The 121896-nt window shown below is 35.3% G+C and overlaps 3 protein-coding genes and 1 long non-coding RNA gene across 8 annotated transcripts; 3 read left to right on the top strand and 1 right to left on the bottom strand.

The window, feature by feature from the left end:
• Positions 1-595: 595 nt before the first annotated feature.
• LOC123558723 (uncharacterized) lies at positions 596-4457 on the top strand. Its single transcript, XM_045350602.2, has 4 exons — positions 596-728; positions 2191-2211; positions 3725-3979; positions 4348-4457. Exons 1-4 carry the CDS (start codon positions 680-682, stop codon positions 4353-4355), a joined length of 333 nt encoding a protein of 110 aa, XP_045206537.2. The 5' UTR covers positions 596-679; the 3' UTR covers positions 4356-4457.
• A 3196-nt stretch (positions 4458-7653) lies between these two features.
• LOC123556235 (exocyst complex component 1-like) lies at positions 7654-61701 on the bottom strand. Of its 5 annotated transcripts, none has more exons than XM_053542492.1 (26): positions 61593-61701; positions 54875-55020; positions 48345-48481; positions 47249-47344; positions 46354-46417; positions 45525-45721; positions 43584-43709; positions 43060-43161; positions 42238-42480; positions 41583-41732; positions 40997-41099; positions 39801-39952; positions 37483-37590; positions 34989-35056; positions 33460-33486; positions 30139-30198; positions 26590-26613; positions 24314-24394; positions 20912-21038; positions 19352-19435; positions 18016-18169; positions 17550-17570; positions 17077-17201; positions 13112-13234; positions 10275-10346; positions 7654-9083 (listed from the first exon to the last, which is right to left on the bottom strand). In XM_053542492.1, the coding sequence occupies exons 2-26, from the start codon at positions 55005-55007 to the stop codon at positions 8931-8933; spliced, it is 2730 nt and encodes a 909-aa protein (XP_053398467.1). In that variant the 5' UTR covers positions 55008-55020; positions 61593-61701; the 3' UTR covers positions 7654-8930. The 5 variants fall into 5 exon arrangements, with proteins under 5 accessions (XP_053398467.1, XP_053398466.1, XP_053398468.1 ...); XM_053542491.1 differs by having other exon boundaries at positions 61605-61661; XM_053542493.1 differs by lacking the exon at positions 33460-33486 and having other exon boundaries at positions 61605-61661.
• A 9729-nt stretch (positions 61702-71430) lies between these two features.
• On the top strand, positions 71431-89529 carry LOC123556237 (uncharacterized). Its single transcript, XM_045346840.2, has 8 exons — positions 71431-71867; positions 76277-76356; positions 76969-77075; positions 78434-78509; positions 79003-79067; positions 80607-81266; positions 86756-86849; positions 87499-89529. Exons 1-8 carry the CDS (start codon positions 71575-71577, stop codon positions 87711-87713), a joined length of 1590 nt encoding a protein of 529 aa, XP_045202775.2. The 5' UTR covers positions 71431-71574; the 3' UTR covers positions 87714-89529.
• A 27945-nt stretch (positions 89530-117474) lies between these two features.
• Positions 117475-121444, top strand: LOC128557432 (uncharacterized). The gene is made up of 2 exons (XR_008371150.1): positions 117475-117577; positions 119235-121444. It is a non-coding gene; the product is annotated as an uncharacterized LOC128557432 (long non-coding RNA).
• The last annotated feature ends 452 nt before the right edge of the window (positions 121445-121896 follow it).

Raw genomic sequence — 121896 nt, 5'->3', positions numbered from 1 at the left:
ATCCTAATGTAATGATTTGATGCGCTAACAGTCTACGTCCTCGCGCACAACAAACTTAGTTGTCATTGATCAAGTAATGCATGGCTATAATTTAGTAGTATCTGACCTAAATCTCGAGAGTGTGACTGCGCATAATGAGCAGGTCGCAATGGGGTTTGTTCTCACATATTAAAAGTAACGACGTATGTTAACCTTTACGACAAATAAGATGTTTGACATGTTCCAACAACGCCACATTTCCATCCTCGGGTTTAGAAATATGTAAACCGCGGAGCGCGTTCAGCCAGAGTCGCTTCAATAAGAAAAGAATAATTTTAACGTGAGAGGTTATTTCTAAGGTCACGGAGTTTGACTGGCCAGCTTGTAATGACAACAGTTTTCGAGTTGTTCAGTCAAGTGTTACTTACCAATTCTAAGTGTTCCTTCTCAAGAGAATGAACAATAATAAAAGAAAACCAAGATGAATCGAACACACACGCACACGCACTCACAGACACACACACACACGCGCGCCTTTAATTGCACTGAGGCCTCGAAACAATGTCTTTTCTATATACTTATTTTGAAATCACAGCATAATTAGGAAGGATATATACGGTAATTTCACGATGCAGTTATAAACAAAATTGATGATGTTTGAAAGAAGTAGGATTTCGAACCGTGTGTCGTTTAAAACAAAATGTGGATTAAATACAAGCTTACGATATTCGTTTTAATTATATTGGCAGGTAAGATAATTCTTTAATAATTTGTACATTTCTAAATGAAAAAAAAAACAATGTTTTTTTAACTATTAACTTAAAAGCATCCACATACTCTCAACTGTTTAATGTACGTTGAGCGTTGGGGGTGATGAAAGTTGAGAAGCTGATGTTCTCAGTCAATTATCCACTAAGTTGCGCTTTACTGATTGCTACATATCATTAATGACCAACATGCTGCTGAGAGCGACGTTAAACTAAACAAGAGGGCCATGATGTCCCTATATCGCTCAGCTGTTAAATTTAGCCTTGGAATCATCAAGGTAAACGTTCTGACCAAGTTTCATTAAGATAGGGCCATAAATGTGGCCTCTACAGTGTTAACAAGCTTTTCCTTCGATTTGAGTGGTGACCTAGTTTTGACCCCACATGACCCAGTTTCGAACTTGGCCTAGGAATCATCAAGATAAACATTCTTACCAAGTTTCATGAAGATAATGTCATAAATGTGGCCTCTAGAGTGTTAACATAATTTGAGCGGGTGACCTAGTTTTTGACCGCACAAGACCAGTTTCGAACTCGGCCTAGGAATCATCAATATAAACATTCTGCAAAGATTCCTGAAGATAGGGTCATAAATGTAGCCTCAAGAGTGTTGACAAGCTTTCGACCTTGGAATGCAAATCCTAAAGACAAACATTCTGACCAAGTTTCATGAAGATAGGTTCATAAACGTGGCTTCTAGGATGTTAACAAGCTTTTCCTTTGATTGGACCTGGTGACCTAGTTTTTGACCGCACATGATCCAGTTTCGAAACTGGCCTAGAGATTATCAAGATAAACATTATGTGCAAGTTTGTTTCAAATCAAAGCATACATGAAACCTCTATACGGCTGAAAGGGCCGAAATAGAAAATTTTGCCCATTTCAGGTGCAATAACTCTAGAACCCATGACGGAATCTAGCCGGTTTTCGAAAGGAATCGAGCTCTTATTGTGACTTAAGTTGTGCGCAAATTTTGGCTCTTTCAGGGGTCAATCAGGGGCCGGAACTGCGGAAACTATGATTAGATCTGACGTATTCATCATAGATATGGATCCTTTATTAGGCCATAACTCTGGAACCGATGATGGGATCCGACCAGTTTTCGAAAGAAACCGGTATATTATGCCAATATAAGTTATGTGGAACATTGCAAAATGTGGTCTCTATCGTGTTCACAAGAAATTGTGGACGGACGACAGACGAAAGCACACCTTGTCGGTCACGGAAAAAGTAGTACATGTACTATGACGACGCAAGCGATACAATTAACATTCTATTACAGAAATAAGCAGTTTCCGTCCAAATTACTAAGCAAGTCTTATAATAAATGTGGCAGAAAAAGTGCACGATCAAATAAAATGTTACTCTTAACCGCGAACTACATGATTCTTTAACACACTGTACTTTTCTCGTATACCTTATTATATACTACCTTCTATTTCAGGTCAAGTTCAATACACTTTTGGTGAGTACAAAAACTATGTTTGTTCAAAGATTTATTTACAGTTGTTTAAATATGTTGCACCAGTTGTGGAGGTTTGACAGTAGAAGACTGTCTACATTGCTACAAAAATACATTGAATTTCTTTTACAGGAATTTTAGAACAATCCAAAATAAACTTTCATATTTTTTTTGCCAAAAGTAAAGATCCTTTGTTCGCCAAATAAAATAACTGAAACATTTATGCAGGCAATTATCACTTGAGGCAACTTCTTTATATTGTTATATTCGAAGCAATGGCAATAAAATAGATAAACCACCCAATTCATTAGCAATTTTGCACTTGAATTTTAGCAAAATTTAAAATTCAGAAAGCAATAAATGTTTAATGGAATACACAAATCAAACCCTGTTCAGTATTCATACCATCAGTTATATATAAAGCAAGGGCGGATACAGGATTTGGTGTGTGGGGGAGTTGAAAATAATGGATCTATTTGGTGCATTCTAGGCGTTCTGAGGTACTTTATTTGGTGACAATATCAATGGGCATTAACATAGAAATGGTAAAGAGCGTTATAAGAGTTCTTGCAAACTTTGTTGGATTTTCATTGTGCGAGCGGCAAAAAATGCATATTTTATATTTTTTACCTAGAACAAAAGACAAATTACCTACGCGGGCGTAGCGAGCGAAAAGAAAATGCATATTTTATATTTTTTACCCAGAACAAAAAATAAATTACTTATACGAGCGTAGCGAGCGAGAAAAATATGCATATTTTATAGTTTTTCGCTCAGAACAAGAGATAAATTACGTATGGGAACAAGAAAAAATGCACAGTTGCACCATTTTTTCACCCAGAACAAAAGGCAAATTACCTATGCTCCGGCGATATGTGTGTGTGTGTGTGGGGGGGGGGGGGGGGACCTGGCTCCGCCCTTGTAAAATTAAAATCATTCTATATACAGATACAAACATCCCGTACACAGTTAAATCCGCTTTAACTTACACAGTGATAAACTGCCATATTGCACAGGTCCCATATTTTTGATATCTTAGTATGGGAATGGATTGAAACTTAACTGCACTGCAGTGCACAGGTTTCATAACTCTACTTTGCATTTTTACAAAATTATTTGACTTAGCAGTTTTCTTAGGTTTTTGTATGTAAGCTGGTATCTCAGTACCCAATAATGGGAATTAATGCACACAATTGTCCGTTGTCGAGGTGATATGAATTGTACAAGTTCCATAACCTTTTTTTGTAATATTACAAAATTGTCTCCTTTTCGACTTTAATATTCACTCAATTGACAATGCTGTTGAATAGTCGAACGTTGCTGCCCTCCGACAGCTCTTGTACTTTTTGGTTATGTTTCGACGAATACTAGTATGTTAAATGGCCCAGTCTGATTTTTTTTTCGGTTCGGTTTCGGTTAAGGGGTATATATGAAATGTCGCTATAATTCAATATTGTTTGATGAACTACATTGTATGTTACTACTCATCAGTTACATGGACGTGTTTTGTTTGCAGGCTGTCTTGTCCCGTCGTACAACAGAAATAAGACTAAAGCCTACTGTTCCTACAAACAGAGATGTCCGCCAGACGCCACACATTGTCATCTAGGCACGTGCTGTCTGGGGTGTGGTCGTGGTACCTTCGAACCAAGAAGCTCGTGCAAAACAAAATCAGACTGTAAAAGCAGCGATCGGACAAAACGTTATGTATGTAAGAAACCTGGGTTCAATACAAAAAGAAACATTCCCGGTGTCTGTTGTGAGAGTAAAGGTAAGACCCCTGTAGCACCTTCTGTTTAACGTTACAATATATACAGTATTCCGTTTTTTCTTAATTAGACCAAGGTCAGGCACAATTCAACTTTGTCATTGGGCCAAGTTCAAGGCTGTACACCTCGCCCCACATTTATCATACTGACCTCCCATATCAATGTGGAAGGTCACTCATAAACCCAATAATTATTTAATGACGACCCTCTTTTAACTCAGAGACTCGTGTAACTTAACGCTTTTCAACTGTAAGAGAGGTGTATCAATTAAGCCATTTCCTGCCATGTTGGGGTTAAAGTAAAACGCATTAGTAGGCGGAACTGGTAAGCCATGAGCACCGCTAATAATACATCGTTTTATATATTCTAGGTTATTAGAAAATGGGAGATGGAGAGCTTCCAGAAACCAGGAGAACCTTCGAGACAGATTGAAATTTACATCTTCTGTGACGGGTTTACAATTAAACCTTTGATACTGTTTTTTCTTTTTATTTATTTATTTACTTTAATTTTATGTTGCTGTTTAAAAATTGAACTAAAGATGTTTTTCATAATAATAATATTACGTGAGCGTTAAAAAGTTAAAAACAATGTTTTGTACCTAATAGACTATAAGTTGCGTTATCGTGTTCCAACAAGGAGTATCTCGCTTGTATTTGGTCCTAACTTAAAAAAAAGTCACAATAAAAGCACCATACACATTATTTTTTTACAGAAACAATATTATTGTAAGATGATATTGAAAACAGAGTTTAAAAGTAAAGTAAAAGATCCCGTATTATAACTGATAATTTAAAACGACACTCCATTCATGAACCCTACCACTCTATCCTCATGTTTCAATATGGCCACTGAGTTACCGGGCTCGGTCAAATGACATTGAAACCGTTAGCAGCGAATACATAATTTATGTAAAGAAATGATAAGTTATTTTTGATGAGGAGTTCCCCACCACATAGCCACACTTGAAAATTGCAAGTATACACTAGCCGCCAACTTCATCTCCAATGCCGAATGTTTGAGCAGCGATAGTTTGACCTCCACTTGTAAAATCTCGACACAATCCTAAATGGAACGTGATCTCTAAAGCACACCATGTTTCCTAAAATGTAATATAGAAAGACAGAAAAGGATTGTGTCTGTACTAAGTACAAGTCAGAAACCAGTACATATACTGGCTGGCAGCCTTCATTGTGAACTTTGTGTTCTTTGTCGGCCAATGTTCATGCGTAGGCATATATTTTGAATATGGTCTGCCAGACCAGCGTAATTTCGTGCACCATACCCGATCAAGCTTACTGTAACACAATTGGCTTCTCTTCTCCCATACCCTCGTGGCTGTGGATTCCATCAGGAATGAGGTATCGAGAGTGATTATTATAAGTTGTAGAATTTGTTTCACAATTAAGTTAAACTAACAAAATTCGTCGTTATGTTGGTTCCATTTAAGATTTATCATTCAATCTCGAATATGGACTTTTCCGGGGAAACAATTTGCCAAAAAAAAAAAAAAAAATGAAAAAAGAAACAACATCAACAAAGCACTGCAGAACTAGTCTTTAAAACCCATGCCGTATATCGTAAACCTGGATAAGATAGATTCTGTTCCGACTAATAAACCGGAAAACCTCAGCACTTAACTAAGTCAACCCTGAAAACGTGAATGTACGCTCGTATGTAATCTTTACTTTCCATAAAAATCTTCAAATCTCTGATAGTAACCTTTAACTGTCAGTGGAGCTAAATAAGGAATTTTAACACCTGACCGTTCCCATCAATTTTGAAATCTCAAGATTTAACGAACTATCGTTATCTGCGTTAAGTTCAACTTAGCATACATCTGAAACTGACAGAAAGTACATTTTGCGCCGCATGTGAGAACTGTATGCAGGGCGATAGATTCTGACGAGGATCACATATTTGAGAAGCTAAATTCGTTCCTTCAGCTTTTAAAAGTCGAAAATTTCAGTCGGGTGAGGTCAGCTTCTGTCTAAAAAGAAAATACTCTTGTGAGACATCAGCACTACGTTGTATTACCAACAATTGTTATCTCCCATAAAAACATGTACTGTTTGACCATCAAAAGAGTACTTTGTCTTGATGAAACATACATCCTAAGTTTCATAAATATGCATCAAAGGTTTTAGTGGGCATGATATTAATACAAAATCCAAGGCTCAATTGGCTGACCTTCAGTTGTGTCATTAGTTAAGGAGGCTGAAGCAACCATCAAGTATAAGATCAGAGAGCAGTTTTTTTTTTAAAATCTTTTGAACTTTTTCTTTTCTTCACATTTCACACACTAACATGGCTTTACCTTAACCAACAGCCTTTTGGAATTATTTTCCATCTTAACATGTCCGCATACACCCAATGTCTAAAACTTGAAAGAAACGTCGATATTTAACTAGGCCTGTAGCCAATTTCTGTAGAGGCCCTAAGACAAATTTCAATTACACTTACTCGGTATATTTTATTCGGATGCTTCATATATTGGTAATATGATACTTGATATGCAAGGTTGTCAACTGCATGGTCATTTCTCAGAAAATATAGGACAACATGATCATAAATTTGCTATTTTTTCCAGAGCCAATATAAGATAGCTGCATCATTAATACATTGTGTGTACACTGCAAATTTCAAAAAAATTCTAAATTGTCTGTATGAATTTTGATTGTAAGTCAGCAAGTACAACTGGGGAAGAAGGCATTAAGTTCCACTGATGCTTTGAGTAACATTCTGTCTTTGCAAAAATTAAAATAAAATATCTTTTCAGAATAAAAGTACATTACGTATGCTTTAGGGACACCTCACAAACATTTAAATGATACAAACTGATATATACCTTGACCAGGTCATTTCATCCAGAGTTTAGATATTATGACGACATACAATTATGTTATTTAAGTTACCTTGCTATACTATACTAATTCCTATTATATCAATATATATATATATATAGAAATCAACTATACCTGTACTAAACTGAATGGCCAGCTCACACTATACATTTTTGTTCTAGATATTTATATAATACTAAACCTTGTAGCAGGCATAGAACTTTGCTATAAAATCTACATAAACTGTGTATTATTTTCACCGGCGGACAATATATAATGCACATGAACATTACTAATTTAAAGTATTTAAAGAAAGTCTTTAGAAATATAAGTATCCAGAATCAAGGCTGGCAATCTTGTATTAACATCATTCTATAAAAGTTCAGTAAACAAAATTAATTCAGTTATGTCGGATTCCAGTCACCCAGGTATACCGATTTGTAAAATGGATACAATTATTCTTAGTCTGTTGTAAGTAGACTTTTCCATACCTTGTATTTAGAACCACTCAAAACAATGTCAAAGACGATGACAAAAGTTATCATTTAGCTATGACCTATTGTGTAGGAAAATATATAACATGTAAAACAGTTAAAGATCAAGTAAAATAAAAATAAAATACGAATTTCATAAAATTATAAATACTGGAGAGCGGCCATATTATGTAAATTTTGATTTTTGTAATTTTTCCAAATTTGACCATCTTGTTTCTCGAATACCATAATATCTTCTTTTCAAAATTATTTTCACACCAAATGAATCAGGTAGATCTACGTGTAATAGAATGACGAACTGAAAACTTTGGACCTTACCTTTAATCAACAAAACAAAGACAAATTTGGATGATTTTATTTATTCATATTAAATACAAATATTGCACATTAATAAGATTTTTATCCAGATAAATATATCATAATAGTTATCACTGGAAACAATGGTTTCACAAGACTCACATATCTATAAATATCTTAAAACAAGTTGTTGTCATAATATTATGTATTAGAAAGATCCTGTTCTTGCATCTTTAAATATTCAAGAAATTTAATATTAAAGAGAACATTAATAATACATCATAGCAGAGATAGTGTCAGTAACTGAAAGAAGCTACAAGAAATCATGTAACAACACTGTACATAAAAAGCTCGCTAAAGGTAGTACAGAATGCTCTAAACAGATAAACAAAACTGATCTACAGAATAATTTTGGTTACTAAAGGGAATACACTGTCTTAACTCTCATCAAATTTAGAACAAGACTTACGGTTTCAGGTGCCCTGTGTAACCAAGTCTTGCTGGGAATGTCACAGAATTTTATTTTATGCTTTTAAATGTGCAATGACATGCGGTTATAAATCAGGGCCCATGCTGCCATTCGCCACTTGATTAATGTATACAAAACAGGTTCTAAAACTGAAACAAATTGTTTATTCCCACCCCCTCCCCACCTAACTTGGTTCTCTCTGACAGGGACTAGTAAAACTTGAAGGTAAGAGAGGTACCCCTTGCTATATGCCTTGTTAAGTACTGCATACCAAAGTCATGTATACATGTACAACTAAAACAGTAGAAATGTATACTACTGGGAAACAACCATCCTAAATGACACTATCTCTGATTCTGCATGGTGATATAGAAGCTAAAAACTAAGGAAGGCTTTATTTCAGTATGAATCTGATTGGTACACTTCAAACCAATCTAAATGTTTGAAATGAATGACAGTGTTTGAGGCATCCTAAGGGGAAATTATTTAAAGTAGTCCCAACCGGAGTACAGTGAAAAACATATTTTATATTTTTCACAATGAAATTATCAAATATATATTTCACTTATATCTCAGTAATTCATTCAAAAGCATAAAATAAAAAAAGTATTAACTTTACAAAATCTATCTTTTTTCTTGAATCCAGTAAAACTCAAATTCTGCAACCTAATTTCTCAGTCAAACTCTACAAGTCTCTCAGATGAACATGCATGCCTCTTGGAATGTGGGCACAAAATGCAATGTACATCCGCTGTGAAATACTCTTTATCAACTAACACTGGGGGAATATTTGCCCCAGACATGACACATCATTTCAGTTTCACAGATGAAAACCTGTCTAGAGTCACATCTAGTGTGACTGTGCAATGTTAGAGAAGTACTGTAACACATCATCTATGCTGAACTCCAGGGTGATATTTGAGTCGGGGTAACATTTATTGATCAGTTCCACATAAGTGTTGTACTGCTTGATAAACTCATTCTGCATAGCCACCCACACAACCTGAAAACAAAAATCATGTCTTTTATTAAAGTAATGGTTACTTCTTCATTTTATTAACTGCTTGTTAAAAGTTATTTTTTACCACAAATAAGCTGACAAAAACATCTGACGCAGTTTTTCAAGAGTAAAGCAAAGACATATGAAAATATCCTAATTATCTTTAATGTGAAAAAAAAATTATGGTTCCATCCCACTGTGTTACTGCAAGGGAAGTAAACTACTATCTCTGCTTGTAAGCTAAGACAAGAGTTGTCATTCTTTTTAAACACAGTTATAAAATATATAACAACAAATCTCCAGTTATCAATAGAAACAAATTTTAAAAATTTTACATTTGTAAAATCGTTTTTGGTTATTTGAAGGACTTAAAAATCAAGTTTAGACTTTATTTAACGTATCTTTTAGGTTCTATCTCTATAACGTGTTTTTTTGTTTTTTTTGGCTCGGCTGATTTGAAAAATTTGGACCTTCAGCAAGTTTTCATAATGGCAGCTGAAAATCACAATTTAGAAAACATTTTTGTGAATACATGAAGTTCTACAATATAGTTCTATCAGCTGTAAATTTAGATATTGTCTATGTTATGTACACTTTGACTTCCTGTATATAACAGATAAATAACAACCATAATGTGATCAGCCAAGGTGCTACAGACAGTTAACAAGCTTGAACTGTAGAGGGACAACCTAGGTACCTATTGTGGTATTATTCTCTGCACTGGCAGTATTCTAGGCAGAACCACATCCAACAAATGAGCTTGTTACAAGACAGAATTTATACCTCAATATGAAGAGTAAATTGCTCAAATCTGTCATCTAAATCATTGGCATTAACCACTCGGTGAAGAAGGTCTATATAATATAATTTGTTTATCAGCTGGACAAGTATATATTATATGATTTAACAGTTAACATGTGGGCCAGTGAGGAACATTGAGATGTGAAACTGCCACGTGGCATTCTGTTTATTAATACTCGGCGTAAGTTTTATCACAATAATAAAATGAGCGTGTTAGAATGAAAATATACGTGACTTTGTTGTTTATTGCCTAACTATAAACTGTTCACAATTCAGATGCCTAGATATTTAGGCTCTCTGGATAACAAACTTCCCGATTCAATTCCTGTTCATCTGAACCATGGTAAATCAGTCAATAAACAATGCCAAGGTCAGATTATTGAATATACAAACCTGATAAAGGTTTTCGTCCTCACTTAAATGTTTTTCCACCTTCTTGTATAAATGATCCAGTGATTTTTTTACCTATAAATGATAAATAACAGCAGTAAAAGCAATAATACTGTAACAAGCTACATCAATGACGAGTCATTACATTAATAAGGGCATTAATGTTTTATGTCAATCTTAAGAAGAGAAACAAGAGGACCATGATGGTCCTGAATTGCTCACCTCTTCCCATATGACCCAGTTTTGAGTATGATGTCGTTTTTTCTATTATTTGACATAGTGACCTAGTTTTTGAGCTCATGTGACCCAGTTTTAAACTTGATCTAGATATTATCAAGATAAAAATTCTGACCAATTTTCATGAAGATCCATTGAAAAATATGGTCTCTAGAGAGGTCACAAGGTTTGTCTATTATTTGACCTATTGACCTATTTTTCGAAGGTATGTGACCCTGTTTTGAACTTTACCTAGATATCATCAAGGTGAACATTCTCACTAATTTTCATGAAGACCTCATGAAAATATGGCCTCTAGAGAGGTCACAAGGTTTTTCTACTTTTATACCTACTGGCCTAGTTTTTAACCGCACGTGACCCAGTTTCGAAACTGAACTAGATATCATAAAGGTGAAAATTCAGATCAATTTTCATGAAGATCCGTTTAAAAATATGGCCTCTAGAGAGGTCAAAAGATTTTAATAATTTTAGACCTACTGACCTAGTTTTTGACCGCAGTTGACCCAGTTTCAAATCTGACCTAGATATCATCAAGACGAACATTCAGACCAACTTTCATACAGATCCCATGAAAAGTATGGACTCTAGAGAGGTCACAAGTTTTTTTTTATTATTTGACCTACTGACCTAGTTTTTAAGGCACGTGACCCAGTTTCAAACTTGACCTAGATATCATCAAGGTGAACATTCTCACCAATTTTTATGGAGATCCATTTACAAGTATGGCCTCTAGAGAGGTCACAAAGTTTTTCTATTTTTAGACCTACTGACCTAGTTTTTGACCACACATGACCCTGTTTAAAACTTGACCTAGATATCATCAAGACAAACATTCAGACCAATTTTCATATAGATCCCATGAAAAATATGGCCTTAAGAGAGGTCACAAGGTTTTTCTATTATTTGACCTACTGACCTAGTTTTTGATGGCACGTGACCCACTTTCAAACCTGACCTAGATATCATCAAGGTGAACATTCAGACCAACTTTCATACAGATCCCATGAAAAATATGGCCTCTAGAGAGGTCACAAAGTTTTTTCTATTATTTGACCTACTGACCTAGTTTTTGATGTCACATGACCCACTTTTGAAACTGACCTAGATATCATCAAGGTGAACATTCTGACCAATTTTCATGAAGATCTCATGAAATAAATGGCCTCTAGAGAGATCACAACGTTTTTCTATTTTTAGACCTACTGACCTAGTTTTTGAAGGCACGTGACCCACTTTCAAACCTGACCTAGATATCATCAAGGTGAACATTCTGACCAATTTTCATGAAGATCTCATGAAATATACGGCCTCTAGAGAGGTCACAAGGTTTTTCTATTTTTAGACCTACTGACCTAGTTTTTGAAGGCACGTGACCCAGTTTCGAACTTGATTTAGATATCATCAAGATGAACACTCAGACCAACTTTCATACAGATCCCATGAAAAATATGGCCTTTAGAGAGGTCACAAGGTTTTTTTATTATTTGACCTACTGACCTAGTTTTTGAAGGCACGTGACCCAGTTTCGAACTTGACCTAGATATCATCAAGGTAAACATTCTGACCAATTTTCATGAAGATATTGTGAAATATATGGCCTCTAGAGAGGTCACAAGGTTTTTCTATTTTTAGACCTACTGACCTAGTTTTTGAAGGCACGTGACCCAGTTTCGAACTTGACTTAGATATCTTCAAGGTGAACATTCTGACTAATTTTCATGAAGATCTTGTGAAATATATGGCCTCTAGAGAGGTCACAAGGTTTTTCTATTTTTAGACCTACTGACCTAGTTTTTGATGGCACATGACCCAGTTTCAAACTTGACCTAGATATCATCAAGATGAACATTCTGACCAACTTTCATAAAGATCCCATGAAAAATGTGACCTCTAGAGTGGTCACAAGCAAAAGTTTATGGACGCACAGACGGACGACGGACACCGCACGATCACAAAAGCTCACCTTGTCACTTTGTGACAGGTGAGCTAAAAATGTAAGGCATTAGGGCATATTACACCAAGGATAGAAAATGGAATTGTACTATAGAATGTTTGACTAACTACGCCAAGAAAACATAATTACAACTTTTATGGGAATTGTAGCTTGACTTTATAAAGTCAAGAGAATATAACCTCTTAACTGACTCAAGAAGCAAGATAAACACATTTTCAACAGGATTTTTTCTCTTTTTTTTTATCTGAAAGTGTCAATTTTTTTCAATATTACCAAGAATTTTATTCGAAAGACTTTTTGTCTAAAAACACCACTTTAAGCACAATATGTTGTTCTTTCAAAATTTCAATAAAATCAAACGATTACATCATATTAATTTACTCATTTTAAAAAATCATTTGATTTTTCTATGATATTCATCCATTTTCCAAATCAAATTCTACACCTCTGTACTCTCATAAATGGAATTCACATGTTTTCTTCTATGTGTATCTTGTGACTTCTAAAAATGAGGATAGGTAGTAAAATGATTAAAAGTACCTTTGTGAAATCTAATATGTTTATAATTTTGGTATTAACAAGACAAATATTAAGTCATTTTTAAATTATTGGCACAATAGCAAACAGTGGATCAACTGTAGAAATATACCTCCTTGCCGGTGTACTCTTTAATGACTTTTCTCAGTTCCTGTTTACTGAATGCCAGTTGAAAGCCAATTTCTTCAGCTTTAACTCCTTGATTCATCTTTGATTTTACTCCCTCAACAAATGTCTGAAACATACCAGTGTTATTTCATGATACAACAAGAGGACCATGATGGTCCTGAATCGCTCACCTGTTCCCACATGACCCAATTTTGAGTATGACGTTTTTTCTATTATTTGACAAAGTGACCTAGTTTTTGAGCTCATGTGACCCAGTTTTGAACTTGACCTAGATATCATCAAGATAAAAATTCTGACTAATTTTCATGAAGAGACATTGAAAAATATGGCCTCTAGAAAGGTCAAAAGATTTTTCAAATTTTAGACCTACTGACCTAGTTTTTGATCGCAGTTGACCCAGTTTCAAATTCAACCTAGATATCATCAAGATGAACATTCAGACCAACTTTCATACAGACCCCATGTAAAGTGTGGCCTCTAGAGAGTTCACAAGGTTTTTCTATTTTTAGACCTACTGACCTAGTTTTTGACTGCATGTGACCCAGTTTCGAACTTGAACTAGATATCATCAAGATAAACATTCAGACCAACTTTCCTACAGATCCCATAAAAAATATGACCTCTAGAGAGGTCACAAGGTTTTTTCATTATTTGACCTACTGACCTACTTTTTGATGACACGTGACCCACTTTCGAACTTGACCTAGATATCATCAAGGTGAACATTCTGACCAATTTTCATGAAGATTTTGTGAAAAATATGGCCTCTAGAGAGGTCACAAGGTTTTTCTATTTTCAGACCTACTGACCTAGTTTTTGACCGCACGTGACCCAGTTTCGAACTTGACCTAGATATCATCAAGGTGAACATTCTGACCAACTTTCATAAAGATCCCATGAAAAATGTGACCTCTAGAGTGGTCACAAGCAAAAGTTTATGCACGCACGGACGGACGCACAGACGGACGACGGACGCTGCGCGATCACAGAAGCTCACCTTGTCACTTTGTGACAGGTGAGCTAAAAATGTATCTATCCCTGACCCTTCCTTCAGAATTTCTTATGTTAATTGCAGTACAAAAAGATGACCTTTGTTTCAATCCAGAACTAAAATGTATAATTACATTGTAATGTTCACAGACACATCATTTCCATCTTATGCACTTAGTACATCTCTTGAATTCAAAACTGAAAGAAGAGCTGTTTATAGAACACATATGCTGCCCATGATGGCCTGTTACAGACAACTCTGTAATATAATATAATTTTGTATACTGTGACACTGACCTTCGTTCTAATGACCTTAAAAACAACTTGGACCATCAAAGGCCCAAGCGTTTTTCAGATACCGATGACCATCAAAGGCCCAAGCGTTTTTCAGATATTGATGAGAAACCACTTTCAGTCTCAAGGTCACTTATTGACCTACTGACACCACAACAATAGCAGTCATCTACAATAACAATTAATTATCCTATGACATTTGAAAACCATAAACCAAGCCTACTTTCATTTTGAGCAGAAACCTTTTTCATTGTCTAAGCACTGTGACCTTTACATTTGACCTACAGACACTCAAAATAATAGGCAAGTTTCCTATGAAGTTTTGTGGCCCTTAGCATTATTGAACTATTGACTGGAAACTGTTTAAGTCTCAAAGTCACTGTAACAATGACTTTTGACCTACAGACCATCAAAGCAACAGGGGTCACCTACTCACAACAAGCAATCATCCTATCCAGTTTGATGAGTGTATGCCAAAGCAGTCTTTATTGAGTGGAAACCATTTTTAGTGTCAATGTCAGTAAGACCTTGACATTTGATATACTGGTCCCTTATACAAGAGAGGTCATGTACTAACTACAGGCAATCATTCTATTAAGTTTGTAGGCATAAGCACTCTTTTGTTACTGATCAGAAACCAAATAGTCTACCAACCGATAGACCAACCAACTGAAAGGCGGACTGACAAACCAACAATGAGCGAATCATAACAAGAGCTGTCCATAAGACAGCGCGCTCGACTTTTCTCAGTGCTTGACTCTGAATTAGACCTTTGCCAGTAAAAAAAATTCCAAGTTAAAAAGGGACATAACTCTGTCAAAATTCAAATCAGAGTTATGGGAATTGTGTCTCCTGGTGTAGACTTTTATAGTAAATAACTAGTTTCAAGTCAAAACCTTTAAAAGTAACAGAGATATTTGATTTTATCAAAAATTTTAACAAAAAATTCTAAGTTAAAAATGGGCATAATTCTGTCATAATTCAAATTAGAGTGGGATTGTTTCTCCTGGTGTAGACTTTAATGGTAAATAACTATTTTAAGTTTCAAGTCAAAAGCTTTGATAGTAACAGAGATATTTGACTTTATCAAAAACTATAACCAAAAATTCTAAGTTAAAAAGGGACATAATTCTGTCAAAATTCAAACCAGAGTTATGGGAATTGTGTCTCCTGGTGTAGACTTTGATGGTAAATAGCTATTTTGAGTTCCAAGTCAAAAGCTGTAATAGTAACAGAAATATTTGACTTTATCATAAATTTTAACAAAAAAATTTAAGTTAAAAAGGGGCATAATTCTGTCAAAATTCAAATCAGAGTTATGGGGATTATTTCTCCTGCAGCCAATTGTATAAACAATGGTTAAAATATACCACAGTAAAACTATAACCGCGGTATATATCGTGGTTAGGTAACCACTGATTATTTTCTCTTGTATAAACCAGGTTAACCGCGCGGTAACCTAACCACGTAAAATATCAATTTAACCGCGGTAAATTTTCCAATAATGCACTGCGCGCATAACCGGCCTTCCATACAGTTCTCTGAACAAGGCACTTTTATGATGTCATCAGTATAATGATGTCATCAATACACGTGTGTACAGTACATATTGTGTTTTACCAATTTCAAGGTTATTAAACAGTGTAAACAACTGCATTAACTAGAGAGAATCTGTGCATTTAATTATAATTATGGATTTTAAAAGTTTCTTCGGAGTAATGTCTGTTTATAGTGACAGTAGGACTGTAATTTTAAGGAAATGCTTCTTGAAATGGCTACAAACGTGTTTTGCTGAATGTGGATTATCAAGTAAGATGTTTGCTTCTTTTTTCACATACTGAATCAATGTGTATTTAATGTACTGTAGAGCTAGTGTGCAATGGTCTTTGTGGTCGCAGTTCGCCTGGACATTGATACTTTGTTGATGTTTTCTACTAACAAATGCGGCCTCATTGCGGATAAACGGACGAAAATATTTTAAAATGGATCTCGTCAATACAGCCGAATAGTGAATTACAGACGGGAGCCCTATAACGGTATAAAATTCACTCATGATTCGTCGTCGAATAAAATTTGTTGCCGTAGTGTCAGAGCTTGGTTCCGTTGCGTCCGTCGTTCCAAAGTCAGTCCAACAAGTCTGTCTATGTTGTCAGCTGACACCTGAATACCTTTTGCATAATTTTTCATCCCCCAAGTCCGTCCGTCTAATTTTGTCTGTAAATACGTCGAATTGTACGGCGGCCATGTTTGAGTGGTTACTTTGTGGTTACCAAGCTCCCGTAGGTGGGTTAAAATTAACCGTGGTTATATTGGTTATATTGTGGTTACCACGACTGACGTTATTTATACAATCGCTTACCACGATGTTACCACGTTGGTTACTGGCATTTAGTGGTTACCGTGCGGTTAAAGTTTTTATACAATTGGCTGCTGGTGTAGACTTTGATGGTAAGTAAGTATAATAAGTTTTAAGTCAATAGCTTTGATAGTAACAGAGATATTTGACTTTTCAAAAACTTTAACCAACGGCGACGCCGATAACGGGGTGAGTGCAATAGCTCTACTTTTTCTTCGAAAAGTCAAGCTATTTATACTAAATCTTTAAACGGAGGCATAATTAATTATATTAAATCTTTAAACGGAGGCATAATTAACTTTTCTTACATGTAGTTTCTCCAAAGGTCGGCCCAGCCTATCTTTAGTGTAAGCATTTAGATTATCCTGGTACTGATGTTTTGCCTCCTTCCTGTCATTCTCTAAACATGGAATCTTCAGCTGTGACAGTATGGCTGAAATAGCACAGGTTTTCTATCCATGAAATATTCCAGTGTAAACAAAATTCCACTGTAAACAAAAATTCATCAACTGTTTACTTCAAATATATACATCATTAGCAGTAAGGCTTTTGAGCACCTTTCCATATAGTGTATGTAATGCCTTTATTTAGACTGTAAAAGAAAATATTTGCCTTGTTTGAGATCAAGTTTACAACTTCTTGCTACATGTATATCCTTTCAGCTTCACCTGATGGTAGGATGAGTGCTATATAACTATATTCTATCAATGCTAAATTTATCCACATTTAACTTGTCATGAGAAATTGACAAACTTATAAGAAAAAGAATACATATACTTACAAAACATATGATGGAAATTTTCTGTAAAGTACAAAACAAATCTAGTTAATAACAGATAAATGCTCATTTGCAAAGATACAATTGTCACAATCACTTTATCACTCAACAGCCAATATGAATACATTCATTCCTGGGGCCTCTGTGGCCGAGTGGTTAAGGTTGCTGACTTCAAATCACTTGCCCCTCATCGATGTGGGTTCGAGCCTCACTCGGGGCGTTGAATTCTTCATGTGAGGAAGCCATCCAGCTGGCTTACGGAAGGTCGGTCACCATATGACCTAAAACTGTGTCAGTACGACGTTAAACCCAACAAAATAAATAAATAAATAGGAAATCTATCATGTAAGGTACAGTAAGTATATGAATGCATTTCATTTTTTCTTAGAATTGCAGTCCTTGAAATTTATTGCGATAGGTTACTTGCAATTCTTTATTCTAGCAAGCCAATATGTGAAACAGTGCTCACCCATCATAATAACTTCTCTTGGAGTTTTTGGATGGTCCCCGGATATTCTACATATATTATCAAAGATTGCCTTTACAAGTCTTTGATAGGCTTTATCCAAGTCTGCATGTCTCTCTGACCCTCGGAATATACTCTCTGCTTGGTTGGCAAAGTCCTGGTTGTATAAAACAATTATATACACTAATCATTAATACTGTATACAATTTGATTTCCATAACACAGCATATCATTGATAGCATGACAAAATATCCTCAACAAGTGTCAATGTTTAACTAAAATTTTGTAAAAACAAGGCTTTTAACAGCAGAAAGAAAACTTAAAGTCTTGTTGCTTGAAATTATCCAATATTTCAAATGAGCCGCGCCATGGGAAAACCAACATAGTGGCTTTGCGACTAGCATGGATCCAGACCAGCCTGCGCATCCACGCAGTCTGGTCAGGATCCATGCTGTTCGCTTTCAAAGCCTATTGCAATTAGAGAAACTGTTAGCGAACAGCATGGATCCTGATCAGACTGCGCGGATGCGCAGGCTGGTCTTTGTTTGTAGTCATGTAACGGCGGGCAGTTAACCTAACCAGTGTTCCTGGATTCTGTACCAGTACAAACCTGTTCTCCGCAAGTAACTGCCAACTTCCCCACATGAATCAGAGGTGGAGGACTAATGATTTCAGACACAATGTCGTTTATCAAATAGTCACGGAGAACATACGCCCCGCCCGAGGATCGAACTCACGACCCTGCGATCCGTAGACCAACGCTCTTACCTACTGAGCTAAGCGGGCGGGCCGCAGGCTGGTCTGGATCCATGCTGGTCGCAAAGCCATTATGTTGGTTTTATCATGGCACGGCTCAAATAATGAAATCTCAATCAGACTTTCATAATTATGTACACTTACAGAAACATTTCAATTATCAGATTTGTTTGTTTTGGGTTTAATGCCGTTTTTCAACAGTATTTCAGTCATGTAACAGCGGGCAGTTAACCTAACCAGTGTTCCTGGATTCTGTACCAGTACAAACCTGTTCTCTGCAAGTAACTGCCAACTTCCCACATCAATCAGAGGTGGAGGACTAATGATTTCAGACACAAAGTCGTTTATAAAATAGTCATGGAGAACATATGCCCTGCCCGAGGATCGAACACACGAGCCTGCGATCCGTGGACCAATACTCTACCTACTGAGCTAAGCTGGCGGGCTATATAATAATTACTATGATATAATAATTACTAAAGAAGTAAAGAAAAAGTGCTACTGAAAACAAATGTAAATACAATCAACAGGGTAACACGGATTCAAATCAGTTTTTGTAACATATTCAGATGAGAAAATGCACCTCGAAGTTGTGAACAAAGCTAATGATTCCACATTTCGCTTTCTTGGACACTTTGTTTTCTTCTATAGCCTTTATCTGTAATTGCTGCAAAGGAAAACACAACAACTTTTCAGGTAAAACAATGTTTACAAGTGTTTTTTTTGGCTAAAAAGTGATTACATTACTTCAGATAAAATGTTAGAAAAAACTTCAGATTTAACACGATACTGTATGAATTAACTGGTATTTTACTAGCAGCTGTTGATACCAGGACTGGTGTATGCAGAAGACTGAACATTAATTTCTCAATTCAGGAAACATTTTTTTTTAAATTCATACAACCATATGTTGCAGCTCCATGTCACTGACAACTTTCCCACAAGTATTACATGGAGAAGACATTTTCAAACAGACCTTCATAAAAGTCATTTACCAGTGCCACACCAAAGAAGATGATTGATATGAGTCACTGTCTTTCATATTTCAGCAAAGCTATCATCCAATATAATTATTGTGCAGGATGTAATTGGCAATCTTTTCAAAAATAAATCGAGGATTCACTTGATTAAATATCTCAATTACCCTTGACCTTTTTAATATTTTCTAATTTACCGCCATGCTTTCAAAACTGGGAGTAATTACCCCCAGCATCAAACAAGAACTGTCACTATTACTGACAAATATCCCCAAGGATGCTACAGTTGTCTGCGCAAAATATGAGAGGATAGTTTGACTTAATTATTTTGTGAACTTGACCTTGACCTGAGAGACCCAGGTCACACCTTCTCAATATGGTTAACATTTGTGCCAAGTAACTTTAAAACCCCTTGATAAATGGCAAAGACCGGACAAGAAACAAACCATGTTAACCTTTGACTTCTAAGTGTGACCTTGACCTTGAAGCTAGAAGTCTGGATATTGCACATGACTGTCACCTCAATAAGGGAACATTTATGCCAGTAATTTTAAAATCCCTTCATGAATGGCAGTGAAATGGACTGGACAAGAAACAGACCATGTTAACCTTTAATCTCTAAGTGTGACATTGACCTTAGAGCTAGGGGGTCCAGATTTTGCACAAGACATGTCATCTCATTATGGGAAGCATTTAAGCCAAGTTATTTCAAAATCTCTTGATGAATGGCAGAGATATTAGCCAGACAGGAAACAGAGCCTGTTAACCTTTGTCTTCTAAGTGTGACCTTGACCTTAGAGCTAGGGGTCTGGGTCTTGCGCATGACACATTGTCTCATTATGGTAAACATTTAAGCCAAGTTATTTCAAAATCCCTTGATGAATAGCAGAGATATGAACTGGACAGGAAACAGACCCTGTTAACCTTTGACCTTTGTGACCTTGACCTTGGAGCTAGGGATCTGGATCTTGCGCGAGCCAATTCGTCCCATTATGGTGAACATTTAAGCCAAGTTTTTTCAAAATCCCTTTGTGGATGGCAGTGTTACAGCCCAGACAAGAATTTACACAGATGCACACACAGACAGTGCAATTTTGGGGGCATAAATTTTTTTCTAGAGCATTGCATAATGACAAAATACACCAGTATAACTGTAAAATACATACCACAAATTTATCAAAATTACGTTTAACTTTGACGAGAGAACTGGCAAATGTTACACTGAGAAAGGATCCAGCATCCTGCGTGTTTGTGACGTGCTCACTCATCCGCACTAACATGTACATAGAGTTACTGAAATTACATACACACAAAAATCAACAATATCACAATCATCATATTTGGATTATTATTGAACGAAAATATGATTTTGGTAAAATATACTATATACAAGAGGGCCAAGATGGCCCTAAGTCGCTCACCTGAGTAACATACAATAACAGTGTAAACATGTTTTATCTAGTGATTTCATGGAGACAAATATTCTGAAAAATTTTAATGAAGATTGGACCAATAAACGTGGCCTCTTGAGTGTAAACAAGCTTATTCTTTGACTTGACCTGGTGACCTAGTTTTTGACCCTACGTGACCCAGATAAAAATTCATCCCATGTAAACAAACATTCTGACCAAGTTTCATGCACATCAAATGAACAAGAGTGTTCACAAGCTTTTCCTTTGAATTGACCGGGTGACCTAGATTTTGACCCCATATGACCCAGTTTCAAACTTAGCCTTTGATTCAATCATCAAGATAAACATTCTGACCAAGTTTCATGAAGATTGGGTCATAAATGTGGCCTCATGAGTTTTAACAAGCTTTTCCTTTGATTTGACCGGGTGTCCTAGTTTTTGACCCCATATGACCCAGTTTCGAATCTGGCCTAGAAATCATCAAGATAAACATTCTGACAATATTTCATGAAGACAGGTTCATAATGTGGCCTCTAGGTTGTTAACAAGCTTTTCCTTTGATTTGACCTGATGACCTACCTTTTGACCAGACATGACCCAGTTTCGATCCAGGCCTAGAAATCATCAAGATAATCATTCTGTCAAGTTTGCATCAAATCAAAACATAAATGAAATCTCTATATGGCTGAAAGGTCCATACTAGAAAATTTTGCCCCTTTCAGGGCCAGTAACTCCAGAACCCACAATAGAATCTAGCCAGTTTTCGAAAGAAATTGAGATCTTGTGACTTAAGCTGTGTGTAAGTGTGGCTGAAATCAAATATAAAATGTCACTCCTATTGTGTTAACAAGGTAAAAATTAACAAATTTTGGCTCTTTCAGGGGTCAATCTGGGGCCGTAACTCCGGAACCTATGATTGGATCTGATAGATTCATCATGGAATCCTAGATTTATTGTTGTTGAAGATATTTTGCAAGTTGGTATCAAATCAAACCATAAATGAAGTCTCTATATGGCTGCAAAAGCCAAAATAGCAAATTTTGGCCCTTTAAGGGGTCATAACTCTGGAACCAATGATGGGATCTGGCCAGTTTTCGAAAGGAACTGAGATATTATGCCAATACAAGTTGTGTGCAAGTTTGATTAACGTTGACTGCAATATGTGGTCTCTATCGAGTTCACAAGCCCAAAATAGCAAATTTTTGCCCTTTAAGAGGCCATAACTCTGGAACCCATGATTGGATATGGCCAGTTTTCGAAAGGAACCGAGATATAAATTATGCCAATACAAGTTATCTGCAAGTCTGATTAAAGTTGATTGCAAAATGTGGTCTCTATCGTGTTCACAAGCCAAAAACAGCCAATTTTGGCCCTTTAAGTGGCCATAACTCTGGAAACCATGATGGGATCTCGCCAGTTTTCAAAAGAAACCGAGATATTATGCCAATACAAGTTGTGTGCAAGTTTGATTAAAACTGATTGCAAAATGTGGTCTCTATCGTGTTCACAAGAAATTGTGAAAGGACAACAGAAACAGACAAAATGTGATCACAAAAGCTCACCCTGTCACTATGCGACAGGTGAGTTAATAAAACTACTCTACTGCATTACTATATCTAAATTTTACACATGTTTGTATTTTTAGAATAAATTCTGTTGAAACTCAGTGTCTCAAACTGGTTTAACTCAAAATTCCAGCTACATTGTATCCCAAAGAAATTTCATGTCAAGCCAAAATTCATTATCTATAAATGTAATTTCATCCCATTTACATCCAATTAATCATATTGCAACTTGGGGTGTGCTGAAGTAGTTCTGAAGTCTCATTGGTCAAAGTCTTATATATTTACATCTTGAAGTGTCAAAGTAAAATATTACTGCCTACAGGCTTATTTATGCAATACTTATATATAAGTGCAAACTATGAAGAAACACTTTTCTGATTACTTATTTTTCTCAAAAATGTAAATAAAATGTATATGACATGTTAACATAGATAATATTATGAGGAAAAAGCAACAAATTCAGCAGAAAATACCTGCAATATGTAAGAGGCTGTTCAAAAATAACGTAAACTTTGTCAATAACTTTTGTATACCTTAATGAAGCAAAACAAGAGATACACCATCATGATTTGCAATCTTTCTACCGACCACTGAAAATTGGACGCGACTGTGATCATAAAATCAGGACTTACGCCTTGTCAAAAACAGTCACACTAACCTGGCACACGGTGATCATATTTCAACGACACTGTGACTTCAATGGGATGCTTTCACTAAGTTTGCATTAATTCATATTTTGTGTATTTCTTTTATCAATTTTGATACACAATACCTAGTCAGAAGTTGTTTGGTTCAAATACTGTGGTCTTTATCCAAGGCTTCATAGACTGACGTTAACAACGAATCACAGTTTTCTCTGTCAACCTTCTCTGTCTTTTAACAATTTTGGGCCATTTTGCAAGATTAAGACAAAAATGATTAAAGATTGTTATGGCTTCATCAGTTTATTAATTTCAGTGTTTGCCAAAATTTCTACATTACTAAGCAAATGTCCGATCATCTATGCGTACCAATTACGACTTTACATTATAAACAGAAATATTGACATAATTCAAATATTTACTTCTGCCTCCCACGTCCGAATTACTAGTATGAGTAGTAGTAGTAGTATGCCACACTTTATGTGTATGTCGCCTTGATGTGTTGCTGCCCTTTGGCACATCCTTAGGTAAGTAAGTAAGTAGACTATTAGTGCAAACATTAGCAGCTGAATTCAAATCATGCCAGATGAAAAACCAACTGCGCCAGTTATACGTAGCTACGGTAACTGAAACATTCTTAACGCTTTGGTTGTCAACAAAAATGTTAAAATGTATGACCTAATTACACAAAGATTGTGAATTACAATCATATATCTCACTTTGCACTATACACAAAAGGCGGCTTCTGACAGCGAAACTCTACATTACTTTTGAACAGCCTTCAAATTATCTTCAAGCTGAATTTTGCTTATCTCGAATGAAAGCCCTTGCACCCTTGGAATTTGAGATACCAAATTTCAACTGTATGTAAATTAACAGTAAAAAATAAAGTATCAACAGATATGTGAATATTTTTCCCAATTAAGTTAGTTTTAATGTATTTAACTTACAACCCATCCAACTTGTCAGCAAATACTATAAAGTTGCCTAGATCCTCTTCTAGACTGGGAAATAATGCCAGCATCATCGTCCTGTAAATGGAACACACTTATTACAATAACACAATCAATATGATCCTCTACAGTTATTTACGCCCCATCAGTAAATAAAGCCAGCATCCTTATTAGAATTTATTATGGATGCCAATAAGCTCTTAAATAGAGTTTTCTATGAATTTTTTTTAATAACATTTGCCAATCTAATAACCAGGTTTTTGAAAACTTGGTAAACAATGACTGTCTTTCAAAAATATATACCTCATACATAAATACACACCTCATACATAAATACATACCTCGTACATAAATACACACTTCGTACATCAATACACACCTCATACAACAAGAGGGCCATGATGGCCCTATATCGCTCACCTGTTATCATTGCACTTGAGACAAGAAGGTCCTAAAAAAAAATATCTAAATCCAAAGGACAGGAACAACAAAGGGAAGAAATTTAACCAAAAAGAAGAAAAAAATTCTTACAAGGTATAGATATGTCAAAAAAACACCTAAAAATTGGAGGTACCATCCATGTTGTACCACAGAAAAGTGGTCTCGGTTTTTCCCTATGGCCAATAATAAAGAAGTTACTAAAAATAAGCTTTTATAGTAAGGTAAAAGGGAAGTAATTAAAAAAAATAAATATTGTAAGTGAACATAAGAAGGATCTGCCAAATAAATATGTTGGCATAAATGAAATTTCAGATCAGTATCTTCATTAGTTACGGAGATATACCCATTTTAATTTGAAATAATGGGAGGTAATTTGACATAAAATCAGTCCATAGTTATCTACCCTGATCGTCTCAGTCCAACTAATAACAATAATGAAATTTCAAATAATTCCTGTAAGTACTTACTGATATAAATCCATTTTGATTATAATCATGGGAGGTAATCAGATCATAAAATAACTCTGGAACCTACAACTGGATCTGATTTGTCATGAAATCCAAGATTTATTGTTGTTGAAGATATTTTGGAAGTTTGTATCAAATAAAACCATAAATGAAGTCTCTATATGGCTGCAAAAGCCAAAAAAGCCGATTTTGGACCTTTAAGGGGCCACAACTCTTGAACCCAAGAAGGAATCTGGCCAGTTCAAGAAAGGAACCAAGATCTTGTGGTGATACAAGTTGTGTGCAAGTTTGGTTAAAATCAAATCATAAATGAAGCTGCTATTGTACAGACAAGGTCAAAATAGCTAATTTTGGCCCTTTCAGGGGCCATAACTCTGGGCCCCATTATGGGATCTGGCCGGTTCAACAAAGAAACCAAGATCTTATGGTGACACAAGTTTTGTGCAAGTTTGATTAAATTCAAATCATAAATGAAGCTGCTATTGTGCAGACAAGGTCAAAATAGCTAATTCTGGCCCTTTCAGGGGCCATAACTCTCAAAAAACCCATAATGGGATCTGGCTAGTTCAAGAAAGGAACCAAGATCTTATGGTGACACAAGTTTTGTGCAAGTTTGGTTAAAATCAAATCATGAATGAAGCTGCTATTGTGCAGACAAGGTCAAAATAGCTATTTTTGGCCCTTTAAGGGGCCATAACTCTGGAACCCATAATGGGATCTCGCCAGTTCAAGAAAGGAACCGAGATCTTATGGTGATACAAGTTGTGTGCAAGTTTGGTTCAAAATAAAATCAATAATGAAACCACTATCGTGCAGACAAGAAATTGTTGACGCACGCACAGACGGACGGACGGACGGACTGACGACGGACGAAGGATGATCACAAAAGCTCACCTTGTCACTATGTGACAGGTGAGCTAAAAATACATACCTCATACATAAATACACACCTCGTACATAAATACACACCTCATACAAAAATACATACCTCATACATAACTAATCACCTCATACATACCTCATACATAAATACATACCTCTTACATAAATACACACCTCGTACAAAAATACATACCTCATACATAAATACACACCTCATACATAAATACATACCTCATACATAAATACACACCTAATACAAAAATACATACCTCATACATAAATACACACCTCATACATAAATACATACCTCATACATAAATACACACCTCATACATATCTCATACATTATTACATACATAAATACATACCTCATACAAAAATACATACATGTATCTCATACATAAATACATACCTCATACAAAAATACATACCTCCTCATACAAACCTCATACAAAAATACATACCTCATACAAAAATACATACCTAAGTTCCTCATTGATCTGTCTCCTGTAACAAAACAAATATTCTATTATAATTATTTTATGCACAGATATAATCAAGGCTGACCCTAAAAAATATTAATAAAAGACTTAGGATGTTGTTAGGTATCTCTAAAATTCAGCAGCAAGCCACATACTGAGATCCCTTTGTTTCAGGTTTCAAGTTCATAAACTGGGCTATAAAAAGTACCATACAAACAAAATATACTCTGTCTATGGAAATACCAAATACATTGTCTTTAATTAAGAATTAAGTCACATTTTGTGAGTTTAGACAGGTATAGTAGACAGGTATAAGCCACTCTGGGACTTCTTGCAAATCCATGAATCCTGCAAGCAATTCTTGGATGGTTTGCTAGAAGTCTCAATGTGATTTATACCCATATAAATTTTACAGTAACTTGCTACAAAAATAACTGATTTGCTTTCCACCATGTGTATCAGAATATCAAAATAAATGACAGGAAATCAATCTTTTCAACATCGAAATAGAACAGCCGAAAAAGACTCGTCCACATTAAATAGTAATACGCCTCCCAATAAAAGTACAACTCCAGATTTTAATTGAAAATATACTTAAACCCACAAAAAATATATTGCTGTGTTGATTCAATTTTCATCTTTCTATCAGAAAAGTAAGTGTCAGCTACAATTTAATATTCTTTCTGGAACTTTGTTGTCCAATTGTTTTTTTTTCAAACAATGCCATTTTGTTCATTTTTTTGTGATTGTCAGATTGCATGTGCAATCTCACAGAAGGGGACAACCTCAATGTTGCTTATTTGAAAATAAATGCTTTTTCTTTCTATCTAAAACATATAATGAATGTAAATATTCTGGAATGATCAAGGACTCTAACCCTTACCCTGCTATATTTCTATAATGAACTTGTCCATCTTTCAATCTGGACAGTACTTTTAACTGTTAAAAGGGGTGCTTACCAAAAAGATACTAACTGAATGACGAACAGTGCAGAACAGGGTCAGACTGCATGGATGTGCTGGCTGATCATGATCTACACTGGTCGCAAAGGCAGAATCAATTGTGTCCAGCATGATATGGGCTAAACATGTGACCTCTAGTTAATAGCATCATTTTACAATACAAATGTAAATATATAGCTATAAGTGTGAAGTAACAACACTGAAGTGTTTACATGATTTTTACAGAAATAAGAAAAATGTTAAAATATGATCATTTCAATAAGAAGCATACCCCAACAACACACCTACTGGCATAAGGCTTTGCCTCATTGATTTTAGTTTCTAGGTAGTCCCTAAATAAAGATATTAAAGAAAGTATATAAATACAAATGTACTTACTATCTGTGTGGCATTTTCACTTTAGGTTTCGAACCTATGTTTTGTCTTAAATAATATTCTACAATGTATTTTAGACAAATTACAGAATATGTTGTGTGTACTATATTAAAATGATATTCTGAAAAAAAAATGTGAACAATTTTGTATCAAAATGCGAGCAACTCAAATCAAACAAGGAATCTGACAAACATATGATTACTTATAACTCTGTTTAAAACAACAAAAACAAAATATTATGTTGACTATTTCTTTTAAAAACATAAAAAGACAAAAAAGTATGAAATGTGAAAATGCAAAACAATTTGAGCTGTGCCATGAGAAAACCAAGGATCCATGCTGTTCAATAATGGTTTTGCTAATTACATTAGTCTTTGAAAGCGAACAGCATGGATCCTGACCAGACTGCACGGATGTGCAGGCTGGTCTGGATCCATGCTGGTCGCAAACCTACTGTATTGGTTTTCTCATGGCACAGCTCATTTTATGACCATCTAAAAGTCGCATTACCTAAAACAAAAATAAAAAATCTAAAAAAAAAATGCTTTTAAAATCAAGCAAAATAAAATCTAAACTTGAAATAATTTCATCACTACAGTATACTAAACAATTTTAGCCACAGCAATCACTGAAGGTAAGTAAAACTCAGAAGGTAAAATTTTGTGATTATGGCCTTTGAACTCTTAAGTGTAATCTTGACCATAGACCAATTGCATGTGCTGTGCAAATCATCCTTGTGAGGTAAATAACTGATGTTAGGTTTATGAAAACCCTTCTTGCAGTGTAGAAGGTAAGGAGGGGTACAAAAAATAAAGCTATATGACCTTTGAGCTGAAAGTGTAACCTTGACATTGGACCATAGTGAGTCATGCCTGTATATATCTCGTTGTAAGAAGATGGTGAACATTTAGGTATCAAATTATGGTTTCCAAATATACTTCAGGAAAGGAATCATGGGCAGAACGGCTAGCCAACCAGAGAACGTTCTTTGACCTCCAAATGTGATCTTGACCTTTGATCTAATGACCTAAAATGGTAAAGGTTTCTCATCTAACAAAGGTTGGTAATAAAAGTCCCTCCTGGAAAGGATTGAATAACTTTTCCAGTCTAGCCAACTTCAGATGTCATTTTGTCTTCCTTAGCATCCAATCTAGGTTGAAAAGTTACTAAACTGGAGAATGGAAACAGAACACTAGTTGACTATCAGCCCTATTAGGGAATGAAACCCAGAACACTAGACAGGGTGCCAGCAGTACCCAGAAAACTAGACAGGGTATCAGCTGTAACTGGGTAATGGAACCCAGAACACTAATCACAGTATCAGCCGTAACAGGGGAATGGAACTCAAACACTAGTCAGGGTATCTTGACCTTATGACCTGAGTCCTGCACAAATTTTATCAAATTATTATGATGAAAATTTATGTAATTATTTGAAAAACTATTCCAACTGTTTGGATATATGCATCAGATTCTGTAAAGTATTCAAGATAGACCTACAAACACCCATGACTCCAATATAGCCCCCAACTTCTCTGTATCAAGGGGCATAACTAGCTTAGGTTTCACACAACATTACACAAAAAACAGGTATCAGCTACATGTACAAAAAGCCAAGAAGAAAGGTCAATCAGGACTTTGCTGTGTGAGAAAGCTGGAAAATTCTGTTAAATCTATAGTCTTAAAATGGAAAAAACAAGGAAGTGTATGATAAAGGAAAATCTAGAATACAATAAAGTGCTTTCTAAACGTTTAAAAATATCATAATCTAAGTAAGATAGTCGAGAAACAATATTTAACTTCAAACTGCGCGTTGAAGGCACTTATTGTCACTTTCAGTATAATGTTCAATGTTCTATGTGACAGCAGTCTATTCACACCATTAAACTTAATATTGTTTCATCAATTTTAATGCAGCATAATCTTACATGTATCAAGCCTCTCTCATATTCTGAAAATGTCTTTAAGTTCTCTACTACTAAGGTAAATCATAACTATTAAATGTGTCCAGCATAACCTGTAACCTTCCAAGAAAATAATACGATCCTGTACAGGTAAGTTTCTGATTAAAAATATTCTTTTAGCCTACATCATATTTTAGCCTGAAACAGAATGTATGTCTGCCTATGTCATACATGCAAGGTATAAAGCAAGGGGTCACTGTGTCACATCTACAACAGTTTAGCGTGCAGCTGCAAGGTCACACAGACTTACAGTTGTGATGTAGGTATCCTCGAGGTCAAACCCTCACCCAAGTTTTCCACAATATACTCCCTACAGAACGCATAGTGGAAAAATGTATGTAACATATGAATTTGCAACAGCAGACAGAAGATAAAATCAAAATTTATGTGTTAGATTACAATACTTTATACTTATACAGCATGAAATGAAGAAATCAGAATCTATAAAGAACAGATGTCAGTTCAAGTAAAATACTGCATAATACACACCCCACCCACCACACCACACAGCATCATTTCAAACGACTTAAAGCCAAAACATTTGCTACTGTTCTTTTTGTCTGCCAGATCTTTAATCATTCAAGGCACAGAAAATCAACTTTGATCAAAACAGCAGACATAATGTAACATAAAATGGTGTATTAAATTTATTTTTATGTAACAGTGCAGCCACTCTACAGCTAACACCAGTGGGAAACAGGGAAGTGTATCTGTTGTAGGGAGGTTATTACTCTGGACAGGTTCATTTAGAATCCAGTAAGTATCTTATTCAACAGAAAAGAAAATAGCTGACTTTATAGGGAAGTTTTCACTCCCCAGCAGTGGTGTTAACAGTGGGCACATTGTGTATGAAGTTTTCACTTCCCAGCAGTGGTGTTAACAGTGGGCACATTGTGTATTTACTTAATTTTGAAAAATCAAATACTCAGTTACTAATTTTAATTTTTGCCAACTAGATCCAGGGAAATACCTTGCCCTACAACTTAAAGTCATTAACATAAATCTACTTTAAAGGGTATTCGCTAAAGAAATAATTCGGCATTGTGTTGATAATGTCATAAACACTTAAATCCCAGCTCCATGGCTAACCAATTTTAACATTTTGTTTGAATTTGAAAAATGGCTTTCATATAAAATCAATTTCTTGATATACATTGCATATATCAAAAGCAATACATCTAATTCTCTATTTTAAAAGTTCCCATAACTGAAAAACATGTGAGCAAACATTACTGAATGAACATCGACTGTAGTTGTGGTGGGTACACACACTTTTTTTTCAGTAGAAGTACACAGTAAGTACAGGTTAAAACTAGATATGCATGTAGTACAGGCAGAAGCCATTATTTGCTTATAAAAGCTGCAAAAACTGTGATCAGATGTAAAGTAAGGCAAAGAAAAATGAGTAAAAGAGACAAGGTATTCCCTGCAAAACCAGGTTTTTCAAGTACTTTCTATTTAACACTGATCTTCACCTAACAATAACTTTAACCCAAGTGGCTGCAAAAACAATCTCCCAACCTTTCTGTTGTAGTAAGTTACTTACATGCAAAGTCCCATCACAATATCTTAGTTCAGATTAGAGATACTGAGCAAAATTCCTTTCTCTGTTTTTAGGAAGAGTCACATCCCAAATACAATCAAAAGCCAGATCTTCATATAAGCTTTCTTTATATCCCAGTCACACATATGGCGCGGATAGCTACGTCTAGCCACGGATAGAAACGTAGTAATCTGAATCGATCCGTACCTGAGCTGTACCTTAAAGTAGAAATCCGTATCAATCCATACTGCTCAGATACGGATCGATACAGATTACTACGTTTCTATCCGTGGCTAAACGTACCTGTCAGCGCCTTATGTGTGGCTGGGGTATTACACCAAGTTTGGTGACAGTATGTCAATCATAACTTTATTTATAAACCAGAAAGCACCTTTCTGGTGATCCTTGGAAAAAAAATACATATATATCTGCAGCGACTTTGACTTTGATCCTGACCTACAGCATCTAAATGGCTCTTTTTGCTATTTCAAAAGAAAAAGTTAAAGCCTGGCCGGGATCAGAACCCACCTAGAATGGGATTAGAACCACCCCTCATTCATGGCTTCCAGAATGTTGACATTTAAACAGGTACAATAGACTAACACCTCAGACCACTGCGCCATGGTGGAATTTTCAAATAGGTTATCCTGACCTTGAATTTGACCTAACTCCATACGCATTCCGAACCTTGGTTTTTCTATAACCTACCCCTCATGCAATCCCAACTTTATATAATTTCAATACATTTATAACCCAAACACTTAAGTTAATGAGCAGAAATGAAAAACTTGACACCACCATCAAGCCTAACAACATTGCCAATCTTATAAGCAGATTTTCAACTTTGAAAAACCTGGTTAAAAATGTATCTTACAACATTTCATCTTCAGTAGTATACCATAATCAAAAACAACACCAAAGTTACAAATCTATTTATATACAAATGTACATATATACACCTTATCAAAAAATTCTTTTATATAGGAATGTTTTGGAGTTTGTAGTTATGCTACAAGCCTTGAAATGCTAACACTTGTTTAGAACTACAACAAATGCATGAAACTTCATTTTTTTACGATTTTCAATGATATATTTCTAATACTTGACTGCTTTCAAGAATATATTGTTTAATTAGATTTATTAAAATACTAACAAAAGCCATATAAAGACAGTGTGATGAACTATTTGAAAGTATGTTCACATCCCACTACATAGTACTAGCTTACATACAAACACTTTATAAAAATGTTTAGCAAAAATGTACATGGTCAAACCCTTGCTGTGAAAACAGGAAAACATTTAACAAAATTGACACTGTTTTTGTAAGGCTATGGAAAAGACTTGTGCGGAGGCTGAAATCATTTAGTCTAGCGTGTCTGAGAAAAAACTTAATCACATGACTTTCATAAAAAATTGTTAAACTGTGGCATATTTTAGTTCAAATTTAAGTCAGAGTTATGGAACATTCCCTTTAAGGTTGCTTCAAAGAGCCGGGGTGTTCTGTGGAGTTTGAAAGCATTCAGTCCAACAGTTGCTGACAAAGCCACTAAAATTAAAACACAGATGCTAGTGCCAATGTAAGGGTGACAACTCTATCTCTACAATAGTCAAAGCAAGGGTGACAACCCTAGCTCTACAACAGTCAAGCTAAATATCAGGTTTCACACCAGATTCCTGAAGTAGCAGCATATACTGTTAAAGCACTTAGCAATTTTTTTTTTCAAACAAAAAGTAGAACAGCAGAAATGCCAAAGAGCTCAAGCTAAGAGTGATCTGCCTTTTACTTGTAAAGTACCAGAGGAAAGAGTGATCTGCCCTTTACTTGTAAAGTACCAGAGGAAAGAGTGATCTGCCCTTTACTTGTAAAGTACCAGAGGAAAGAGTGATCTGCTCTTTACTTGTAAAGTACCAGAGGAAAGAGTGATTAGCCCTTTACTTGTAAAGTACTAGAGTTTTTGTGTTTAGACTGACACTCTTCAAACATGATCTAAATACAGAACAACAGCATTACAGAACTTTGTGCTATACCTGGGATAGGAATCATCATCTACCAATCTGAAATTTGGTTGTCATAGAAACATGGTATTTAAAAGATGAAACTGTTTCATAATTATATCAGGTAACTTATGAGGATACCGCTTATCATTTGGCATTGATATTCTGCACATATGAATATCATCAACAGGAACAATATATTCCGTGGTAATGTATTCTATACTTTGTACAACAAATACATAACAAACATTAAAAAAAATACAAGAGCTGTTGGAGGACAGCAACGCTCGACTATTCAACAGCCTTGTCAATTGAATGAAAACAACAGTGAAAGAAGGGTATTAATTTTGTAAGAATGCAAAACAGGGTTATAGAACCTGCACAGTGCTTATCAGCTCTTGACAGTGGACAAGTGTGTGAAGTTTCAATCCATTCCAGTTAGTGGGTACTGAGATACCAGCTTACATTTAAGAATTTAACCAAAAACAGCTAAGTTGAAAATGGGGCATAAATTTTGTAAAATGCAAAGTAGAGTTATTAAACCTTTGCACTGCATGTCATATCATGACAGTAAACAAGTGTGTGAAGTTTCAATCCTTTCCAATTAGTGGATACTGAGATACCAGCTTACATACAAAAACTTAACCAAAAACTACTAAGTCGAAAAAGGGGCATAATTTTGGAAAAAAGCAAAGTAGAGTTATGGGACCTGCTTAGTGCATGTCAGATCATGACTGTGAACAAGTGTGTGAAGTTTCAATCCATTCCCATTAGTGAGCACTGAGATACCAGCTTACTACAAAAACTTAACCAAAAATTTCTAAGTCGAAAAAGGGGCATAATTTTGTGAAAAAGCAAAATAGAGTTATGGAACCTGTGCAATGTAAGTCAGTTTATCACAGTGAATAAGTGTGTGAAGTTTCAATCCATTTTCACTAGTGGTTACTGAGATACCAGCTTACATACAAAAACTTAACCAAAAATTTCTAAGTCGAAAAAGGGGCATAATTTTGTAAAAAAGCAAAACAAATTCTGGAACCTGTGCAATGTAAGTCAGTTTATCACAGTGAATAAGTGTGTGAAGTTTCAATCCATTCCCACTAGTGGTTACTGAGAAACCAGCTTACATACAAAAACTTAACCAAATCAGGACGCGGATGCCGACGCACGGGTGAGTCCAATAGCTCTACTATTCTATGAATAGCTGAGCTGATGAAATGATTTGGTCCTTACAATCATATAAACAAATATAACTTTCTACATTTCCATCAGGCCGAAAAGTAAGCAACGTGACTTTGTAAACTGCAAATATACCATTTATTTATTAACTTCTGAAAAATAAAGAGTTACCTCATATCTTAATTGCCAATTAACATTACCGAAGTAATACTGTCATAAAAAATAACAAAACGCATTTTTAAAATGTTTACAGAATTTTGAGCATCAGAAACCAGATTATTCACATTTTTTCATTTTCTGCTTTTGGACAGTCTATCTTAGAAGACAATAATAATTGATGCATTTTGTATTAGATAGATCAATTGAATACTACATGTACATACTGTATTGTAATTTTTGGTTTCTGCTTCATCCAGATATCCCCAGTATCCTCAGCTTCATCCGCCTCTTCCTGTAACAATGAGATATATTGCATAAGTTTATAATTACTTATACAGTTGAAACTCAGGATCTCAAACTTGTTTTTCTTGAAATTCCTGCTATCTAGAAGAAAATACAAGTCCCATCAAACAATATTCAGCAAAAACACATGCATCAATTAAGATGAATTTCTTTGATTTTAAAGTAAAACACTCAGTCCCTCAGAATTTTTTTTTTTTTTTTTTGGTTTAACGCCATTTTTCAACAGTATTTCAGTTATGTAATGGCAGGCAATTAACCTAACCTGTGTTCCAGGATTCTGTACCAGTACAAACCTGTTCTTCGTATGTAACTGTCAACTTCCATTTATGAACAAGAGCCATGTTAGACATGGCTAATCCCCCCACCGTGCATATTATAACTGAAGGCTAAAGTTCCTGGCAAGTTAGTGTTTGAAAGTATTAATTTTGGGGAAAGCTTTGAAGAATCGTTTAGTTGTGGTCCGCATCAGGGGTTTTAAAGATGTGGAAGAAAGTTTAAGTCAGTGGTGAGGTGGTTTACTGCTAAATTTTATTAATTTTCATGGACAGTACAGCTATGATGTTTTTCTATATGGCTACTGTAAAAAGAAGGAATGGAAAGCTAACAGGGAACAAGAGTGCCAGAATGTCACAATATACGCCCGTCACAGCAAATTTCTTTACTCTAGAAGCTGTATTTGCAAATGGAATTTTAATTTTGTGGTTGTTTAGTAATCATTGTAAGTCTTTTGTTTTTCTAAGTCCACAAAAAAACTCCTTACCAGGTAGAGATACCTTAAAATACACCTAAAATTGGAAAGTAACATCTATGTTGTACCACAGAAAAGTGGTCTTGTTTTTTCCCTACGGTCAATTATAAAAATGTTACAATATAAGTTATTTATAGTAACAACTAAGGGAAGTTAATCTCAAAAAAAAAAAAAAAAAAAAAAAAAAAAAAAAAAAAAAAAAAATTGTAAGTCCATACAAAAATCTTTACCAGGTAGAGATTGGTCAAAATACACCTCAAAATTGGATGTAGAATGCATGTTGTACTACAGAAATGTGGTCTCGATTTTTCCCTAGTAATGAAAAAGTTACAATAAAAGCTATTTAAAGTAACAAGAAAGGGAAGTAATTCTAAAGAAGGGAACTGCGCATGACACTTCGTCCCATGATGGTGTATAATTGTGCCAAGTTACATCAAAATCCATCCATGCATGAAGAAGAAATGCTTCGGACAAAGTCATTCTTGTATCTGACCTTTGGCCTCTAAGTGTGACCTTGACCTTAGACCTAGGGATCTGGATCTTGGGCATGACACTCTGTCTCGTGGTGGTGAACATTTGTGCCAAGTTATATAAAAATCCCTCTATGCATGAAGAAGAAATGCTCCGGACGAGGTTTTCATTCTTGTATCCTTTGACCTCTGTGACCTTGACCTTTGACCTCTGTGACCTTGACCTTAGACCTAGGGACTGGTTCTTGCGCATGACATTCCACCTCGTGGTGGTGAACATTTGTGCCAAGATATATCAAAATCCCTCCATGCATGAAGAAGATAATTATGCTCCGGACAAAATTTTTAAGAAAATATGCTAAAGGGGAATAGCTCAAAAAATAGGCAAGGTAGAGTTCTTGTTCTTGCACATTGCACTTGCTCCCAATGTGTTCTATCAGTGAATGAAGTTTGAAGAAAATCCCTCCAGTACTTCTGGAGTTATGCTCCGGACAAAATTTTTTAAGAAAATAAGATAAAGGGGAATAACTCAAAAAATAGGCAAGGTAGAGTTATTGTTCTTGCACACTGCACTTCCTCCCAATGTGTTCTATCAGTGTATGAAGTTTGAAGAAAATCCCTCCAGTACTTTTGGAGTTATGCTCTGGACAAAGATCGTTGTGGACACACGGACGCACGCACGGATGGAGAGCATTTCTAATATCCCTTTCGCCTTTGGCGGGGGGATAAATCAGAGGTGGAGGATGAATGATTTCAAACAAAGTATCTTTTATCAAAACGTCACTGAGAACAAAAGCCTTGCTCAGGGCTCAAACTCATGACCCTGGGATCTGTAGATCTGCGCTCTCCCTATTTAAGTGGGCAGGAGGTAAGTGGGCAGGAGCTAAGTGGGCAGGCTTCCCTTGAAATTAGAAAGAATGAGTTTGTATTTGTTTCAGAGACTGAAGAGGAAATCTCACATCCCATATTTACCATGCTTTATAACATAATTTCAATCACTAGTCCTTGGTATGGGATAATGTTAGGAGTGATGAATAATGCATTCACTAGGATCCAAACTCTAGGCCTCCAAGCAATACTTATTTTAACCCATTGAAGTGTTGTTAGTTATGCAGGATCCCTGATGCACCCTCACCACACATAAATAGACATGATCTGTACATCCGACAATAGGTGGAAGAATTATGTATGGTATACCTGTGTAGACATGATCTGTACATCCGACAGTAGGTGGAAGAATTTACAGCAGAAATCTTGCTCAGCCAAACATACTGGTTCAAACTCGCTGAGTACCTTGTCAAACACCTAAAATCACAATTTTTACACAATGTTAATGACAATGCAGTAATTCAACAGCTTTTCAATTTATTAACTGGTTATACAATTAACACATAAAAACACTCAAATCAGGGTCCAAAATGCAAACTATAACATAAATTTTCCACTAAGACAGACTTTGCTGACACAGCAGGCTTATCATGATTGCATTACTTCCCATAATTCCATGTAAATCATTATAATCAGTGGCTAAATATTTCATAATATTAAATTATGTGTCATTTCCCTGATAAACCTTTTTAAAACAAGAAGGCCCTGACTTGCTCACCTGACCTAAGTCTTACCCAAGATAACCTAGTATCCTGGTTTGACTAGTTTTCCATACGCTAAGAGTTCGAGTCATTTTTTTGCAATGAGAAACTAGCGTAAGACAGAATCAAGTACATTACCTTTTAATAAGACTATTATCACATAAGCAGTGCTGCAAAAACAAAAATTTAAACAACCAGTTCTATTACAATAAACAGTTTTATAACACCTGTCAAATTAGGTCGCCATTTGCAATGTTGACATGTTTTCGATACCTTCACTTCCTCCACCATACATAATTTAGCAAAGATTTCATAGAGATAAACATTTTGACCATGTTTTATGTAAATCAGGTAGACCATTAACCAAGTTTTTCAATGATTGACCTAGTTTTTACCTCAGGTACTCCAATTTTGAACTTGACATAGATTTCATAGAGACAACTTTCCAACAAAGATTTATGATGATCAAGCTGAACAAGAGCTCCGCCAAGCGGGGCAATATATGCCCAAAGGGTTATATCAGAGAAGGATGGGAGCAAGATTTAAAGAACTTAACTGTTGAAGCCCAAAGGACAGGAAGAACAGAGGGAAGAAATTCAAAAAAAAATATTCTGTGGACAGAAATTTTTAAGTCCACTAAAAAATCCTTACCAGGTAAAGATATGTCAAAATACACCTAAAAATTGGAGGTACCATCCATGTTGTACCACAAAAAAGTGATCTCGGTTTTTCCCTATGACCGATAATAAAAAAAGTTACAAAATAAGCTATTTATAGTAACATAAAAGGGAAGTAACTCAAATAAAAAATTTATTAAGGTGAACAAAAAAGGAATCTGCCAATAAAAACAAGAGCACTGCAATACAGTGCAATATACACACGAAAAAAAGTCATATGACCTTTGACCCCTAAGTTTGACCTTGACCTTGAAGCGAGCCATTCTAACATGCACTCTGCAGGTCATCTCAATGTGGTGAACATTTGTGCCAAGTTTCTTTAAAATCCTTCAAGCGGTTCAAGAGTTACAGAGCGGACACGAAACAAAGTCCTATGACCTCTGACCCCTAAGTGTTACCTTGACCTTGAAGCAAGCCATCCGAAACATGCGCTCTGCCTCAATAATGTGAACATTTAAGCCAAGTGTCTTCGAAATCCTTCAAGGGTTCAAGAGTTATAGAGCGGACACAAAACTGCTAATGGACGGACACCAGTGTCATAACATAATACATCCCTTTGGCATATAAAAAGTGTTAACAAAGTTTTTCTAAGATCTGACCAGATTCAGATTCTTCTTAAAACTGGCTAAATATTCAAAAGTGTATCATTCCACCATCTCAGACCTACAGCACTAAAACTTGTCTTTAAAAGACTTTCATTTATTGAAAAATAAAACCAAAAAAAAAAACCCATATCACCCCTCTGAGGTGTCCGAAGGCCTCAAACCTGGTCTACCTGGACAATATTGAGACAAAAGCTCATTCAAATAGACTGGTGCATTTTCAACAGAGCAAATGTACATGAAAAGAGCAATTTAAGGTAACCAACGCAGGTGGCAATGGGTTTGATTAGATCTGTCAAATTTCCTGTGGTTTAAAACAAGTTTTGCACACAGATTTTGAATATACTGCATTTTGCTTATATCACTCTGTTACACCATACAAAAAGAAAATCTAAGATAAAAAGGAGCATAGTTCTGGAAATACTGCAGGTAGAGTTACACAGCTTGTCACACTAATGAACACAGTCACTATGACCTGGTACAGCAACTTTCAACTGAATATCTTCAGTAACAAAGAAAATATTGAACTTCATAAAGTTTTTTAACCAAAGCAGGCACCAACACCATTTTGACTGCGACAGTCCTCCTTATTCTTAAATAGTTAAGCTAAAAATGAGATACCTTGCAACCTAATTTTTTCAATTTACCTGATCAAACAAGTGTCTCATAGCAAGGTCCGAGTCCGAGCCCTGTACGATAGAGACTGAGTCCACACTGTGTATAGATCCTGCCCGCTTCTTGCTGTCAAGTGGTGCTCCTAAACTTGCTGATGATCCTGATAGTTTGGCCCCACTTACATCTAGAAACAAGAATGATATCAGTATTGTATGACTCATTTGAAAATGCCCATACTGGGCCCATATCTAAAGGAAAAATAATGGGACACTAATGTCCCAAAAATATGTGCACGTCCACTTCATGTAGATGACTTATAATTAGTTTCATTTCGGTTTGATGGAAACTGAGTACAAAATATTCTGATGTAGTAATATTTCGAAGTAAAAAAAGAACACCATACCTCCAAACAAGGGACTCGTGATGGCTTTAGATCACTCACCTGAGTTATGCTGCTTGTTTGAATGGTTTGGTAGTAGGTTATGCAAGGAAATTATTTTGAAACAGTGCCAGTGTTTAATACTGGCAGCTAATGTGTGTGTGGAGGGTGGTATAGGGGGTAAGACATTTGGGGAATGACACTGCTTACATAATAGGGAAAAGTGACCACACTCCCTGCCGGCCACATTTTTTTTTTAAATGAATAATTTGTACAATCTTTGTAAAAGGTCATCAAAGAAACATCCGAGTAAAATCATTTCAAAGTTGGGCCTGCAGCCTGGCAGCCATGTTTTTTGACAAATTAAAATAATCAGAATAATCCTGGTTGAAGACCACTTACGTGAAATTATTCAAAATCAGGCCAGCAGTTTCATACAAGCAGATTTTTAAAGTTTCCACAATATACATATAATGAAAAGTGACCATGCCCCCATACGGGCCATGCTTTTTTGAAGAATCAAAATTATTTGAACAATTTTGCTAGAGGGTCACACAAAGACTTTTTGTGTGAAATCATTTCAAAATGAGAGTAACGGTTTAGGAGGAGATGCTGTTTGAAGATATCACGGACAGACAGACAGATGCATGTGCCATTACACATTTTTCCAAAATAGGCATGTAAAAACTGTGCATCCTTTAATACTATAAACAGCTATTATATGAAAAAATTAACCTTCTAAGAACCAGCTTTGTGAATAGAACAAAGCCAAAAGAAGATGAATGAAGGAAAAGTCTAAAAGGTTCCAGGTCACAGTCTGGTGTAAGAGGGACAATAGCAGTTCCTTACTGAGTTTAGCTTTATCTCCTTTCCCCATCATTGTTTGTCTGGCACAGTCCAGGAAGTCTTGTATCTCCTTGCTGTACAGCTTCGACAGATTTGTGGCATACACCTGTAAACATCATACAACCCATGCTTAAACAATCAACGTCTCAGGCAAACTATTACAGGTAACCCCAAAAAATATGCTGCTATTTTTAGTGAAGAGACCTGAAGGATTCCAAATTGATAGGCTTTTTTAAAATTCAAATATTACATGATATAGATACATCACATGACATAACTACAACAAGATTTTAATCTGTAGTTTTTGTTTTTAAATGTATTAACTAAACTCCTTTATTTGAAATGATGAAAAGTATCATATGTTACATAACTGTTCAATAAAACAAATTATAATTGTGATCAACTTTCAAGGCGATAATTGGTAGGTATAATAATTGACAAAATTTTACAGCTGGCCACACAGCATATCTACAAATATACTCAAATAAGTACAGGTTAAGAAGATACGGAATAGTGATGATGGACATGTGGGACTCCAATATAGCACCCATATACCTTGTATCTGGGGGTATTAAAACTGTTTTGTTACCTTGGCAAGTTCTTTGAAGCTGCGTGGATCAGCTTGTTTGAGCCAGGCCATGAGCTCTGTGTATGGGGTAAGATCTCTGTGACTAGAATGGTGTTGTGGCAACTTCAGCTCAGACGCATGTCTGCTTAATGTTTCTCCTAATTCATTTCCCTGGAAAATAAATCACTCTTTAATTTACACTCTTAAATTAACTGTTTTGAATATTGCAGCTTTCAGGTTATCAAACTAAGTTTGGAACCAGTTTCAAAATTCAGCCTTGCAACTAGTTAATATAAAGTTTGAGCTCAAAGTTCTGCCTTGCCATCGATCAATATAAAGTCTGAGCTCAGAATACAGCGCTGTCATAGGTCAATATAAAGTTGTTGTATAACCTAAATTTATACAAGAAGTAATTATCTTTTAAAAATATTTCTGCTACATTTCGAAAAATATTTGGTTTTCTTAAATAATATCAAGATGCAATACAGCCTATGTCCCTCTGACAAATTGCAAGTCACCTTCAGGAATATCACTGCCAGCTGAACACTGCATTTCTACATATACAGTACTACTGCCTTCAATTAAACTGAACAAACAATTCTGATGTATAATTACTAGAAACAGCAGAAAGCTTTGACATCTTATCCTTTAGTAGAAAATACAGTTATAACTCTACCTGGTGAATAAATAAATTATTCAAATGATGGGCCAGACGCCTAGAAAAATCTGTTGACAATTTATTAAACTTTTTCATCTGTTCTTCAACTGCAGCCATTTTCTGCAGTGCAGGATGTATACTGGCATGTCGACATCTCTGTAACTGTTGTGCTGCTGCAGTACACTCCAGGATACCGTTTGGTGTGGACAGATCCCCTTCTATTAGAGATCTCATATACTTGTTGTCTAAGTCAAGCTGGTTCTGGAATCACATTAAATTTTCCAACTTATATTTTATTTGTCTTCTTTTTCATTTTCCTAGGAAATAAAGCATACAATGAGGAAGGTTATGTAGTAGTGACTGATCACCCTAGGGGTGTGATACCCCAATAAGGTCTAAAAATCTTCAACAACTATTTCTATTTGTCATTATCATTTTCACTTTGTTGTTTTAGCAGGGTGATGTTTCACAACAGACATGTGTTTCATGTATGAAGTTTACATTCAAGCAAATAAAAGTATGCACTTGAAAATATTGTTTAAGTGTAAAATGTTAGAAATATACAGAAGAATAGTCCTATACTGTGAAATCATTAATATTCGTGGGGGACTAATTTTCGTGGATTTCGTGGTTGAGTCAACTAACATGTAAAATTCCCATTCATTTTATGTTCAAAAGTTGAAATCCACGAATTCATATCCCCACGAAATTGCTGTTTAGACCAAAACCACGAAATTAAATGATTTAACAGATGTTACAAATCAAACAAACTCATTAAAGGTTCTAGCTACTGTAAAGTAGGTCATGTTAAAACTATTAAGAAACTTCAAAGTGACTCACAACTAGACTTTCAATTTCCTCCAACATTTTCTGATGATTGGCATTTCTCACAGACAGAAGTGTATCTTTATCCTTCATTACTTCCATCTGTTCCTTCACTGACTGTGTAAATATATAACAGCTTAGTAATATCTGATTAGTGGTTTATTCAAGGTGACAGGTAGTATCACAATGTAAGCAAATGATTTACATCTTGCCTATACAAAGCTTCATGTTAAAAAGTGTTGCATTATACTGTAAAATCATTGACATTTCAGGGAACTATTTTTGCTTATTTTGTGGTTTTGTTTATCAACAAAATTAAATTTCAATAAAGATCATAAAATCCTTGTGAATACATTGGAATACAGTACTTTATTACTTCTTATTTTTAAAATAGATAAAAGTATTTGAAATTTTTTAGTTTCATTCAAACTGTACTCTTGTGTAGATGGAGTACAGTTTATTGTTGTACATCCTTGTGTGCTAGAATTTATCATCTTCAATGAAGCCATGATAAATGTCAAATAAGTTTGCATATTTACCTGCAATATCTTATCATAGGAATCTAGTTTACTTTCTATATTTTCAGCTTGTTGTATTCCATCATCAAGTAGTCTCATCAGGTTCAGCACTTGATCTTCACTTCCCATTATAGAGTGAATGTTTGCCTGAAATATATACAACGGTACTTGATCTTCACTTCCCAATATAGAGTGAATGTTTGCCTGAAATATATACAACATCACTTGATCTTCACTTCCCATTATAGAGTGAATGTTTGCCTGAAATATATACAACATCACTTGATCTTCACTTCCCATTATAGAGTGAATGTTTGCCTGAAATATATACAACGGCACTTGATCTTCACTTCCCATTATAGAGTGAATGTTTGCCTGAAATACATACAACGGCACTTGATCTTCACTTCCCATTATAGAGTGAATGTTTGCCTGAAATACATACAACGGCACTTGATCTTCACTTCCCATTATAGAGTGAATGTTTGCCTGAAATATATACAACGGCACTTGATCTTCACTTCCCATTATAGAGTGAATGTTTGCCTGAAATACATACAACGGCACTTGATCTTCACTTCCCATTATAGAGTGAATGTTTGCCTGAAATACATACAACGGCACTTGATCTTCACTTCCCATTATAGAGTGAATGTTTGCCTGAAATACATACAACGGCACTTGATCTTCACTTCCCATTACAGAGTGAATGTTTGCCTGAAATACATACAACGGCACTTGATCTTCACTTCCCATTACAGAGTGAATGTTTGCCTGAAATACATACAATGGCACTTGATCTTCACTTCCCATTACAGAGTGAATGTTTGCCTGAAATACATACAACGGCACTTGATCTTCACTTCCCATTACAGAGTGAATGTTTGCCTGAAATACATACAACGGCACTTGATCTTCACTTCCCAATATAGAGTGAATGTTTGCCTGAAATATATACAACATCACTTGATCTTCACTGAAATATATACAACATCACTTGATCTTCACTTCCCATTATAGAGTGAATGTTTGCCTGAAATATATACAACGGTACTTGATCTTCACTTCCCATTATAGAGTGAATGTTTGCCTGAAATACATACAATGGTACTTGATCTTCACTTCCCATTATAGAGTGAATGTTTGCCTGAAATATATAAAACGGTACTTGATCTTCACTTCCCATTATAGAGTGAATTTTTGCCTGAAATATATACAACATCACTTGATCTTCACTTCCCATTATAGAGTGAATGTTTGCCTGAAATATATACAACGGTACTTGATCTTAACTTCCCATTATAGAGTGAATGTTTGCCTGAAATATATACAAAAGCACTTGATCTTCACTTCCCATTATAGAGTGAATGTTCGCCTGAAATATATACAACAGCACTTGATCTTCACTTCCCATTATAGAGTGAATGTTCGCCTGAAATATATACAACAGCACTTGATCTTCACTTCCCATTATAGAGTGAATGTTCGCCTGAAATAGATACAACAGCACTTGATCTTCACTTCCCATTATAGAGTGAATGTTCGCCTGAAATACATACAACAGCACTTGATCTTCACTTCCCATTATAGAGTGAATGTTCGCCTGAAATACATACAACAGCACTTGATCTTCACTTCCCATTATAGAGTGAATGTTTGCCTGAAATATACTATTTAGTAGTACAGCTTTCACAAAGCACAAGGACAGACTGGATACAAAGTCTAAGTTGAGAATCACAACCATGTACCTAAACAAAACAGACAGTTCTACAAAATTCTCACAGCTGTGCTACTTCCTGACATGGAAAGGTTATGTTACCACATGTACATTCTGTTCGATAAAAAATTTCACACTGAAACATAACGTGTCTTTAACTTGCTTAAATCTTTAACATGAATCTATCTTTGTAGTCAAATATTTTGATATATATTAAAAAATGCTGAATTCTTTCATGAATTTACCCCATCAAGTACTGATAACTGTTTAGACAACTGTTCTGCAAAGTTTTCAGCATTACTGATGGCAGCATCACAGTTGGACATGAGAGATTCTAGGTCTGATTCTTCCCGTGCTGACAGTGCCTGATAGTCCTCAAGTTCTGTTGCTATGGGAACACCCTCTTGTGCTGCCTGACCCTGGCTTGTAGGTTTGATGATTTCTGTAAGAGCAAAGACAGTACAAGACATTCTGTACCGTAAGTGGAAAACTTTATTCATTATTTTGCAGAATATTTCCCTTCAAATGTGACCCCTAAAATACACACAAAACAATGTTCTACATAAAAGAAGTAATAACCAGAATTTCTGTAATGCAGGCACTAACCATTATTCATTATATTGCTATTTAAATTCTGTCAAAAAAGCTTGTATTGCAAAAGTAAATATGAACTGGCAGGAAGCAATTCAGTATTGTACCTTTTGTATTGTATGTTGCCAGATTATTTTCATTTAATATGCATGACTTGACACAGTTCTGTAAATAGCGCACAAGAAAACTCCACTCAGTTCTATTTACATTGAATTTGAAGATTTTGTTCGAGAACATAACAAAAAACAAAAAGGCAGAGGTATATAATAAAAGAGTCATTGTAACAGTAGCTAAATCTAGGATTTTGTATTCTGCTCTCATGGATTTTGCAAGGCTGGATCACACTCTACACTTATAGGTCTTGTGAGATCTGATCTGACAAAATTGAACTGAATACAGCATCCCAGATCGAGCTACTAGTAAAATAACCCTATTTCACTATATGAAAATATTGTACTATGAATTGCATGTATTGTAACTGACCTTCGAGAAGCCGGTCAGGAACATTACTGAACTCTGGTTTCTGCACAAGATGTCTCTGTGATAACTGAAATACATTTAAACTTACTGCTATATCCTGCTAAATACACTAAAACTGCATTTTTCTCTACGTTCTTTTTCCCAAAAGCCTTTCAAGTTTCATTTTACAGTTAGGTTCTACAGACCAACTCCACTGTATTGAACAGATCTATGTCTGGAAATCACATTTTTCTCAACAGATAATCAACATGAGCTTTCTAATGACAGTGCACTAGCCTATTTGAAGCCATTTCACCTGATACTAGCTTATGTATACTAAAGATAAACAAAATTTTCTAAGTTGAAAAAGGTGTATAATTTTGCTCAAATGTAAGCCAGAGTTAATGAAACTTGCCACAAGAGGTAATCCTATGATGTCAAAGATGTGTGGAGAATCTGAAAACATTTGGTCAAGTAATCCCTGAGAAACATACTTGCATGCAAAACTGTAACTTGTCCCCGAGAGGTCCTCTCATGATGCTGAATATGTGTAGAGTTTTAAAGCATTTGGCCTACTGCTGAACGCCAAGAAGAAGAAGCCTACATGCCTCATGTTTACATGACGCAGATACCCACGCCAATGAAAGGTGGATTTTAAAAAGCTCTTCTATTTGAAAAATTTCAAATAGAGCTAAAAAAAAAATCCCTTAAAGTGTCAAACTTCAATCCTATCACAATTGGCAAAATTCCTTACAACCAACTGAGCTAACTGATAAACCTTGTAGGCTGTTTGGAAGATGAACAGACTATTACTGAAATACTTTTCTTATACATGTAAATGTAAATATCAAAATCTGCAGTCTGTAGAAATCATTATTTTTCAAGTAAGAATTTTATAAATTTTAATGTGTAATTTTACCTTCCACAAACATGAAATGAAAGCATCTTTATCTTCAACACTACAGGCTGTCCACTTGTACACCTTCTCAAAGTGTAGATCAAAGTCAGCTATCTCCTGCACAAACAGTGATACAATGTTAAAGCAAGTGTAGGTGTTAAAGCTCGAAATTTAAAAAAGGCCTTCTTTAGTTAGAAATTACAATAGAAAAAAAGCTTTAAAGCTTTAAAGAGGTTCCATGCATTTTAAATACATGTTATGTACATATTAACACTCTTCTGTCAATAAAATATGTAAAAAAAAAAACAAACTCTTTAAGTCTCAGTCATGCTACTTTTTATATAAAATATAAAGATTTAGCTGTACTTTGTATCATATATATTAAGATTTATATGTGAACAATACTGGCTTATCATTTTTGGTATCTACTATCAACTGCAGGTTTAAGAAATATGAAATGTTGATGTGGATCTGGGAGCATGTCCCTTTAATATGTTGGATACATATTCTCGGTATTAATCTAAAATTTACAGCCTCTCCTGGTTATAATTCACTGTTTCACCCTCCACGACCAGTGGCTGTCCTAAGATCTACAATTCAATTTAAGTTTCTTGAAACTAACATATGAGCTGTAAGAAGACTAACATAGTGGCTTTGCGACCAGCATGGATCCAGACCAGCCCGCCCATTCGCGCAGTCTGGTCGGGATCCATGCTGTTCGCTAACAGTTTCTCTAATTGTAATAGGCTTTGAAAGCGAACAGCATGGATCCTGACCAGACTGCGCGGATGCGCAGGCTGGTTTGGATCCATGCTGGTCGCAAAGCCACTACGTTGGTTTTCTCATGGCATGACTCATATTAATTTCTGGCTTAGTATTTAACCAAGGACAATGGTGAAAATCAATCATATACTGATTTGCTATCCTGTTTGATTTATTTTGTTGCGATAAATGTGAATGTATCTACTTAAATCCATATTTAAGTGGAGTCTGAAAAGGTCTTTTGAAGTTGAACCATCTATTAAGAACATATAATAATATCAAACGTATAACTGGCTGACCAAAGTAAGAACTTGTGCTAACATCCCTTTGCATGAAAATTTTGTTTAAAATATACCTTTGTCTTATCCTTTCCGTCGACAACTTTCAGCTCTCTCAGTGTCCATGTTACTTTCTTCTTAAAAGTTTCCCCCTTCTCTGCTTTCTTTATCTGGTACACATGTACTTGGGTGTTGCCATCTACTCCTGTACTCACTTAAAAACAATCATATCCTTTTCAGATACCAAAAAGGACAATTCAAATAATACAAACATTACTTGTTTTATAAGGTTTACCCTTTTTTTTTGTATATAAACCATTAACTGACAGATAAGTAAGATCAGGGCTTGAGCTAGGGAGCGACTTGAGCGAAATAGTCGCTTTGTAGCTCCCGACTTCGCTCTAATCTAACATCAAAGCGAAATTCACGTCGCCCGATTTGTTTATCCACACTCCTCCAGTTATCCGCTATCGGCCTGTTGACACTAGACTGGAAGAATACACGATATCATAATTCAAGCTCCGCCTACTCCAGATTATGGAGAAGTGCGAAGGTGACACTTGTTTTGTAAACTGACTGTTGATAAAGAAAGCAGTAGGGATTTATATTACATAAGCTTACACATTCTTTTTTGACCATTAGAAAGTATCTTACCATGTTTGGCTCCAGTAATTTCCTGAAATCCACTTAATTTTACTCGTATTTTTCAAAACCCAAACTTTAGAAACATAATATTATCACTGACACTTTCTGTGACTAAAATAACGTAACTGAAATTTACGCAAATTTTTGACACCTGCCATCAGAAACTGGTTTAAACCTGTTTGACAACTGTTTCTTTTAATGTGTGCCGACACCAGCGTATCAAAGAGACACCAGCAGATCAAAGAAGATGTGTATTCTGTGTGATGTCATAGTGATGTCACTGCTATTGACATGTATTTAATTCACATACTTGTTATTTAAAGTGACTGACTTGAGTGCATTAGCACTCGGAGCTTGATTTTTTTTTTGCTTATATGGAATTAACTTTTTTAAATTGTATTCATATTTATAGGGTTTTCTTGGTTTGGACAATCATTGCAAGAGTGAAAAAAAACTTGAATTTGCAGTTTAATCACATTAGATTCACAAGGTTAAAAACGATAAGAAAACAGAATCACTGACATTTTCAGTGAATTTGTTATTTACTTTAAATTAATAGACTTTGTAAACAAAGACAGGGAATAATAAAAATAGTAATGTTATATAAAGCATATTTAGTTCCATTTTCAGCTTGCATGTCATGGTGCTAAAATCTTCCCACGTTTTCCCTAAAATCTCGCCACTTCTCCCTAAAATCTCTCCACTTCTCCCTAATCTTACCTGAGGGAGAAGTGACTTCTCCCTAAAATCTTAGCCTAGCTTAATCCCTGAAGATTAAAATATTGTGAAGGAAAACTAACCATCATTCTTATTTATGACAAGGCAGTGTTGGTTAACTTTCTTTTATCCTGAGAAGGAAGCACGAGTGCTCAATAGTTACAAGGTGGTCAAGAATATTTCAACCTTACCAGACAATTCGAATATGAAAAAAACAAACACTTTTTTTTGTCTTCTTTTAAGTGTTTTTTTTCCTTAAAAAAAAAAGTTTTCAAACATAATACCCTGGCTCCCATCCGATATGTATGACTAACCACCAGTAACATCTAGTAAAGAAGTGATATTTACAGGCGGCACAGAGGAAACTACTAACCACCGGTACTATCTAGTAAAGAAGTGATATTTACAGGCGGCACAGAGGAAACTACTGACCACCGGCACTATCTAGTAAAGAAGTGATATTTACAGGCGGCACAGAGGAAACTACTGACCACCGGCACTATCTAGTAAAGAAGTGATATTTACAGGCGGCACAGAGGAAACTACTGACCACCGGCACTATCTAGTAAAGAAGTGATATTTACAGGCGGCACAGAGGAAACTACTGACCACCGGCACTATCTAGTAAAGAAGCGATATTTACAGGCGGCACAGAGGAAACTACTGACCACCGGCACTATCTAGTAAAGAAGTGATATTTACAGGCGGCACAGAGGAAACTACTGACCACCGGCACTATCTAGTAAAGAAGTGATATTTACAGGCGGCACAGAGGAAACTACTGACCACCGGCACTATCTAGTAAAGAAGTGATATTTACAGGCGGCACAGAGGAAACTACTGACCACCGGCACTATCTAGTAAAGAAGTGATATTTACAGGCGGCACAGAGGAAACTACTGACCACCGGCACTATCTAGTAAAGAAGTAATATTTACAGGCGGCACAGAGGAAACTACTATCTAGTAAAGAAGTAATATTTACAGGTGGCACAGAGGAAACTACTATCTAGTAAAGAAGTAATATTTACAGGTGGCACAGAGGAAACTACTAGCCACCGGAACTATCTAGTAAAGAAGTAATATTTACAGGCGGCACAGAGAAAACTACTATCTAGTAAAGAAGTAATATTTACAGGTGGCACAGAGAAAACTACTATCTAGTAAAGAAGTAATATTTACAGGCGGCACAGAGGAAACTACTATCTAGTAAAGAAGTAATATTTACAGGCGGCACAGAGGAAACTACTATCTAGTAAAGAAGTAATATTTACAGGCGGCACAGAGGAAACTACTATCTAGTAAAGAAGTAATATTTACAGGTGGCACAGAGGAAACTACTAACCACCGGTACTATCTAGTAAAGAAGTAATATTTACAGGCGGCACAGAGAAAACTAGAGCTATCACTAAAGGTGATGAATGTACCCCCAGCATGCACTGACACAGTACATTGCAATTTGACGCACACAAGATTGCATAATTATGTGGACTGTATGTATATAGACTGTATGTATACAGTATAGTAACAAAAAACAAAGTCCCATAACTATGCAGAATATTTATCTAAAAGAATGTAACATGCACCATGCACAACTAGGGTTGGTACTGATCACTTGTGTGAAGTTTCATTAAATTGTGTGTAAGGGTTTGGTAGATTAGGCACGCACAAGATTGCATATGCAGACTGTATGTACATAGTATGTTAACAAGAGACAAAGTCCCATAACTCTGCAATTTTTGTTGCTGAAAGAACCTAACATGCCCCATGCACAACTACTGTTGTTACTGATCACTTGTGTGAAGTTTCATTAAATTGTGTCAAGGGGCTGAGGAGAGATGGTACGCACAAGATTGTGTCTATGTATATAGTATAGTAACAAAAAAACAAAGTCCCATAACTCTGAAAATTTTTTTCTGAAAGAACCTAACATGCCCCATGCACAACTACTGTTGTTACTGATCACTTGTGTGAAGTTTGATTAAATTGTGTCAAGGGGATGAGGAGAGATGGTGCGCACAAGATTATGTCTATGTATATAGTATAGTAACAAAAAAAACAAAGTCCCATAACTCTGCCAATTTTTTTTCTAAAAGAACCTAACATGCCCCATGCACAACTACTGTTGGTACTGATCACTTGTGTGAAGTTTCATTAAATTGTGTCAAGGGGATGAGGAGAGATGGTGCGCACAAGATTGTGTCTATGTATATAGTATAGTAACAAAAAAACAAAGTCCCATAACTCTGCCAATTTTTTTTCTAAAAGAACCTAACTTGCCCCATGCACAACTACTGTTGGTACTGATCACTTGTGTGAAGTTTCATTAAATTCTGTCAAGGGGATAAGGAGAGATGGTGCGCACAAGATTGCGTCTACGGACAGACGGCCAGACGGACAGACAGACAGACAACATGGTTCATACAGGACTTGGCAAAAAAAATTCAAGGACTTTTCAAGGACTTTTTAAGGACTTTTTATGGATTTTCAAGGACTATTTTAATCGCTTTAAATCTTAAATTACAAAACCATTTAGGCTCTTCATAAGGCATTATGACAGAAGAAAAGTTACAGAACAGTTTTATTTTCCATAAGCTACGATAGCATATCTTAACCTTTATGAGATCTTCAATGGGATTACCTTTTATGAGCTATATTTGCCTGTATACATACTTAGTACATGTTTCTTATAAGTCTTTCAAGCTCTCAAGACTACATTTGTAGTTTTCAATTTGTCCTCAAGGGACTTCACTTCTTGTTTTCGCGTGTGATTTCAACGCACTTTCTCCCATAGTTCCGACATCAATGAGTTTATCACATACACTTATGCTTGTCTGACTTAAACTCCTTTAACCACGATGAATAATCATCCTGTGTAAGCCATTTATTGGCGAAACTACATTTATTTTTTGGGCCACTCATTGTTGTTGTTGAGGCTGATCACTACCAAATAGAATGTAAGCCTCCGCAGGTCTAGTCACAAGTAGTCCAAATATAAATAGTACTAATCTTTCTTCCTTTCCTAGTGCATTTTCTCGGCAGCAATGTGCTTACTTTTACCCTACCGCGTTTCAGTATGTATCACTTTGCATTGTAATGAAATCGGCATGTTCCTATCGCATGCTAGATAAAAATGGCGGCGTAAGAATTTAATGTCACGAAAAGAGAAATTGAAAGAAGCGAAAAGTAGTAAATTCAGCGGGTTGTATTTAACGAACTGTAGTTTTCTTATATAAAAGTTAACACCCCCTTTTCTTTTTGTTTTTCTAAAGTAGCGATCTAGCTCTTTATGGGAATATAAGTCTCTGAAAATCTGATATGCTAGAAAATGTCGAAACACCGTTATGAAGTGAGTGGATTTTATATGAAATAAAGAACAGCTGGATTTAGTGGTGTTCAGCCTATAAGGGGCAATACATGTTATTTCTGAAAGCCCTCGAAAATGAATGGAAATGCCATTAATCTATTCTTTATGATGTAAAACGGTAACAAATGGCTGAAAACGCTTAAATTTCTTGTGTTTTTGGAATTTAGATCGAATTTTCGACCAGGTGGCACTATTTTGGTTCGTTTTAGGACCTAGTAAATGTCTTTTCTCGCATTTTAGCACTTCATTTGTCTAAATAATATTGAAATTAGCATGTTTTCTGAATGAAAATGACAAACATCGTAACGATTAAATGGATGGTAAATGTAAATTCCACGAATAAGGTAAAATTAATTGAAATATTGCTTGCACAGGGCTAAATTTTGCATATTTTTGGGATGGGGGTGACCTGTAATGAATGGTTATTTCTCTACATTTTCTCAATATTTTGCACCAAAACAAAGCAGAATCATTGTGAAATAGGTGTACCTTGAGAATGAATGCAAATTCATGGAAAAATCAGACAAAAATTTTCTCTTATAGGCTGATCACTACCAAATAGAATGTAAGCCTCCGCAGGTCTAGTCACAAGTAGTCCAAATATAAATAGTACTAATCTTTCTTCCTTTCCTAGTGCATTTTCTCGGCAGCAATGTGCTTACTTTTACCCTACCGCGTTTCAGTATGTATCACTTTGCATTGTAATGAAATCGGCATGTTCCTATCGCATGCTAGATAAAAATGGCGGCGTAAGAATTTAATGTCACGAAAAGAGAAATTAAAAGAAGCGAAAAGTAGTAAATTAAGCGGGTTGTATTTAACGAACTGTAGTTTTCTTATATAAAAGTTAACACCCCCTTTTCTTTTTGTTTTTCTAAAGTAGCGATCTAGCTCTTTATGGGAATATAAGTCTCTGAAAATTTGATATGCTAGAAAATGTCGAAACACCGTTATGAAGTGAGTGGATTTTATATGAAATAAAGAACAGCTGGATTTAGTGGTGTTCAGCCTTGATAGTCACGCTGCAATGACCTTGCGCATAATATTTTAACGTTGTGAAAATCGCTATTTCGTATCTAACTTCCGTACCGAAACGGTGTTCAACTAGCGTTCCCTCCGTGGGTGTGCATGTATTTTTATTTTACACCGTTTTTTCGCTCGTTTTGACTTATTTATTATTTATTTTTTGTATTTTTCCCCTACAATACAATTGCACCCCCGTTTTTAGCAAAATTTAAGGACTTTTCTACCTTTTTTTTCAAAATTCAAGTACTTTTTCAGGGGATTTTTGGAAGAAAAAAATCAAGGACTTTTCAAGGACTAAGGATCAAATTCAAGGACTTTCAAGGACCTGTGCGAACCATGGACAACCTGAAACCAGTATACCCCCCCTTACAACTTTGTTGTTGGGGGGTACAACTACTATCTAGTAAAAAAGTAATATTTACAGGTGGCACAGAGGAAACTACTATCTAGTAAAGAAGTAATATTTACAGGCGGCACGGAGGAAACTACTATCTAGTAAAGAAGTAATATTTACAGGTGGCACGGAGGAAACTACTATCTAGTAAAGAAGTAATATTTACAGGCGGCACAGAGGAAACTACTATCTAGAAAAGAAGTAATATTTACAGGTGGCACAGAGGAAACTACTATCTAGTAAAGAAGTAATATTTACAGGCGGCACAGAGGAAACTACTATCTAGTAAAGAAGTAATATTTACAGGTGGCACGGAGGAAACTACTATCTAGTAAAGAAGTAATATTTACAGGCGGCACAGAGGAAACTACTATCTAGTAAAGAAGTACTTAATATTTACAGGTGGCACAGAGGAAACTACTAACCACCGGTACTATCTAGTAAAAAAGTAATATTTACAGGCGGCACAGAGAAAACTACTCTTGCTGCTTTTTTTCTTCTTTCCTGCCTGAGTAACGTTTACCAAACCGACAAGTCGCTCATCGTTGGGCAAAAATATTTCCTTCTGTAGTGTATGCTTAATTGTTGTCATTCTTTCACATCACCTGCAAAAGTTAATACAGTAAGTCAAAAGTACGAAAATTCTCGCAGCTTTCCAATGTCAGACTTATAATTTTAGATCCACATTTCATTTAGATCGAAATAAAAATATGAGATATGGAATCAAAACTTGTGTATCTTCTGGAATCACAAAGATACTGCAAAACCAAGTGTTAAGACTCTATTAGTTGTGGGCTGTGGATCATCAGCCATGAGCAAACTAGAGCTATCACTAAAGGTGATGAATGTACCCCCCGCATGCACTGACACAGTACATTGCAATTTGACGCACACAAGATTGCATAATAATGGACTGTATGTATATAGACTGTATGTATACAGTATAGTAACAAAAAACAAAGTCCCATAACTATGCAGAATATTTATCTAAAAGAATGTAACAAGCACCATGCACAACTAGGGTTGGTACTGATCACTTGTGTGAAGTTTCATTAAATTGTGTGTAATGGTTTGGTTGATTAGGCATGCACAAGATTGCATATGCAGACTGTATGTACATAGTATGTTAACAAGAAACAAAGTCCCATAACTCTGCAATTTTTGTCGCTGAAAGAACCTAACATGCCCCATGCACAAATACTGTTGTTACTGATCACTTGTGTGAAGTTTCATTAAATTGTGTCAAGGGGATGAGGAGAGATGGTGCGCACAAGATTGTGTCTATGTATATAGTATAGTAACAAAAAAACAAAGTCCCATAATTCTGCAAATTTTTTTTCTGAAAGAACCTAACATGCACCATGCACAACTACTGTTGTTACTGATCACTTGTGTGAAGTTTCATTAAATTGTGTCAAGGGGATGAGGAGAGATGGTGCGCACAAGATTGTGTCTATGTATATAGTATAGTAACAAACAAAAACAAAGTCCCATAACTCTGCAATTTTTTTTTCTAAAAGAACCTAACATGCCCCATGCACAACTACTGTTGGTACTGATCACTTGTGTGAAGTTTCATTAAATTCTGTCAAGGGGATAAGGAGAGATGGTGCGTCTAGATTGCATCTACGGACAGACGGACAGACAACCTGAAACCAGTATACCCCCCCTTACAACTTTGTTGTCGGGGGGTACAATTAGATCAAATATTTTCAAAATCGAGGTAAATCATCATTGAATTCATGCAACGTTGATCCTGAATAATGAATCGGGCTGAATTGGCTCATAACTCACTTTTATTTCTTTCAGAAGGAAATTATTACTAAGTTCAGTTATGGTTTCACAAAACTGTAATATTATGTCAATGTTGTTGATCTTATTTAAAGAAGAGTATCTAAGGTTAGACATATAATCTAAATCTCAGTGTTGGCAAATGGCATCACATACAGCAGAATGTTAGTGTTTTTCAAAATTTGCTAATCACTGGTTAATTTCACACACCCGTTATACTTGTATTGGTTAACCTGTTAGCATGCTAAGTGTTACTATAATGCAGCAATCAATTTTTTCATTGGGTTACTAATACCATGTGGATGTACCATTTGTACCTGTGACTCAACAACTGAAGCAATAGCATACCAACCAAAGTAGGCCCATGTGTCGAGATCCTGACGAGTGCATACATTTAATTTGGCCCACTCCTCACGGGTGAATACTGTATTTATAGACCAAAACAAGTTAGTAGGCTCCTAGGTATTCATGCATTTGCTTAATTGTTTGCATCTGAAGAGTATTTCTTGCATCTACATGATGAAATCAATGTATCATTTTCCAAACAAACGGTATGGAGATTAGGAACAACCCTTCCAACAGTCTTGCTGTGGCTCATTAAGCTTTAGGCCTAAATTAAAATACTGTTTGTTATACGCCCATTTTTGAAAAAGTGGGGCGTATTATGTGAACATCCGTGATGGTGGCAGGCAGACAGTGTCCAAAGCATGTCCGCTCTTTACTTTAAGTCAAACTGTTTTCATCTGATCTTCATCTAAACTTGCTGAGAATGTTTGTGGGCATAATATCTTGGCAAAGTTCGATAACCGGCAAAATCATCACAGGCACTCTTGGATTATGACTCTTGAATTACTAAAAAAACTGCGAATTTAGCCTTGTCCGCACTCTTAAATTTTCATCCGATCTTCACCAAACTTGCTGAGAATGTTTGTAAGCATAATATCTCGGCCAAGTAAGATAACCAGCCAAATCGCCCAAGGCACTCTAGGATTATGCCCCTTGAATAAGGCCAAGTTCGATGATGGGCGTATTTTGTGACAGTCTGGCATTCATGTTCGACCTTACCTATGGGCCCGATAAATTAAAATTGCTCCGACTCAAGTAATATCATTGCATTCCAGAAAAAACAGATTATTTTTATTTTATCATCAAAGGGAAACAACTTTTTAATTGATTGGGCACTTGTAAATATAACAAGCAAGCGTCTGAAAGATTGACATCGTCACCAGCAATGTTAATGGAATTTGTAAAACATTAAATTTGTTGAACTGAGGTCTGCTATCAAACATAATAAATTCAGTTTTGGAAGTGTTCATTTTCAGTTTGTTTCTATTCACTCAGTCATTGATTATTTTACAGGGTTCCCACCAGACTTTTAGTGTGAGGGTTTTATACCCCCTAGGTCATTAAACTGGGGGTGAAACTTCAAAAGTTGGGGGTTTTGATATTTAGAACTTCATTTCTACTATTATTATAAAATTTAAGGGCTTGGTGCAAAACTAGTTTATTTCATACTTTAAACATAATAGTTTTGCACAAAGCTCTAGCATTAATGTTGACTTGTATTATTAAAATACAATAAAACTAATATCAGAAATATTCTATTACTTTTATCGATATTTTGTTTACATCCTATGCAATTACCGCTATTTGTTGCTGACGTATCAGTCTTTGATATTAAGGATTCAGACGTAACATCTTTCGGCTCGACTGTTGACATCGCCCGCCCTAGCTGTTTATTAAATTAATCAATTAGATTAGTTTGGTTCTTTTTCTTGTATATGCAGACAGCAATTGATTACGTCACTCAAAACAAGAGCTGTCTGATGACAGCGCGCTCGACTATTTGAAGAATTGATTGAAGAATGGGGTCAAAATATTTCCACAGATATTCAGACAAAAGAAATAAATAGATTAGACAAACAATGTTCCTGTATTTCTTTGATTTCGATAAGTCTTGCACTAAATGGCAATGTATGAACCAATTTCAAAGTCCAAAAAGGAATTCAGTCAAAATAGTTAAGTACTCTTGCCTACAGATGGAAATCATATTGATAAACATGTGTTCATAGTTTAAAAGCCATATGTCAAATAGTTTTGACAAAACGTGGACTTGTATGAAAACAGAACCAGTTTCAAAGTCCAAAAAGGGCCATAATTCAGCCACAATAGATGACAGAGTTATGTACTCTTTCCTACAGATAGAGACTATTATACTAAACATGTGATAAAACTTTCAAAGCCATATGTCAAACACTTTACAAAAAATATGAACTGGTACGGAAAACTTAACCAAGATTTCTAAGTCAAAAAAGGCCATAATTCAGCAAAAATCCTTGATGGAGTTATGTACTCTTGCCTATAACTGGATATGGTGATGGTAAACAGGTGTTGAAAGTTTCAAAGCTTTATCTCAAAAGACTTTGTCAAAATATGAACTGGTACGAAATATTAACCCAGATTTCTAAGTCAAAAAGGGCCATAATTCAGCCAAAATCCTTAATGGAGTTATGTGCTCTTGCCTATACCTAGACATGGTGATGGTTAATAGGTGTTGAAAGTTTCAAAGCTTTATCTCAAAAGACTTTGTCAAAATACAAACTGGTACGAAAAACTTAACCAAGATTTCTAAGTCGAAAGTGGCCATAATTCAGCCAAAATCCTTGATGGAGTTATGTACTCTTGCCTATAACTGGCCAAGGTGATGGTAAACAAGTGTTGAAAGTTTCAAAGCTTTATCTTAAAAGACTTTGTCAAAATATGAACTGGTACGAAAAACTTAACCATGATTTCTAAGTCAAAAGGGGCCATAATTCAGCCAAAATCCTTGTTGGAGTTATGTGCTCTTGCCTATACCTAGCCATGGTGGTGGTAAACAAGTGTTGAAAGTTTCAAAGCTTTATCTCAAAAGACTTTGTCAAAATGTGGACTGGTACGAAAAACTTAACCAAGGTGTGACGCAGACGCCGACACCGACGCCGTGGTGAGTAGGATAGCTCTACTTATTCTTCGAATAGTCAAGCTAAACAAGAGCACCGCCTTGCGGGTGCTGACGCTCATCTGATTTTTTTTGTGTAATAGAAATATTGTCCTACCCATGATTTTCTAAATCTAAAAAGGGCCATCATTCTTGCAAAAAGCAGGATAGAGTTATGTTTCTTGATGTACAGTGTCCACTTATGATGGTGAAAAACTGTTGCAAGTTTTAAAGCAATAGCTTTGATAGTTTATGAGAAAAGTTGACTTAAACATAATACTCAACCAAGAAAATGATTTTCTAAGTCCAAAAGGGGCAATAATTATTGCAAAAATCAGGATGGAGTTACGCTGCTTGCTGTACAGGGTCAGCTTATGATGGTGAACAAGTGTTGCAAGTTTCAAAGCAATAGCTTTGATAGTTTAAGAGAAAAAGTTGACCTAAACATAAAACTTAACCAAGAAATCTGATATTTTCTAAGTCCAAAAGGGGCCATAAATCTTGCAAAAAGCAGGATGGAGTTATGTTTCTTGCTGTACAGGGTCAACTTATGATGGTGAACAAGTGTTGCAAGTTTTAAAGCAATAGCTTTGATAGTTTAGGATAAAAGCTGACCTAAACATAAAGAAAACTGATTTTCTAAGTCCAAAAGGGGCAATAAATATTGCAAAAAGCAAGTTGGAGTTATGTTTCTTGCTGTACAGGGTCAGCTTATGATGGTGAACAAGTATTCCAAGTTTCAAAGCAATAGCTTTGACAGTTTGGGAGAAAAGTTGACCTAAACATAAAACTTAACCAAGAAATCTGATATTTTCTAAGTACAAAAGGGGCCATAAATCTTGCAAAAAGCAAGATGGAGTTATGTTTCTTGCTATACAGGGTCAGCTTATGATGGTGAACAAGTATTCCAAGTTTCAAAGCAATAGCTTTGATAGTTTAGGAGAAAAGCTGACCTAAACATAAAACTTAACCAGGCAACGCCGACGCCGACGCCGACAACCGCTCAAGTGATGACAATAACTCATCATTTTTTTTCAAAAAATCAGATGAGCTAAAAAACCACATGTCAGACTGTCTCTATAATTTTCTATTCATAACTTGCGCGATAAATATTTAACACGAAAAAAGTTAAGTAACACCTGACACAACTAAAAACAGACACTGGAATTCCACATACTGTTCATTTTTCAGCTATTTTCGGACTGAGTGCATTGTATGTTCGCTGTTATTTTGATCTAAAACAATTTAGCAACTTCCTGGTTGGCAACTTGGTTGCGTGAAAATGCAGGAGCAATTTTCTGTACGTTTCAGATCAAAATTTAAGCGTGAAAAACGTAAATATTTACGTGAATAGGAACCCTGATTTTAACTGCACACCTTTCAAGGTCTCCGATAGCTTGTGATTCTACGTAAACAGATGTTGGACAAAAGCTTTTATTCGCTATATCATCAACAAAGGCAGTGGCTACGATTACGGTAATGTAATCCTAGCCTCCGATTCTAGGATTACGGAAGTTCCGTAATTTCCTAGATAATCCTATGAGGATAGGCTAGGATTTATTACGGAAGTATGTAAGAGGCATCAAATATATGTTAGGACATGCATAAATGATGTTGTAAACTTACTTATTTCACTTAAAATAGCGATTTGTATTCCTGTCGTACATATGGGTGTTGATTTCGCCTGATTCTATATGCACGGAACTTGATCTAAAGTGACAGGCAAAATCAAATCATAAAATTTAAAGTATAAAATATTTTTTAAAATCCTTTTGAGCTATCATTAAGAATATAATTTTACATTTGTCTGTCATTTTCAAAAAAAAGTTTATATTTGGTATGCTTTTGGAAAGACAACGTATGTATACAGGTGTTGACTTCACCTGTTTCTTCACGGAAAACTCGACTAACCCAAAATGGCGGATCGATAACATGAAATACATGTAATACGGTAGGCATGAAAAAATCGCTATTTCAGTGAAATAAGTAAGTTTACAACATCATTTATGCATGTTCTTACATATACTTGATGCCTCTTACATTCTTCCGTAATCCTAGCCTATCCTCATAGGATTTTCTGGAAATACAGAACTTCCGTAATCCTAGAACCGGAGGCTAGGATTACGGTACCGTAATCCTAGCCACTGCCATCAACAAAACTGTAGACTTTTTTTCGACACAAGCGGAAATATTGCCCTCAATTCAAACAGGAGAAATAACTGTCAAATCAAGGCGGGTATCTAACACTGCTGCTTTATTCATGTTATTTCCAGCCGCACTCGCTGGGTCAATCACCCATACCTAGCTGCAGAGCCAGGGGCGTGAGTGCTCCAGACATAGAGGCACAATATCAATAGCAGTATAAACGTTTTTCCATTTAATTAAAGGATGGGATATTAAAACAATTACCACAATATTTACGAAAGAAGATGCCTCTGTAAAAGGAAATCCTCAAAATTCGTAACAACTACAATATTTATGTTGGACTTGTGCAGACAATTACTTCCGCATTATGCGTGCGCATGTCTTTATGAATTAGGAAACGTATCACAAGCCTATTTCAGTTACATACTCTAGGTATCTCTATCAGGTACTGCAGGAAATGAATCACTTTTTGACTTAAACAAATGATCTTATAACCGTAACATATGGTACCTTTAAGTTTCTTTAAGCATAAGGGTTGTTTTTATTTCCAGTAACAGACTGACCATTTCATAAACAGCATTTGGAGTTATTTTGTAGAAAATTCACTTGTCTTTCAGATGGAGTCATAAAATGTTACAGAAATTATCCTATTATTTTGTTACTGTATTTGATAACACCCTCACCCGCAGAAGTGGACCAAGAGTTTCTCGTATATATTCCCGTGGATTTAGATTTGACTTTTCATCACGAATAAGTTGTAGAATTTAAAACATTAAAATTACCACTGTGTAATAAAAAGATATATTCTGTAGTAAATACATCAAGAAATATGACAATTAATTGCATAATCAATAATTTATGGCAAATTTGCTAACACCACCAGAAAAAAATAAGGATTTTTTGGAAAACTGAGTAAAATGCTGATAGTTTCGTCAATATGCGTTAAAATCATTTGAAATTTTCAGTGTGTCAGTTTTGTACCATTCCCGTCCTGAAAATAACAAACATTAAATTATTTGACAACTTTAAGGCAAAAAATGAGAATATGAGAAACCCTGAGAATGCGAGAAACTCTCCAGTCGCAAGGTCACTATGTCGGTAAAAGCTATACAGGTCTAGTACTGTTCCACAGTCTGGCACCCTGGCAAAAATATCTCACTTATAAAGTAGACAGGATACAAAGATCTGCAGCTCACAATGTTTTTAATGATTACCGGTATACCAGTAGCGTCTCAGACATGTTAACAGAACAAAATTGGAAGAACCTAGAACAAAGAAGAAATCATTCCTCACTTGTTATGTTCTATAAGATAAGAAATGAATTAGTGGCAGTGGACCATCATCATCTTACACAGACACGAAATCTAAACTACATGTACCTAATATCCCGGTCCAAATCAGTATGCGGATGTCTTTAAATTGTTTTTGTAGTTGCAATATGTGTCACTGTTTTTCAATATATAGGTCCATTGAAGTTTTGGCCAAATCTTACTAAAATTTATAAGATTATTTGTCCTTTTTGGTGTTTATATGTGAACTTACAACAAAAGTAATAAATAGAACTTTATTTCATAATTGTGCTGGACGTTTTCTCGAAATTGTTGCGCATATAGTGCCGAAATTTAAACTTTCGTTACTGTCGCCGACACTTTTACTTATGTTTAAAATATTTCGTTCTTTTATAGCATACTGATTTCTTTCAAAACCCTCTGCTATATTCAATCTTTATGTCTTATGTCCTGGAAAAAACAATTAAAAGAAAATTTTATTGATATATTTCTCTAATACGTTGCTGAATTTGATTGTCGCCAGAATTTCGACTTTTTAAAAACCTTCGTGATCCTATATTTGAATGATCATACAAATCATCAGCTCTGTCTTAACATCCTGATTATGCTTTCTCATCTCATTTTATACACAGGTCTTTGAAATAAAAACATGTCAAAGTAAATACATAGATAAAATGTTGCATGTGAAACTGATAAGAATATACACAACAAAAAAAAGTAAATTACAAAACCTTCGTTGTCACCCATCGCAGAGTAATATGAGTGCAAATTACTATATACGATGCTCCGATATTGTCGCAAGATTTACTAATAAATGATATATCCAGTGATAAGTAGCTCATGGAAAACTTCAATAAAAATTCACGCGTAATGAACAGTCATTTAAATATTCGTTACATAAACTTTCGTTACCAAAATGCCAATATAGATATTCGAATGAGAATAGCTCCGTATGTATGACGTCATTGGAAAAGTTTGGCACCACGCTACTTTGAAAACAAACATTCGTCCATTTTTGAAGACTTGGGAAGGCATTTAGAGACGTGAATCACTCGCCATGTGAGTAGCCTTATGAATTGCATTGCTATTTATCATAATCAATCGAAATTGATAGTGTTTTATACATTTCTGAATCCCTGAATGTTGTCTTTACAAGTCTACCAGAAACCCATAAACCCTAGTAATCTCCCCTTAATACAAAGAGATGAATGAATGGCATAAAACCTTCTTGATCAGACGGTAACGAAGATTTTAAAATTTCTTTTCTTAATAAAAATGATGATCAGTCAGCGTTTTGTTATATTTTTAACTGTCTAACATCTAACAATTTGATATCCAACTGATATGAAGTATGAAATGTTTTAAAAATAATGAATTTTGCTTTTAAAAGTTATGAAATTTAGCTGACATTGGTTCGTGTTTGAGTTTGTTCGTTGTGCCAGATGATATATCATTTTATGTGAACATTAGTCAAAATGTGTTAACATAATTAATTCAATATAGGCCGAATATATGTATTTACACCTAAACTAGATTGAATTTCAATCTGATGTAGTGTATATTTTTTTACTAATCACGGTAACGAATATTTGATGCTGGTAACGAAAGTTTTCCTTATTTCAGAATCACAATGGGGAAGAGTAGAGCTGAAATACAGAAGGCTTATCGTGAAAGATTAAAAGAGAAAAACAATGCTGAGTATTTACAAAAAGAAAGAGACCGTATGAGACGAAATTATGTCCATTCATCAGCGCTATCAGAAAACGATAGAAAAAAGAGGAATGCATATAATAGACAAAAACTTAGGGAATTCTATAACAGAAAAAGACAGCAAAGGGTTGCTGTTAATCAAGCAACCGATCCTGAAAGTAGTGGCTATGAGAGCGGACAAGCTAGTCAATTAGAAGAAAGAGGTCGTCTGGCTGTAAGAATGAATTTTCCAAGTAATAGGAGAAAAGGCGCAATCAAAAGGTGGAAGAGAGAATTGTCCGAAGCCAATTCAAGAATACGATTACTGGAGAAAGAGAGAGATGAACTTAAAACGCGATGTAAAACAGCTCAGAGAGCAGCTCAAAGACACAGACAGAGACAAGAAAAACCTAGCACAAGTGAGATGACTCCGAATAAACAGACAGAGAGAATGATGGCTGATGCTAACCTCTCAGTTCTTCAGAAAAATGCTATTAAAAAGTCATTATTGTTGGGTAATGTTCTAGTAAGTGAAATCAAGTCGGCAAAGTCCGAAACATCACGAAGTAAAATGAAAGGCATTCACGGCGTTATTTCGGGCAAGTGTATGAAAAAATACAAATGCTCAACATTGTTGTCGAAAGTCACAGGGCTGTGTAGGCACAGACTCACAAAGAACCAAAGTAAAAGACACCAAATAGAGAAATCAGCCAGAGTAAGCACAGTTAAAACTCACCAAGGAAAAGTCGAGGCCTTCATGAAAAGAGAAGACAACAGCAGGACGCAGCCAGGTAAACAAGATGCACAAAGACTAAAAAAGGGTGTAAAGGTCCAGACGCATGTACTTACCGATTATCTGACAAATCTATATAACAAATTCAAGTCTGAAAATCCAAATCTTAAAATATCCTTCACCTCGTTTTGCAGATCTCGCCCTAAATACATCTTAACAGCAGCATTTTCAAGCCGAAGTTCATGTTTGTGCACCAAACATCAGAATGCCTCTTTGACCATAAAAGCACTAAGAAGGGAAGGGTTCGATATATCCATGAATCCTGAAAAGGGTATGGGACAAGTTCCGAGTTCTGAAATAATGAAAAGCAAATTGGGCGAATATGTAGCTTTAAGTCAATGGACACGCATAGAAGTTGAAGAAAAGGGTAAGAAAAAATATGTGACAAAAATTGTCGAATCACAGATGAGCGCTGATAAGTTTGTTTCTCATGTTAAAGACCAGATGTCTGAATTTGATGCACATGTGAACCGAGTGCGTATACAATATGAGCAAATACGGACAATCAAGGAGAAGTTACCAGAGCACGAATTGCTGATACAGCTTGACTTTGCCGAGAATTACAGTTGCAAGTCCTTGGAAGAGGTTCAAAGTGCATACTTTAACCAAACAAGTGTCACCTTACATCCAATGGTTGTTTACTACAGGTCGGATGATGGAACTTTGCAGCATAAAAGTTTCATTATAGTCTCTGATGAGATGGCTCATAGATCATCAACGGTTATCACATTTATTAATGAAATCATGCCTATGCTTAAGGAGATTGATAGTGAACTGCAATGCATTCATTATTGGAGCGACTCTCCTACAAGTCAATATCGGAACAAGAGCATATTTGATTTTGTCGCCAATCACAAAGCCATACATGGCATGAATGCACGTTGGAATTACTTTGAAGCCGGTCACGGCAAAGGGCCATGTGACGGTCTCGGGGGCACGTGCAAACGGTTAGCTGACGAAGCAATGCGTAGCGGGAAAACAATAATTCAAGACGCCAAAGCATTTTACGAGTGGGCAATACAGTCCAGTATGACTAATGTTACGTTTCGTTTCGTATCAACGGAAATCTGTGCACAAACTGAAAAAATCCAAGAAAGACTTCCGCTGAAGTCTATCAAGGGCACAATGAAAGTACATGCAGCAGTGGGTAATGGCGATTCAACGATAAAGGTACGCGATGTCAGTTGTTATTGTGAAACATGTATATCCGGTCAAACCTGTGATTCTTGGAGAATGGAAAGTACCAAGGTGAATCTTGGAAATAAGAGGGCCGTGGGTGGACTTAAACAAAACGAAGAATTATTGAACATACCAGTATCTGAACCGGTCGCAACAACAGGTGAATCTGAACCTATCATTGAACAATCTGTAACTGAAGAACATGGTGGCAAAGAAGATAGCAAGGTAGACTCAGAAATAAGGTTTCAAGTTGAAGAGTACGTAGCAGCAGTGTATGAAGGCAGTTGGTACATTGGAAAAGTTACCGACACCGATGAAAATGAGCATAAGTTGAAGTGGATTTTATGGAGTCAAAGAAACAATTTTTCCAATGGCCAAGGAGTCGAGATTCAATATGGTTACATCAAAATGCAGTATTGTGCAAGATAAATGTCCCAGTACCCACTGGAAAATCGCGTAGAATGTTTCGCTTAACCGAGGGTGACAAGGACAAAATATTAGACTTATTTTCAAACTTTGTGCGTTAATTAGTTTGTGTGCACAAAGATTGTCACTTTAATCATCCTGTTGAACTGTTAATGAACTGTTATGAAGCGACATGGTGCTCGTTAGATGTTCAAAAGTGTTTTGTTGTTAACATATATGGAAAGTTTTTCATTAGCTGATCATAACTTAGTCTAATATCATTTCTGTTAAACCTTCGTTACTATGAAACTTTCGTTACTTATTACAGTTTTCGAGGAATACAGTTGCCAGTTTTTCATTATATGTTGTTGTAGTAATAGCATAGTAACATTTGAGTTTTATCATGCATGCTATTTCTAAATTGATGATCTGTTTATAATATAAACATACTTTTAGCGTATGTAACAATACCAATGCACCACCAACAACAAACTCAATAAAATGAGATGAACATTTTATTTCAGATATGTTTGGAAGATATGCAATTAAATATTCATCGAACTTCTAAATCAAGTAGACAATAACAAAAACATTGACATTTAATACAAAAATGATTAAAATGTTGTTACTTAAATCCAATAAACTTTCGTTACATTTTGATGGACTTTGGTCTTTCTCGATTTGATTTTTCCAGTTGGAATATGTTGGTAATGTACATTTTTATTCTAAAATAAAAGTAACGAAGAAGCATTCTTTGCCTGTGGTACAAATGTTAATCTCGATAGATGTTTTTAATACGGATTGAAAGACAACACTTCATTTTTGAAACACAACTTATAAAATTTATAAAAATATGTTAATAGTTATCAGCCAATTTTTCGGACACAAACGGCTATATATATGTGTTGGTCCGTATTTTTCTTTAAAATATATGACCGATGTGTTGAAACACTAAACTCGAAGCTTTTAAAATGAGTTTATACGATCGGCAGTATAAGACCATAACAGAATACTGTAGAATAACGAAGGTTTCACATGGCTAATTTGTCACACTTACTCGACGTGTTTCAACAGTAAGTATCTTGAAAACGGTAAGAGTGTTGCATTCAAAATTTTAGATTTCTGTTCGTTAAATGTTGGAGAAACGAGAATTAAAAGTTATATAGATTTATTCGAAAGATGGATTTTTATCTTTTTCGTCATTGCAATGGACCTATATATTGAAAAACAGTGTGTAAATGTTGAGTTCTGCTCAACCCGGGGCTAGGGGACTTGGACGGTAGTATGCATTTCCACTACACCCCCATGAACAGGTTCCATAAAACCGAGTCTGCAACATTTTCATTTTTCTCGTGTTGAGCGACCTGTGGAGTTTCACTTTTTCAATTTTATCACCAAAATGTATTTTCCCATTCAAATCAAAATTTATAAAATAGTTCTTAGAAATTGTTCAAATATTTTGCATGGAAATGGTGCTGTTTTGCTAACTTAGATATCCTGTAGGTTTTATAACAACCCCTCAACAAGTAAAGCAAAAAAAGGGTGTCCAGAAGGGACAAAACGCAATGAAATATACCCTCACCAAAAATGTCTTTTGAAGATAAATTCAGTTTCAGTCAAGATATTTTTTTTAAAAAATCAAAACAAATCTTAATGTAGCTGCACTTCTGGGTGCAATAGTTTGTGGAACAGAAAAAATGTGTTTATATGCAAGAAAAGGAGCTGATGTAATTTAAAGTTACAGTACGGTCTATGAACAAATTAGTTAGATTTTTGTTTGGTTTACATCTTAGGTCACACATCCCGAAAGAACATTTTGTTGATCTGAAATGGCTAGCAGTTGAGAACAGGGTCAACCAATTATTACTTTCCCATGCTTTTTAAATAAAATGTCAAAAGGCCCCATCATATATGTGTGAGCACTTCACACATGTCAATTCTGTCCATGAGAACTCCACAATAATTAGAAAGAAGATACTGGAAGATACTCTATTCTAAAGGTAAAAGGTTTTGGCCAAAATCCTTGGCATTTAATGGTTTTTGTCTAGGGAATAATTTATCTCAGTCAGTCAGGAATTCCACATCCATGTCTTTCTTTAAATGTATAGTTAAGCAGCATTTAATAGATACTCTTCAATAATATTACATACTCATTTTTTTGTAAAAACATATTTTTTCAATATATTGATTTTGCCCAGATTGATTTTTTTTCCAACATAAGTTTTCAGTTACTTTAATTAAACTGGCAAATTATATTTTTTTTTATTTTGAATTTTGCTCTAGTTGCATCTGAATTTCAATTTGGTATATTTTCGTACATTTCTACCACATAAATTATAATATATAATCCATAAAGCTGTGATATTGTAATTTTTAATGCTTTTCATTCATTTATCTTTCAAATATAACGTTGAGATTATTTCTTGCTTCAAATTTTATCTGTGACATTGTCATTCATTTGTAAATTAATAAATAAATCAATCAATGGAAGGATGGATGGATGGACATACCAGTTTAAAAAACGGAAAAAATATACTAGTATAGGATCTTCATTTCTAAGATATATTGGATCTTCATTTTTAAGATATATTCTAGGGCATCAATCGAGTTTATGGAACTTGGCTTTGCCTGTTGGGTATTTTGATTTCATCCTTAATTGAGCCTGTACATGGACAAGATTGGAATGGAGCTTAGCGTCCGCGCCCTCTAGCCCTCGATTGAGTAGAACTCAACATTTTCACATGATTTAAGTACCAAAATATAATTTAGAGACAACCGCTGCGGCAGATGTATTCATACGGCGGTACACAAGGAACCTTCAATGATACACAGAGTGCATTTCCATGAAAAGCTGCGTACGGCCTCTGTTAAAATAATGGCTGTGCCCTAAACGAGAAATCAGATTATGCAGTCTGCATATCACAGAAACTGCCAAAAGACAAAATTAGAAAGCATCCATGTCACCATATCCAAGTAGTGATTAAACAATACCCAAAGCTATTAAAGCGGGAATATTTGAACCGTCTTATCCGAAATATCAAAAAGTACACTAACACAACATAAATGCCGTGCTGAACGATCTGAAGGTATCGAAATATAACAGCTCTGATTGAAGGTACTAGGAGAAATTTTATGGCCGCAACGTGTCACAAACAACGCTGCTGTGATGATAAAATAGAAAAAGTGGAAAACCACAGGTCGCAAAACACGCCATAAGCGAAAACTTCATTTTTTTATTATACTTTAATTCTTTTTAATTAATTCATATATATTTTATTATCTTTTAAATTTGAAACTTACACTTACACCACATAGTTTCTATGCTCATATATACTATTTTTTCTTTTACATGCCAAAAATAGAACCTTCTCCGCAGATTGTAGATTGTAACATAGGGGTATAACTGAATAGCGAAATCTAGTAGATTTCGCGAAATCTAATCAAATTAGCGAAATGTAGACATAAAATTTAAACTAATGAATATTTTTAAAAAACCTTTTAAGCTTTTATCAAAAATATAAATTTACGTGTGCATGTCAATTTTCAAGAAAAAACATTTATATTTAGGGTATTTTTGAAGCGAAAAACGTATACGGGTCTAGATTTCGCCCGATTCTACATGCGCGGAAGTTTCAAGTGTCAGGCAAAATCAAGATATAGTCTGCTTAACCTTCTTTTTTGCAGGTTCTTCGTGCTAGTCTTATGCTTTTATAGAATTGATATATATATGTATTTGTAATTGCTGTTCCTACTAGTGTGATCATCTAACCATGATTTGCATCATTTCATCAATATTTCTCAATAGTCAATTCATTTCAACGAATTAAATTTAATTATGTTATCTATATCTTTTCTTCAGCTGCTTTACATTTGCTATACTGAGACAGTATACATATTTGTAAGAAAAAGCTCACGAATTAATGGTGTGCTGTAACTACAAATTTCTTGCCTACCTAGCGGGTAAAGTATACATTTATCCGAGCACGCGCCGGGGATAGATATTCCTGTCTTTCCCTACAGTAGGGAAAAACCTTGTCTAAAATAGCGTGCACTAAGGTGGCGTCACACGAATGTGCCACTTTATGTACCAGACACTTTATGTACCACTTTGGACACCTGATGTACCACATATATCATATATAGTGGATGATCATTTTTGTATTGATTTGATGAAAATGTTACATTTTATGTTACTTGAAATATTTTTTACTAAATTTAAATTTTCATAATTGATAAGGTAAAATTTAACTCTTTCCCATAGAAATGTTAACAACATTCTATGGACTTGAGCTGATTAAATCAAAGTTGTTTTCACAGGTAATTATCAAATATTCACAGTGTTACACTACGAGATACAATTACTATGTAATATATAGGTGGTACACTAAGTGTCAAAGTGGTACATAAAGTGTCTGGTACATAAGGTGTCGCACCCGCGTCACATAGTACTGGTACCATTGTGACGTCATAAACTTTATAAATAATGTCAGGAAATACCAAAAACGTATTTGTCTCCACGATCTATTTTGAACATGATAGGCAAGAAAAATGATCTAACAGCTGTTTTCCCTACCCTCAGGTAGAAAAAAACCCGTCTTACACATGCAGGCATGTAAGATCCTTACTGTATAGTATTTCTACAAATGTATTGTTATAATATTGTATCCGACCTAAAATAAAGTTTCTTGTACCTTGTGATAGTGGAAGGTATCTAATAGTAGTAATTTAAGCTTTTGAAGTACATTCAAATTAAATCAATTATAAAGCACCTGCTTCCGGTTCCGTTGCTCGGGTAAACAATATATTTGATAAGAAATAATTTATAACATGTAACTGGAAAATATACATTTGAAATTTTAATACAACTGAAACAGTGCCTTAATTGTCAATTATGGCGACAGGCCACATTTTACCAGGTTACGGAAACCCAGTCACACGGTTGAGAAGAGCGCAATCTGCTTACCCATTAGACAAGCAAAAATTGCAGGAACTGACTGCAAGAAATGTACCGGATCTTGATCCTAGAACATTAGATCACATAAGAGAAAATGCTCGCAATATGTGGCTACGACCACGCTATGATTCAACTACTTACAACACATTTCATACCGGGGACCAACTTGATGCACCAACTGAACCCCAGCCAACAGAACCACTTAGACGTCATAAACCACATCCAAAACCGTGAGTACCTAAATGTTTATTTATTAGACAGGAGTGTTTGATTTAAAGTCAATGGTTAGAACTGGATTTAAGATATAACCAGTGAGTTTACAGATATAGCAGAGTTCTGCCGAGGCTGCGTTTTTGCACCATTGGCGTGAAAAATATATGAATGGCGCACCAAAAATCACATTGGTGGGCCATTTGCGCCCCAGAAAATCAAACAATCAAACCAGAAAACGATCACTACTGTGCCGGTCTTGCAGTACGGTAGATAGACACACATTTAGAGGAGATCAATCACTGCAACGGATTTGAAAAAATAACGTGTCGTGATAATTGCACCATCATTGTATCAAAATGGCGACCGCATCAAACGGAAAAGTGATTTTGCATGAATTTTTCAGTCCTCCTGCCCCTAAGAAAATGAACCAGGCTTTAGTTACACCGGGGAAATGTACAAATAACAATGATAAATTGAACAAATTTTAAGCGATGATTCAACTATAAATAGCGCTGAACATTTAAGAACAAACTCAGAATCACAGAGTGATCCGACCTTGCCTGGTCCAGTAATTTGAGTAAACTGAAAACAATGGTAAAAAATAGAGTAAAACGTCTGACAAACAGAGTATTATAAGAACTTGTTGTTTAACTATATGTAAGGGTTAAATTTTAAGGAAAAAGAGTTTTAATGACATGAACTTTGTGAATAAAGCGTAAGAAAAGTAAACTTTTTTTAAATGTAAAATTTGAATAGCCCCAAAAGTTTCAGAATGGCCCCATATTTTCAGGGCAGATAGGCCATGGGCCCATTATGCTGAAAACCTCGTCAGAACTCTGATATTGTGAAATAACTGTCTGAAAGAACAACCTTATTTCAACATTAAAAGAACTTCAATTTTCGACAACATCTCATCGTTGACTGCTGGATGTTGAATCAATGTTGGATCAACATTAATTTATGTCATAACCTAATTGTAGCCAATTCAACTTTGAAATAACTTCGTAGTTGTTTTTACTAATTTTACACTGAAAATTGAAAAGCATTTGTAATGCGCTTTACTTGAGATAAACTGCCTTAATTGTAAGTACCTATATTTAAGTGTCGTGAAACACGTATTCCTCCATGTCACATGTATTGGTAACGACGACAGGAAAGTTTTTATTGCCTCGGTGGTCTGGATTTGATTTCCGATGACGTGGGCATGTTTTTTTATTGTTGATTTGGCATTTTTAAGATAGTTTAGAAAGGCCAGTAACATGTTAAAAAAAATTTAAGGGTAGGTATAGGTCAGAAATTTTTTTTTTTTGAATTTGTTTTTATTAAAGGAGACTTCTGAAATTATTTTTGTGTCAAAAAATGAATACAAATAAGGGGATTGTGTCTTTAGAGCATCAGTAAGTTGATTTTTAACATCACTGGCCATGTTAAAGCATAAAAAGTTGAAAAAAAATTCTCCAAGGCCATAAAAACATTTTAGGGTCGGGCCAAAAATTTAGGGTAGGTCTGGATACCGGAAACAAACATTTTTTTTTTTTACGCCAAACAAAATCTTATATTCTAATGCTAATAATATGACCAAATTTCAGTTTTAAAGAAAGATCATTTTTAGCTAAAATCTGGAGGTGAGTGCCTTAAGTGTTAAATTGTAAGTTCACACCTCATGTCTTGAAACTTTCATGTAAAGATGATGCATTATGAGACTGGAGAAATAAATGTGAGAACATTTCAGTACTGTTCTCTTAATTAATTGTCAAGTAATGAAGATAATATCATGTATTGTCAGAATGTGGACTACAATCACTTGCAATTAAAGCACATATGAAGGTAAACAAAATGTTGTTTCACTTTTTTTTTAATATGTTTATTGTGATCTTTTTCACTAAATATTGAATTTTAATACACATGTTCATACAATTTGTATTTTGCATCTTTTATAACATTATTTTTTAGAATTTGGTAACCAGATAAGTTTTGATGAGAAGAGAATTGTAGATTATTGTACTTTAAAGTGTTTTAATGCTGTAAATATGTTTGTGAAAAGCTGATTATATTCTATCTATATTTCAGTCCAAGCAATAAAATTTAATATATATATATATATATATATAGATGGCAACTAAAAAGACTTGAGCATTATAAAATGATAAAATTAACAGTCACAATGTGTTCTTTTCATGTGCATGTGAATAAAACATTTTCAATGATTTAAAACTCAGAGCTGATCAAAGAAGAACATAAAAGGTGTATTTTTGCTGTGATTATTAAAAAAGAAGGAATATTTTTTTGTAAAAAGTCATAAACGAGCTAAGATGGCGTGATTTCATATTTTTCTTATAATAATCCGACCTTTTAAAATTATTCAATGCATTAACAGAACATCCTCCAAAATTACATGAACTGTTCAATAGTTTTATTGCAAAAGATTTGATCTAACATATCATATTTTATGATATGCACATAAATATTATGTACAAACTACTTTATACCAGGGATTGAAACCTTGATAGAAGTAAACAATGTTAAATATATAATCTTGATAAAATATTTACACCATACAATTTTGATTCATGTGATTTTATTAATATTGTGATAGTGCTTACAGATTTTGTTTAATTTGATATAATATTGTATGGCTTGATTCAAATGGAAACACTATTGATCAATTTCTGATATTGTACTATGAAGTCACTCAGTGATTGAAAAACTAGATCAATAATATCATAGCAGGTGATGAATAGATTTCTTGTAATTCAGTTACTGCATCCAGCTTGAAAGATATCAGAACAGATTTATTGTGTACAAAGAAATTATTTAAAATTTTTAATTATGAAATCATAATTAAAAGAAAGATGTACATCTTTTGCACTCAGCTTGCGAAAATCTAAAAAAAAAAAAAAAAAAAAAAAAAAAAAAATCAGAATAAAATCATATATTCATTACACAGAGCAGAGTATGCCCTTCCTAACTAGGCTAAACGTAATTAATGAAATACCACAGACATTGATATGTTAAATTATTTGTAAAAATAAGTATTTTACAAAGCAGTAGGGCTATAATTACTTTTTTAGATTGCCAGAGTTCCACTTGACTTTTTCTTTTAAACTGAGGATAGGTCAAGGCATTCTCAAAATATTGGGTGGAAAAATGTTTCTGTACTGATAGCCAATGTGACCTTTACCTTTTGGCACACTGACCTCAGAATTAATAGGGGCCATTCAATGTCCATGTGGATGACAAGCTGAAGAGTCAGAGGACAAGGGGTCACGGGGTTTGCAAGATATTGAGCAAAAACGGTTTTTTGTACTCTTGACCTTTTACCAGCAGAGCTTATGATAGATAGTGCCTAGTGCTATGGGTAGTGTGCAGGTCCAAGATTAGTGCAGACACAAGACATGGAGCAGAAACGTTTTTGTTTGTCGCTTATCCCTGTAGCATCAAAATAAATAGGGGTCATTTACTGAATGTTACAGGCAATGTGCCAGTTGTAGGTCAAAGGATTCTGAAGATACTGAACGGAAATGATTTTGTAGTGACAGTCGCTTTGACCTTGACCTTTGACCCACTGACCTCAAAGTCAGTGCATGTCATCAACCAGTCGTGAGCAATTTGTCTGATATATGAGGATCGTTGGTCAAAGGATTGTTAAGATACTGAGCAGGAATAGATTTTGTACTAACAGACACTGACCTTTGACCTCAAAATTAATAGGGGTCAACCCCTGCCCATGAACATTGTGATAATTGAGTTTGAGGGTCATGGGTAAAAGCATTCTTAAGTAATTAATAGGGCCAAATGTGATTGCTGACTGACCGACAGACGGACGTACAGATAGACGGCCAGTGCCATCACAATAATTATGTCCTTTTGGGATTAAAAAATGACAAAAATATAACAACTCTTTGTCACTGTGACAGAAGCATACGATGTCATGCACTATCGCCAGATTTAAATGCAAGTACTTTGAGTACTTTGTTGCGTTATTTGTGGTTAGCTGAAAAAAGTAATGGGTTCATACTTCTTTAAAGTCTCCTCACGTGCTGTATGGGAGAGAAAAGTTTCTACCAAGTGCTTTCTTTCTCTTCAAACTAGACGTTTTGTATGTTGTCTGTACCTTCGTTTTCTCTTTGTTGTGATAAGTATTATAAATGTCTGTAGTTGTTTTATATGATATTACTTTTAAAATTTATTTAGTACTTTGTTACCCGTGCATTTGTTATCCTAGTTAGTAATACCATTTTCGATTTTCATTATTGCTACTGACTTTATAAGTCTGTAAATACTACACAGCATTTGTCCCTTTCCGTCTAATTTTAATTTTTGTTAGTTCCTTCAGTGAGGCATAGGAATGCATAGATCTACCAGTTTAACAGTTACAGCATAATGCTGATATAATGTGTAAATAGCTGCTGTTTCTGTAATCCAGTGTGTTCCTGACCAATCGCTTACATTATGTACCCGGATATCACAATGCTGATGCTACCATGGGAAAGCCTGTGTATAGAAGTAAGTATATACACTGTCTATGTAAACATAACGGCATTGCACAGTTCAGTTTTCTCTTCTTTAATAAGTAAAAGTCCTTACTTTAAAATGTATATCAGATAGACCGGATTGACACCGAAACATTGGGATTGTCATTTGAATATATTTATGTCAAGCTAGCTTCCACCACACAATGGTGTGGGAGACGTATTGATTTACTACTCTCTCTGTGTGTTTGTGTGTGTGTGTGTGTCACAAAGCTTGTCCGCACTGTAAGTGAAACATTTCTCATCCGATCTTCACCAAACTTGAACAAAATGTGTTTGACCATAAGACCTCGGCCAGGTTCGATAACTAGCGAAATCCGCCTAGGCACTTTTGAATTATGGCCCTTGAATTACTGATTGGATCCAGTCGTCTAGACCATCTAATTGGATCCAATCGTCTAGACCATCTAGACAAACTAGACATTTTTGATAGGAACGATTCATCTGAACAATCCAGACAAACAAGGCATTTGTGGGAGACATATGCGCTTTTCTCAAAAGCATCTCCAGTTTCAAAATGATATAATTATGTATATTCTATGTCAGTTATTATCTTTTCAAAAACGGTTGGTAATAATTACAACAGTTGATGACACATTTACCGACGAGGAGCGACAGTTACGAAGACACCAGAGAGAGAAGTATATAGCAAGACCTCGAACAGCCGCTGTCGACCAATACCATGAACCTTGGGTAGGTCATAATGAGAAATTACCAGTGTATTCATATACATATCTTATAGGTTAGAACTACTAATTTATGCATAGATATTTGTAAAACAAACATTTCCGTGCTAGGGTGAAGTTCTATCAGTGATGTGTTTCTTGCGTATTTTAAAGAAAAATCTGACAGTTTCCTATATGTGTATAGGCAAAAATTTTGTGTACTGACTGAGAATCAAATTTAAAATGGAAAAATGTATTAAAAACATAGGTACCGGTGCTTGATCTTAAATTATCTGCCCTTGAAAATCAGAAAATACTAAAAAAATAAATTTTCAAGAGCAGATCGTCATCTCGGTGCAAAAAGTGGATTATTGCGCTAAGGTGCAAGATAATTCATGATTAAGGCAAAGGAACTGTGCATTTTAATTCATATTTCTGTTTCAGTCATCATTTGCATTCAGTATATAAAGTTTAAAGAATTCGGTCCATGGGAAAGACCAGGACTTTGAGGTATAATTTTGTCTTGTTTATAGTCGAGGACATTTGCCACGGTGTCTATATGTTACAGACAGAATTTCTTCTTTAAACTGTGTTTACTGACAGAGAATAAAATCGAAAACAGAAATATGAAATAAAGCAAATCATAAGTACCCAGCCTTGGTCATGAATTGTCTGCCCTTGAAAGTCGGAAAATACTGAAAAATCTATTTTCAAGGGCAGATAATTCAAGATCAAGCACCGGAACCTGTGATTTTTAATACATATTTCCGTTTTAAAATTGATTCTCAGTCAGTAAACAAAGTTTAAAGAAATTCTGTCCGTAGGAAAAGTTTTGCCTACAAACATATGGGAAACTGTCAGATGTGTCTTTAGATAGTTTTTAAGAGACTAATTCACCAACACATTTAAGTAAAAAATATTTTCTCTCAAAAAGCGTAAAAAGTGAGTACTCTGAAAGTGACTGTGTTACAAACTTGTTGACAAGATTTTTTGCAAGATATTCTTGTAAATAAACCAAAATGTTGTGCAGAAGGTAGAAAACTGTTGCAATGCCTTTGAAATAGTGGTGGAAATATATTGTTCTTGCATTTTTACCAATTTCTAACTTCTATTTTCACCCACTTTTCAGTGTCTATATGCATATTCTGTGCCTTGGTGGAAATAAACATGTTGAAAAATTTCACCCAAACTGTGGTCGGGTAGCTTAAAGAGATACTGGATTCTCAAATTGTGTTTTTATAACCATTTTAGAGACATTCAAGACTTAAGTATAGGCTAAAATTACTAAATAAAATGACTTATTGTAATGAATATTTATAATAATTCATTCATTAATTGACTGATCCTGCATTATAATTACTTAACAATAAAATTGTGTATTTCTAGGCGCAACTTACTGACGCAGTAGGACCAGTTGAAGCTTGGGGTGCTCAGGCTTGGCTCAAGATGGCTGATGATGACCGTACGTGATCTAACCTAGTTTTAAGTCTGTGGTTAGGAATGTAACAGAAAAATAGTTGCTGAATCTAAATATAAGGCTGTAAATTTTATGTTAAAACGGATGAAACAACTGTGAAAATGTTATGCTTAATTAAATAGTTTGAAAAGCACTACTTTTATTACTGCACATAAACATATAAAGTTAGATCCATAAAGGGCGATAATCAAAAATCATGTATTCAATAAAAATTTCTACTGTATTTAACAATATTCAAATATTTAACAATTATAAAAGCAAAAGGATTATTCAAAATAGGATTCAAGTAACAAGAAATTAACATTTTATGTCTATGAAAAATGTGTCAGCCACATTATAAACATGAAGGCATATGATAAGACTTTACTGAAAGGTGATTGTCATATAGCATAGTATTTATCGTTCAAGACGTAAGTTGTATAATAAGATGTAGTCGAAGAAACATATAAAAGTGTGTACTTTCTTTTCTTGTATACAGACCAACATGAAGTTGTGAATGCAATTCGTGACTACCAAGATAAAGAACTTTTCAACACTGCCAAGGTAAGACAGCTTCTTATTACATAATCAGCAGGCCGATTTTTAGCTTGTCTGATTTTCTAAAGAAATTGTTATCACTTGATCATCTACGTCGGTGTCGATGTTGGTTAAAAAGTCTTGTTCACATGCAATGCACAGGTTCCATAATTCTACTTTTCAATTTTAGGAAATTATGCCCCTTTTTCAACATTGCAGTTTTTGGTTATGTTTTTGTATGTAGAGTGGTATCTCGATTGGTACCCACTAATGGGAATGGATTGAAGCTTCACACACTTGTCCACTTTCATGAGGTGATATGCATTGTACATGTTCCATATCCCTGTTTTGAATTTTTACATAATTCTGCCGCTTTTTCGACTTTTGTATTCATTCATTTGACAATGCTGTTGACAATTCGTGCGTTGCTGTCCTCCGACAGCTGATTAATTTCACTTTTCTTGAATACTTACAATAGCGTTGAAACCTCATACATTTTGTCATCAATTAATAAGAAGGCCAAGAACCATAACTCTTTTTTAACATATTGTCCAGCATTTGCAGATGAGCGTTGCTCTTGATTCAACATCTTTAATAAAGCAAATATGTTTCATTTCAAAATCGATCAAAGAACGTGACTGTTCACTTCAGTTGCATTGACATTGTTACCATGTTATGTGATTTGGAGCCGTTCAGGCGATATGTTGTATGTATAATTGCTTGATACAGTGTCTCGTTTGTATAAAAGTACGAGTAAACAGACTTTTGACAAGTGGTTGAATTTTGTTCGTACAGGAAGTATGATTGCTATCATTTCAGTGCATTTAATATTATGGAAACTGGTAAGGCTAATCATATAAATATACCATTTTCAGTTTCGTGTTAATAGCTGCGAAGTCTAAATTTGTTATACATTTTTCGCAGTTGCAGTTCTTTGTGTTTTCGTTTGTTTTATGTATAATATGTATTTACATGCCGCTTTAATCATGCCACTTTAATCATACCTAGACAAAGCTCCTAGATATCATTCTGTCTATACTCGAATAATGTAATGATAACCGGTAGACGTCGTCACAGGAAACTCAAATCAAGCTGGGTACTTTATTGTTTACATGGCAGTCGTGCTGACAGAATTGACCTTGCAGAAAAGTTTTTAATTAGAAGACTGAATATTAAGCCTGTGAAGTACGTTATATAAGTGTGTTAATATAACTACTAATTATTATTCTATGAAAAAAGAACAAAATGGATGAAAGATAAAGCACACTTTGTAGATGGTAAAAGTTTTATTAATGTTATTAACATTGTATTATTTTTTTATAAGATTAGTAATGTTCCACCGACTCTCTGTCGATAGCTATTCATGTTGCTTTGTATCACTTTTATATCACTGTTAGTTTTGTATAATACATGTTCTAATGGTACAATATATTGCTTAATTTCACTGACTTCTTAATTTAGAAAAACATAATACTGTTTTAATTTTTTAGGTGTTTGTTTATTTTTATAACAGCTACAGAATTTTTATCTTAAATGTTTTATTAATGGTGTCATCGCTTATCACAGGCATTACCAAATCACACCCACTTTCAGAAGAATGTAAAAATTCAAACACAAGATTCACAATATGAGCATCAACATAATTTTGAACAGGCAAAGCAGATAAACGTGGAATATAACAAGAAAACAGAAACTACGGGCGGAACACACAATGAGAACCAAAAGAATCATGAAGAAATAGCTGTTAAATCAAACATAAAACAAGAAGGCAGCAATCAGAAAATGCTTAAAGAAATTGCTAAGAACTTTGCATTTGCCAAAGGAAAAAATATACCACAAACTAAATCCAATGTTGAAACCTTGCAGCAGAAAGTTACCATGCCTGAAAAGAAATCCAGCACAGGTGACAAATTACAGAAGAAGGCTTTCCCTCTAAAAGTGACGATGCCAACAGAGAATGGTGTTATAAACAAAGTTGAGGTAGAAAAGATCATTAGTTATATTAACAACAAAGTGTATCGTGGGGAGAACAAAAAACATGAATCAGTTGCGAAGCAGCAAGCAGTTAAATTCAGAAGTCCAGTACAAACAAGCGAACAGAGTCCTCAACATTACAAAAAGGAAGGAAAAGTTGCGGAAAATGAAACAAATGATAAAGAGACAAGTGACAGCAGTATGAAAAACAAAAATCCGATTGACGAAAGTAGAGTGATACTGAAATACCAGGTGATACATCTAGTAGGTGGCTAGGTGAATCAAACATATTTTAGTTTAGACATTAGATTGGATTTTGAATGTACCCATCTCTCTTATTTTCTGTCAGTGATATCTATGCTAGGACTGTAGCATTTTAGATTTGATATTCTTGTTAGTGGTGAAAAATATCCCTGCCTTCAAAAAGTTCCTTTCAGATTTGAAGGCCGACAAATGTAGGCCCCGTATTTGAATTCTTTGTTGTTATCATTTCTGATAATATGGGGATCTTGAAGTACATTAATTATACCCCCACCAACGAAGTTGGGGGTGGGGGTATATAGGAGTGAGCTTGTCGGTCGGTCCTTTGGTTTCCATGGTTTCCGGACAATAGCCCATGAAAGGCTTGACAGATTTATTTGGTACACAAGTGTAACATTATAAAACACAGGTCAAGTTTTTTGACGTAGTTATGGCTCCTTTCCAACTTAAAATTTGCCAAACTCCTTGTTTCGGGACTCATGAAAGGGTTGACAGATTTAGATATTTTTTATACACAGGTGTAACATCATCAAAGTTCGACTTTTAACATTGGCTACAAACGGGCCATTTCTTCCTTCTGGTTGCATACTACTGTAACAAGGTCGTATTGTGGGGGATATTATTCGTCACTCCTGTGACAGTTCTAGTTGTTTTTGCAGCGGCTGCTATCACAGCCTTATTTAAGATCATTCTTTGTCAATTTCATGAACAAAAAGTTCATTTGGAGAAAATATGACCAAATGTTCCTAATTAGTTTATAATAGAGGTCTAATTTAGAAGATTTTACGGGATGTGCGAGGTGATGCAAATTTTATTACCTCTCGTGAGCAGACTACTGCAGTACATGTTCTGTTGTGTTTTATGCTTCGAAAAGAATTTATAAATTTGATAACACACCTATCGCTTTGACTTAGTTTGAATAACATCTTATCAAATATTTTCGTCTTCATAGACCAACAAGTAAATTTTTACGGGACGTAATTGTTAGTCATGCAGCAAAGTATATTTTAGCGAGTGTGGAAAAGTCATTCAGAGTCTGTCCAACTTAACAAAACCATGATAGATTGCTTCCTTGCAGATTCTTAATTTCTTTTAAACGTTTTTTTATAGTTAGTCCCTGTAGATAATAAAATTACTCTCCAAAAACTCTGTTTAGCAAGATTATATAGATTTAGTTATATATAGTCAGAACAGTTTATTCGTTATTATATCAATTTAGATGGGTTATTTTAAGTTCTAGATGTGATCATATATCCTTTCCAACCCCATATTCAGCATAATCAAAATGTCTTAAAACTGCTGTGACTGAAATCTGCCTCTTTTCATTTTAGCTCGACTTTTCGAAGAAAATGTAGAGCTATTGCACTCGCCCCGGCGTCGGCGTCGCCGTTGGTTAAAGTTTTTGATAAAGTCAAATTTCTCTGTTACTGTCAAAGCTATTGACTTGAAACTTAAAATAGGTATTTACTATCAAAGTCTTACGGACAGCTCTTGTTAATTTTGATTTTGATTATTATTTTCAGTGATTAAGTAACATAATTTGAGCCGTGCCATGAGAAAACAAACATAGTGGCTTTGCGACCAGCATGGATCCAGACCAGCCTGCGCATCCGGGCAGTCTTGTCAGGATCCATGCTGTTCGCTAACGGTTTCTGTACTGGCAATAGGCTTTGAAAGCGGATGCGCAGGCTAGTCTGGATCCATGATGGTCGCAAAGCCACTATGTTGGTTTTCTCATGGCGCGGCTCATTTATGCCTCCAAACATTTATCTGGGGGGCATATAACGTTGCTGCTGTCCATACGCCTGTCCATACGTCTTGAAGTCTTGTGCGTCCAACTCCTCCCATACTAATAGCTTGATTTGCTTCAAACTTTCACAGATGAACAAGCTTGATGTGCAGATGATCATAAAGGAAGATTTTTTTCTGTGATTATTTTTACCACATTTATGGCCCTTTGATAGTTTTTGCTATATATATAACTCCTCCCATACTATTGGCCTGATTTGCTTCCAACTTTCAGAAATGAACAAGCTTGATGTGCAGATGACCATAAAGGAAGTTTTTTTTTCTGTGAATATTTTACTGCAGTTATGGCCCTTTGATAGTTTTTGCTATATAGAGGATGACAATGTATGTGGGGGCATCCATATCCTATGGACACACTTCTACTTATTAAAAGATATTTCGCACATATTTCTGTGATCCCACGTATTGTCAGATTGTTATTTTTGTATCAGTTTCATGTTTTAAAATGAATCCTTTCTGTTGGATATATCATGAATATTTTTCATACAAAATACCAACATATCCCTTAAACGTTTGTTAAAGTCTAGGTCGTAAAGGTTAATACAATTTTGATCAAGTAACGGATTTTTTTCGGAAGTTCAACAAATGATCACTTATATGTGTTCAATGAGTGTTTAATGTAAATCAGATTTTCACTGGAGGTATTTTTAAAATTTGATTTCCTCATTCAGGTTGCCCAACCAAGGTAGAGTTAATTTCGCATATGTATGAATTTAGTTAACAAAATATGCCAAAGGAATGATATGGATATAAGAACCTTTGTATTATATTTGTCAAAGATTTACATTGACAAATATATATCTAGTCGAAATTCATTAGAAATGCTAGTTTGTAAAAAAATATCATTACATTCCTTTGCTTATATTGGTTGCGCTACCAGCATAGATTTGAAATACATGAATTCTTAAGCGACACACTATTTTTAGCTCACCTGAGCAATGCAATGCTCAGGTGAGTTTTCTGATCGCTCGATGTCCGGCGTCCGTCGTCTGTCTGTCGTCCGTCAACATTTAGCTTGTGTATGCGATAGAGGTTGTATTTTTCAACTGGTCTTCATGAAATTTTGTCAGAATGATAACCTTGATGAAATCTAGACCGAGTTCGAAAATGGGTCATCTTGGATCAAAAACTAGGTCACTAGGTCAAATCAAGGAAAAACCTTATGTATGCGGTAGAGGCTGTATTTTTCAATTGATCTTCATGAATTTTGGTCAAAATGATTACCTTGATGAAATCTAGGCCGAGTTCGAAAATGGGTCGTCTGGGATCAAAAACTAGGTCACTAGGTCAAATCAAGGAAAAACCTTGTGTATGCGATAGAGGCTGTATTTTTCAATTGATCTTCATGAATTTTGGTCAGAATGATAACCTTGATACAATCTAGGCCCAGTTCGAAAATGGGTCATCTGGGGTCAAAAACTAGATCACTAGGTCAAATCAAAGAAAAACCTTGTGTATGCGATAGAAGCTGTATTTTTCAATTGATCTTCCTGAATTTTGGTCAGAATGATTACCTTGATGAAGTGTAGGCCAAGTTTAAAAATGGGTTATCTGGGTTAAAAAACTAGGTCACTGGGTCAAATCAAAGAAAAACCTTGTGTATGCAATAAGGGCAGCATTTTATACCGGATCTTCATGAAATTTAATCAGAATGTTTGTTAGGATGTATTCTAGGTCGAGTTTGAATATGGGTTATCTCGGGTCGAAAACTAGGTCACCCGGTCAAATTAAAGAAAAACCTTGTGTACGCTGTAGGGGCTGCATTTTACACTGAATATTCATAAAATTTAGTCAGAATGGTTGCCTTGATGAAAACTAGGTCAAGTTAGAATATGGGCCATCTGTGGTCAAAAACTAGGTCACTAGGTCAAATCAAAGAAAAACCTCGTGTATGCAATAGAGACTGGATTTGTCAATTGATCTTCATGAAATTTGGTCAGAATGATAGCATTGATGAAATTAAGGTCAGTGTTGAATATGGGTCATCTGGGGTCAAAAACTAGGTCGCTAGGACAAATCAAATAAAATCGTTTTGTATGTGATAGAGGCTGTATTTTTCAATTGACGTTCATGAAATTTGATCAGAATGATTGCCTTGATCAAATCTAGGTCAAGTTCGAATATAGGTCATCTTGGCTCAAAAGCTAGGTCACTAGGTCAAATTGAAGAAAATACTTGTTTACACTTAAGAGACCACATTTTTGGTCCAATCTTAATGAAAATTGGTCAGAATTTTTGTTTCAATGAAATCACTAGGTCAAACATGTTTACACTGTTATTGTGTGTTTCTCAGGCGAGCGACCAAGGGCCATCTTGGCCCTCTTGTTTTAAACTTTCTTTTTAGCCCCAATTGTTGAAATACCCCAGATCTACCAAATGCAATTGTAAAATTAGAAATCATATTAAATTCAAAAGGAATAGTCCCTTTTTTGATGAGTTTAACCTTAAAGGGGAGTACTAATTAAAAACAGATACATTTCTGATTGGGAAATGAATTTGTGCGCTTGGTCTTTTTGTTCATTAAATAAATCTCTGACAGAATATACTAAAATGAAAAATGTCATAAAATGTTGCCTAACTGTGACTGACCTTTAGGCCCAGTTAAAAGCAACCAACAATTTTCCATTGATAACTCTATTATTTCATTTGATTTATTCTGAAAATATGACTTCTTTTATTATTTGAACAACACTCGATTGCTATTTCAGTTTCTGGTGCATTTATGACTTATGTTATTTAAGAAATTATTTATAGCAAAACAGTCCTTTATCACTATTTATACACGATGGGCTGTTATACGTCGGGCGTAATAATTTCACGAGGGCGTAGCCCGAGTGAAATTATTTCGGATGACGTATAACCGCCCGAGTGTATAAATAGTGATAAAGCACTGTTTTGCTATAAATTATTTCGATTCTAATATGTTCTTTAATGTAAAATTTATATCTAAAATGATGGAACTGTTTCTTCGCGCAAGCATGGCGCCAATAGTAGGTCTTTGTTTATACACGCCAGGGCCGGAAATGGCAACACGTCTTGCGGCAGAATGCAGTTCGGGCGAAAATTATTGCGAATTATTCAGCAAAGCAAATTACTAACTCAGTATGTTTGTAAATTAATCAAAACATTTGTGCAATGTGACATTTCGTTTAAAACATGTGACGTCAACATAATATCGTTGTGATGATTAAAGCATTGTTGGTCATATAAGAATGTATTATATTGATTAGTAGACATGACTCAGCTCATTTTTGTAAATTATGTTATAGTCTTGTAAATTTATAAATAAAATTTTTCTTTGCTTGTGAACATTTTATGTAACTTCCATTTCATTTTATTTGAATCACATTTACCTATCATATGTGTAATATTTTAGGACATGAAGCGTTTAGTGAAAGTATCATTATTTCAACCATCAAATGTATTTGGTTATATAAGGAAATAAAAATCAGTCACATTAGTTTTTTTTCCGTAAAATCCAGTCTCTAAAAAACTTGAATATTTGCTATATCTCTATTCTAGTTTTCATTCAATGGAACAAATACTACATTTACTAATGATTTCCCTGAATACACAATGATCTTAATTTTCCTTCAGACATTACTATGGTATATTGGTCTTGTTTGTTCAATACTTTATAGATTATAATTCCTGACTCGACTGTTTTTCAGTCTCCGGTACCACCTCCAGTAGCTGATGCTACTCCCAGACCACATACTGCCATCCCGTCAATGCACAGATGGATGAAAGGTGCTGGTGCTACAGGTACAGTATTTCATATTTTGAAGAATTTTGTTTTTTAATTTTTCACTTTGACATAAAAGTGGAAAACAACACGATATAAGGTTATTTGAACTTGGGGTTAAAGACCCACCACGACCTAGTGACCTACGTTTTTCTCCTACAAGAACTTAATAAACTCATTGAGATACAGGTAATATACAGGTAATATACAGCTATACTACAAGTTTTCAGTCGGACAAATGAGGCCCTTCCTGAATACATGTGCTTTCACAACTTCATCTGCAAACTTATTCAGTCTCTTTTCAGCATAGTTTTAAGAACATAGATGAAAAACTATCCTACATTGTAGAAACAAAATGTGATCGAAGTTTAATTAATACACTGATTTCTGTACATATTGCTACATTAATTCAATAAAATATTAAGACATTAAACACATTGTCTTGGCCTAATATATGTCACTCAATTTTTTCATGCAAATCATGTATAATTACCATCATGGAAATACAAAAGAATGCAGTTATTTTGTGGCGCGTCTTTAAACATGTTTTCCTTGACGTTTTTGAGAAATATGATTAGTTCCCGTGGTTTGCAAAGTTTTACAGTTTACGTTTGAATTGGTATGAAACTAGAATGTTTTAGATTGTCATCAAAGGATTTCTCTTTGTAGAGTCGGAGCAAGTGAGACGAATATTGTATGGCGGGTACCCACCAAGTACTATTCAGCCGCTAGGAAATCTAGGTTACCCAAGCACAATGCTTCAGCGACGACAGCAAGATGCAGACAATGTAAGGAAAGCAAGATACATCAACAAATATCCGAGAGGAGATTTCCTAATTCACCCAGAATACCCACCATCTTTTCCACACCATAGAATTGACTAATTCTAGATTCTAGTCATTTAATAAACTTAAACGTTTTAACAAGAAGCCACAAGAGTCCTTCATATTAAATGGGATGCATGTAATAAGTATTTACTTAATCTTGCTGTTGCCCGATTAAAATTACAAACATAAAGTGTACTTTTATAAGTTTCAGCTATGTGTATTTAAGAAATAAGTTATAGCAAAAGAGTGTTTTAACACTACTTATGCACGATGGGCGGTTATACGTCGGGCGAAATAATTTTACGAGTGCCCAGCCCGAGTGAAATTATTTGTACGACGTATTACCGCCCGAGTGTATAAATAGTGTTAAAACACGGTTTTGCTATAAATTATTTCGATTCTAATATACCCTTAATCTAAAACAGCTAGTAGATGAAATATAGTAGCGCTCTTTCTTGGTCGCAACAAAAACATTGACGTCACCGCATGTTAACGTGACGTCATTCTAGCGTAAGAGTGTTTTAACAGAGAAAACCATAATTAGAATGGTACTACAAGTAGCTTATCATTGGTATTTCAATGCCCCAGTAATTGTTTTATAGATGAAGGATACTCACTGGCAATTACACCTTTGCATTTACTTTAAACTAAACAAAAAACATTGATGTAAAATTGTTATCTTGAATTATACAAAGACATTTATCATTTTTTTTCTACTTATACAGTCATTAATGTAAACATAACACGCACTCGTATCAAGATATTTCAAATCTGTGATGTATTTTTATTGTTTTAAAATGTTATTAAGCATATTGTAAAGATTTTTTCTTTTACGTTGCATTGTTTTGTCATAGACTGTTTAAAAAACGACGTATTTTATACAAATAATTGTATATTATCATGTACACTTTGTTGTAACTGTTCCATATTTAGTGACAGTTACATATATGTCACTTGTACCTCGTTATTTACATTATATATTGTAAAATTTATTTTTAATGTTAATTTCTCTGTTACTGACTGCTTTTATTTCTTTGTTACTGACTGCCTCAGTTGAATGTGTGATATGCAAATGTGAGTAACTGAAATTATTGTGTTCAGCTGGAGAGAAATATCATACGATACGTACTGAGTACGGGATTTCAGTGTCAGAGAAGTCCATAGCGGGTGATAGCATATTTTTTACAGGTTTAAAATGATGCATAAAACTGGTTTCATTTACATACTTGTTGTATATGCCTAGTTATGTGAAAAAGTGCGTAACCTGCTTTGTTGTTCGCCAAAAGTTGTTAATGAATGGCTGTAGAATAGGAAATATATTTCTTTATTTGCATTTTCAGGTAGAACCTTTTTACTACCAAGAATATCATTCTCGCGACATATATGCTTAACAGTGTTTCAGAAAAACATTTGGTTAAACTTTCTTTCCTTATAATTTTGTAAGAATTTTTCTTAATTTTTGTTGATGTTGCATTTAATAATTAACATATTTTCTTGTTGTAGCTGGACGTATACCGGCATTTTAATTATAAATCATCAACATACGTAAGTTTTGTTTCAAACTCATACAAAGCGAAAAAATGGTTGGACTCCACCGCTATGGATTGAGTTAGTTAGCTTTGTAAATTCTTGTTAAATGTAAGATGTTAAAACTGATTACATAATGATACTGTCAAATTCAACCCTTTCCTCGATAGAGGACACTTGAGTTGCGTTCTTAAATAATGTCACATGGAGAACTTAGTAAATCGTCCAGACAAATGTATTCTTAATATGATTAATATTGTATTCAAATGCTGTTAGTAAATATGTTAACACATATGAAATCTCAATACTTTTACAATTTTAAAGAAATAAACCGAATAAGAAGATATTGTGCAGTTGATTATTTACATGTTACAGATGAATTTACTTTCACTTGAGTTTACTGAGTGGCAATATCATTTTAGCTCAGCTATACGAAGTATGAGGTGAACGATCCTACTCACCTTCTCGTCAGTATCTAGAACCAGTTTAAATGTTATTCACATCCCCCTCCCTTCTCTGCTTTTGCTGGATGGATTTGCTTTAGACTCTGAAAAGTTGTCCCTCATCATTTGTTGGTATTTGTTAGAGCAAGAACTTGTTATAAAACACTATGTACACATTTAAACCAATCCAAAATAACTTCTATAAATAGCACCAATCAGAGCACACTTCTGTAGATGGCAGCACAGGAGTGCTAAGTAGACAGATGACTGTATCCAGTGCTAGATGTAGACACATCTCTTTCACTGGTGTCTGAAAGTGAAGTTCTGAAATATTTCATTTCACTCAGTGCTAACAAACTAACAAAGCTTATGGTATAGATAGTATACCTCCCGGTTCATTGAGGATAGGTCACCTACCATTGTAAGTTCATAAACTCGTATAGTTAAATTGTCCCTTATACAGGGTGTTGTATCTGATCGGTTTAGTCAGCTAGAATTGTTCCCCTTTTTTAAAGAAAAAATGATGAACTGCCCGTTGGTAACTACCAACCAGTCTCAGCAGAAACTGTAGTTTCTAAAATCCTTGAAAAAGTGATGTACGACCAAGTTGAATCTTTTTTTAAGGATAAAGACTTGTTATAATAAATTTCAGTCTGGCTTAGAAGTGGGTTCACAACTATTACCTGACTTTATTAGGCATGAAAATGATAAGAGTAACGTTGTGGAAATGGTTGACACTGTTAATCGCCTTTTAATGTAGCTTCAAGCTTCTGGTCTTGGTAATAACGTTTTAAGGTGAATTCAAGTCATATCTTTCTGAGAAACAGCAACTTGTTGATGTTGCAGGTATCTTTTCGTCTGCTTTAGGTATTACTTTCAGTGTCCCCCCAGGGCTCAATACTAGGGCATCTTCTCCTTTAATTTTCGTTAATGTCATATCGGCAGTTGTGAAAAAATAAACTTTATATGCTAACGATTCTGGAATGCTGGTATCTGGCAAAAATTTCGATGTAGAAAATGCGGTATCTGAAGATTTCTTCTTGATATGTCAATGGCTTATCATTGCATCTAGGTAAAACTGAGTCTATTATTATAGGTTCAAGACACAATCTATGATCTAAATAAAGTTAAATGTAACTTGTAATGGTACAGCCTTTGAAGTAACCTCAACTGTGAAGTGTCTTGTGTGGTTGCTATAGATCAGTAATTGTCCTTTGGTGCCATGGCCGGCTCAGTTATTAAAGAAAAGACAATGCTAGGTTAAAATTTCTATACCGTAAGAAAAAATTTCTTACTCGGCATACCAAAAACCTGCTTGTTTTGTCCTTACTTCAGAGTCATTTTAATTTCGCTTGTTGCGTCTGGTGTAATGGTTTAACTCAAGTCTTGAAAGTTACTGAGATTCGTGCATAATCTTGATTCCACAGCCCATTCTTACGACTTTTAGCCATAACAAATCATAGCATTTTCATGACTAAAAAATCCAAACTGCCTGTGGCGGGGATTCGAATTCGGGTTCTCTGGAGTTAGTCCAGTGCTGTCAATAATGAGCCAAAACTTCGACTCCAGGATGCAGTTGTCAGAGTACTGGCTATGCGTGAACGACTGTAAAACTTGCCCACTTCAAAGAAGTCGTCATTTATGAATACATGTAAGCTATTTGGGCAATGAAAGTGTCATTTTCGGCCGCAGATAAAGTCCGCGTCTCGGACCTTTAGCCGTAATAGAAATCAAAGAACGTAGTATTTTATAACGAAAACTCCCAACTGCTTTTGGCGGAATTTGAACCCCGGTCGCTCGGTTGTTAGTCCAGTGCTGTAACCACGGAGCCAAAGCCTCGACTCGCTGACGCAGTTGTCGGAGATTGGCTTTAAACGTGAAGGCTATGCGTAAGTGACCGTAACACTCTGTAGATCTTGTACATTTCAAATCCATAAATTGGATGTCAGTAAGCAAAAGTGTGGAACAAAATTTAGCTGTGTCATATTCAAGAGCCCCATATTCTTTTGATGAAAATTGTGTTCCTCAAGACTATACGTACACACAGTACAAGACTTAGTCAAAAAGGTGTACACCTATAATGTGACCAATATTTCAGTTATTTCTCTAAAATGGTCCTATTTAACCATCACCGCGTGGACAAATTAACATAAATATATATCAGATAATGGATCATCAACTGTATTTAAATAATTTCTTTAGGAGCTGGAGAAGCATTTCATATATGTAAATGCTACTTTCAACAGTATTTCAGTAATGCAACTGCGGTCAATTAACCTAATCAGTGTTCCTGGAGTCTCTACAAGTACTAGCCTTTTCCACCGCAAGTAACTGCCAACTTCTCCATGTGATTCAGAAGTGGAGGACGAAATTACTCCTGGCAATGTATATTATCAAATTGTCATGGAAGACATAGTATGACACCTCTCCAGGGGATCGAAATCACGACCCCGCGGTCATTAGATCTGCGCTCTCCTTATTGAGCTAAAAATACTTGGTTGTATACATGACAGTAAAGTGATTTTAAATCTTTATATGAGAATTTTTATATACTTATATGTAATTCATTTTCTGTTGTAGTCTTCTTCCTCAAAACCTACCATATTTTCTCTTTCGCACACATTTCTCAAAAGGGGTACAATATGTAAATATTCTTTTTGTAGTCAGTTCAAAGCTTAAATTCCAATTTTATTGCTGTCTGAAGTGCAAGAAATGCATTTGCAGTGCCATTTTATAATCATTTACTCAACAACTCCACACTTTTTTTTAATCTCTGCCAAATTTTGACAGATTTGAATGAAAATTCGACACATTGTTTAATGACCAGTTCAATTAATTAAACATAACAGCGATATCAGTTGTGCGTGCATTCGTTGAGCCATGGCAGTTCAAATAAGGTAAACCCCTCAACTCCCCCCCACCCCCCACCCACCAAAAAAAATAGTCGCAGAATGAATGCAACTTGGTGCTGGTCTCTATGCGGCAAGTACTGCCATCTGCGGGATTAAAGATTTTTTCATTATTGTGGTGTCATTAATGACGTCACAAATCTGTTATAAAATTAACATATTCATATTGAAAATATTGACGGACGTTCAACGTCAACTAAACATAGTTGTTGAACATTCAGAATATAATAATTTGAATTTCATTAAATATATAGAATCAATGTGTATTGGTGCGATTTGGAATTTACTAATTATGTGAGTTTTAATTTAAGGGTTACCTTATTGTTATCCTTACGGTTAAATAAATTGAAATCAGGCTAAGATCGTTTTTTATGATTTATTATTATAAAATAATCATTAAACATTGTGTAAAACATTCATTCAAATCTGTCAAAATTTGGCGATAAAAGGAAAACAACAAGTGTGAAGTTAGAAAACTTGTTGTGTATACAATTAATATACACACCATTTTGCCATCTTTAAACCTTAAAAGTCATTTTCAAAAGTTCAGTTTTGACCTTGACATGTCTGTGACCTTGAAAGTACATTACGATAACCCTTGGATACGACAGTACCAAAAATATTTCTGCAGTTGATCCACATGTAAAGATTAGCAAACGTACCAAGTATAACACACTTTGCCCTTGGATGCCACTTTTCCCAGATATATATTATTCTTTATAATATAATGTAATATTTATTATATTTACATGTTTTCATATTATCATTAGTTTTATTTACAAAATACTAAAGGCCATTGAGACAATATTTAAATCAATTTAGATGGTTATATGAAAATAAAACGAGTGCATAGCGGCATAGTTTATTTGTAAAATGCACTCATTTGACCTTTGACCCCTTTATACTGTAATGAGGAAAGCCCCTTTCAAATTTCATGTATGATCCTAACTAACCTTTTTATACTAATATCGGAGCATTAACAAAAAATGCCATCAGAAGTCATATTTTCCTAAGATATTGGCAGACAATATAGGTCCGATAATTATGATTATATTAGCTTGTTGAAGATTCTACTTAACATGTAAGTTTAGGAAGAAGTATTTTGATGTACATCAACCGAATATTCGTTTTTGATTTGTGATTCTAGTCCATATATTTTCTTTGGTGAAAAAGTGGTATATACTTTTCAGTGGCACCAATGTGTTTGAATAATGATCATATCTAAGAAAACATACTGGCTCGCGTGTGGGAGGTCGTGGATTCGATCCACGGCCGCTTCATATCAAAGACAAAGGAAAAAATAGTACCAGTGGCTCCCTTGTTTGGCGCTCAGCATTAAAAAAAGAAACTGGCCTCTTCTCTCATACCCTCGCGGCGATGGATTCCATCAGGAATGATGTGGCGAGAGTGATTGATATAGGTTGTAGAACTTCCTTCACAATCGACCTAAAATTATTTATGTATAAACTAAACATATTAAATGCTCTTTACAAGTATTTTACAGGAAAATTTGTTACATAATTTGCTTCTGGGTAAATTGTGAAGACAAAACTGAAAACAAAACCATGCCTACTTATGCTTCATTCGTACATTTTCCTTTAGAAAATTTAGTTAATGCGTGTCAGTACAATTTTTATTGTAAAGAGCTCAAAAGGTTCTATTATAAGTCTTTTATATGTAAATAGAAACGTAGTACGCAAATGCATTGAAATGTGCTTTAAGTATGAATAGAAAACAAACACTGCAAGGCATTTAATTTAGATTCTCAATAAAAATTAACCATTTTTTATCACATGTTTGACGTCGCGGGAGTGTAATAAAGCCATTGAATAAAAATGATAATACACTTGTGTAATAAAGCTTTGACGTTGACGTCATTTATAGTACAGCCAAATTCTGTACGTAATTCAAGTACGGTCAAATTGTCTTGTTTATATAGTAAAAGAAAGTCGAACTTTTGATGTTTCGACAAGAAAGGCTAACATGTGATAAAAAGAATATTACATTTGTGACTTTCCACATTGAATTTATTAAACTCGTTGAATAAATTCAATATGAAAAGACACACATGTAATATCCTCTAGATAATATTTGCAGAAGTTAATGCCTGTAACGTCTTCCTATAACATGAATCAATTTTACATAGTTTGTAAAGTGTATCAAATAAGTTAGCAATTTGCAGTCAAAGTATCACAGCTAAATGTTTTGATTGTTTAGTGCTTACTTTTTACTACGTAAATTTATTTTAGTTGGTTTAAATAGATTCTCTGAAAGTCTTATTTTATTTTTTCTTGGAAATGCGTTTGTCATTTGAAGTCGTGGTACACTAAGCGGCATACGTTCTCTTATGCTTGGCAAAACATTTGTTCCTGAACAGGTTAACGAGGTTCTTAAACATTGATGGACAGACATGTGGATTCATTCCCGAAGCATATTGTTTTCTTCAGAAATATAATCTTGAAGAGTCTTTAATTGATTACATACGTTCCGGAATATTTCCCTCAAAACAGATCTGGAAAATATTGCTGTCACAAACTGTGTTAAATAAAGCCAACGAAGATCGAATTGAACGCTTATTCTTAAAAAGATCTGGACTAATTTGTTACGTTGAAACAACCAAGCGTTTTATGGTCAGTTGCAAAAATAACAACAATACATTTGTTCATTTCTGTTGGATATTACTGAGAGTATGTTGACTCCAAGATATGTGTCAAAGTGCAAAAAGTGTGGTCAATTGAATTACAACCACATTACGCACTTGTTGCGTCACTGTGTAAAAACTACAATAGAATGAGACAATTATGGGATTCAATTATCGTTTCAAAGGGCATCCAGAAATTCTTATCAATCATAACTACATCACCAGATGAACAATGCTGGTCAATCGTGCTTTTAGCTTGAGATAGTGGTGGGAAGAGATTGTTAAATTATGGTGTTGCAAAGTGTTTGTGTGTGTTGTTCAATTAGCTTGTAAGGATGAATTGAAGACATTAAAAAGACAAGCAACATGTAACTGTGTAAAGAAAAATGGAAGATATTGAAAAGACAAGCAACATGTAAATGTGTAAAGAAAAATGGAAGACGTTGAAAATACAAACAACATGTAAATGTGTAAAGAAAAATGGAAGACATTGAAAAGACAAACAACATGTAAATGTGTAAAGAAAAATGGAATACATTGAAAAGACAAGCAATATGTAAACGTTTTACGAATGTTTATTACACGTACTAAAAATCGTTCCTTATGCTTTTTAAAAAGTAACTTGCTCCGTAAAGTGCACTGGATGTACAGAATATAAGGAAAAACCATGTAATAGATTCTTAATATAAAATAATCTACGTGCAAGATTATGAAACACACATTTTGCATATATTGTTAACTGTTGGCCCTATATTATTAATGACATAATGATTTGATGAAGTTCATTGTCTTAGAATCATGCTATTCAATTATATCTGACATAACTATTCCATCATTTTGTTTTTTTTTTCGTTTCGAGTAAAATTTTGGCGGAAGTTATACAATATAATAATATTTCATAACACATTTACGCAAAAAATTGACTTGTATTTCGTCCTTTTCGTCTAAGTCATATCGTTAACACATCATGCATAATAAATAAATGAACAGGTACTACCGTTGCATTTGATACTTTTTACATTTAAGAAATGATCACTATTAGAATGGATGTCGTGTGTTGGCATTTCTCGTCTTATTATTGTTTGTATTTATATGCATGTCTCATCTGGTGAAGTTCATAATGTTAATTTTCATATGTCATCTGTACATAGTTGTTTTCTTATAATGTATATCATCCCGGTGTCTGTATATATGTTATGCTCATCATTATTGGTGGAAATAAAAGTATCATTATTATTATAACAAATACTCTTACAGTAACATAATAACTATCCTCCAATCATATGGTTGAATTGTACGAAATGCACGGGTAGCAAAACAGGTACATGATTGCTTGAATGTTCGGAACGTAGACGCTTTCTTCCGTCGAATTTTGATGGAAACGATAACAACGCGAGTTCTATCCGATAATAAATGCTATGAAAGGAAGCACAAGATACAACTAAACAAAATATTAGCAGAGTCTATTCGACTGTGTCTGTTCATGAGAGGTAATTAACTGTAGAACACCTCTCATGTCCCTTGCACTGGCTTAATTAGAAAATTGAATTTATATTTATATTTATTTTATTAATGTCTCATCACATGTACAGCATATATTAACTCACATAGTAAAACAACAGTGTACATATTCCGCTCTATACAGAGCTATAAGAGACAGAATACATATATACATATTAACAATGTTCCAGATCTTTATATAAAAAACTGACTTAAAACATCACTCTTTATAAAAAGGGGTGAATAGTTACTCTAGACTAAAATAAACTAAAACCTAGTCACATTGTGTACCAGAATTTATAAAAATTGTTTTTAGAGTTCTTTAAAACGAGCAAGGTACGGACGGTATTTACAGATAAGAAAATTATATCTATTTACAAAATAAAATACCTTTCCTACATATTAAAATATAAAAGCAGGTTCCAGCAGTGTGTTTAGCTACTTCATTATTGAAGAAAAGCCATATAAACTTATCAGAGTCATTCATCTGTTCAAATGTGGCAAAAATATCTTTCGCAGCATTGTATAACTTATCTCTTAACTGCTTATATAACGGACAGTAAAGTTTTACATGTTTTTCATCTTCCACACAGTTCTTACAATGAAAACAAGTTCTTGCATTAACATCTAGGTTCTCATATCTACCAGTCTCCAATTTCAGTGGAGCTACCCCACATCGAAACTTTGCCATGACACTTCTAAAATGAGACGGAATAGTAGATTTCAAATAATTTTCTGCACCAAAATCACTTTTAAATAATCTATATGTCCGTAGTTTATTATTTCCATTACACCTTTGTGATTCTACTTTATTCAATGCTTCCTTCCACCCCTGAATCTCAAACTCTACCAATTCGTTTTTTTACTGCTTTAACACAACTTTTAACATTTGGTGATGGCAAATCTTTGATGTGGGAAAGGTTCGTTTGTTCTAACAATTTACACATACGAAATACACTATTTTTACAGTTACGGGAAGATTCATTCTCAGCCCATAAAAATATTTTCTTATTGACACGATTATGAGTCATATTTTTAAAACGACAAAACTGACGAGTAACTGTACCCCATTGTTTAACCTTTGCTGGTATCCAACCCATTTCCCCATTAATTGCAGTATTTGGTGTATATTTGCCAACCCCAAGAAAATACCTCATTGCACGATTTTGTACAGCTTTAACACAAGAAAATTCTTTATCTCATTGTCATTGTCATTGGAAGCCACCAAAGGTTTTACTTTTAGATATTACCAGGCCTAAAGCACGGCCTGCAGATAAAGCTGCTGTCTTGGCCATTTCTGCATAATCCAAAAACTCACTTAGTAATACACCTAGATATGTATACTTAGAAACTACTTTTAAACTATCTGTTCCCATTTTAAATACAAAATTTGTTACAGCTTTCTTATTTGGTCTAAAATGTACAATATTTGATTTGTTACAGTTAACCAACATATTATTATTATAACACCAAATATTCACCGTGTCCAACATATTTTGTAAGTCTTCTGGAGATTCAGCCAACAGAGCTACATCATCAGCATACAACAAGATACTATTTTTTTCATTACCAATTTCAATACCTATATCCAGGTCCTTAATGGCAGTTATCAGATCATTGATGTACAGATTAAACAAAATTGGTGACAGTGGGGCATCCTTGTTTTAAACTAGTATCAACTTTGAACTAACGTGATTCAAACCCATTTACCCTTACACAACATTCCACATTCCTATATACAGATAATATTGCATTATAAAACCTGCCACCGATACCAAATTCTTTTATTTTATCCAATAATGTTGTTCTGTTGACAGAGTCATAAGCTTTACGAAAATCTACAAAGCGTACACATGTAGTAAGCTTCTTTAGTTTTCTTGTTTCTATTATGCTAGTTAAGCTATGAACATGGTCAATAGTACTTCTACCCTAAATGAAACCATTTTGCTCATCATGAAGAATATCATTTTCTTTACACCAGTTACTTATTCTATTGCTAATTATGCTACAATATAGTTTATACATAGACGAAGCAAGTGTTAAACCTCTGTACTGAAGAGAATCCCGGGGATCAGCAGTTGATGATTTTGGTATGGGTGTTATTACCCCTTTAGACCAAGCAGATGGCATAATGCCTGCATTAAAACAGTAGTTTAAGTAAGTTTGTGAGCGCTAATAAAGCAGCAGCATTTTTTTAAACATCTACTGGTATGTTGTCAAAGCCTGGTGCTTTCAAAGATTTGGCATCCAATAAAACTTTATATGTTTCTGCAACAGAGATTTGATTGTCCAACTCTGGAATACCACTATTAATTTGGGTGTCATCAACTTGCTGACCCGCGAGATCCACATCAATACCAGTACCATCCACAGAACTAGCCATTTTAACGCCTATGTTTAGAAGCTTTTCAAATTCATCTGCCCACCTATCCAAAACAACCATTGGGTCCCTATTAATAGAACCATCCTGCATTTTAATTTCAAAGGGTATAGACTTAACACACTCATTTCCAATTCCTATTTTGCCTATTTCCCTCCAGAATTAGTTGGATTTTATGTAACTAGATTTTCTACATCTTCCTGTGCTTTTCTAACAAACCCTCTCTTAGTCTTTTGAACACATTTGTCAAAAATTCTTCTTTTCTCTACAAATATATGTTTTAGATATTTCTTTTGTACGGATTTACATTTTAACCATGTTTTCTCTGCCTTGTTCATATCATGCCAAAGCAATGACAGTTCATCAGACCACCACGCTTTACGTTTCCGAAGCTTTTTGTTTGTTGTTCTATTTGACGAACACCTAAAAACTTTATGGTTTAACCTATTATACATTTCTGAATTGACCACATCAATACATTTATCGTATTGGGTATCTAGATTTTGCTGACATTGAATGGACACCGTGTTGAGCAGAGGATATGAGAACACTGACTCAACGTACAAAAACGTAATTGCTTAGCATACTTAAATATCAAAACTTGGAAATATCTCCTCTGTTTATTAAAAATGAGAAATGGATGCTAGCAGACGGCTTCTGTTGGCAGATATTCCTCTTTAGCTCATTTCAGACACTATCTCAGATAAACAAGTTTGAAGAAAGATAAAAGAAAAGTAAGTGACCCTCATATTAAAGGCTTCCATGACTATTCCTCGTAAGAAATTTGGTCGAAAAGACATTAGACAGAAAGGACAATTAGTCGAGTGTACAATTGGTCTCATAGGACATTATGTCGAATGTATATTTAACAAAATTTTCGTCGAATTTGGTCCAATTTAGTCAAATTTAACTTACCTACTTTGCCGATATGTTTACAATTTTCAGCTTTCAAGTCGATTAAAGTAGACTCAACTTGATTCATCATCAAATATTTATTCATCATAACTTCACCTCAACTCTAATCGAACAGTACACAATATACAGTTAAAAAATCACATGTTACATTACAATTGATGACAGCAGCACTTGAAATTCCATTGAAATAACATTGTTTAGATACACTTGTAGTAGCCGTTGTCACCTGTCCGATACTTTCTCTCCCATAAATTGTCGTCTGCACGAGTGCTTACGGAAATACCCGATTGGAAATACCCGAATCGGGTATTTCCGATTTCCTATCGGGTATTTCCGTAAGCACTCGTGCAGACGACAATTTATGGGAGAGAACGTATCGGACAGGTGACAACGGCTACTACATACCTCCGTTGTTTTTCTTAAAATATTTGCAAACTTGCAAATATTTTATACAATACAATAGAGTTACGATAACTTTACAATATTTCTTAAATAAGAATATCCTGAAAAAGAAAGTGACCTGAAAATAGAACACACCATATAAATTTAAATGTCATTTCAAACATTCTTTTATTAATTTAATACATTTGTTTAAACATTACAATATATACACAACTAGAAAAACACACACATATATAAAAATATATATATGTAAGCAAAAAAAGAAAGAGAGTCTCTGTCAATGTTCATCAACAGAAATCCAAATCGTCCACGTAATCGAGTTCCTCTTCTTCTGGATGTAACAGGGGATACCAAGACGCTTTGATCTTTTTCGTAATTTTGTCCCCACTCACGCAAACTTCCTCATTCCGGCATACCTGGTTGGCGTGTGGTCTCATTAGAAGTGAGGGAGGAACTATTGTTCGGGTGCGTTTTTCTTCAGCATGTTTTAATTTGAGTTCCTCTTTCTATATTTCCTTAGGATGTTTCCAGATTGATTTAGATATGTCTGGCATTACAAACATTTTATTTTTTTTCCATTTTCTTTTCCGTACACACATTATGTTTTTTAGATTCAGCATGGGTCTGAAGTTTATGTTTGGTCAATGATTTAAACTGGCAAGATCTACAATGGTACACAGCAACCTTCTCTGAATGTACTCTTTCCCAATGTTCTTGGAATCTGGAATATATAGGGAATATTCTGGTAGTACAGGTAGTTACTGGGCATGTCATACCCTCAGACGGCCAGATAACGTTGCTGAAAAAGAAGAGAAATAATTAAATGGATGAATAATCACCCTGCATATTCTGGAATGAACAATCATCCCTTCTTAAATCATAATTTATATAATCCAGGAGTCGAACCTGTACCCTACTATAAATATAACACTTTTTTAAGTTTGATAATATCAAATATCAGTAGTTCCGTCACTGGCTGGAACAGATAAAAAGTATATAATTATAATGTTTATAAGAAACAGAATTCAAAGTATAGTAAATAACATACCATTTATGGATATTTTTAATTCGAGCTGATTCAGTCTATTATTAAACGGCTATAATATTATATATCATAGATACAAAAGCAATTTACATACAAGAATATACAAATATACGAGAAAAGGAGTGCTTCGGGGCAGGAAGCATGCTTAGTCATAATAGGTGCTATCCTAACGAAACTTGGTCTATATATTTAATACTTTTGTACAGATATTGTCAGTATACGTGAATAAACATGGTGATAAATAACAGTGTATTATAAAAAGATTGCGCTTTAACATACAGAAATACGTATATAAAACGCAATAAAAATAAATTTTGGATGCGGTCTGGCACGATAGTGTTAATATCTATGTATTTAGTTTATTTAGGGGGAATATATTTCCCTAGGTTTTATCTGTCTCTCTCGTCTAGACCGTGGGACAAACGGAACTGCTCTTGTCTGTACAGACGGCAATTCTTGTGCAACAGACACATCGCACACTTCCGGTCGCTGCTGAAGACTGGTACCAGATTCGAACCTGATATCGTCTGATTCGTACGATCCAGTGACGTCTGCTGTTGCAGCAGATACAAGTTGCCTGTCCGATGGTAGGTTATAACACGGTTTGAGATGGTCTACATGTACATTGATAAAATTGTCGCCCTGTTCTTTTTGAATTTTATATACAAGAGGTGTTATTTTCTGAATTGTTTTATAAGGGCCGACCCAGCTCAAACCGAACTTCTGTTTAGCTTTTGGAGGGTAATACCGCCAAACAAAATCGCCAACTTCAAACGTTCGTGGTTTCAAATTCCGTTCATAATTAGCTTTTTGTCGCCTTGACGCAATACCTAATGCATTGTAGGTGAACTCGAACGCATTCTGTGACGCTTGTCGGACCCATTCGATGTACTGTATGGGGCATGGCTTATAATCTTGATCAGGTGGATTTCCGACCATGAGATCTATGGGATACTTGAGTTCACGATTAAGCAAAAGCAAGTTAATGGTACATCCGGAACTTTTCTGTTGTGTAGCTCTGTAACTTGCCATAAGGTAAGTGATCGTCCCAGTCGTCACGAGCATCAGAGTTTACAAATCTGGACAGCATTGAAATAATACTAGAATTCATTCTTTCAATTAAACCATCTGATTTCGGGTTGTATGGACAAGTTTTCGATTTATCGACGTTAAGCAATTTACAAATATGTGTAAACAACTCTGACCTAAATTCAGGGGCCTGATCTGTATGCAAGTGCGTGGCACAGCCAAACCTTAAAAACACTTCCGTCACTAAATTATCAGCCACAGTTAATGCTGTGTGATCTTTCAGCGGAAAAGCTTCCATCCATTTGGTTAAATAATCGCCAATTACTAGTATGTATTCATTTCCGTCTCTAGTGCCAGAACAGACATAGGTTGATAGACATGGAATTGTTGGAGGGGATTACGGCCAAGTCCTGGACCGTGTTTTGAACGCGCACAAAGCTCACAATTCCTACACCACCTGGCTATGTCGTCTTTCATCCCTACCCAGGAAAAAACGTTGTTTAATGGCGTTTACGGTTCGATCCCGACCCAAATGTCCGGCGTACCTTTGCTCATTGAGTTGCCTGAAAATTTTGATTTGCATTTCTTTCGGTGCTACCAATTGTAATACAACTCTACCTGTTTTATCTTCGTATTTCTTGTATAATACGTCATTTCTGATAAAAAGAACTTTCCACTTGTTAAACAGATAAATAACATGGGGCAATCTTTTGTCTGGGTGTCCAAGATTCTAACCAGTTTGGTAGAAGTACTTCCGGCGTACCCGGATCGTCTTCTACAGCCTGTATAACAGAATACAAAGTTTGATTTTGTATAGGTACTACGGGAATTGAAGAGAATGTCTCTTGATCTGGCAACAATTCAGTCACCAAGGGAAATAAATCTTCCGCACTCTGTCCATTATCAATACGAGTTGTCGTTTCTGTTTGATCATTTTCTAGCGAACAGTCACTACAGTCTGGTCTCGAACATTTCTGAGCCGGAAGTCGGCTTATAGCGTCAGCATTCGCGTGGGTTTTTCCTTTCCTGTATTCTATCGTGTATTCATACGCACCTAACATAGCTAACCATCTAGCCAGAAGGCCCTGGGGTATTTTGAAATTGTTTAACCACTTTATAGGAGCATGGTCAACGCGGAGTATAAAAGATCTCCCTAACAAGTACTGTTTGAAATGTTTTACAGAATACACTACGGCATACAGCTCTCTTTTCGTCGTACAATAATTCTGTTGTGCGACATTAAGCGCGTGACTTCCTTAAGCGATTACTCGCTCTTGTCCGTCTTGTTCTTGTTGAAGTATTCCCGAAATGCCGAATCCACTCGCGTCACAATCTAATGCAAATTTTCCTTTGGATTCTAAGAGAAAATGCGAGAACGGGACTCGAACATAAGTGCAATTTCATGCCAATGAACGCTAATTCTTGTTCTAAGCCCCAATGGAACTTTACTCCTTTACGCGTTAAGTCTGTGAGGTGTTTCAGCTTATCAGAACAGGCGGTATCAGTTTTCTGTAGTAATTAATTATACCAGCAAAAGCTCGGACTGAAGATTTGTCAGTGGGTCTGGGACATTCACGAACAGCTTTAACTTTCTGCGGGTCGCAAGTTATACATTCTTGTGTAATTAAATGTCCCAGAAACACACATTCCTCTTGAAACAATTTGCATTTTGTGGGTTTGAGTTTTATTTTGGGGTCACGAAAGCGCTGTAATACCTCTTTGAGATTGGCTAATGCAGAACTGAAATTATCTCCCTTTATTATGACATCATCTAAATAGACCAAGCACTTTTCGTACTGAAGATTTTTCAGTACTATTTCCGTGAGCCTCTCAAAAGATCCTGCTGCATTTTTCAGACAAAAACACATAACTTTAAATTGAAAATGTCCTTTTCCTGGTATCCTAAATGCTGTTTTTGATTTATCGTACTCGCTTAACCTGATCTGCCAGTATCCTGAGGCACAGTCTAGGGTATGATAAAATGCTGATGAAGACAGGCGTTCTAATGTCTCGTCTGTTCTTGGTAACGGGTATGCATCTAATTGAGTTTTAGAATTCAATTCTCTCAGGTCAATACAAAAAACGAACGGTTCCGTCCTTTTTAGGAACAAGACAAATTGGGTTATTGTAAGGGGAGTTACTTTCTTGTACTATTTTTTGATCTAACATTTTATCTACCTCCTCTTCTACACTTTTTCGTTTAAATACGGGAATTCTTCTTGTTGGTAACTTAAAAGGTTTCGTATCTCCTGTGTCTTTATAGTGTTCCACTAAATCTGTTTGGCCTACTTCTCCATCCGGACCTATGAAAACGTCGCTATATTCTATTATTAGAGACGTGAGTTGTTGTTTTTGTTCGAGGGTAAGCTTTTTCGAAGTGTTCTGGATTAAACCCCGTAAGTGTTCTGGTAATTCTCCTGTTGATGAGCTTTTCCTGTCACTATGAGAAGCAGAATCTTTTAGAATAGCATCTGTTGAACCTAGGACGGAATCTGAAGGCATCCGTATGTCTTTTTAGCTGACGTTAAGTAAAGATACTGCTACTTCCGGTCTGTTGGGATCGATAAGCGTTCTTGCAACCATGATGCATAAAATCCTTTGTCGGTTCTAATATTGATATGTCTTCTGCATTGAGACGATTTAAATACGCTCTCACGATAATTTCCGATTTTGAAGGTACCGTTTCTGCTTGACATAATTTTACTCTTGCGCATATGTTTGAAGACTTCTTGCGAAGCTCAACTTGACCCTTATTTTTTTTTAAAGATCTTTTGTTTTATCTAAATTCTAGCATCATATTCATCCATGAAATCAATGCCTAGAATTCCTAGACTTTCCTCAACATCCGCTATGACAAAATTTTGTGAAAATGACAAGTGTTCAATTTCAATGGTTAGTTTACACTGACCTAAAACTGACATCTCTTTGCCATTTGCTACCAGGAGTTTACGACTAACAGGTTGGAGCTCAGGTTTGTTCTCCATTTTGTTATAGGCTTTAGTAGTTAAAACACAACAAGTAGAGCCTGAATCTATTAGCATTTGTCCTTCAAGTCTATTTAGTTTTGCATTTACATCCAAACATTTTTGATTTTCATCAATTATTAATGACTTTTCGTTGGAACTATTTGACAGAGACGTATGCGCTTCCGGGTGTGAAGAGGTCTCAGTGTTATTCAGAGATTCTGCCGAATCGGTTGTAAGTGCAGGTGTGTCGTATTGTGTACTGTTCTCCGAAGTTCGTGTTGACTGGTTTCCTTCTTTGGACCGGTTGTGATTCTGTTCTGTTCTGTTCTGTTCTTCTGTGGGGAGCGTACTTTTAAAGCTTGAATTTGAATTGCTTTCATTTGGCCTTTTCTTCTGATTCTCATTCGCGACTGGGCTATCGGCCGCTAGACCAGTCGAAACTAGTTTTCCTGGTTCTGATTATCTCTTGTTTTCTTAAAGCACATTGTTTCTACATGACCATCCTTATGACAATAGCCACATACTATTTGTGAAGTTGGCCTTGACCTTGGTGAAGGGGCTGGAGATACCCTTCTACCGAAGCGTTTCAACGACTCAGGGGACGTTCTTCTATCATTGGCCTGTGTTGAAGAAAAATTTCTAGGAGCAGGAGATCTGGCCCTGTAAGGTTCATTAGTTGTCTGTTTTTCCATTTTCAGGGTAATTTCGTCTAATTTACTGCTGATCGCCTCTAGCTTTTTATCTACCATGGAAGACACTAAAGTTTCAAGTTCCTGAAGGCTGAACTCAGGTTTAAACTTTAAAGGTCTAAGGGAGTTAATAGTGTCGTCTTGTCGAGATGTGATTTCGAAGGTTACCTCCCTTCGTTCTACAGTTGGTTTTGTAAATTTGTCCAGTGACCCTTGTAGAGTACAATACTCTACTGCGAGACTAATAGCTTGATCTAGGGTCGATGGGTGGTGGAGTTGGACATGGCGTTGAAGTTTCTCAGACCGGCGATGTACTGATCAATGATATGTACCTCTAATTGATTATATGGTATGCGATGGTATTTGACCTAAGCGCCTTAAAACATAGCCAAAGTCTGCGACGTTTTCTCCTCTTAAACGATGCCTATTTTTGAACTCACATCTAAAAGCTATCTCTCTGTCAGGTGGGTTGAATCTCTGTGTAAGTATTTGAATAAGTGTGTCATAATCAGTCAGTTGAGCTGAGGTTAAACCTCCCCACAATTTTAGAGCATCACCTCTTAAAGCGATAGCCAACATTTGTGCCTTGTCCACTTTTGGCCACTTATTCCAAGATGAAACTTGTTCAAAATGAACTAAATAATCTGACCAGTCAGTGTTTGAGCCGTCAGTTGTCGCTGGGGTCAGTACCTTTTTATTGGACTGTGAACATATATGCTGTGGTTCGTACACATTACGAGATAAGGGGTATGTTTGGGCAAGAGAATTGTGCTCTGTTGGTACAAAGTGACTGTGCCCTTGGGGAAGTTGTTGGTATATAGTGTTACTTGACTGTGCGCGTTGCATACTTTGTGACTGCAGATTACTAAAAGGCAGATAACTCTCCATATGCGTATCATAGGTAGGTATGTTTTGTTCTTCTTTTGGAATGAAGTATGCATTATGTGGCAAGGTGTTTGTTGTGTGTACATATGAGTTGATTTCCCTACGGTTCTATGTGGAGTAAAAGGTTGTTGTGACGTGAAATCATGAACAACTTGGGTAGGCATATTAATTTATGGGTTGGTTGAACTATATTCGTGTGTTTCAGCTATATGTGGTTGTACTTGAGAGTACATGTTAATTTCACGGTCAATAACTATCAAATTCTCCATAACTGGACACGAATTTCGTGTAATCCGGTCTTCTTTATTCTTAGGCGAATAAAAGTTTTATCCATTGAGTATACAGTAACGGTAAATGAACAAAACAAATTATTGATAATCTCACGTCGTATACATGAGTGTCAATACAGCCTACGATTTCATGTAGTATACATGAATGTTACTATGACACGCGTGTATATTTTACCCATACATGTATATACAATAAAAAGAAAACAAACAAGGAAAATAATAAATAAGGAAAATATACAACGTTTTAGAAGGATTTGTCACTGCACCAATGTGGTGGACGGGGTTTAGGCTCTACCTAAACTCTAGTGGTAGAAAGTTCGAATCCCGTCCAGGCAATGCCCCGAGATCGGATAGTGAATTAGATTCTAAATTCTAGACTCTAATTTTTACTTACTGAAAGAATACTAACAAAATTAATATTTAATAAATGGATTTTATAACCTGTTCATAATAAATGTAGATCTATCTAAAGTAAACTTATCTTATAGATTTGAATTATTTTAAAGTAGATAGTTGTTTGGCTGACCGAACGTTCGCGGACGATTTCTCGTTGTTTTCCGCCACGAACAAGCATAATTTTACCGGCACATCGAAGGCCAAGTGTGGCATTAGCACAGACACTCCAGATTTAAAACAAATGATGAACAACATCATAATTCCTGACTTTTTGAGTTTCAGTCATCAGCTACATGTATTACGAATGCATGAATTCCGATCAATATCACTTTGACGCATTAAAACAGCGATAAAACCTCTTTTGCCGTTATCATTCCGGACCGCGTAATCAGAAAAAAAATTTTTTTCGGAGATTTTTACGTGCGTGCGGGCGGGTGAATTTTTTTTTCTTTTTCTCGGGAATGAAATCATTGATGCGGTAGTCCATCGAACGACAAATCAAGTTGGCATGGCCTGGTGGGTTATAACACGGTTTGAGATGGTCTACATGTACATTGATAAAATTGTCGCCCTGTTCTTTTTTAATTTTATATACAAGAGGCGTTATTTTCTGAATAATTTTATAAGGGCCGACCCAGCTCAAACCGAACTTTGGAGGGTAATACCGTCAAACAAAATCGCCAACTTCAAACGTTCGTGGTTTCAAATTCCGTTCATAATTAGCTTTTTGTCGCCTTGACGCAATACCTAATGCATTGTAGGTGAACTCGAACGCATTCTGTGACGCTTGTCGGATCCATTCGATGTACTGTATGGGGCACGGCTTATAATCTTGATCAGGTGGATTTCCGACCATGAGATCTATGGGATACTTGAGTTCACGATTAAGCAAAAGCAAGTTAGGGGTTCATCCGGAACTTTTCTGTTGTGTAGCTCTGTAACTTGCCATTACATAAGGTAAGTGATCGTCCCAGTCGTCACGAGCATCAGAGTTTACAAATCTGGACAGCATTGAAATAATACTAGAATTCATTCTTTCATTTAAACCATCTGATTTCGGATTGTATGGACAAGTTTTCGATTTCTCGACGTTAAGCAATTTACAAATATGTGTAAACAACTCTGACCTAAATTCAGGGGCCTGATCTGTATGCAACTGCGTGGCACAGCCAAACCTTAAAAACACTTCGTCACTAATTTATCAGCGACAGTTAATGCCATCCATTTGGTGAAATAATCGCCAATTACTAGTATGTATTCATTTCCGTCTCTAGTGCGAGGGACCGGACCTAATATATCAAGAGCCAGAACAGACATAGGTTGATAGACATGAAATTGTTGCAGGGGATTCCGGCCAAGTCCTGGACCGGGTTTCGAACGCGCACAAAGCTCACAATTTTTGCACCACCTAGCTATGTCGTCTTTCATCCCTGCCCAGTTTTATTTTGGCGTCACGAAAGCGCTGTAATACCTCTTTGAGATTGGCTAATGCAGAACTGAAATTATCTCCCTTTATTTTGACATCATCTAAATACACAAAGCACTTTTCGTACTGAAGATTTTTTCAGTACTATTTCCATGTGTCTCTCAAAAGATCCTGCTGCATTTTTCAGACCACAACACATAACTTTAAATTGAAAATGTCCTTTTCCTGGTATCCTAAATGCTGTTTTTGATTTATCGTACTCGCTTAACCTGATCTGCCAGTATCCTGAGGCACAGTCTAGGGTATGATAAAATGCTGATGAAGACAGGCGTTCTAATGTCTCGTCTGTTCTTGGTAACGGATGTGCATCTAATTGAGTTTTAGAATTCAATTCTCTCAGGTCAATACAAAAACGAACGGTTCCGTCCTTTTTAGGAACAAGTCAAATTGGGTTATTGTTAGGGGATTTTCTTTCTTCTATTATTTTTTGATCTAGCATTTTACCTACCTCCTCTTCTACACTTTTTCGTTTAAATACGGGAATTCTTCTTGTTGGTAACTTAAAAGGTTTCGTATCACTTGTGTCTATATAGTGTTCCTCTAAATCTGTTTGGCCTACTTTTCCATCCGGACCTATGAAAACGTCGCTATATTCTATTATTAGAGACGTGAGTTGTTGTTTTTGTTCGAGGGTAAGCTTTTTCGAAGTGTTCTGGGTTAAACCCCGTAAGTGTTCTGGTAATTCTCCTGTTGATGAGTTTTCCCTGTCACTATGAGAAGCAGAATCTTGTAGAATAGCATCTGTTGAACCTAGGACGGAATCTGAAGGCATCCGTATGTCTTTTTCGCTAACGTTAAGTAAAGATACTGCTACTTCCGGTCTGTTGAGATCGATAAGCGTTCTTTCAACCATGATGCCTTTTGCATAAAATCCTTTGTCGGTTCTAATATTGATATGTCTTCTGCATTGAGACGATTTAAATACGCTCTCACGATAATTTCCGATTTTGAAGTTAGCGTTTCTACTTGACATAATTTTACTCTTGCGCATATGTTTGAAGACTTCTTGCGAAGCTTAACATGACCCTTATTTGTTTTAAAGATCCTTTGTTTGATTTTAATTCTAGCATCTTATTCATCCATGAAATCAATGCCTAGAATTCCTAGACTTTCCTCAACATCCGCTATGACAAAATTTTGTGAAAATGACAAGTGTTCAATTTCAATGGTTAGTTTACACTGACCTAAAACTGACATCTCTTTGCCATTTGCTACCAGGAGTTTACGACTAACAGGTTGGAGCTCAGGTTTGTTCTCCATTTTGTTATAGGCTTTAGTAGTTAAAACACAACAAGTAGAGCCTGAATCTATTAGCATTTGTCCTTCAAGTCTATTTAGTTTTGCATTTACATCCAAACATTTTTGATTTTCATCAATTATTAATGACTTTTCGTTGGAACTATTTGACAGAGACGTATGCGCTTCCGGGTGTGAAGAGGTCTCAGTGTTATTCAGAGATTCTGCCGAATCGGTTGTAAGTGCAGGTGTGTCGTATTGTGTACTGTTCTCCGAAGTTCGTGTTGACTGGTTTCCTTCTTTGGACCGGTTGTGATTCTGTTCTGTTCTGTTCTGTTCTGTTCTTCTGTGGGGAGCGTGCTTTTAAAGCTTGAGTTTGAATTGCTTTCATTTGGCCTTTTGTTCTGATTCTCATTCGCGACTGGGCTATCGGCCACTAGACCAGTCGAAACTAGTTTTCCTGGTTCTGATTATCTCTTGTTTTCTTAAAGCACCTTGTTTCTACATGACCATCCTTATGACAATAGCCACATACTACTTGTGAAGTTGGCCTTGACCTTGGTGAAGGGGCTGGAGATACCCTTCTTCCGAAGCGTCTCGACGACTCAGGGGACGTTCTTCTATCATTGGCCTGTGTTGAAGAAAAATTTCTAGGAGCAGGAGATCTGGCCCTGTAAGGTTCATTATTTGTCTGTTTTTCCATTTTCAGGGTAATTTCGTCTAATTTACTGCTGATCGCCTCTAGCTTTTTATCTACCATAGAAGACACTAAAGTTTCAAGTTCCTGAAGGATGAACTCAGGTTTAAACTTTAAAGGTCTAAGGGAGTAAATAGTGTCGTCTTGTCGAGATGTGATTTCGAAGGTTACCTCCCTTCGTTCTACAGTTGGTTTTGTGATTTTGTCCAGTGACCCTTGTAGAGTACAATACACTACTGCGAGACCAGTAGCTTTATCTAGGGTCGATGGGTGGTGAAGTTGGACATGCCGTTGAAGTTCGAAGTTTCCCAGACCGGCGATGTACTGATCAATGATATGAACCTCTAATTGATTATATGGTATGCGAGGGTATGCTCTTTGACCTAAGCGCCTTAAAACATAGCCAAAGTCTGCGACGTTTTCTCCTCTTAAACGATGCCTATTTTTGAACTCACATCTAAAAGCTATCTCTCTTTCAGGTGGGTTGAATCTCTGTGTAAGTATTTGAATAAGTGTGTCATAATCAGTCAGTTGAGCTGAGAAACCTCCAAACAATTTTTGAGCGTCACCTCTTAAAGCGATAGCCAACATTTGTGCCTTGTCCACTTTATAGTTTCTCTCTATTGGGCGGACCCAGCTCGAACCGAACTTCTGTTTAGCTTTTGGAGGGTAATACCGCCAAACAAAATCGCCAACTTCAAACGTTCGTGGTTTCAAATTCCATTCATAATTAGCTTTTTGTCGCCTTGACGCAATACCTAATGCATTGTAGGTAGACTCGAACGCATTCTGTGACGCTTGTCGGACCCATTCGATATACTGTATGGGGCATGGCTCCTGATCAGGTGGATTTCCGACCATGAGATCTATGGGATACTTGAGTTCACGATTAAGCATAAGCAAGTTAGGGGTACATCCGGAACTTTTCTGTTGTGTAGTTCTGTAACTTGCCATTACATAAGGTAAGGGATCGTCCCAGTCGTCACGAGCATCAGAGTTTACAAATCCGGACAGCATTGAAATAATTCTAGAATTCATTCTTTCAATTAAACCATCTGATTTCGGATTGTATGGACAAGTTTTCGATTTCTCGACGTTAAGCAATTTACAAATATGTGTAAACAATTCTGACCTAAATTCAGGGGCCTGATCTGTATGCAACTGCGTGGCACAGCCAAACCTTAAAAACACTTCCGTCACTAATTTATCAGCGATAGTTAATGCTGTGTGATCTTTCAGCGGAAAAGCTTCCATCCATTTAGTGAAATAATCGCCAATTACTAGTATGTATTCATTTCTGTCCCTAGTACGAGGGACCGAACCTAATATATCAAGAGCCAGAACAGACATAGGTTGATAGACATGGAATTGTTGCAGGGGATTCCGGCCAAGTCCTGGACCGGGTTTCGAACGCGCACAAAGCTCACAATTTCTACACCACCAGGCTATGTCGTCTTTCATCCCCACCCAGTAAAAACGTTGTTTAATGCCGTTTACGGTTCGATCCCGGCCCAAATATCCGGCGTACCTTTGTTCATGGAGTTGCTTGAAAATTTTGTTTTGCATTTTTTTCGGTGCTACCAATTGAAATACAACTCTACCTGTTTTATCTTCGTATTTCTTGTACAACACGCCATTTCTGATAAAAAGAACTTCCCACTGGTTAAACAGATGAATAACATGGGGCAATCGTTTAATAACTTGAGATTTCTTTGGCTTAATGACGTACAACTTTTTAAGTCGGACAATATCTTGTATTACTGCGTCATTTTCTTGCATTTTACAAAGTTGACTGGGTGTCCAAGGTTCTAACCAGCTTGGTAGAAGTACTTCCGGCGTATCCGGATCGTCTTCTACAGCCTGTATAACAGAATACAAAGTTTGATTGTGTATAGGTACTACGGGATCTGAAGAGAATGTCTCTTGATCTGGCAACAATTCACTCACCAAGGGAAATAAATCTTCCGCACTCTGTCCATTATCAATACGAGTTGTCGTTTCTGTTTGATCATTTTCTAGCGAACAGTCACTACAGTCTGGTCTCGAACATTTCTGAGCCGGAAGCCGGCTTATAGCGTCAGCATTCGCGTGGGTTTTTCCTTTCCTGTATTCTATCATGTATTCATACGCACCTAACACAGCTAACCATCTAGCCAGAAGTCCCTGGGGTTCTTTGAAATTGTTTAACCACTTTATAGGAGCATGGTCAACGCGGAGTATAAAAGATCTCCCTAACAAGTACTGTCTGAAATGTTGTACAAAATACACTACGGCATACAGCTCTCTTTTCGTCGTACAATAAATCTGTTGTGCGACATTAAGCGCGTGACGTCCATAAGCGATTACTCGCTCTTGTCCGTCTTGTTCTTGTTGAAGTATTCCCGAAATGCCGAATCCACTCGCGTCACAATCTAATACAAATTTTCCTTTGGATTGTAAGGGAAATGCGAGAACGGGACTCGAACATAAGTGTAATTTCAGGTCAATGAACGCTAATTCTTATTCTAAGCCCCAATGGAACTTTACTCCTTTACGCGTTAAGTCTGTGAGGGGTTTCAGCTTATCAGAACAGGCGGGTATCATTTTCTGTAGGTCGCAAGTTATACCTTCTTGTGTAATTAAATGTCCCAGAAACAAGCATTCCTCTTGAAACAATTTGCATTTTGTGGGTTTGAGTTTTATTTTGGCGTCACGAAAGCGCTGTAATACCTCTTTGAGACTGGCTAATGCAGAACTGAAATTATCTCCCTTTATTATGGCATCATCTAAATAGACAAAGCACTTTTCGTACTGAAGATTTTTCAGTACTATTTCCATGAGTCTCTCAAAAGATCCTGCTGCATTTTTCAGACCAAAACACATAACTCTAAATTGAAAATGTCCTTTTCCTGGTATCCTAAATGCTGTTTTTGATTTATCGTACTCGCTTAACCTGATCTGCCAGTATCCTGAGGCACAGTCTAGGGTATGATAAAATGCTGATGAAGACAGGCGTTCTTATGTCTCGTCTGTTCTTGGTAACGGGTATGCATCTAATTGAGTTTTAGAATTCAATTCTCTCAGGTCAATACAAAAACGAACGGTTACGTCCGTTTTAGGAACAAGACAAATTGGGTTATTAGAGAGTTTGAGATTTCAACCTTCGCCTTCCCCTTCAACGTCTCTTGCGAAGTTAACGTATGAAGTTGAAGTCCGATTAAAATTCCTTGAGATTTCAAACATTAGAATGAACCTTACTTCTTTTAATCCGCCAATTCAATTTATATGTAATTATGATCGTGTTTTTCGTGCATTTTGATACCAATTGTCCGAAATGGCAGGAATTTTACAAGTGGTTTTAAAAATGAAAAAATTAAAAACATTTCAGTTAATATAATCATCGCATGGATATTATATTAGAGTGATTACCAAAAAAAAAATAATAATAAAAAAAAAACAGACAAACAAACAAACAAAAATAAATAAATAAATAAATAAAACGATAAAACAATGCGAACAATGTAAAAACTCGTTAGTGTTGCTCCAAACATTTAGGTTTTATATAAAATTATGTCAGTATAGTCAGTATACAATGCACGATTGTAAATCATACATGAGAGGAAATAAAAATGATTATTACATACCTAAAATTATTTTCCATTGGGTTTCAATGGACCGCGATCGTGCAATATTTTTCCATATCATGACGTTGGACGCTTTAATATCGGACTAGTCCCAATCCGTGACTCTATTTACCTCCCCTGACGATCCGTCCATTGCGGATCTCGTTTATTTAGATTTTTGTTGCTATTGTGTGTTTGTTTAATTTGTAATTTATGCTACATTTTGTTTACTTTTACACTTTGATTAATCTGACCTATTAGATACTGGCACGTAGTAATTTATCAGACGGAAATGAGTTGGACTAATATAGGACGTGGAGTATTTTCTTAACGTTGTAATGGAAAGAATCGCGTGACGTCCGAGCGCACGTTGCGACAACAACTTGACGTCATATTCGCGGAAAATATTAATGCGCGTCAGTTTGATTTGTTTATTGCGTTTTCGGAGAATTTTTTCCGTATTTTGTCCTGTCTTTCGTGACAGAACGATAATTTAGATATAAGTTAATCATTTTATAGTGGATATGTAATGAAAAGGTTATTATCGTTCTTTCGCGGACAATATTGCGCTCCTAAAGTCGCGCAATATTACCGCTGCAGAACTCGTGCATATATCCACATACATTTAATAACCTATAATGATCATATCGACGTGATAATGACACTATGTATGACTCTGTACAATGCCAAACTCTCAGGCAGCACAATATGATTTTAATATACTATTTTATAAATAAAGCATCTGAGGATCCAGGAATTTTGGTTAGAGGGACACCAACATTAAAGAGGGGGGCACCCATTTCATGGGGGGGGGGGGGGGGGGGGGGGGGGGGGTGTTAGGGGTTAGGGTAGGGTCACACCGAGTTTCAAGACCGACTTTCTTTGTAAAATGTAAGAATCAAAGGGGGAATTAACCCACAATTTTCTTCTGCCAGACTCTGGTTCCGTGCATTTCAAGAATGGAGTTATCCCATACGGCTAACAGGAAACGTCTCTCATCATGATATCATAGATCTGAAATTGTCTGATACGTCTTACTAGTACCATTTTATGTTTATAATTAAAACGCAATTGTCGTATTAAGTGTCCGACAGAAACAGATTGATTTTATTTGGATGTGAAAATAAAATGTTCCACCAAATGATAATCACGCGTAATTATTTATTTTTCAAGTAAAATGACTGTCATGCTATGTGCCTCCATCAAGATTTCAGTCTTTGATGCCGAGTATGTGGACAGAGTAGATGTAAAAAGAATGAAGTTTCGACTTTCGTGATATCACATACACGTTCAAAACTTCACTTCATACGACAAAAAGGCCCATCTGGTATAATCGATACCGCCTGGGGACACAAATATGCCGTAGAAGTTAAAGTTTGAATAAAATCTCAAAGTTTCTCAAAATCAGTTGATAACTTCATACTTCCAGGTTCAGTTCAATGTATTTAGTTAAAATCATTAGCCGTACAAAACTTCATTACTCTTATACCTATTGATAGTGTTTCGCATCAAATTTAGTTTAATTATATATATGGATAATCAAATAACTTAATAAGCAGAAATCCTGAAACTAAGCTTTTTATTTCGCATAGTAATAAAGAGAAGTCTTAGGCTTACGTGATATTACATGTAAAACTTTAGTACCAACGTGTGATATAAATAAACTACACGCATATCGGTGACGTTTTACCCAAAATATATATGAGAGACGTTGAAGGGAAAGGCGAAGTTTGAAATCTCAAACTCTCTATTGTAAGTGGAGTTACTTCCTTTTATTATTTTTTGATCCTCTTCTACACTTTTTCGTTTAAATACGGGATTTCTTCTTGTTGGTAACTTAAAAGGTTTCGTATCTCCTGTGTTAATATAGTGTTCCACTAAATCTGTTTGGCCTACTTTTCCATCCGGACCTATGAAAACGTCGCTATATTCTATTATTAGAGACGTGAGTTGTTGTTTTTGTTCGAGGGTAAGCTTTTTCGAAGTGTTCTGGATTAAACCCCGCAAGTGTTCTGGTAATTCTCCTGTTGATGAGTTTTCCCTTTCACTATTAGAAGCAGAATCTTGTAGAATAGCATCTGCTTAACGAACATTTTCAAAATAGATTCAAAAACAATGGGATCTCATTAACGACTTTAAAACGCATTACATTAAAATAAAATGCATTGTAATACCGCTAATTTTCAAAATAGTATCATAATTTAAGGTGAATTTATATTATTTCACTCCTAAAGACAATTATTAGAAATAATATAATTCATGCCCGTGAAACCAGTTTCAAAACGATAACCATTCGAACATTTATGTTTTGAGAGAACTCAAATTATTTCAGAAATTTTAGCGAGAGCGTTTTCAGTTGCAAATAAATGTTGATATGGTATTTTGATAGAGAATTCAAGCATTATTACTTTTTTCTTTTCTTTTTCTTGAAAAATCACATAGAATTTTCCCACAATAGGAATTTATACTTGAACAGTTGAACTATAACTTTAACGTAATTCTTAATATGCTTTTCTCTGTCAAAAAACTGTAACGATAGACTGACGTCACGTTATCGTGTGATGGCGTCAATGTTTTTGTGCGACCAAGAAAGAGCGCTACTATATTTTTTCTACTGCTTTAGATTAAGGGCATATTAGAATCAAAATATTTTATAGCATCGTGCATAAATAGTGTTAAAACACTATATTGCCAAACATTATTTCTTAATAAATGCGGGTTACCAACTGTGCTAAATTTAATCATTTGTTTGTTTAAAATTTAAACGCCTAACCGATATGCATTTTCTGAAAATACCTTGTTTCGATTTTATGAATTGCGTAATAAACAAATGCATAATATCATATCCACTAAAGGACTTTATGAAGAAGCTATAGCTTGATCGTAAGTGGCGTTTTACATTATCGTGTTAATTAACTTTTTTTCATAACTGCTATTAGTTACATTCTTACCAAGTACATCTGGTAAAGTTTACACAGGTAAAGGTATAATAACTTTGTTGAGTACAGTCTCAATATAATGTTATATCATCCATCGTGCATTTAAATCTTTATATACTTTTATCATTATTATTTCAATATAAGCATATTTTCAAATTATTGCGTTTTTGTATTTAAACCTTTAAATGTAAAATGCAGTAATTTGACAAAACATCGAATAAAAACATTCGGAACTCTTTTTAAAATTCAGAGCGGAACTAGTCCTCTTATATTACAAGTGATTTTGTAATAGAAAGAGCATTGAAACTCAAGGGTAAACGATTTGTACGAGGGGGCGTAGCCCTCGAGTATAAATCGTTTACCCGAGAGTTTTAATGTTCTTACTGTTTTGGATCATAGACATCCATATATGGTAATTTTAGGCGTTCCACATTGCCATATACAGCAGTTCAGTGAGTACTTAAAATCCTTGCTTTACAAATGTGTAAAGCCCAGGTAAAATAAACCAGTGCTAGAGCAGAAAATCAATAAAATACACTTCACTGTCTACTGTTCCAGACACGCGGGCATACTTTCCTATCCAACAGTGCGGTAACTAACGTGCGGGTATTAAATACCTGCACACTTTTATTTACCGCACTCTGTACTCAGTGTATACGAATTATCTGCACCAAAGTTGTTAAAAAAAACACTGAGCTATGATACAATAGGTATTATTGTGTACAGCCTGGCGTCAGTCCAACAACTTAAGATAACTGTTTAATGTTATGTAACGTTTATATCAGACTAAAATGGCAGGTAATTTTACTATAAATAACTTTAGTAATATCGCAAAACACGGGCACATCTGACTGATATCATCTTCTAAAACGCTACATAAAGATTCTGACGACTGTGTATCAGGGGTCGTTTCATCCACCAGTCAGTGCCTTTCTATCAAGGTTTGTAAAAATGTTGTCTCCATTTTACTGTAAATCTGTATTCAGTACACGATTCCCAGAACATATTTATTAGGCATAAAAATTGTTTGTTTACGGTATCCCGACCTACACTAAATCAATGGCTCGACCCTTAACGTTTTTATGGCCTCGGGGAATATATATATATATTTTTTCAACTTTTTTATCAAAAAGTTGCAGAACTGCATTTCAATGCTTTAAAACATTGTCAGTGATGTTAAAAATCAATTTACTGATGCAAAGTCCTTATTTGTATTCATTTTTGACACAAAAAGAATTTCCGAAAATTTACACTTATAAAAAGCAATTAAAAATACTACTTATCTACCCTAGTTTTTAGCATGTTACTGGGAACAAAGATCTTTTTGGTCTTATCACAAAATCAAAGTGAAAATGTCCAACATTCAAATAATGTAATTAACAATGCATGCATCACGTAGCATTGAAATGTATACGCACGTAAATAATAATGCAAGATTTTCAATCGGACAAATTAGTAAGAGCCATGCTTATATCTTATTTTCTAGCATACACAACATGCGTCAACATTTAATTCACTAAAAAGGTCGATAATTTTAAACATCTATAAGGTCTCCGAAATGCATAGTCTTATCTAATGACATGCATGTGTCTGTTCTGTAGGGATTGCTTACAAATGGCAGCAGAAATTCCATTCACTCACCTTTACAGAGTGTTACGGCCAGACGAAGATCCTACTGCTGGAATAACTGCAAAGTCGCCATCAAGTTCTTTGAGTGTCAGTGATCACGTTGGTTGCGGTGCATATAGCACGAAATATATATCAACATGCGCTACAGAAAGTTCAGCGAGGCGGTTTGCCAGTCTTGGAATCATGCATCATGACCAGTCATGTCCCAAAAAAATTATAACCATCGATGTTGGAATACTGAAACGCGCAAACCCGGGAGTTATTTTTATAAATCTTACAGATAAGTTTACATTGGACTTTCATATTCCAGATATATTTAGTAGAGGTAGACAGTGGGCTGTTGACTGGGATGAAGTTTTGATAATCGGCACTATACCCCCGTCGTGTATTACAAAAGTTGACGAAATGCCTTGAAGAAAATTATACTGCAGTTGAGAATAAACATATACATATTCATAAGAGAAAGAAGAAACAATGTTATTAACATTATTAGCAGACAATTGAATTCTTGATAATTGTAAGGATATAGTTATAATCTTTTGAACAAAATCATTTATAGTATTCGCATACTTTTGTAAGATTTAAATTTATACTCAAATAATGATTTATCAAGTAATACGTTAAATGTCTTCTGTTCAAGATAATTGCAAACAACAAAAACAACAACAACAACAGCAAACTGAACCTATAAATTTATAATGGGAACAATCACTTATTAATTATCTATATTATTAATGATTTGCCCTGTGTTATATTCTTTGGTAACATCCTTGATTATTTACCTACTAAAGGTATTTGGTTCGCATTTTGAATGCTTTCCTTTGATACCCTTGAATTATTAGACAATATCTTTTATAAAAAGCATGTACATAAGTCTTAAGAAAGCAAGGTTAGAAACAGGATTGTTTTAAAATACCGCGATCAGCTTTTAATTACTAGTACTCGTCAATAATTGTTTTGAAAGAAGGTGTTCTATAATCAATCAGTTTTGTTCTATTTGTTGATGGAGTTTTCTAATTTCATGAAAACTTAGTTAGAAAAGATTATGTTAACAATTATTGAGGATAACAAGACGATGTGTTACATTAAAAGATCTAATAGGATGTAATATTCAGGACAATTCTTATCCGATCCTAATTCACTAGCAAAAGGCGGCATATCCCTTAGGAACCAATGACCTTTAGCTCGAAGATCCAATGTTTTACTAATGATAAAGTGAATAACATACGCGTCCTTGTCTTATCATAGTAAAAAGCGTGTCCTGTGGTTACATTTTTAGGTAGCAGGGTACACTTCGGATTTTGGCCCCCGTCAATATTTGTAATAATTAGAACTTTTGGATTTTGGATGTCTGTAAATTAAGGTGAGAGATAATGATTGTTAATTCTTTCGAAAATTTATACAGCCGACACATGTAAAATTCTGATTTCCGTTGTAAAACTAACTGCTGGTAGCTTTGCATGAATCAATGAGGCACCTTTTCGCGGAAAATTCAAATCACGGAAGGGTTATGTGCTTGTTGATTGGTACTCAGGAACATTTTCGCTATTTTGCGAAAAAAAACGAGCTGGATGGGCCCCCATTCCGTTTATATCCTGAAGTTCAGTAAGGACTATTATATTGAGAAATGCAATAAAATTGGGCATTGTTCTTGCGGGATCACTGCAGGCTGTTCAAAAAGTGAAAAATTGATAATTTTGGCATGCTATTTTTCATGGATGGTGTAATAATTGATAACTTTCTTTATTCTTGTATGAGAATCCTGATCTTGCCATTAACTAAAACCACAACACTTGCACGAAGTTTATAAAATGGCCACCCTGATTCTGCTCATAAGGGAAATGCAATATTGCGACTCGCTTCATGTAAGATTGTCCGTGCCCAAATTTTTCGAATCTAAGTGTACCCTGCTACCTTAATATCTAATTTCGAATATACGTTTTCCGAAAATTTCTAATGCTTATTATTGTCGTATTGAAAATACATTTAAAAATCCACAACATTTAAATTACAGTTCAAACCCGATAACTCGAACTCGCTTAAGTTGAATTTTCGCTTAAGTCAAACATATCTTTCAGTTCCAATCTAAATTTAATCCAGTTTGACTTTGAGTTTCAACTGTACTTTGTCAAGTAGTGGAATGATGTGTGATTTTAAACGTAATAAAATACTGTAAACTTGGTTTCAATCTTTTCTTGGTGTGCAAAAACAAATATCATATTTCCTGTCATGGAACACTGCTACTTTCAACATTCAAGAACTGAAGTATTTCTTTTGAGAATATCCTTAAAGGAATGTGACATGTAAATAATAACTTTCATGTAAGACTTTTTTACAGCATACTGTGTTTTTTTTTTTTCTTGTTCTGGCTCGACTCGGCAAGCCAGTATTTTGAAAATTACATGAAACGCCGAACATCTCCAATTCCTGGCTCCCAGCTTTTGCCTTTAATTACAAAGAGCAAGCTAGCAACCTTAAATGAAATGCCTGTGTAATGAAGTATTTCGACCCCCATAGAATACCGACCCCCCGGTCATTATTCTATAGAAAATGTGACTCCTTTCCTGTAAAATATTGACTCCCCTTATAAAAAACTGACTCCCTTTGAAAACTCTATAGAATAACGACCCCCGG

The sequence above is a fragment of the Mercenaria mercenaria genome, chromosome 5 (genome assembly GCF_021730395.1).
Source record: "Mercenaria mercenaria strain notata chromosome 5, MADL_Memer_1, whole genome shotgun sequence".
Classification (NCBI taxonomy): Eukaryota; Metazoa; Mollusca; class Bivalvia; order Venerida; family Veneridae; genus Mercenaria; species Mercenaria mercenaria.
Note: the sequence above shows the minus strand (reverse complement) of the source record. Positions and strands in the feature narration are given on the sequence as shown.

Excerpts from the sequence above, each read along its gene's own strand:
- LOC123556237 (XM_045346840.2), top strand. The coding sequence starts at position 71,575 with ATGGCGACAGGCCACATTTTACCAGGTTACGGAAACCCAGTCACACGG. Across the intron at positions 77,076-78,433 it reads ACCAATACCATGAACCTTGG|GCGCAACTTACTGACGCAGT; the intron begins GTAGGTCATAAT and ends GTGTATTTCTAG. Across the intron at positions 79,068-80,606 it reads AACTTTTCAACACTGCCAAG|GCATTACCAAATCACACCCA; the intron begins GTAAGACAGCTT and ends CGCTTATCACAG.
- LOC123556235 (XM_053542492.1), bottom strand. The coding sequence starts at position 55,007 with ATGACAACAATTAAGCATACACTACAGAAGGAAATATTTTTGCCCAAC. Across the intron at positions 43,162-43,583 it reads CCTATGATAAGATATTGCAG|TCAGTGAAGGAACAGATGGA; the intron begins GTAAATATGCAA and ends ATATTTACACAG. Across the intron at positions 9,084-10,274 it reads AGGACGAAAACCTTTATCAG|GTTGTGTGGGTGGCTATGCA; the intron begins GTTTGTATATTC and ends TTTTGTTTTCAG.
- LOC123558723 (XM_045350602.2), top strand. The coding sequence starts at position 680 with ATGTGGATTAAATACAAGCTTACGATATTCGTTTTAATTATATTGGCA. Across the intron at positions 729-2,190 it reads CGTTTTAATTATATTGGCAG|GTCAAGTTCAATACACTTTT; the intron begins GTAAGATAATTC and ends CTTCTATTTCAG. Across the intron at positions 2,212-3,724 it reads TCAAGTTCAATACACTTTTG|GCTGTCTTGTCCCGTCGTAC; the intron begins GTGAGTACAAAA and ends TTTTGTTTGCAG.